The sequence below is a fragment of the Anopheles marshallii genome, chromosome 2 (genome assembly GCF_943734725.1).
Source record: "Anopheles marshallii chromosome 2, idAnoMarsDA_429_01, whole genome shotgun sequence".
Taxonomy (NCBI): Eukaryota; Metazoa; Arthropoda; class Insecta; order Diptera; family Culicidae; genus Anopheles; species Anopheles marshallii.
This window is the reverse complement of record NC_071326.1, coordinates 74,382,124-74,505,371: the sequence shown is the minus strand read 5'-3', so window position 1 is coordinate 74,505,371 and position 123,248 is coordinate 74,382,124. Positions and strand designations below refer to the sequence as shown.

At 43.9% G+C, this 123,248-nt stretch overlaps 7 protein-coding genes across 7 annotated transcripts; 5 read left to right on the top strand and 2 right to left on the bottom strand.

Moving 5' to 3' along the window:
- Nucleotides 1-2,178: 2,178 nt before the first annotated feature.
- Nucleotides 2,179-60,404, top strand: LOC128708280 (dual specificity protein kinase splA-like). The gene is made up of 6 exons (XM_053803241.1): nt 2,179-2,308; nt 53,891-54,117; nt 54,205-54,343; nt 56,758-56,969; nt 57,060-58,080; nt 58,228-60,404. Exons 1-6 carry the CDS (start codon nt 2,179-2,181, stop codon nt 60,402-60,404), a joined length of 3,906 nt encoding a protein of 1,301 aa, XP_053659216.1.
- A 4,681-nt stretch (nt 60,405-65,085) lies between these two features.
- On the bottom strand, nt 65,086-67,886 carry LOC128718432 (protein aubergine-like). Its single transcript, XM_053812058.1, has 3 exons — nt 66,280-67,886; nt 65,425-66,180; nt 65,086-65,350 (listed from the first exon to the last, which is right to left on the bottom strand). The coding sequence occupies exons 1-3, from the start codon at nt 67,884-67,886 to the stop codon at nt 65,086-65,088; spliced, it is 2,628 nt and encodes an 875-aa protein (XP_053668033.1).
- Nucleotides 67,887-73,190: 5,304 nt separating this feature from the next.
- Nucleotides 73,191-74,650, top strand: LOC128710500 (eukaryotic translation initiation factor 5). Its single transcript, XM_053805555.1, has 2 exons — nt 73,191-73,403; nt 73,469-74,650. The coding sequence occupies exons 1-2, from the start codon at nt 73,191-73,193 to the stop codon at nt 74,648-74,650; spliced, it is 1,395 nt and encodes a 464-aa protein (XP_053661530.1).
- A 1,112-nt stretch (nt 74,651-75,762) lies between these two features.
- Nucleotides 75,763-77,265, top strand: LOC128708005 (alkaline phosphatase 4-like). The gene is made up of 3 exons (XM_053802961.1): nt 75,763-76,048; nt 76,116-76,983; nt 77,052-77,265. The coding sequence occupies exons 1-3, from the start codon at nt 75,763-75,765 to the stop codon at nt 77,263-77,265; spliced, it is 1,368 nt and encodes a 455-aa protein (XP_053658936.1).
- Nucleotides 77,266-78,551: 1,286 nt separating this feature from the next.
- On the top strand, nt 78,552-80,284 carry LOC128707902 (TLC domain-containing protein 3A). The gene is made up of 5 exons (XM_053802859.1): nt 78,552-78,820; nt 78,889-79,345; nt 79,672-79,902; nt 79,977-80,075; nt 80,153-80,284. The coding sequence occupies exons 1-5, from the start codon at nt 78,552-78,554 to the stop codon at nt 80,282-80,284; spliced, it is 1,188 nt and encodes a 395-aa protein (XP_053658834.1).
- Nucleotides 80,285-82,622: 2,338 nt separating this feature from the next.
- LOC128710429 (protein strawberry notch) lies at nt 82,623-93,237 on the top strand. Its single transcript, XM_053805483.1, has 13 exons — nt 82,623-82,634; nt 83,679-83,811; nt 85,957-86,301; nt 87,119-87,409; nt 88,505-88,710; nt 88,785-88,875; nt 88,973-89,358; nt 89,430-89,836; nt 89,917-90,070; nt 90,384-92,268; nt 92,345-92,483; nt 92,560-92,914; nt 92,992-93,237. The coding sequence occupies exons 1-13, from the start codon at nt 82,623-82,625 to the stop codon at nt 93,235-93,237; spliced, it is 4,650 nt and encodes a 1,549-aa protein (XP_053661458.1).
- Nucleotides 93,238-94,763: 1,526 nt separating this feature from the next.
- Nucleotides 94,764-96,155, bottom strand: LOC128718561 (protein GUCD1). Its single transcript, XM_053812183.1, has 6 exons — nt 96,063-96,155; nt 95,584-95,816; nt 95,389-95,512; nt 95,107-95,294; nt 94,925-95,031; nt 94,764-94,858 (listed from the first exon to the last, which is right to left on the bottom strand). Exons 1-6 carry the CDS (start codon nt 96,153-96,155, stop codon nt 94,764-94,766), a joined length of 840 nt encoding a protein of 279 aa, XP_053668158.1.
- Between the last annotated feature and the right edge of the window lie 27,093 nt (nt 96,156-123,248).

Here is a 123,248-nt window from a genome sequence, read left to right as displayed (position 1 = left end):
CATTAAGACTTCGGTCAATTTATCACATCATCCAGAGAGATCAGTTTTACGTTCAGTTAACTTGTCCTCAAAAGGGCCTGTCCGAGATATCCACAAAACAATGAAAAACGATCGACAAGAAATGATCACTTTTACATAACATGTTCCAATTTTCCTTTACTGTGTGTGTGTGGTATTTATGCCTTTGTTGCCAGTAAAAACCGGAAACAAAACCATTAAAAATTCTATCGTTTAGGAAAGCGATCGCTCAACGCACGATCCCTTTTTTACTTCTTCTCTCTCGAATGCATTTCGGTCGATTGTTGTTTTAGTTTGAAATTCATCTCACTGATTATACGCCCAGCTGATACATTTTTATAGAGATCACGATCAATATGCAATATATGCATAAGGAGTGTTTGATAGATCCATCATGCACCACGGGTGAAAGTGTTTACTGAAAGGGTTCCGTAAACAATAAATCGAACAAAAGCGTTTAATGCTGGACCATTAGGCCGTCACTGTTCCATTACTGGCTTAGTATGTGTGCGATAGTAGTTTATTTGTTTTGAATTAAGATGCAAACGTTTCCCCTTTTAATTAATTCCCTTTTTATTGGACGCTTACCACCAGTGAGGATCATTTGTGAAAGAGTTTTGTAAATGGAGGGAAGTACCTCCTTCTTCATGCTTTTATTTGAGAACATTTGTTTAGTGAAATTGCTAGATTTTCAGCTTATAATACTAGTGTTGTGCCTAATGAATCTTTTGAGAAGAGTCGCTCCTATGAATCTTTAGTGTGGAGTCATTCAAATCAGGAATCGACTTTCAAAAAAATTATGAATCCTCAGAGCAGTGGCGAATCATGACCCTTGGACCACTTGGTAGTTGGGGGAGAGGAAAGACGGATAAGCTCATAGGTGGAGCAATCCTTTAACATTCATAAATCTTTGACATAGAGATTCAGATTCATTCATTCCGTACAAAAGATTTGTTTGGATTCAAGAATCCGAATCAAACTCACCCAACACGATAAACCACGTAAGATAAGCAAGTTTAAGCTGGTATTATTGTTAGGAAGAAATTTAGATAAAGATTAATATCTGGCAGACCCATCAACGCCATCACTTCATCTCAATTTGGGTCTGTTGCTGTCAATTTGGGTCGTCAATGCTGTTGTCGGTTCTGACCTTTGACCCAAGCTAGATGAAATTTTGGACGCCTTCAAAGGTGCGATAACGATCTGCATAACACTCATACACTCCAGCAAGAACTTAAAGTGTGTCCGTGTGTGCAGTGCTAACTCCCTTATCTTCTGTGTGTGATCTGACCCATTCAATTGATAACCTCAACCAACAGGCAACTAGAGAAACGTTACTGCGTGTTGGCTTGTAAAGCACCAAAACCTACAAAACAGTGACAAAAATGAAGGAATAAAACGAAGTGCTAAAGGGCTAGAGTAAAAACAAAAGTAAAAACAGTTAATATTACTTGGTACCTTGAACATAATCACAACCATCACGATCATCATCAACAAAAGCAATAATAATCGGCAGATAATGGTTGCATAATTTTATCATTAAATTCATCTCCCCAATCCCTCATCCAAACCACAGTGAAGCAGCAGAGTAGGCCGGTGAAGAAGGCGTAAAACAAAAGGCAACAAGGAATAGTTCAACCTAGTGCAAAACACAAAACAACGCCAACTGCCAAAAAAGCAAGAAGAAAGATATTTGCGCACCCGTCTGCGGTACAGAAGAAGCGTACGTTGAGTGTGCAGATTCAATGGATTTGTGCCCCGGGGCCCCCTGGCCATTACCCGTCACCGTACGTGCCCGCAGTGAGTGTGTGTTTCTGTCAGTGTGAGTGCGCGTGATGTTCAATTACCGCAAGTGTCACACAGGCCGCGTAGTCTTTTGGTGAATCTGCCCGGTGTAGTGTGGTCGTTATTTCGGCTTTCCTATCCGAAGGATGATGTCATACGGTGTACTACGCTGCGCGTTGTGATTATTCCAAGCATTTGATTTAATTGTTGAGCGTGCTGTGTGCTGTATGTTTGATTGCGCGATAACATTCCACAACTAATCGGCAGCAAAACGTGCTTTAATTCGAACGTGTGAAATACCGACAAAAAAAAACGTGGTAGTGTATGTGTCCGGTTAAAGATTAGCGTTGACTCTGTATCGTAGCAAGCGGAACAATGGAAAACGAATCTTGTTACGGAGGCGGTGACATTGCGGGTGCCATCTTCGGCACGCTGCTCGCCGTCATCCTGGTGGCGGTGTTGCTCTGGTGGCTCTACAAGAAGAATTACATTCTGAAGCGAAAAGGTAAGCCCGCACACGTTGGTATATTTAGGCAAAACGGAAATTGAATTCATCATCTGTCGCTTTTTAGTTCATTCAAGTCAATTTATTCTCCGCTGTGTGGTACGTTGCATCGGCGTGCATCCGGTGTTTCATCATTGGGCTGTGTGTGTGTGTGTTTTTAATTTGATATTATGAAACGGTGGATCAAATACAGGCAAACCGATTAGTTTATGTTTCGAAACTAGAAGACATCATACCGAAGAGGCCAGTATTGATTTTACTACAAAATCCCAACCAAACCGATTAGACGGAACGCAACGAGTAGTATCACTTTGCATACCCGCCCGAAACCGGTACGGAACTTGGCAAAAGCCACCTTACGCGTGATTAGGTCAATCAAGCGAGAAAAGTCACCCTGCCACTCAAAGTGGGTTGGCAGGATGTTACATGTGTCGCATGCAAATGACACGTAGTTGTGCACCCTGACGCGTTACGCGGCCAAGTGTCACCCGTTGGTACCGAGTTATATCGTCTCGATTGTGCAACGGTTCGGTGCCCTTACTGGCAGAGGGCTACTTTCCATCGGGATCGTACGAAGGGAAAGCAAACGCCTGCCTCCAAAACAACACAACGCCCCGCCACTGGTTCGCTTACTGCAACCCGTACCCGTTGAACGAATCGTTTCCTTTTTCCGTTTTAGGCCGGCGTAAACTATCCAACGCCCACGGATGACGTTCGTGTTGGATGCGTGTGTCGTCTCACCGGCCGGCCACCAGCAGCAGCCGGAATCGTTGGAATGCGATTGATTCGAAGGGGGCCGCCAGCCCGTGGTTTATCATCATTTGCATACGAATCATAATGTTTATCGATGAGTAGTTCGGCGTTTCTCTTGCGAACGGTAATGGTGGCACGCACACGGGGCTTGGACATGGTTCATCGATCGTGGACCCGTGGGTTTTGTTGATCGCCCGATGTGTTTACCCCCTACGTACTGGGCTTTATTTATCGATGCTTCTTTTTTTGCCTCGAGAAGTTTCGTGCGATACCATTGTCTGGTTGGCGACTGAAAAGCCCCCGTCAATCAGAGAATAGTGGTCCATGTAAAGCGAGGGCGTGTGATGCGTATCGGTCGAATATTGAAAATGTTTATTTCATCTGGAAAAAATCGAAACGTTATCACTATACAGAGTATTGGATGTATCTAATTTTCATTTCATTTTTAGATATAATTATGATATTAATCACTACATACGATTGGTACAGCACTACCATCATTATACCGGATGTTTACACCGCCTTCGAACAAAACTGCACCGGTCGAGAAAACTCTTGCCGAGGAAGGAAATAAAATCACTTTCCTATTAGTCCATGTAACACACCGCACAACATGGTGTAGGCGCAACTACAAGCACCGCGGAAACTACTGTCGGACAGTAGCCGGGCGCAACTGTTTTTCGATTGCACGGAGAAATACGCATTTTAATTCCTGTGTACCGGACACGCACTAAAGCACCGGAACTGGTAGTTACCCCGGTCGGTAGTAACAAAACTTCACAACGTGCTGTATTTCAGTAGTGCACTTTCGGAATGACATCTACACAACATACAGACGGTAACGCATATGCAAAACAAACCTTCCGTACCCAACCGATACCGGAAGCTTTGCACCGAGCCGCCAGTCTTCTCCGCTGAATGATGGCATCGTCCATCATCAGCCTATATTGCGTGACAGGGCGTAATGAGTGCAAGGGAAACAGTCAACCATCCTGTGGCAGGTTTGAAAAATTGCAAGTGCGACAAATTGCGTCTCGTTGATTGACCGACGTACATTAATTGTGGCCGAAGATGGAGCTTATTCGTTATAAAATCGAGACACTTTGGACAAATGCATTGGAAGTGATGAAGCATGAGTTCGGAAGGCGCCGGTGCGCCACCAACATCGGGTGAATTGAACTCAAAAATTGGGAGTGTAAAGGTACAAACACACAAAGGTCCCACAGTTCCCCATTCGCAACTGGACTGGAATTCATTCCCAAAATCTACAAAAATATGTACCCCCCCGTTACTGAAGGGCAGCTGGAACGGACAAACCAGACCATGGCACGATCTCACCTCACGGAATACATCAGTAAAACATCGATCCACGTTGATAACCTTCCGGTTTCGATCCAGTTTTAACGGCAGTGGTGTAAATACTTCACGCCTCATTTCTATCATCAGGTATCCATCTAGCGTGACCTGTTGTTTTAACCTGCGCCTTTGGAAGGTAATCACGGTGTACGAAGTACACCAGAGATCTACAGATTCGGAGGAATTCATGCACAGTTGGAAAGTATCATTGCTATTGGGGTGTTGCTACATCCGTAACACCGTATGAAACTATACCTTTAGACCTGAAGTGCCTCACGTGAAAGTCCGCGATGGCACTCCCGGGGGAAGTCTTTGGAGATATCTCAGGAATTATTACAAGGTGTTCAAAACAAGGTGAAAACTGTGGAATTGGTCATCGAGAGGCGTTAGAGACAAAGCCACATCATACAGAGTGGAGCGCTAGGTCCCACTTGTCGTTGGTGTCTGGTGAACATTGTCTTCCTTTAACGGGGCCCAATCATGAACACCGATCACAAGCGCACGATCTTCCCGCGATCCTTATCGAATGTTCCCGGGCCATTTGATACTGCTTAGCAAATTAATAATGCTGCGGCTGGATATATTCGACCTGCGGATCAGTGTGTGAGTGTACCGCGCGGGTGCGCTTGCTGCGCTATTTTCCCGATCTACGATCTCTTATCTGCTGCCAAACCGTAACCTGGCGTATGGAGATGTGGCGGTAGCGTTTTTGTTTGTCGCTGCAACCGGAAAAACAAGTTTCTTGTTCTTCGGCGGCAGAAAACTTGCTAAACGACACGCATATACATACAAACACACCCATGCGTACGGCCAATACAGGTGCACCAGGTCGCAACTTCACGAGAACTCGTTTTCCGAAACTCGGGAAGCAGCATCCCATCCCGGGCTCGCCCCTGTCGCTATCAGGCGGTTGATACCTTTTTTTTCGCTTCGTATTTGTTTTTGCGGGCTGTGGTCGTACTCTTCCCAGCCAGTGGAGCATATTCGGTGGAACGGTGGTGGAATCTATTGCGAGTTTATGCAAATGATGGGTCCCCAAACTCACCCGATGGCTAGAATCGGTGGTGAGTTCGATCCGTGGCCGCATAGAAACTGGACTGTACGTTCCCAAATGATGGAGGCATGATAAAGCCAGAGCAGTGAAGATGCGTGTACCTAGCGAGAAGCAATTAACTGTTGGCCTGTCCTTCCTCGGCCAAGCGACTCGGAGACCTGGCTTACGCAACATGTAACAAACACCTGTGTCTGGACATTGTTTTTTTGTTTTTTTTTTCAACAAAAATATTTGCAGCAGTTCCGGTGACATGATATCCGCTTGCTGATTTATCGATCCATCGTTTTGTCTAACGCGTTGTGGCTGCCACGGCAAAGGGAAAAACAACCCCGGAGGCATGTCCAGACCGTGTCATACACCTTGAGTGATTGGGTAATTTTAAAGTTTTGAAAACTTTCTCTAATGCCGGGGGTTAGCTGCGATGCGATCAGGTGTGAGAAACAGCAGCAAATTAATGTGCTGCTTTTTTATAATTTATTTCAGTGATTATAATTCTTTTTTGAAAAATAGTTGATTTTTTGTTGTTTTGGGTTGTTGACTTCTTGCTCAATTTCTTGAAATGATAAATTGATTGTTATAAAACATCGTTTGTGAGCTGTTTTTTTTTTGTATTTTTTAGATGATCAAATGATCCTGCAACAATCTCTTTGAGTTTATGTGGTACTTTTGGAATAAATTCTGAGTTCTTTTCTAATTCAACTGGAACTTGTCGATGTACATGACGTCGGATGTACGTCGGAGCTTTGTCGGATTTCGAATATCCGAAAGATTTGCAATCGGATTTGTGAATTGAGCAAACTTAGACCAGAATCGACTTCAAGTTGCAAAAGCTCCAGAAAGGTGTGGAATGATTCAACTTTAACGTCAACCATGAAAGGCATTTTTTACAACTATTAGTGAACCATCGACTTCCGTTGCAGCGGTGGTCTGCGCACCGACCACGATCGCCACGCAGATCGGTCAGCGACCGTGCGCCGTGAGCCAAAAAAGAAGCAAAAGAAGCTACGCAGAAAACCACACATTGTTTGGGGTGACCATTTCCCCGGATCAAGTGTAAAAGATAAACATTCCAACGGATCGACCAGTGCCGCGGGCCACTCGCATCAACGTTGACGCGCAGGGATGCCGGCACGTTGGCTATTTTCTATTCCCATTCCATTCCATTCGCAGCGCGCTGGGACCCAGGCTTGTTGTGGATGGCGGATGGGGAAGGGGGAAACCCGAAAGGGGAAGGGGGCGACAGATCTGCCATGCAGATCTCTCGATCCGAAACCAACCCCGGGCCAAGCGACAAAGTGGATGATTTTTATATCACTTTTCACAAACGAAACGGCGCTACGTGTGCCACCCTCTGGGCTGGGGACGCTCTGGTCGTGTGGTTGTGTGCTGTCCGAAAAATAAAACAGGTTTCTGGCATTTTGCGTTCTTGCGGCCGCATAGCGCTTGGAAGTCGAAGCGAGCGGCGAGCGGGCCCGATTGGTGGGGTGGGCAAACTGTTGGAAAAGAATTTTTATCATTATACACACCTTCGTCTTCGTCTTCATCACAAAATTGTTTTTCTTTTGGGCAGAGAGAACAAGTTGCTGGTGCGCGAACGATCGCACCACGTATACACATACACCGATCGGAGTTTCGCTGTGCGCCAACGTGTTAGAAAGCTTTCTGAAGGAAAGAGACACCTCTGACATTCACCCAGGAGGCACTTGTATGTGGCGAGCGTTGAATATCTGTTGGCCGAAGAACTATTTCATTTGCATCTGATAAATAATACGATCATCTGCGATCTTTCCTTGCCGAGCTTGAACTGCGTACCAGTATAAGCTCAACAAAATAGCTGCTGTCAGCACGCGAATGAAAGCTTTCCTTTACGGATTTCAGGCGTTTTTTATATGTAATTCATCGCCTCCTCGGTAAAAGAATCAAACAAATCTTCTCTCTTCCTGCTAAATGTTATAAAGCACAGTGAAATTCTTGATCGTGTTAGCCGTCGTTTTATTGCTCTTGACACTCGATTCAATCCTCCAAGACCTCCTCCTGGACCCCATGGAACAAAACACATTTCGCACAAACAGATCCGTAAGTGTTCGTCGACGGTCCATTAACTTCAAGAGGTCTTATCTTCAGAATGTTTTTCGTTCCATGCACACGAGGTCGAAAATCTTGAAACCGGCGGATTATGGCTCCAAATAACTTTTAAGAGTACTCAATTCAATTTATCAATTATCGTTTCATCCTCTTTGCCGTCTCATTGTGATCGAATTCCTTTGGGAAAAAAATGAGACGATGAAGAAGACAAAAAAAACAACTTAAATATTTAAAGCTTTGTTCAATAATTTTATTTCTATTGATCATTTGAGACCGTAGTTTGGTGGGACTACCGATTGGAAATTGGAAAAACGGACCAATTGAATCGGCGTCGTCTGAACCGGTGAACCAGAGGGCGTAGGTGAAAGCCTCCAGCAACCCGCTAATGAAGGTGTTCATCACGGACCGATGGGATTCAATGGTTCGTAACGGATCGGAAAAAAAAGAAAGCTAATTGTGCCTTCCGTTGTTGTGTAACGGTGATCATTGCCCAATTAAAGTAAATCATCTTCGATGATGGGCGTATTTTGTTTCTAATTCTAAATTCTTGTCCTATTCTCAACGACTTTCTCTGTTTGGGCAATCGTTTTATGTAGGTCAGAGTGGTTCATGTTTGAGTTTTCCCTTTTCTTTCCACGTCGCAAAGCGTGGGCTGAGTAGTGTTCGCAGCATTCCCGGGGGGTTTGGGTGATGTAACCCACTTCTGCCGAGCAGAAACAAACCCTTTCCATTCATGTTTTAATTCAGTGGAACGCTGCGATTGTGCAAATATCATAAACAGCTATTCGCATACAAACACAGATGACTCTCCTCTGTGCAAGTGAACCCTACCCGTGTTAGCTTAACACGGCCGCATACTGCAGCAGCGTGCATGTGCAACAGTGTTCTATGCCCTTTTTCCTTTGCTCGCACTCGCGGCGATCATTAAGATGTGCGGGGGTTGTTTTTTTTTGCTGCGCTACAAATGCTCCTTACACTTGCGATTTAGCCGCTCGTAACCTTCGTCTGATGCGAGCTGGGAACGATTTGTAATGTAACAGAACGATGTTTTTTTGTTGCTCCTGTCCCTGTTCCAAACGATGGCCGTACCGTGGGGTACCATAAATATCGCACCACCACCGTGGTCACATGTAGGTTGACGCGCGCTATCGCGATCGATCGCGAGCTCCCACTTCCGACCGCACCGTACCGGGTCGTCGCGTTCTTCCACGTCACCGAGATTAGCAGCAGGCCGTACCAAAACTGGCCCGATAAATGTGTGAGCTCGCAAAATCACCCCGTGCCATCGATACATACAATGCAAGCGCACTGTTGCGCCGACGACGACGGACACGAACGACAACGATTATAGATGGTCACGGATCGTTTAGCTTCCTCGGTATTGGCAAATGAATGCCTTTCCAACCGCATGAACGTTGCGCTAATAAGTTGGTGTCGTATTTTAAAAGGGAGGCTCTGAAGGGAGGTTTTTATTGTGTGTGTGTTGCACTCCCTACTTCGCTTCTACGTTTTGAGCATCTGTGCGGAAACATCATCTGGAGAATGTGTTCCATCGCCTACGATGCTCTGTTCGATCTTGCTTCTCAGTACGTGTGAGCGATTTATGCCCGCGCTGCCCTCAATATGGCTGTTTGGTGGTGCGGGCTTTTATCGTCTATCAGCGCTTGGTGCGTTCGATCTAATCGCCCAGCTGATCTCGGCGATGGGAGATTATGTTTTAGTGTGAGCATTTTCCAAGATATTCCCCAGGCAGCACAATTATATCCAATTTCCGTTTTACTTTTTCGACGCTGATCGATGTGTGAAGCAAGGGGAGTGAACTTATTTTTCTACACGTTGTAGCAACGTTCTTTATCGATTACAATGCACTAACGCTAACGGAGCATTTTTTTTTCGGGGGAGCCCATTCCACTAGGAGCTTGTATAATTGTTTCAAATCACACTGTGACTTACAATGTACTAAGCGCAAGGCAATGAAAAGGGCCGGAAAATAACAGTATCGATCTCGTGAAAGCTTACGGAATGCTTTAAACGGCGGAAGGGAGCTCTATTGCGGCATTGCACAGTGTAGCAGCGCACTAAACACTCTGATCTAATCGATCGCACATACATTAAGTTTAATGTGCCCGATTCGTATGGTGGCTGTGTGGTTATGATACACGAAAAAGGTAAGCAGATCCATTTCGAGAACGGCTCGAAATGGGGGATTGTACTTGATTTCTCCCCTGGTATATGCAACTGTTGCTCACATTTGGCACGCTTCCTTTCCTGTTTGCAACCATTGACCACAGGGTCGTATTGCGGGGTCGAGACATATTGTTACGCAATGTAGGAATGGGTTTCTGTTCGATATTGAAAACAACAACCTCAAATGTAGGGACTGGGAAGCTGCTTTGCCGATACCAGTATACACATTCAAAAATAAAACATAATAAAGTAAAAATACTTCGTGAAGTGTGAAGTTGAAGCTGGTACTGGAAGCTCTTCACGTTGAACTGGAATATCCACTGATGGATGTGGACTCTCTTTACCTGTACTGAGTTTGAATGTGGTGAATTCAATTCTATGTGAAAGATTTTCACCTAATTCGCTTGTCAAAATATCCGACAGCACTGATACAAGATCCAGATATTGCGAAGAATTCCATATCTACCTGACAATAATTAAATAGATTAACTTGAATGTTAGTCATTTGTAAAAGACAAGCTTGAGAAGAATTAAGAAACAGCTCAAACTTGATCATTTGGAGTCAAAATCCCTGTAAAAGTCTAATAAGTTCGACATATATTTGCTTCGAATCACTGTAAAACACCGCGATTTCATAAAATATCGTCAGAATCGAAAGGTCTGATAATATTATGATATAGAAGATGGAAATTACTGGAATTAAGTAGTTGATTGGGTTTTGAAACTATCCATACATGGGTTACAGATTTTTAGAGCTCAATTACCCAAGTCTAAACCATGTTCAAGAACTGGAATGTGTCGAGAGAGATGTGAAATCTTGTGAACTTTTTAAGAAAAGAGAATCCGGAACTGGACAAGAAATGCCTACTCAGATATTAAAGATGTGTTATGGATGTTCTGGAGAAATTCTGGATGTCGTTTTGAGTAAAACGTATTTGAACTTTGAAGATACACGTTTTCGTATGGAAAACTCTTTGGGAAGTATCTTCGTTATGTGTCGGTAAACTGATTAAATGTTGTAGAGGCCTGGATCTTCGATAACATATAACATATCTTTGATTATTCCTGACAAGCTCACTGTTTCCCTCGTGCTTTCAATCTGTTATCAAAGAGAGAATTTGTTTGAAAAAAAACAACAGATGTCCAAGATACCTTTGGGATTTCCCCAATTTTCCAATGTACTTAACTTAAGCTTCTTCAGCTTTAAACCTTGGTACCGGATGTCTGTTGAGGATGTAAACGTTCCCGTTCCCTATAGAGCCTCCAATTCGTTCTGCCAAAACTAGAATTCGCCATTGTACCTACCAACTCCAAATTCCTAGAAATCCGCTTCCAAACAGAAAAATTGGGTCAATCAAAAATCATTCAACAAAAATTTACACATCACCTTATTTACACGTAGCCGTAACACCCCGCGAAAAGTACTCGCTCGAACCACTTTGCTATAAAGATTGGCCCAGCTTTCTCTGCTGCCCAAAGCAGAGAACCCGGGCTAGCTTTAATTGACCGTAGCGGTACCGGTTCTAAGTTTGTACCGTACTTCCGCGAGACTCTCTCTCTCTCTATCTCTCCCCTTCTGGGGGTTTAATATTTGCCACACAGGGGTTTCCGACCCCCTATGCAAACAGTTCCAAACTCGATGCCCGATCGATTGCCAAATCGCACACCAAATCGCCCGGGTCCCGGGCGCGGTACGTGTCGGAATATAATCGAAGCTTAGCGCATCATCACCAACCTCAATCGATCGATTCGGGTGAAGAAAATCGCTTGTATAATTGCTTTCGCATTCAGTGTTCTTGCCTACCCGGTAACCGTCCGGGTTTGGCACTCGGTTTTCATTATTTCATTTCCCCATCTTTGGGGCGACTTGGAAGCGTTTAAACGTTTCGTTCCTTTGTTTGTATCGCGCCTTCCGCAAGCAACATATATCATTCGTGTACGGTTTTCTGTTCGGTTCCGATTACACGTTTGTACGTTCCAAGCAGTGGATTTGTTTGCACCATTCATAACGCGCAGCACCGCCCGATGGACCCGCGAGTGGCTTGCGCAAGAAAGGGTGTCTTATGTCATTGTTTAAATTCCAGCCCACCTTCAAAAAATGGCGATGAATATTTGGGACGCTAGTGCGAAGTATTTCCACGAGGGTTTGGTAGTCAACACCAGGGTATAACGTTGGACGATCGTTCGTGTGTCGCATAACGCTGTGCGGATGTGGGGGTTGGGAAATCAGCAGAGACGGTAACATTCTTTCCTATAACACAATCACAACCTGTTGGTAACGCACAATGCGAGTTGCATCCTTATTTGGTGTTGTATAGTTGGCAACAATCGGTGTGCCAGATGGTAACCCCAGAGGTAGCACCCAATAGAGCTATAACGGTAGTATTATTCTGTAAACATTTCCATCCAAAAATGGACAATCTACGCGCCTAATGTGAAATGAAATCATTTTCGTTGACGAATTGCGGGACCGGGACGGGAATGAAAGTTAGCTTAACCTGTTGCTCTAAACCATAACATGCTGGGCCTGTCATTCATCCAGAATTTGTGTCCGGTTTCGGGACAACATTCAGTATGTAAATGCTTTTTTTTTCTAATTTGTTTTAAGTCTGGTCCCCCCGCATGAAAACCACTGGTTCGCGGTGAGAAAATCAAACAAACGTCAGATAAACAGACAAAGTGTGCTTCAAATTTGAAACCTGTTTGCTAAAAATAACAACCCTTCCTCCTCGAGCATACCAACGGTGTGAGACAAAGCTCATCAAAACACACGGTACGGGACCGGTTGGTTTGTTGTCGGTGCTGCATCAACCGATTGTTGATCGGCATATTTTGTTTTTCCTTTCGTCGATCTCTGTCGGGTAAAGGTTAACACATCGGACTGCAGCAGTCAGAAGATCCACGGTTTATGATTGACCTTCGCCAACTAAGGACAAGTGATCGTCATTCGTGATCGTGGTCCGATCTGGCTTCAGAAATGCGAAGGTACATATTGGAACATACCATTGAGCCTGGAATGGGAAACGATCGCTTTATTTTTAACACCGTGTGACTACAGGTGTTTTAATGGTGGATGAAGGTTAACTTACTGTATGAGGTATAGATTCACTTTCATGTCGAATTGTGCTTTTAACCCCGGCCAAATGAGCTAAAAAAGTTTTTTTTTGGACATTGAAACAGTGATCTTGTAATTGATTTTATTCTACAACACACGAAGGTTCGTCGCTTTCTAGCAAACGAAAGACTTCAACGACATCTTTGTGGGTTAAAAGCATTGAAAATGACGCTTTAATGAATTTTGAAGGTAAAATTACCGTAAATGAATGATTAACAACCCGAAATAATCAATTAATTTTCAACAACTCTCCACTGGCTGGTTCAAACAATATTGTTTGCTCTTTCTTTTATACCCCAAAAATTGATTCTCACCCAATTGGGTTCCACATTTTCCACCAGGGCTCTTTTCTTACCTATCATTCCGGTCACTCGTTCTGCGGTGCCGCACTTCCCTCTGCTGCCATCGATAGCGAATATAGCTAAGCGAACCAGGAAGCAGTCTACAATAGATCCCCCTCAACACAGTCAATCATTTCCATCCTTCATCATCTTGCCCCCGCGCGCTTGTCTAAGGTTGTGCGACCGGCTGACCAAGAAAAAGTACGCAGACAGTGAATCTGGAGCAGCGCAATAAATTACGGTGATATTGAAATTCCATACGAAAAACCTCCACCGAAGAGAGGGAAAGAGAGAGAGAAAGAATAAAGAAAAAGGATTGGTCAATTGAATGTTGTTCGGCGCAAGCCTCCTAACCGGTACCCACCGGGCAGTTTGTAAGGTGCATTAGCGCAGTGCTCGGGATGCGGTAAATTCCAGCCGGGCACACCGTAACCTCGATAATAAATAATAAAAATTGTAATAATAGCACCAAACGGGATAGGCAGGAACGAGACGAACGGAAATGGCTGGAATCGTTTCAACAGTAGAATGAAGGGATACGAAAGGCAAGCCTTTTTTTCTTGCTGACCACAACTTCAGTGGAGCGAGATGTTCACATGTTCTAGTTTTATGGGAACTTCTGTCAAAGTGAATTGCTACATCCACAACGCGATTGCCGCTAGGATGGAATTGAAGGCTCAAGTTTTATAATTACTGAGCCTTAAGTTTACTTGTACGTTTAGCATCAAATTTAATGCTTGATGTTCAAATCAACCACATCCACCAGTACCTTTGTAGAACTTCCTCAGAATAGACAAGAATTCCTTCCAGGACAAATCATCTTTAGCAGTCATTCACACGCTAAGCATTATTTAATTGGAGCCCATGTGTGTGCGAGCCCATCCTCAAGCAATCTCTCTTCGCGATCCACCCCGAAAGGTCTTTGCCCGTTGTGTAACATACAATGTACCAAACGCTTCGGCGTACAATGTTGCAAAGGCGAAGAAGACGGGCAGCAAAAAAAAAGGTCCAACGCGCACCCATTGGAAGATGTCAGTGCATGATCATTAACGCACACATTACGGTGTGCGGGTCCACCTTCAGCCAGCTTCCAACCAACCTCATCCTCACCCTCCCCCCGGGGGGGGGGGCAGGTTTTTGCAGGTCACAATGAATTCCACATTCCAAACAGATTTTGTTACCGACGCCTTATGGTTCGGTAGATCATTTATTGTTGCTAAAGTGACGAAGACAGGAAAGCGCTGATTGGCATCTCGTGATATATTTTATAGCTCGATTAGCATACAGCCCGCGGAATGGGACAACAGCAAGCGTCGTTTGAGACATTGATTTAGTATGAAACTCCCCATATAATCTCCCCTGTGCAACTGAGTGAAAGGAAGTTTTAATTTCACTCTCTCTTTCGGTTGTTGTTATCTTGGATGGAAGATAAATTCCTGAAGATGAATTCCTATCGTCTAAGACAGGTTTGCACCGTTTGATTCACTTTTAACCGAACGAATGGTATTCGATTGCTTAATCAACGAGCGCCTCACACAATTGTTTCCAATGCCTGTTTGCTTGCCTGCTGGCTTGGGAACATTTACTAAGTAACGAACGCGATATATCTGCCCCAAACAAAGCCTCCACTGTAACAGGATTTAGTTGGGATGCGCGTGGGAATGGCACCGAAATGAACAAAATGTTATGAATGAAGGTGGACGAAGCATCATCGGAAAGGAATTTATCAAACCAAAAAAACCGAAACTAAAAATCCCTATCGCCATAGGGACAGTGTGGTCATTATCCAACAACAACATCCATATCTAAATATCAATAAAAACGATCAGGCAGAAAAAAAACGAAGGAAAAACGGAAACCGGAAAGAAAAGGTTGAGCCGTGTGGCGTTGGCTTTCAAAATTTACATCTTGCCCATCCTGAGGTGATTCGATCGCGTCGATAAGGGAAGAAGTTGTGATGTCGCTGCGTTACTGCCGTTGTACATAATGATTTGCTTTTGTCGATGTTACAAAACCCCTGCAGGGCACTCGCTCGCCACCGTTTGCATAAAGGGAACGCTTCTTGCCATGCCGCTGGAAAGCTGGAAAGTGTGAAACGAGATGCTTTTCTTTGCCAACTGACAACACTTTGCTGGCCATTTCTCCCCGGTGGAGCGACGGTAAACAGCTTCCAGTCACATTGACACAAGTCGCTGCATTGCAACCTTCCATGTCCAACAATCGTAGTGTAGAAAGGGATTTGTTTACCTTTTAACGTACACGATCGTAAAATGGGGATGGGCTAGGCGGTCGAATTTTGAAAACAGCTTTCTGTTTCATACCCATGAACAGAAGAATTATACTGTTTACTTTTCGCTGTTAAGGGTGAGCTGCTACTACTGCAAGTCCTCCAGACAAGTAGTTCAATTCTCACCTCCAGCGGGCACTTTTCCTTTCACTAACCACCCGCTCGAATGCGGGACAACGGTTTCCTATTCGGATCAGCTTTGCATAACGCACGCACCCCAGTCAGTGACACAAACCATGGTCATCGTGTGCCTTTTCGTCATCGGCAAATTATTGGGCATTCCGATACCCGAAACAGTGTCCCGTTCGTTCGTAATCCCAATCCATCACCGCGACGGACGCAATCGATCACGGCACGTGCGTCATATAATTTTTCGCGCGTTCTACACGCTGCCCCATCTAAATCGGTGCAGAGTTTTGCGGCTCAAGCGGCACCCCGTTCAACTTCGACCCGCACGTAAAAAGGGGTAACTCTCGTAGTCTTAGACCGGGCGAGGTGCAATTGCGAAGGCCTTTAAGCCCGCGCACATGTTGATTGAGTAATTGTAAAACCCACCGAGCGGCTCACCCAGATCGTGGGGTTTTGCGCATTTCATTAGACGTTACGGCACGGGCAGGAGAGCGAATCAATCACGATCTGCCTCCCATCAAAAATGCCGGGCTCTAGGGGTAAAATCCACCTTCATGCGGACCATAAATGGGGCTTTGGTTGCGGTGGGCTTCAGAACTCGCGCTTGAAGCATGTAGGCTTTCCAGCGACAGCACACACTCAACGCGCTGCTTGTGTGTCGGTGTTGATGATGTTTCCGATCGACCGGTTCTTTGACATCGCAAGCAGGATGGTTACACACGCCGAAGAAGAACGAACTGTCGGCGGTGTGTTGCTTCACCGATAGGGCGTCGAATTAGTTGTATTGCATTCGTTTGTGGATGAGTCTATTCGGCCGCCCGTCAAACCACCGAGAGCGGGACAGATAAATTCGTTAATAATCGATTAAGGCCCTACGGCCCTTTCAGTTTCTTCATTTCCACCTGACCCAGCGACGGTGGTGGTGTGGCTAATCAAAGTAAATGATTTCAAATTTGGTATGCCTCGACTCGATCGGATCATCCGAGAAATGATGAGAAGGAAGAGGATATACGTGTGGAGCGATTAATCGTGACAGAACTATTATTTACGGAAAGGATGTGTGCGTCGTCCTACAGACCTGTTTTTTTTTTTATTTGACTGTACTTAATTTCGATTCTCTCAGTAAGGGTGGTCGTGCGAGAATGTGTGTGTAGGAACGAATGGTTGAAAGTTCTGAAGTTCTGAGACCAACGCCATTAGATCCTGTGTAGGATTTCTTTGCGAAGGTGGAACACAGCATCAATAGCTGCGCCGCGTACTCGTACCTTACCCTCTGCCCTTTTCATTTTTGGGTGTGTTGCCCGCTCACACACAAGCCCTTTAGAAGTGGTGCCTGTGATGACAAATCGCGATCGAGACGAATGCCGTTTGATGAGTATAGGAAACGGGGTGATGAAATGTAATGAATCTGTTTTACAAAACTGAAATAAATGAGCCAAACGTATTAATTAAGGCTCCACCTTGACGAATTGATGACTTATGCTAATGCATTAAACTAAACAATGTATTAAGCTCGATTGCTCTATTCATATGATGAATAAAACATCAAAGAATGCATCATAATTGAAAATCTCAATCTCTACATATTACTTTCATCACGTTCATACTCATGTACAGTGTTGGACAACACAATGGGACCACAGTGTTGGACAACACAATGAGTATTCGTTTTTGACAAGTAGTTATATCGCTTCAGAGTCTAAAATTTTCAACCCAATTACGTGTAAAACTCACGAAAACATTGCTGAAGAAGGGGTTTACAATTCAAAAGTAATGATTATCAGAAAGGCATTAGTTTTGAGCACATTAAAGAGTACGTTGATGAGGTAAAAAATTCATATAATTTATATAAAAGTGTCTATAAAGACTTTCTTTGAAGCTCCGTAAAATACCGGCTATTGTTGTTTTAAAAACTAGGAAACTCAAAATTATCAAAATATTATGATAGAAGAAACTTCAATTTTGTGCTGACACAATTCAATTCTAATTCAATCAGGTCATACGTTTTTTCAGAATTCTGGATATCGAATGACGTTTTGAAACGATAATTTCGATAGGGTTGATATAAGAATGAGTCTATTTTTTATGCTTAAATCAATTCTTCATTTATTCTATTATTATTTAATTGAATGTTTCTTAAAGGTATTCTTGAGATCTTTTGCATAAAGTTTTACCTTTCTGGAGAGATTTTTGATAATAACGAATTGTATTCGTACTACCTGTTCTCTTGCAATGCAATGGCTTAAATATAAGATTGTTAGGTGATTTTAATGTGTTGTCCTACACTATAGAAAATGAATTAAATGTTTAAAAACTTATGCAATATTCTTATTTATTAATCAAAACCTTCTCTATTTTTTTACTTTTAGGTAAGCATCACAACACATGCTTCTGTCGTCATCGATTACGAGAGAAACTCAAGAATATACCCTGCGCACGTTCAGGTGAGCGTCAGGTTCACGCGTATCTGTACAGTTTCAGTAAATAGTATGAAATATAACACAAACTGTGCACAAGCTGCATCCCGACAACATTCCAACCATGACACTCTTACACCCCGCAATCGATTAATCAAAATGCTCTTCTGCGTGGTTCAGGTTGCAGGCCATCGACTTTGGCGGCAATATCGCCGGCGCTGACGATGGAATTTTAGTTTGTCAATACGATTCGGAAAAGTCAATCTCAAGGAACGGGCGTCCGGGACGGAAAGAACGAATGGCATCCCTTGCCGTTGGGCGTTCCGCTACGTGCACCCATGTGCAGCGGTTAACTAGTGTGATCTTCCCTGTTCTGTTCGTGGACCGCGTGCAAACATTTCACGGTCGAGAATGAAGCGATAAGAATAATTTCTTCATTAGCACATACCATGACCTTGTACGGGGGGTGTGCAATGATGGCACGTTGAAAGCAACGGCACAGGGACCCGGTGCTTGAAGCGCAGGAAAATAAAACCACAACCATCACATTGTGCACACACGACAGTTTGAAATTCACCCCTATTCTGGTGAAGAGAAGCAAAAAAAAAACAAAACAGTTTGGTCAACGCTTCTGGACGACTGGCTTTTAGGCAAGCAGGCAAGATCATTATACTCACCGTTGTCGAGATGCGGTTGCGTTGGAAGATGAAACATTTGATTGATCGCTCCCCAATGACCGGCCCGTTTACCTGATGGATTCTGGAAGAAGAGCGAACAAGCCTCAACGAACGGTGGAGGTATTACTACGGGTCTACGAAAGGTCACACCTGAATTCTTGATGTTGCTGAGTAGAACAAAACGACAACAACAAAAAAGCCAACCCCTCCCGCGTACTGATCTTATCCTTGGCCGCAGCGTAAGAAAGGGAGCTGCCATGTCATGTGTCAGTCACCGCCATCACACGCATTCAGCGGGCAAGATCGTACGAAACGCTCCCCGACGAGTGCTTGGAGTTGCTTACGGTGTGTGTAAGTGTAAGGTTGATTGCTTGACGAGAAGAATGAACGTTCCTTTCCTACCATAGGCAAGCATTACGCCTCCCCACACACAGACGCACACTTGATTCCTTTGCGTTCGGGGCTTTTGTTTTCGTTCGACAAGATATCCATCAGGGGGCACTCCCTCACCGTCCAGACAATATTGGCAGGGGAGCTCCCGAGAAGGTGGCCAGTGTGGTGGTGAGTTGAAGATGATAAACACTTTCTATTTGTCTATCCAATGTTCAGCACGGTGTTCAACAATTGGCTCTATTTGTATTGTTTCTTTCCCATTTGTTAGTTCCCGATCTTTCGCACATTGAGTTGTCGTATCGATTGAGGATGAGTTGATCGAAAACAACTCGAATCTTATTGCAACTTTGCCGACTATTTACATAACCCACCAGCTGGTTTGTTTGTATATTAAGATATAGTAATCAAACATAATATTCTTACAAGTTGAATAAGAAACGTAAAGGGTCTCTACTTATATTAAAAAAGACCTCAGCTACAGGAGAAGATATTTCATACAACTGACTCTTGCTCAACTCGTTTCTTGATCAGCCTTCGAACGTCAACAATGTAAATACGGGCTCCTGACAAGAACACCACCGTATGCCCGTTGGGCAGAATTGACCCCATCGAAAGAGTGTACTGTGCAAGGACATTACATGATGCACAAGACACGGTACGTGCGTTAACTCCCTGCCAGATGTGAAGTGTTTTCATCTCCACTTGGGTATCAGTTTGAAGATACCCCACAGAAGTCTCCCCCCCAACCCCCCCCCCCCCCCCCCCCCCCCCCGCCATCATTGGCTGTAGCAGATCGTATGTAAGTCCTAGTCAACCACATGGGGTTTTGTGTGTTCAAATGTTACTGACGCAACGCGCTTGTAGTGTACATAGCGCCATCTGTGTGTCAAACGCAGGTATCAAACGCATATAAAAACGCACACTCACACATCGATAATGTTGATTAGAAAACGTAAGTTAGAGATGAGATAAGGTATCGGATCGGATGCACCGATCTGCTAGGACACTCACATTCCTGACCTGGAGCGATACACTACGGAACCGAATAAATTGTATAAGTATCGACACAACTAACAAGTGGTGACCCCGACGTGATCGGTACAAGTAAAATACAAAAGTGAACCGTTTTCATCGCCGGCACATGAACGAGTGCAACGCACCTTTATTCTATTCCGGGTGTTAATAAAAGAGCACAAACAATACCCGTGGGTACAAGCAGTAAAGACGGATAGTGAGACATGTGTGTGAAAGGGTGTATAACGTGAGTGCAATGTGAAAGCCGTCCGTAAAAAAATCGCGAATACACGTCGGATTGACGCTACCACGAGGTCCGGCCATCGCGAATACACGTCGGATTGACGCTACCACGAGGTCCGGCCATCGCGAATACACGTCGGATTGACGCTACCACGAGGTCCGGCCATCGCGAATACACGTCGGATTGACGCAACCACGAGGTCCGGCCATCGCGAATACACGTCGGATTGACGCAACCACGAGGTCCGGTCATCGCGAATACACGTCGGACGGACGCTACTACGAGGTCCAGCCATCGCGAATACGTCGGAAGGACACACCCACAAGTATTCGGTTATTCCTCGGATATTCGTCGGACGGGCGAAAATCACGATCACCGCCGTCGCAGAGATACGTTGGACGGACGTAGCCTAGCGGGACAACAACCACGAGGTCTGGCTATCGCGAAAATACGTCGGACGGACGTAGTCACGCGAACGATCGTCGCAAATATACGTCGCACGGACGTTGGCACACGGGACCGCCATCGCAAAAACTCGTCGGATGGACGTTGCCATCCCGATCGGCTATCGCAAACATTCGTGGGGCGGACGTTACCACGCGGGACGGCCATCGCATTAATTCCGCAGATAAGCAATTTTAATTTTTTTCACTTATCCTTAAAACATTTTTTTCCTTTGTCATTTTTTTCTTTTTCTCAAAATATTTAACACTCTTATTAGCAAGGGTTAGTTAGGTTTATTACTTCCATTCACATTCACACAATGAAAGATTCTCAATTAATCCTTCAATTATTAGATAATTAGATTATAAGATACAGTAAGAGTAGGTTTTATTTCAGTGAAGTGTGCATTTTGATTTCCGTTTGAAATTTTTTTTATTCTCGTTATGACTGAAGAAAGTAGTAAAACTTCTGTAGCCGTCAGTGGGGAAACATCCAAAGCGCCGGGCGCTGGATGTTATGATGCATTTAAATCGTCTAACCCTCCACCAGCGATTGAAAAAATTTCAACAAAGCTTCCAGAATTCTGGGAGGATGCTCCGGACGTTTGGTTTGCCCAGGCAGAGGCGGAGTTTGAGGTTTCAAAAATTGTTCGAGAAAGAACGAAATACTCATATTTGTTGGGTGCCTTGCCTAAACAAATATTGGTGAAAGTGATTGACATTATTAAAAGTCCCGACACAGAACTGCCATATACCACTCTTAAAAATCACATCCTAAATAGAGTGACACAGAGTGAAGAAGCAAGATTAACCAAATTGCTTTATCATGTAGAAATTGGCGACAGAAAACCATCCGATTTATTTCGCCATATGGTGCAGTTAGCGGGAAATTCAGGGATGGTAGGATCAGCTCTCATACAGAAACTATGGAAATCAAGATTGCCAAAAGCAACTGAAACAACACTGATCGCAGTTGATACCAAAGAGCAAGAAGAACAACTGAGGATCGCGGATAGATTGTGGGAATGTTCCCAGTCTGGAGATGTGTCCGAAGTAAAAAATAGGGCTACCTCCGAAAACAATTCTGAAAATTCTACAGCTATTCTTAGAGCCGAGATCCGTGAACTTCGAGGGGCGGTAAAAAGACTAACAACCAGAGAACGAGGTAGAAGTACGTCACGATTTCATGATAATCGAACTAGGACACAGTCTAAACCTCCTCGGTCAAATTCACGGCCACGCATGTGTTGGTATCATTTCAGATTTGGTAAAGATGCCGAAAAGTGCACAGAACCGTGCACATTCAACAATGAAAATAAAAAAAACTAACCAACTCGCAGGAACTAGCGGATGTTCCGCGAGATCATGTTAACTTCTCGCCACGACTATTCGTCGAGGATGAAACGTCGAAGTTAACATTCCTGGTAGACACAGGAGCTGACGTGTCAGTTATTCCGCACACCTTGATAGGAAAAGCATTGCACAAAACTGAGGCATTGCTCACGGCAGCCAACGGAAGTTCCATCGCAACATATGGCACAATGCTGCTAAGAGTGAGCCTCGGACTACGACGGGTTTTCAACCATATTTTTATGGTAGCAGCAGTTAATCGCCCTATACTGGGAGCTGACTTTTTGTTTCGAAACGACTTATTGGTAGACCTTAAACGTCGCCGTCTAGTAGATTCATCCACTCAAATAACGGCGAGAGGTACAATTGCACAAGTCGATACGCCGACACCAAAACACTTTTCACATAAACAAACAGATTTCACAAAGGTATTGGAAGAATTTCCATCCTTACTTAAACCTCCCGATTATAACGAACCGGTCCGCCATTCGGTACAGCATTACATAGAAACCAAAGGAACCCTTCCTTTTGCGAAACCTCGGCGCCTAGACCCAAAGAAACTGAAGATCGCACAGGCAGAATTCCAACAAATGTTGGAACTAGGGATATGCCGTGTGTCATCATCTCCTGTTTCATCGCCACTACACATGGTGCCTAAACCAGATCAGGATTGGCGACCGTGTGGTGACTATCGGCGACTCAATGCAATCACTACTCCGGATCGCTATCCGATACCCCACGTTCAGGACTTTACAATGAACCTGAATGGTTGCAAATTTTTCTCAAAGCTGGACATCATCAGAGCATACCACCTGATTCCGGTTGCCGAAGAGGACATCCACAAAAACGGCTATAACTACACCGTTTGGATTGTTCGAATTTGTTAGGATGCCTTTCGGGCTTAGGAACGCTGGACAGACTTTTCAACGTTTCATGAACACTATCTTCAGGGACCTAGAGTTCGTTTTTATCTATATAGACGACATTCTAATTGCCAGTCCATCAAAAGAAGAACATATGGAACATCTTCGGATAGTATTAAAACGTCTATCCACAAACGGAGTGAAAATAAAATCTAGTAAGTGCAGTCTCGGAGTAAACGAGATAGATTTTCTCAGCCACCGCATAACAGCTGAGGGAATCACTCCATGTCCGGGCAAGGTAATTGCAATTCGAAATTTTCCTACTCCGAATTCAGTTAAACAAGCTCAACGTATAGTCGGAATGGTGAACTATTACCATCGGTTTATTAAGAATGTTTCAGGAAAACTGCGTCCTATTCATCAACTAATAGCTGAGCACAGCAACAAGAAAAAGAAAAAGGATTTCGTATGGTCAGATGAATGCGAGCAAGCATTGCAATCAATAAAAAGCGACTTAGAAACCACAACATTGTTGGCCCATCCCAACAGTGATGCTGAGCTATCGGTCACAACGGATGCCTCAAACTATGCTGTGGGAGCAGTTTTGGAACAAACAGCTGATGGAAAAAGAGTGCCTTTAGCGTTTTTTTCAAAAACATTAACGCCAACGGAAACAAGGTACTCGACATTCGATCGCGAACTACTTGCGATAGTTCTTGCCATTAAACAATTTAAACATTTCCTTGAAGGACGCATTTTTACGGTATTTACGGATCATAAACCGTTGACTTCTGCTCTAACTTCAAAAACTGAGAAGTCACCGCGCCAAAGCCGGCAGCTAGATTTTATTTCTCAATACACTGCCGATATTCGGTACATTGCGGGGGATAGCAACGTAATAGCCGACGCGCTTTCGCGGATAGGAGAGACAGAAGCAATCACAAATACCTACGGAAATTTTTCGAAGGAGCAGGAAAAAGATGAGCAATTAGTGAAACTTATGAATAACACAGAAGACAAGAACACAAAATTCAGATTAGAACGACTAACCTTGCATAACACAGACTTAGTGTTCGAGTCTTCAACGGGGACTAACCGATTGTATGTTCCATCAACTCTTAGGAGACAAACTTTCGAGAGCCTCCATAATTTGGCACATCCGGGCATACGCGCCTCACGCAAGCTAGTAACGGATAGATTTTTCTGGCCGTCTATGAAAAAAGACATTGGAAATTGGACACGTTGCTGTCAAGGATGCCAAAAAGCTAAAGTAGTTCGACACATAAAATTTCCAATCGAAGAATTTAAAACAACAAAGGGAAGATTCGAGCATATACACATGGACCTCGTTGGACCATTGCCGCCGTCAGAAAACATGACATACCTGCTTACCATAGTCGATAGATTCACAAGGTGGCCAGAGTGTTACCCAATAAACGACATAACCGCATCTACAGTAGCTAGGAAATTCGTTGACGAATACATGTCACGTTTTGGCTGCCCAGCAGTTATTACCACCGACAGAGGAAGGCAATTCACATCGAAGCTATTCGACGAATTAACTCGTATATTGGGAGTACACCATATAAAAACAACGGCATACCACCCTCAATCTAACGGGATGGTAGAGCGTTTCCACCGACATCTGAAGGAAGCACTAAAGGCAAATGGAAATACCACACATTGGACGAAATGCTTGCCTTTGATTCTTTTAGGGATTAGAGTAGCTTTCAAAGAGGACCTTAAAGGTACACCAGCCGAAATGGTTTACGGCCAAAACCTTAGGTTACCTTCAGAAATATTTATCCCTTCTAAAGATGGAAACTTCACAGATCACACCGAATTCATTAAAGATTTGAAAGAGAGTTTCAAATCAATACAACCGAAGGCTCCAAGACATGATAATCAATCCAGGTTTTACGTTCCAAAGTCCATAGAGGATTGCAGACAGGTTTATGTACGGGTAGATAAAGTAAGAACAGGATTAACTGCACCATACGAGGGACCATATGATGTGATACGACGATTTCGAAAATATTACATCGTGAAAATCAATGAAAAAAATGAATCTATTTCTGTCGACCGCCTTAAACCAGCTTTCGAATCTGTAGAAAACTCAAACAACGCAACGCCACAAACCTCGGGTACGAAGGGTAATTCCAGAAAAAAGACAGTACGTTTCAGAGAATAACAAGAGTCCGCGTTTCGCGTTTGACTGCCTCATTCAAATCGTGACTGAGTCACTGGGGGAGGGTCATGTAGTGTACATAGCGCCATCTGTGTGTCAAACGCAGGTATCAAACGCATATAAAAACGCACACTCACACATCGATAATGTTGATTAGAAAACGTAAGTTAGAGATGAGATAAGGTATCGGATCGGATGCACCGATCTGCTAGGACACTCACATTCCTGACCTGGAGCGATACACTACGGAACCGAATAAATTGTATAAGTATCGACACAACTAACACGCTAATGCATTCGATGGCCTGCGGGAAACGTGATCAAACGAATGCACTTTTTTACGGTTCATCTTCACTACTTGAAGTTCCAGGTACTGGTGGCACTCTTTGCACAAGTACACCGTACTTTTCCGAGATCTTCAATCTTGATATTTTAGGTAGTTACCGGTGTTCCAATCACGGCACTCCAGGGAGAGCTAAAGAGAGGGGTACACAATCATTTTTTTTCTTTGTTAAGCGGACGAGAACGGTTATTGATATTTTATTCAAAACAAACCAAAAACAAGACACATATTTTAGGGCATTCGAAGGCATTTCTTTGCTGCTCATTCTCTGGCGGTAGGAAACAAATAAGAACTCTCCCAAGGTTCGGCTTGACTGTCATGAATATTATTAATTTTGATCTTTTCCAAACACCCCGACCGAAAATAAAGTGGCACGAGTGATCTTCACGACGTGTAGGGACGTCCGCCTGAAAGGCAATTCTAGCCGTGGCTCGAAATGCGCACGGTGCATCAGCAAGTGAAAGAAGATCGGGCGTTATATAAGCGACGGTAACGCTGACGGGGGAATGTCGTTGTACACACTCATACCATCGTGACATACCACCGTGTGCCGGGTAATTTATGGTATTTATCGTAGCTTGTGATCCATGCTTAGATACGCCGGCAAAAAGGGCAATCCGGTTCGTTCTTAGACATTCACAACGACTGTTTTTTTTTCTCTCTCTTCTCGTATGATCATTCCAAACCGATGGTATTCCCGATGCACGGTAAGAAAGGAGAAATAACAACATAAAACAGCAACGCTATCATACCAATGGACTTTCCGATTTCGAATTACAACCCAAAATCCGACCTTTGCAACGGTCGTCGCCGGGATCGATTTCGGACAAACAGGTAACAACACTGTGGGAGAGTGTGGGAATTTCTGACTGCAAATAGTTTTACTGCGCTGTGTATCGAATCGTGCGAGATACAGGACCGACTATAAGACGATGCTACCCGTAACGATGGGTAGCAAAATTATGGCTTTCCCTTTCTTCTAAAATGCTAATTTTTGTGTTCCAGTGGCTATAAAATACAGGTAACGCACATCTTGCAAAAATGATCCCAACCATGTCCCACATGGTTGGTTGATGGACGATTCGCGTCCTGACGGATTAGCAGCTATTCTGCATCTCTGCTTCTTACTGTGTGATACAGCCTGCCGTCGCCATCTTCTAATTGTGGCTAGACGATCACGATCACCCCCGAAGTAGATGATGATGATGGTGATGACAATAGATACTGGTAGATCATCGTTTTGCCAGCTGGTTGTATCGCTCATCTCAACCGTAATTCCATGTACCCTTCAACACGCTTTTGCGTGAGGAAATCAGAAACCCTTACGGGGACACGGGTAGCGTACATCCCCCCATAGCAGGGTGGGGAGGGAAGAAGCCGTGAATAATTTTGACCACAATTTCGATGTTTGATGGACAACCCGCAACTTCGCCGTCGATCAAACTATCACCATTACGTAAAGCGGGTGCCACGGTGTCTTGTCAGGATGGATGTGAACGGCCATCGGCAATATTATCGACGGCCGCACGATAGAGAGAGGGGGTTTGCTCTCGACGATCGGTACAAAAATTGGATGGTGCATTAATTGGAAACCGTTTGATTGGCAAAATGCTTCATCAAATCCGTTCCTCTTTGCCGTTCGGGTGTCGCAATGAGGTGATGAACATATTTTTTTTTTGAGTAGCAGTACTTGACGCTTTGAATAGTAGTAAGTGATATACAGCAAGTCCTCGAGCTCGAAAATCAGTACATGTCTAATTCTGATGCAATATCGTTTATGCTTCCACATTACTGGGTAGATGCTACTAATTTGTTGGTAATGCATTTGAGTGATTTTTAGCTGATTATAAATAATAAAAATAGAAAAATGGACATTTTTAACGAGTTTTTTAATGACAATTCCCTGCAACCTAGTGGAGATTTCAGCGCTGTTTGTTATTTTTTTTAGTTACCCTATCATGCGCTGTCAAAACTTTACAGCGTTATCAGTGGTAGCCCAATATCTCAGTATTCATGCTCATAGACATGAATCCAATAACTTTGAGGCCTACCAGAAGTGACATCTGATGTCCAATTCCATGAAAAATCTAACAAGAATCCTAATATTTATGTTTTGGGTGGTGCTAACTTAGGTTCTGGCCAGTTGGCGTACGAACCCCCGAAGAAGAGTTCACAGGATTATTCCTGAATACATCCTGAGCATTAAATGTGTGGTACCTGTGACTATAATCGGCGGATTTTATAGTGGACTCATCGTTAAAACCAGATCAAATAAATACTTTTATCTAAATTTTGGACACATTTTCTGTCATCGTACGTAGGATGTTGTTGACAAATGACACGGATTCGTCATTTCGGTCTGTATCTTTGGAAGGGAATGTCTCATGATCTTTAGCAAAAGTTCACTATCAAGCAACTGTTAGAGTTTTAAAATCAAAACACTTTGTTTAGATGGTACAGCCTTATAAAACGCGTATTTGATCATCTCCTTAAGTCAGACCCCGCGAATCTCTAGTACCTGCTACCTGCAGTACATCGTGTGATACTCGACTTTAATGTGAGACGTAAGAGGAGAGTAATTTGGGTACATAAAATTCAACAAGCAGTAAGTTAATGGTATTATCTCAATCAAAAACACAAATGTTCAATTTTCTGGTAGCCAGACACAGTACATCACAGCCCTTTCAACCACAATGCCCATAAATTATCGATCGAGCAATATTACGTTGGTGTGGCGGGTGTATCCGATCATCTTTCGTCACCTGTCCTACACACGCTCGAACCGTGCATGCAGGAAACGTGCCATCCTACGGCTGCTGCATCAAGGCGAATTGGCGCATCGGCCGTGATGATGCTTAAGCGACGTTTTTGCGCTTCCTACGTTGCATCAGTGATCGCGTTGGTTGGAAATTGCACCATCACGACCGCTGCTAACCATCTTTCCCATCGCCATAGAATGGAGTTCCTTTGCTATCTTTTCACTCCCACTTTCCCCGCAAGATTCTTTTCTCCGCGGACGATGGTTTAACCGCATTTGCTCGACCAAAGTGACATAAATAGCAACCTTCAACTGTGGGTCCGTTTGCTGTCCGCGAGTGCTTCTGGTAGACGAAACTGGTGCAGAGCTGGAGGGAATTGGAGAAGGAAAAAAAATCACACAGATCTGGAACACAGAAGTTCCAACCGCCGTCCAGCATGGATGTCGCTTCTTACGGAATGTACCGACACGCGTCGGAAATGAGACACACGGAGCCCGGAAGGGAGACACGCAACGGCAAAACGCGATCAACCGGAGCGGAAGATTGCAAAACCGATGTCCGACCGGCGATTGGGGATGTGTGCGTAAAATGGGTACCTTCAGTCACTCATCGAGCCACAAGGGAAAATAATTTACACGACTGTTCCACCGGGAAACGAAGAGAAGGAAAAACAAAATGCTAAGCTCAACCGAGCGCAGGCAATTAAAACATTAGCTAATTGATGACGACCGATGGGTCCGCTTGCGCTCGATTGCAGCAACAGTGCCGCAATCACGTTCGATCACGGTACGGGTGTGTGTGTGCCGTGGGCATCGGGAAGATGCATCTTTCCGGTCCTCTTCGCACACACGGGAACTGTAAGCGAAAAGTGCTACAAATCACACCAGAAGTACCGCGCGATACTGCATTCGCAACTCGCCAACGGACAGATCTGCTTTTTTTCTGCTTCATTTTACCGTCTTTCTGCAGGGTGCGGGAATAGTTTCATAATTGAAACGGCACTTCTCATCGGATCGGATGAGATTATTGATTTGCAGCCCCGCGTACATTCATGTAACTCGACATAGCGATCGAATTACTGCATTAGTAGCTCCTCTTATGTTATCACCTTCACTTTAAGACCGTTCCATCAAACCTTCATTCATAAAACCTTTCGCAGCTTATGCAGCCAACATATGTACCCCGCCATAACGATTTCATCACCGCATCACGGGCTTCAATTAGTGTTTAATTGTTGCTGTTTTTTTTGTCTTGCTCTTTTTATCACGTGCATCATATCTACTAGTGACGGGCGTCCAGGAGTGTTTACAACCCTCTTGCGTATCGGTCGATTGATTGTTTTCACTCTTTCTTCCATTTTTGTGTTTGCAATTTTCCCAGCATCAAACCAGTGTTTTCTAATTGCTTACACGTTAATTGATACCGCGTGCTTAAGTGTGAACATCGGAACAATCGTGTGAATTGATTTCGGTTCGCCGGGACACTTAAAGGTGTAGGTGAAGATATTTAAACGCTGGCGCTGTAATCCATGTGACTGATCGTTGTCGGATAGGAAGAGAAAGAAACAGACTTGGGAGTATGAAATGTAGCTAATAAGTAGATTGTTTTCATATGAATGAATTAAAAGTAGTTTTTTTTTCTGGGTGTATGAACCTTAACTTCAAGAAAACAGTGTAATAATGAACGAAAGACTTCATCACAAATTAAGCGAGGAACCTCGTGACTATTTTAGAATTATTGGCTATAAGTTGTGGTATTACTTCAACAAATGCTAGAATTATTTCTGTGAGGAAAGTATGTATTTGGTGTATTTAAAAAAATTGTAGGAATTTGTATCAAAAGACTTTTACAACAAAGTGTTAAAATTTCACATATTCTGGATTTATTATGCATAATTTGTGTTGTAGATCTATAAAGTGTTTATACTACACTGTTTCTGTGTGAAAAGATTTTAGTAAACGTATCTTAGTGTAAATAAAATAGTGTAATATAAAACGGAAGACTTTGTGTCACATTAAGTGACGAACCTCACGTATTGTTTGGAACATTTAAGAATTGCTAGGCATCGTTATGAAGATTTTGATGTTTTTTTTTTGATGATTTAAATTATACTATCTATGTTTCAAAACATATATTGATTGTCTGTATTGAACAAAAAAGATTTAAGAATTTCAAACGAAAGACTTGGTGTGACATTAAGTGACGAACCTCACACATAGCTTGGAATGGTTGAGATTTACTTTCCATACATTGTGTTGTTGGTTTACCAAATGTTTATGTATTATTTTTATTGTATCAAGAACCATTTAATGGATAAACAATGTTACTTTATGAGTCATTAGGCGTTTAATGCGAACGATTCCAACCATTTATGTATTTGCTGCAACAGCAGCCCCATTCTGCTTCTGCACGCCGTGTTCGATGCTGGTGTGTAGCACGTTCGCAGCAGCGTTCTAGCAGTAGCCTTTGCTTTTCTCCAACAGCACGAAATCTATCGCACTCGAGGAATGCAAAACATGCCGTCTAGCTGCGCGACACCGAACCGTTCAAGGTGAGCCAGCGGGGCTCGGCCACACCAAAGCGTTGGTCGAACAACAACCGTCCCCCGGTGCGAACCGGTAAAAGTGCGCAATTTTCATCACCCTTTTCCTTCCTTTCTTCCTGCAACCAACCATGCTGGGCTCTGTACAGCCATGCTGCGGTACCCACGATCTACGATCCAAACGCGGACCGAGTAGCACACGTACCAGGCAATGGTTCTTCTTGCTCTGGTGCGGGATCACCTGACCCGTTGCCCCGTGACTGGCTGCAACAGGAAAGTGGTGCACGCTGGGCACGACCGCTTGAAGTGCGCGGCCCGCCACAATCCAACCCAATGCCTGCGAAAGAATGCCACAGGTTTCGTTGTCGGTGTTTGGTGGTGGTGTATCAGCCGCTCAACAGGGAGGCTGATCCATGCACACCCGATTGGAGTTGATTAACATTTTATGCATTTCGCTTGGCGAAAAACGAAACGTACCACACAAAACACGTGCACCAGCGAACGGGGCGACGCTTAGTAAATGTGTTTGTGTATGGGGACAGCGAATATTTCCATTTTGAAAGCTATTATATGTGTGTGTGTGTGTGTGTGTGTGTGTGTGTGTGTTTAGATCAGATGTGAAGAATTGGTATGGTGGGGCATGGGTCGCAGCTAAACTCTAGCGCGCGGTTAAGCGAAAGTGAAAATACACATTAAGCAATTAGTGCCGGTATTTAAGGTTTCCTTTCCACTGGACGGAAAGCTGTGCAGGTCTTACCATTGTAACTCAATTAAATTGAACGTCATGGAATAAATGATTATTCTTTAACTTCCCGGTCAAATTAAATAATATTTATATAGCCGTAGCGTAGCTGTAATGAGAGAGAATATTCATTTAAGAGGAATACTTTGGTAGAGAGTTTATGCACTGCTTTTAAATACGAATTATAGATCAAATGTAGAGGGAAAAATACCCGCACAGATGACGAAAGCAGTAAACTTTATGAAACATAACTTGTTTCAGCTAAGTTCTATCAGCGCGCACTCATAGCCCGTTTTTTGCGCCCGCTGTTGCAAGTAAACTTGTTTTCGTCACCAGCGGGCTTTAAGGCATCCTTTGCAAAACAAAAACCGCCCAAGAACCCGCTTGTTTGGGTCGTCCCTTTAACGGTTAGCTTAGATTTTATGCGCCACCCCTTATCTGGTAGCTTTCTGGACTCGCTCCCCCTCTTGGCGGCACGATTTTCTACGGCGTCCTGACACTTCAATCTGCTCAACCCGAAGGGGGGGACTGATGATGGGAAGCCTAACCCGGGATGATGTGTGTAGCGCTAGCAATCGTTCACCGTTAGGTAAATGGGTGAAACCACTATCAAACGAGTCGGGCTGTAAAGGATGTACAGTTAGTTCGGTGCAGGGAGTGCAGTTTTGCACCAAACAAACAGCACTTCGCCCGTTGGCCAGGAGATTAAATGATTGACAAAACTGAACACTGAAACGTTGTGCGGTCAGTTCTGGGCCGCAAGAATGTGTGTGTTCCCATTACGCTTTGCAGTGGTTTTCATACATTATTTTGACAGGAACATCATAGTAAAGCAAAACCATACTTAGGATGCAGAAACAAATTTTCCACAACACAAATGTCTTAATTTAAATATGATTTAAATAGTAAAGTTAAATTTATAGTATTTTCGAAAAATCCCATCTCCTTCAAGATTAATATCTTCAAAACAAGTGGATGAGAGTTAAACAACAACAAAAAACGTTAAACCCAAACCTGTCCCCTCGTACAAGCGAGCCACTAATGCAAAGCTTATTTCGTCATTAATCAACCCCCATCGATCGATACGCGATGGACCGCGAGACCGGTTCGGTGCAGGAAAGTTTTGTGGCCCTCTGTTGGTATCGCTCGGGGGCCATGCTCGTTTTCTGTTAATCGATCGCATACAACAATCATTAGTGGCCGAAATACAAGCTGGGAAGAGTCCAACACTCCCACGGAAGATGACACTCTGGGGGGGGGAAGATCTCCCCTGTACGCCCCCGGTGGGATTAATAGATGGGGGTAATATCGAACGGTACGGCGTACCCGTAACACCCTTGGTGTCACTTTCAATTCCCAAAAACACCCATCAGGCGGGAAGTGCCTCCTGAAAGTGGAGTGGTTGTTTGCTTGAACGAAAGCAACGTTTCCAGCGCGGACAAACACACTTACGGCGTGTGTCAACGGCAGGTCGGTCAAGTAGTAAATTTCACCGGCCATGTTACACGCCAGAAGGCTTACAAATAAATAGCATTTAATCAGTGCTTTCCGTGCGTCCTGTTGATTGGGTCTGTTTTTCGGTACAGCCGCTGTAAGCGATTAGTTGATACAAGGGGCAGTTCAGACCAGTTGACGACAAAAACTCGATAGCCAATGTCTTGAATGGATCCTCAGGGAAAAGATCGCCCTGGAGCGTAATGAAGTGTGGATGATGTCATCTAAAAACCGCACATTTTTTAAAAAGCTTTTCTTCTCGCTTTTGCCGATTACCATATCACTCGAACGGTCAAACGCATTATTGCGCGTCCACTCAGCGAAGATGTGGATCTTTGACCAAATTCCCTCCAATTTAGCGTGGTGTGGTGTCACTTTGGGGTTTCTCTTTTTGCACAGCTCTCTACGTCTTCGTTGTCGTTGTCGCTTCGGTGGTTGTTATTTGCCCTCCTTTATCGCCATCGCTCACAAACCACCCGTTGCGGGGACCGTTTGAAAATGGGAGAAATTTAACATCGATCACCCGTGGAGCCTGTTCGAACGAAAAAAAAAAAACCGGTCCACCCATCCCCGGAACCAGCCAGCGGTACCAAGAAAGCATCCCAAATATTGGAAATCAGGATGTTCATGTTGCTGGCGGTTGTTTGTTTTTGATTTTTTTCTTCAACTCGCCTGCATTCGGATGCACACGGTGGCGTTTTTGCGGGCGCGTCCGTTGTCTGGATTGCATACGAAAGTAGCATTTGGCGAAATTGTGCCAAAACGTGTGCGCGTGCGGGCACTGAACCGGATGAGGAATAGAGGGAGTCACCATTTGCATGCTGAGTTATGTGGATTGACCGTGAACTGAGTGTATACGGGAAAGAAGATGTGCCGGATATTCATTTCTAGAGTAGGCTAGGAAGCTAAGCAGCTATAGACGGAACTTGTCAAAGAGTTGAGCATATAATTTAAATAAGGACACATCATCCAGATGAAAACAAAGGCCTTTTCTCGTTAGATTTCTATGAGAATATCGATTAATTGTTTTATTCGCATAAGTAGTCTTGGCCGTCACTCAAAATTAACAATGTAAACTAGAATGTTCTAAAGCACTCTTTATATGCTAAATAAAAGACTCTTTACTCAGTCTTTTACTGGACTGGGGCAGAGTGTATAACCTTCTTCAAGACACTTGGAGAGTCATCTAGTTCTCAAGTTCTTCCTTAAATAATTTAATTAAATAATTAAATAATTTAGGAATAAACAATGTAATAGTCTTTAATAGTTTGGAAATTTAATGCGATACTTCTTTCACTTATTCGATTCGGAGGAAAGCCACGAATACCTCAGAGATTCAGATTTCGATGTACACGAATACCTTATGCTGGAGACTAGGACAAACAAATAACAAATAAAAAAATTAAAAATAATAGGTAAGAAGATATTAACAGTGTAGAGTAGCAAGCATAAGTTTTTTATTATTATAAAAATGAAAAATGTACTTTTCATTTTACGAACTAAATCGGATGTCTTGTTGTCTTTACTTCGAATATCTTCATGATAACCTGGGCAAGAATTTATCATCCATCAGAACATTTTCCTCAACTGAAACTTTACTAGAAGCGTAGGAGCCTATCCTATGTCAAAGTTGTTTTGATAGTCTTTTCATGTTGTAAGAATATTGAATAAGTTGTCCTAGACGCGTAACTCCAATCGACACACAAGTCCAATAAATGTTGTAGACATTTGTAGATGAATGTTGTACTGTAACAACACGGTTCTTACTGAGCGCCCGTGCAATAGAAACATAAGAGTACATAGATTGCTTCCTTGAGGAACTCCGAATCTCGTAACTGGGACTGGCTCCTGAACAAGAATACTCGAATTTGGCATACAATTTTATTAAACTCAAACATTGTTGTATATAAAATTAAAATTGCTCAAATTGTCAAAAATACCGGTAGGTTCTATGAAAGATACCTTTGTTATGATAGAATAGAATCTCTCGGTACATCTTATAGATCAAGTACTAACTAGCTCTAGAGGTAACGAAGCGAATTCTTCACACCGGTACAAAATCCTATCCGAACCATTCCTTTTGAAGCTCGACAAGGTAGATAAAATATATTCAAAGTAAACGGTGTTCATGTTTTACATGAAAGGTTTAACCAACTGAAAGAAGAAATATATCTTACCGGCCGCGACAGCACACGTCCATAGAGGATGCAAACTCAATAAACGGACGACACAAAGGGGGCCCAACCATAAGCTCTCACAGCTTAAGCTTCGACCGGTATGTGTCGGCGGCATCTGTTGACAAAGTGCCACACATGGGGCACACGGGAGAGAGAGGGGGCAAGCAAAATCGACGGGGTCTTCTTGTTTCCCAATGCCATACGTTGCTGTATCGCTATGCCATCGTTACGAGCTTCTCAATGCACCACATGGGACATGATTTATTCCCGATCCGAGTACCATTAAGTGGTATTTAACATGTATTAAGCTCATGTTCATGGTTAAAGCTCATTTAAATGAACCTGAAACGGGAGGACTCGCATCGGAATGTTTGTTACGATCGAATTCTCGAAGGTGAAACACGCGTTTGTTCGACACAAATTCTTAATCAGAGTGCAACAGTTCATCGCAGAAAGGAACAAAAAATGCGAATGATCATGATGCGAAACCGAAAAAAACGGAAGAACACCAAAAATGCACAAGATAGAGTATGTATGAAACCTGACAGTACCTCGGACAGCGCTACCCCCCAAAAGAAACTTGTTTTGCAATGCATTTTTGCGTTGTGTGTGTGTGCAGATGCAGAACCTGATCGTAAAACGATTTGTGAAATTAATCGCTTTCCTGATCAGGGAAGGCTACCTAACCGATCGGGTTGATACTGGTCAACCGCACAAGGTCAGCCTCCGCACCGGAGAGCGGTCTGTTAATTTCACCTTAATCGCACAGTCCGATTTGGATTAATGTGTCCGCCCGGCATACCCAGCAGGTGGTCCCATTGATCACGATTTGCACACACTTCGTCGCGCAGATTTGCACATTCGGGTATTTTCCATTCGCGACGCATTCCAATGCACGGCCGTTCACGGACGAGCGTGAAATCGGAGTTCTTTCGGAGCGTTTCACCCTCGATCAAGGGAAAGTGTCATACGGTACACGCACAGGGCGTATCTACTTTCTCACGCAAATAATGGACCCCGAGGTGCGTTTGTGCTCATCCTTTCATGGCTCGCTCCAGACACAACTTAACACCTTGCTGTTAACTTTCAAGGTAAACCAGCGGCTGGCGGCAAAAAAAAACGTTTGCCCCAGACCAACTGCAGCTAGCAGGGCCAGACAGGCACGGTCCCGTGTAGTTTGTTCCGGCTGGTTACGATCAGTTGGCACCTGTCGCTGTGTGTTGCCAGTGACACAAAAACAAAACACCGGCGCGCATACTGCTGCCGTAGCTGGGGTGATTATCAGTCGCACCCCGAATGTGCGCGGTCAAATGAAAGGATTGTTCTGTTTGCCGCGGTGTGTTTGCCGCAACCTGCATCCGCACCTACAATGGCATGCGGAAGGTGCAGATTGGCGTACGAGATCACGCTCGCGCCTGACCTTCAGCCGTCCTGTTATGACGCGGTGCGATACGGATAAGGGTTAGGTCGAAAGGGTGATCGAATGCCTTGCGCAGAACAGGTTTTTTTTCTGTATCCAATTGGACATGATGTGCTGTGGGTGATGAAAAAGTCGCCCGCAACTCTATCGCGCGAATGGAAAAGAATGCGATGTGTGTGCAATGTGCTGTAGAACGTACACTGTGGGTGAATTGAAGCATTAGATTCGAACAAGTTCTGTCCGTCACGTCTGCTTTTTGGGGGAAGCAACACAACAATGCAATCTTGTGACTTCGTGATGATTTTTGTTCTGCAAATATTTCGTGCCTATCTGACTGAAATGGTTTCCTCAAAAAACCATCATGCAAAGCATGTTTATTTTGAATGTTAACGATAGTGAAGCATAACAAACAAATCCAAGTTATCAGAGAAGTGTTTTTTTTGGACAGGAGTTGTTTTATTCCCGTTTTTCCGTGGCTCCAAAAACCTTTTGGGGAGTGTCTGTCGTTGTTTTCTTGGGTCTGTCATTTCTGGATCTTTTTGACTTCACCAACGTAGATTAAACAGACCAAATGCTGAATAAAAGTCAAATAGAAGAACGTTTCGGTTGAGATTTTGGATCCATCCGGCCGTGTGAAAATTGATGAGGCTACCACTGAACCACCGGGTATCTTCCTATCACTTACTGTTAAAAGGAGTATAAAAATAATAAATTGTGATTGTCTAATATATTATGCATTAAATTTTCGAAAAAAGTGTGAAATGCACTTAATCAACTTTTATGTAAAATACAAGAAAAGCCCTTACATTAAATATAAACTTTTCCCTCAACTTATCTCCACCATCTGCCATGTGTTTAACCGTGATGTTTATGCCTTTTCTATGCATTTAAACACCCATTTCTTCGCGTGAAATCGAGAGTGATCACATCCCATCATCCTTCTTCTCACCCACTGCCCGTACGTCATGTAAATTAAACTGCAGCGATCAAACCGTTCCCGTCTCATCCCTTTCAATGGGGAGAGGCCAATGACAGGTGATAAAAGTCATCGAAGGTGGTAAGCGCAATTGCAATTACGACCTAAAATGGGTATTAAAATGGCTACGATGAGTTGCAGGTTTTGCACTGCGACCAGTTCGAGAGCATGCGCAATAAATTTGCGAATCAGGCAGCTCAAGTACATCGATTGCAATCGTTTGACATGCGTAAAGATGTTTTATTGGGCGCATGCGAGGGGTTTTTAGAGGTTTATCCGGAAATGATATGGTATAATGTAAAAAAAAACAAGCTATTCACGGTTTTGCGAAGGAATTCCAATTTAATTTCACCAATACCTTCCACTGATGAAGCGAGATCATTCCGGGAATTCGTACCCCAAGAAGACGGATCTTCAACACTAATTGGAACACAGGGTTTTGGGGGTTTAATGTCTCTACCGAAAGGTTATTTTAGACCGGTACATATAGCTATAGGTGGTATTGTTGTTGAAGCAAACTCATAAGATGGCAACCTTTCCTTTTTTTACGAGCGATAAAAAGGTATTCATCTAAATTGCATCCGGATACGGATGGTACGAAAGGGAAAGTTAAATATATAATACACCCCAAAGCGAATATCTTCTGTTCGTAGAATTCCAAATGTCATAACGATCCCAGTTTTTCTCTAAAGATGTATCACCTACTCGTTTGGTTTTCTAAGTTTATTAGCGGTTTGCTGTTAGAAGACAAGATTTTGTGTGGATTAAAGAAGAAAAGGATAAAAGCCACTTAGAAATCCCCGTCATCCCGTCAGGCACTTATGTCAAATGAATGGTGCAAGTGGGCTGAACAATGACAGGAAAATTTCTTCCAGCAAACAGATCACCCGTCCACCTGATTGCTCTTGATTCCAACGTACGTACGTAGGCGCGCTACGGTTCCCCCGGCAACGGAACCCCGATGAATCCTTTCAACCGTAATGGACCCCTGGGCCAAGCGTTCGGGCCGGGCATGTTTGTTTTTGAGATCTGAATTAGGTCATGCATCCAATCGCGTATCTTCGCTCCCGTGGTGTGCGCACTGTGCGGCTGCTCGAGACGGTCATGGCCATGACCACGACCTACAAAAAAAAAAACCGAAGAGACGACGCCCGGCCACCAAGCTCGCGCACACGCGGTGATTAGACCGATGGTGGCAATTAAACAAAAGTGCTTAACGTTCCGGAAACGGGCCACAGCGAACCTCGAGTGTGGTAAATGTGCTCTCGCACCCCCCCACACACACTCATAAGTTCGCAAACGGTCGGTACGGTGTTTGTTTGATTTCGGTTGGCAACCGTGCGTGAGGGAAAATTAAATAACACCCCAATCTGGGTGCAAACGTATGGCTGGTCAGTACTCCTGACCGAGGCACCGATTCCGTTTTAATGGTGCGGATAATTTAATTTGCCCCCTTTTCGGCTTCGACCTGGACGTGTTGTGTGTACTCTTCACCGACCAGGGCTGCTTGGTGCTAGTAAATGGCACATTGGTACGATAAAAATACAGTACACACAGCAGAAACTCGTCCCAACAGACAGATCGCCGAGTTCAAGCACCCTGTCGAGAGAGTGGACGTCACAGAAATATTTCTACACGATGTGCCAAAACAGGAACGGGAAAATGGCGGGAAATCTATCGGAACGTTTCCTTGGCAGGCAGGTGGTCTCACTCCCGGGAAGAAGTATGGTGGTTTATTGCTTTATGATACGGACTGATACTCGACCTGGTTGGTTGGGATAGCAGCAACACGAGCGCTCTCTCTCGCTCTTCTTTCGCTCAAGACCACTCATTAGGGGTCTAAAAATTTATGATCAATGCTAGTATGCAATCACTCCCTTCCCCTGACTCCTGCCACAGCACCATTCTTGAACGCGCGCACCGCAGAGTGGCACGTGCTGCCGGTTTTGTTGTTTGCACCACAACTACCGGACCGTGCGAATAGAGGAAATTGGAATTTACTAAACATTATCGTTGACATTAAGCGTCCTTTTCTTTCTCCTTTTTTTCCATTTCCAGGTAAGTGTGGTCTTTCCCGCAACACCACCGATGAAGGGTGAAAGGTGGATGAGTTTTCGAGCGCACTGACGATGATCGATGCAAATGTAGCAAATTGTGCCCCGATCGACCCGGACCCGGTTTAGTTTGAGTGCTTTCACAAAACAAAAGCCAACATTGTGTTACGGTAAAGCGAGTTTAATGGAACTGTCACCGTGGTAAGGGAGAAAATTCATTCCCAATCAAACAAACGATAGGAGATATGCCATATTAGAGCGTCTTTTTTCTTCAATGGGTTTGATATCTTAAAGAGGAGATACACAGTCAGCATTGTATTTTAAATTTTCTTCGATTGGTTGGAAAATTGCTTGTTTGAATTGAATGTCTGTAAGTTTCTAAATGTTGCTATGAATAGAAATTTCCTAAATCTGTTTCATTAAGTGCCTATTCAAAGGGAGTAGTAGACGCTGTAACGAGCTAAACAAGAGAGATTTCGGGTGTTTTCTTTAGAAACCTCTATAAGTATATGACAAAAAGAGTGTGGAACCAACCTTTAGCGGACAGTACAAAAACCACTTTGTAAAGATAGAGCAATACCCATATTTTTATCCAAATTAGAATTAAATTTCCTGTCATCATACGTAAAAGTTTTTGATTAAGTTTAAAAATTAAAAATTAACATTGTATTGAAAAAAGTTTTCGAATGAAAATATGCATATAATGAATATAGCTAGAATTGAAGGCCAATTTTCAAAGATGATAGAAAAAACTTTGTAAAACACATAAATTTAAACGATGTATCTATCAAACGAACCGTTTTTGAGTTATAATGTCCGCCAGCGTTGAAATCAGGGTTGCAAGATAATCGCGTTTGATATTTTGTGTCCTCGCTCCAAGCGATAACACCACACTGCTTCCGTAATTCGCTAGCAACTTTTGAATTTAATAACTACGCGTAATTTAATTTTATTTATTTTTTTAATTTTGAACTACGCGTAAAGTTTACGATAAGGTAGATATACCAAGTGGGGTGCATCGTGTATTTAGTAGTGGTGTCGGTCTTCACACGACAGGACCGGTCCAAAATCGCATCAGGACTTATTCTCCGTTCGCAGGTTTGACTATCCAACTAATGGTAAGCCTTAGACCTCTTGCGGTTGTTATGCCGGTTAAGAAGTAGACGATATTCCAAAAATAAGCCAGAAACTTAAAGAACCCTTAAAGAATCGTTAAATAACCTTTTGTCGAACTTCCGTGTGTATATCTCCTATGAACACTAAAACGGTCGGACCAGCCATTTTACTTAAGATTTAAACAAATCATCTTTGTTTGATACAAGACTATTACATATCCTTTATATAACACACACTCAAAAAAAAAACATTAACATATAATCCAACTCTCCAAAATTGATAGTTGAGTAATCCATAAAAAATGCGTAACAGTCATGGTAGTTCTAGTGTTAGCGCAACGTTATTTCACTGTGGCTGAGCATCGTAAAACTTTAAGTGTGGACAAAAAAATTACAACGCAAGCACCATACCTCCATAGCTCTTAAACGCCTGCTCAATTCCCTTATTAACGCCAGATGAGCTTCCCGGCCCCAAGCATAGGTGACCGCGGGTACTCCCCAAGATAAGCGGATCAAATCGTTAAGCTCCACAAGCTTCCCCTTTTCAAGAAAAAAGGCCTCCTCTCGCCACCAAAAAATCACGCAACAAACGCATATTTTATCGCGTGCGTTCATTTCCTCGCGCGGGATCCCTCGCAGTAGCAATAATCGATAAGTTAAGTGATTATGGTACCCCGGTCACACGAACGCCCGTACCATTTTTCCAAGCCGCAGACACGGTGCATAAAAATGCATTGCATAAATGCTGCAATCAGCGAACGAATAAAACAGGCCTTTCGATTTCTCTCCATCGCCTGCGATAAAGCATAATCCTACCGACCGTTTGCCAAAACAGACCGGCGCACGGGTTGGAAAAACCGTCACTCTCTCGCCGATCTAGCCTTTTCTTCCAACCCCCACCATTGGCTTTTTCTAGTTGGTCCACGATGTGTTGCGTGTGTGTGTGTGTGTGTGCTACTGTGCACTTTTGTTTTTCGTCCCGCGCCGGAGGTACAGGTTCAACAAACTAATCGTGCCGCCACACGTTCTCCCACGCGGCCATTTGCCTTTCCTGCCTTCCTAGCGCGGTTGAAAGTGAATGTGGTTCATCGCATCGACGAGATCCGCTTATCGTGGCTGACCTCGGCGGCTGTTAGCGAACACCCCCCCCCCCACGAGTCGTTGTACTGCGAAGAGAGCTAATAGCAAGGGACTAGGTAAAGCAACGGGAATTAGTGAAATACTATATTTTCCCCCGGGGGCGAAAATCGCTTTATTCGAAAGCTTATTAGATATTCCCAAACGACACGGATTCATTACAGCCGAGTTGACCTTGATCGTACTCGGGATGATCGTAGCGCTCGGCCGGGACAACCTTCTTTTTTGCTTTGCTGTTATTCACACACAAAAAAAACTCCCCCCCGTACCATCAATTGTTTCTACGTGAACCTCATGGCTAACAAGGCCCCAAATGAGGGGGGTGTTAAAAGAAGAGGAAAAACAACAACAACAGTAGTCTCAATCCAATTAAAAATCATTCGCGAACGACGCTGCGATGTTTGTTGTGAGCCGGTGCGAGCATTTGGGCAAAACGCGCTGGAATTCCAGAAGTGAGAGTTTTGGTCATTTAGTTTCGATTTCCAACTCAGCTCCTCGCACTTTAGGTTCCCTCTTCATCCCCGCCCGGAAGGCCCCCGCGAGCACTCAGCTCATGCCACGAGGTCAAACGGGATTGTTGCAACGGAAGACAAAAGCCGTCGTGAGCAAGTGGATTGGGGGGGTGAGGGGGATTGAAGAAGAATTCCCGAAGGCCCCCCGGGGGAATGGGAAGATGGCTAAGAAAACAACAACAAAGCTGTCGGCGAAAATGTTTTATGCATGCCCGGGCCCGGATCGCGCACAAACGTTTCACGAAATTACACGGGTTACTGCACTTTCTTCCGCTTGGTGATGGCCGGGTTCCGTGGGCCACACCCTATAAGGGGGTGGAGGAGGGGCGTGAGGGATGGTTCTACGCGATCTGTGTATGCAATGCACACATACTGCACGAACGAACAAGGTGTGACTCGTGGCCACACAACAGCGCGCAGCGCGATCGTTTCATTATGATCGATCTGTTCGAGCGATTCGACAAGAAAAAAACGAAAGACTCAAAGCGACGAACCGGCCAACGAAATGAAAGGGCCTCGTGCCTCGTACGGTTCTATTTGTGTCTGTTGCTTCGACGGTACGGAAGGCGAATTTGGCATGCAAGACAATGCAATGTTTCGTTTGAGGCAAGACAATTTCCACCAGGACGTTCAACTGTGCGTGCCCGAGAGTGTGAGGTTGTGTCGCCGCGCGGAAAGAGAAACCTGCCAACTAAAATGCGAACCCAATGCCAAACGATGGTGACGAATGCGACATCCAGCTCAGCTATGATAGATTTCAATCTACGTTTGCAGATTTGCTTCGCCAAATCCTAGGTTGTGTCTGTTTGCAGGATTGCAAAATCGACGCTGCGCAATGGCGTGAGAAATTTACATTCCACTGTAGTTTTTTTTTTGAGACGTTTTTTTTTTCTCGATCGGTAAGAGTTCTTACAAACCGTTCCCACATACCGCCGGAATCGTTCGACCCGTACTCACCACCGTTTGACCCCCGGAGGAGGCACAGCCCGATCTGTCAGTTTGGCTCATAAATTGTCAAAACGGGCGTTGAAAAGGCACCGGCACCAATTAGCGCGTCCAGCCATAAATCGAACGGCAGAAACAAGCGTTGTGATGGAAATCGTGACACGCCGGGACCTTTGGCGGAACCTTTTTGGTTGGAGTAAGCAAGCAACAAACAAAACCAAACGGCCACCGGTTGGTTGTGGGTTTTATAAAGCGCACGGGACATCATCACGTACGGCATGGATTTACTTGATCGAGTGCTAATAATTCACGCGACCGCAGGTGAATGCGGCACACCGGGGATGGATGTACGGCTTGCACGTTTTCACCAACCCGTTGAATATGGATTCCTTACGTGGCGTTACTTCTGTCCAGCGCCCGGATTTATTAATTGAAATTAATTTCACTTCAATTAACGGCGGCGTATTTATAAACGGCTTTGTGGATATTATTTGTTGAAGAAAGAAAGCTTTCGCCCGTAGTTTCGTTAATTGAAACATTAAATTTTGAACCGATAAAAAAGCTCACATACATCATTTATTAGGAAGGGGTTTATTGAGAAATATATGCGCAACGTTAAGCGTATCGAAACGTTTACCGCACCACTGGTGAAACTTGCCCCACGACTCGACGAACCTCATCTGTCAACCTTCATCTGCTTCTCGGTGCTGGTTGAATAAATTCCTTGCATGTCAAAATAAATTACCTCTGGGATTGTGTTTTTTTCCCATGCTTCATACAACACCTTCATATCAGCTGATCAAACCGCAGCGCACTTGACACAGCTGGGCAGGAATTTGATCCCCCCCCTACCCCTCAAACCTGTCAAAAGGAAAGCACCATTATTGGACTTGAGTCACAAAATTCATCACAATCCCAACAGCACTTCCCAACTGGTGCATAATAACTGGTTGGCAAGATCCAGTTCTAGTCTCTAGATGCTTCCCAGTACAGATCAGCTGTGGCTACAGAGGAACAACATGGCAACTCGTCGTTGGGTGATCATAGATCTTTTATACATACTTCAATCTATTCCATCTGGGCTGACATATGCGGACATATGTGGCGACCGTGGCGGGGGAGAATTAAACACACAGAAAACAAAAAAAAAACATCTTCAAAAGTAAACACCCATCAGGGGTGTGTGCTAGAGGGTAGTAAGGTAAACGAAATGTACATATCAAGCAGGGATACGGCCGGGTATGATCCACACGCAGTGGAAAAGGCGAAGGCAGGAAACACAAACCGGATCGATGGAACGGTGATGTGAGTAACTGCTCTACCGCCCTTGATCGTGCTCCTTGTATTTTTGCTTCATTCTCTACACCGTACCGGTCGGCCGGTATCGGTAGTTCGGTTGCGAGGACAACACACTGGTACACCACACACGCCACGCCACTCCGCGTGCCAAGTCGCATGTGCCACCGGGAAAACTAGGTTATGTTTCTTGTAGCGTAAATTTTTACGACTTTCCTTCGGCACCACCGTTGGCCGCAGCCAGCTTTATCGAAAGCTCAGCGAGTAGGCGGTAAGCACCGGTTTTTGCCGAATGGAAGGATTAAAGATGAAGTAGCTGAAGTGGGGGGAAAAAATTGCGCTATTTGGCAACCAACCCCTTTTTTGATTCCGGGGGTTTGATTTTCTCAACATAAAGTTTTCGATTTATTGCACATTTGTTTATAAACGGTGTTTCATTTAAAGTTGGAATTAATTTTGCGATAGTAAGAATGTATTTGTATCTCTATAATAAACAGATTTTTTTATTTATTGATGTATAAGTATTGGGTTAATATATAAGTTTCCAACCTGTTTATAAAAGTTAACAACAATGTCAGATCTCACAAGTCTATATTTATTAGTTGGAGTTGCTAATATTTTTTCATTACATTGTAAAAATATTGCAATAATTTTGGAGTAAAAGCGGCTATAAATTTACATGTACACCCAATAAGGACGATCATACTTAATCAAATTTTCATCATGCGCATTGCACTTCATCCAGTTATTATAGATTTCATATTTATAACAAACAGATAAGAAAAATAGCCAAATTAACTGAACATTTAGTAATACTTTGTGTATAACCTTTAATAAAATAAAATTTTGAAAAACGCTCTTACCAAACAACGATCAATAAACAATTAATCGTGAAATTCCATGATTTATTCAAACGTTTGTAACGTTTTGCAGCTTGAGAATGTTTAAGGTTAATTAATTGCTCCCACTGTGTGAATTCTATTTCTTGCTAAATTAAAAAGAAATAATTAGTTTTTTTTTATTCCGGATAAATGAAAATAAAACAATAAAACATGTTTGACGATTTCTTCGAGCAACAACTAGCTACGCAAAACCAGCATTACTTTCCACGATTCGTGACGCACGTGACAGAAACCAGCAACCCGTGCCACACATTTGGCACACCGACACACTGTTTGGTGAAATTAGCAGAAAATGGTTCAAGTGTTGCAACTTTTTTTTCTCTCGCCCCTCCCCCCTTCCCTCCCTCATCATTGGCATGTTGTTGTGTCTGGGGGTCCCCTGAGAGCCGTCCGAGCTTTTCACACGCAAACAATTCTCAACAGCCCACAGCTGAAACGGTTTCCGCCTTGTTAGCCGGTTGATTAGATGTGATTGTTGTTGATTCATTTTTAAGATACGTAAACAACGTTTCATTTAAGCTTTCGCATCGATAATTCGGTATTGAAACTTTAGCGGGAAACGTTGTTTTTTTTTTCAAATAAAAGACAATTTGCTGACGCGCGCGTATGCTTTAATTTAATGCTTCAAATACCGTAAGGAGCTTTTTTTGCGGTACGTTTGGTGGTGGAAACAAATAAGCGACCCAAACTACGTGGTCTCATTATGAAACTAATCCGCCAAACGGGCTTTAGCTCGTGATCGAGCAATAAATCTACTTCCAATCATCGTGTTAGCTTTATGGTTTATGTGTGCGAGCGTAGTGTTTTCTAGCATAGGCATCAATCTTGCTCTGTAAATAAACATATGTTCGTGGTCGTGGGCCCTATCAACGTACGTATTATAAACGTTTCATGCACGATAAGCACCGGTCGCTTGGTCAACAATCGACCAGACTTCACGCTGATTACGGCAAACGTTTCGTTGCCATGCCCGAAACCAAATCATGACAAATTGAATCCTGTGTACGTACAGTGCGGTACGCACTGCTTTAACCAAAAGGCGCACACACACACACACACGATACCCTTCAAACAATGGTTTATAAACACCCGAGTAACTTTACCTAATAACACAAATTAGTATCGAGCCCGTCCGGAAGCAGTTTGAGCCCTGGAAGGAATCACGATCGGCAGATAGATCCCGCTAAAAGGGCTTTCCAATTGCGTGCCCGGTCACCGGTCGTCGAAAGTGTAACGCAATCGAAGGGAAAACGGACCACCTTTTTCGATACCTGTTGTGTGTGCCTTTTACCTTCTCGTGTTTTTTTTTTCTTCCCCGCATCCCAAATGGCATGCGGTGCGTTTCCGCTCATGTTGGGATCAAGATACGCACAATTAGTAGAAGCAGCAGCAGCAGCAGCAGTAATTCTCGACGGGGTGTGTTATAACTCTCGGCCGCACACGGCCGGTTCACGATGGGAGAGGGTAGTAAAATAAATTAAAACCTATTATTCCAGCCACCAACACACACCCAGCGGCTGCCAATTCGGTTCGGGGTTCGGTCTCGTCCGATCGCGGCACTGATGGCCACTAATGAGAGTAAAAAACCCCCCGCTCGGATTCGGTTAGTGGATTTATTTTTCTCGATTAGCACAAAACTCGAGCGAAAGTGACAGTTTCCCAAAAAAAAAAAACGGCATCCAGGGGACGCTTTCGAACGGTGCTGAGGAATTGAGTTGGTACGCAACGCGGGGAAACGATAGCGAAAGTTGAACACTTTTAGTATTGCAACGACCAAATTAAAGCTTCACGCTGCACGCACTGTTGCATCGGGTGATGTGCGTACTGCATCAGAATGAATCAGTGGCCTAGAGTGCGAGTTAATGCGCATCTCTACGAGCAGTTTTACTGGCTCATTTGCGATTGAATTCACCGACAGTGATGTGAATCATGAGTGAGTTGGAATGTTTATTAATGAGTTAAACAAGTGCGAAAGAATTAGATTTGGGATTTAACTCTTTGAATCAACTAACAAATCACGTCCACAAAGACATAAACAACTAATGCGTTCGAAAACTCTGCAGTGACAATTGAGTTAGAGTTAAGGATTTAATTCTACGCGGGGTCTTGTAGCTCACTTGGGAGGATTTGAATCAGCTCACTCAAATCAGAAATCAGAAATCACTTCTGAGCTGTACAATTTAAATGATTGAAATCACTTCTGAGTTATAAAACTAATGAGAGAGTTATGTGAGAGTGAGAGTTAGTTGGTTTGAAGATTTAATGCTCCTTCAAGACTGGCGACTCATCCGCAATAATGTAAATCACTCCTTAATGACAAAACTAATCAGTGTGTTCAGGATTCCACGCTCAAAACTATGATTGGGGATACAACTCTCCGCGACAACCTGGAAACCTCACTCAGGAGTGATTTGAATCATTCCTGGATTATAAAGCTCAGTGAGTGAGCACAATGAGAGCGAGCTAGTTCATTCCTTAATAATAAAACTAACAAGTGAGTTGTCGATTCAAATCTCTACGGCGGCTTGCAACTCACTCACAGTAAAATAAGAGCAGGTGAGTTAGATAGGGAAGTCATATCCAGATGACGAACATTCGTGAGTTTTAAAAGTTTTGAATGAGTTAGGCAAAAAAGAAAGAATTAAATTGAGTATTTAACTCTTTGCAAGTCACTGAATTGTAATTCACTCAAAGTGATTGCTCCTGAGTAATTTCTGTTACTTAACTCACGTATTACAACTCTTCAAAGAGGAAGTTAAAGCCATTATTCTATTTTTGTTGTTATTCTCTCTGATTGAATTGACCATACTCAGGGTTCCATACCCCTATATTCAATGTTATACGATGTTACCTCTCGCGCATATCATAAGCAAGACAGAGAGAGACAAAAATAACAATATAAGCGATGAAATAAATGTTATAAATATGTCGAAATTTTACACACCCATTTAACGTAATGCATTTTGGACACCTTGGACAATCAATCCTTTCGTTCGCAGGCCTGTTGTACAATACTTGAACCTGTCTGGTGGTTGCTAAAGCAAATGCATTGGGAAACAAACGGTGGAATAAAATGAACTACAATTGATAAAAAAAATCAATCACCAACACACACAAATAAATCGAATTCCAAACATAGCACAGCATCACAAAGCCATTCGGTGGAACTGGTTTGATCAACCGAAAGAAAAAAAAACTGGCCAAGGGTGAAAATGCATCCCTTGCGAGATTGATCGTTGTATCGATGCCCGGTGTCCTCGGGGGTTGTTCGTCTGTTCCATCATCTTACAACCGGACGGGGACGGAAATCACCGGCCAAGGGTCGATGTTTACATTATGCTTCCACAATTCCACCTGTCCTGTCTCGCATTCTTTCTCGCTCTCTCCCTCTCTCTCTCTCGCCAACGTTATTCACACGCGTAAACGATTGTCATATTTCATGTTCTCCACGGATTGACTTTCGACCCTGGTGCGATTGCATTCGGTGCCAGGTCGTTCGGCGCGTAGTTATGATTCTCCCACCCGTTTGCCCACCATGCTTTTCGTGTCGATTCCATGTACAAAACATATCCATCGATGGTTCGTTCTGTCGCTGTTTCTCCACTTCTCACCCTCGTCGCGATAATGATCATGATCGTTCACCACCGCCACCCGGTTTCATGATCGACATCTTCACCGCGTCATTCCTTTTACGGTGGAGTAACAGGATTTATCCGGGCGTCTGGTAGTTCCCGCTCCTACAAATCGAAACAATGCGCGCCGAACGGCCGAAAACGGAGGGAAAAGAGTGAATCAAAAGATTTCATCATTCGGTTCGCAGCAAGCGACGAACCTCACTCCGGCAGGTCGTCGTGCTGCTGATGGGTTTTCAGGAAGGATTCGGGAATGTTTCTTTGGCCGCACCACACACAGGATGTTGAAACAGGATTCCTGTTGATTGACTCAACGTTTCGTGTGTGTGTGTGTTTATCATATTTGTCGTTCGCTGTACCAAGCAGCTAGGCGTTGGCGGACGATCGGGCCTGTGTGCCGTGTCTCCGCCGTGTGTATTATCCTGCAGCCGAGCGTACCGAACAATGTGTGGGGAAACGCGTTCCGCTGAATATTTAAGACCGTTTCTCGGTTCTGCGGTATAATTTTCTTCTCATTGTTATTGGCTTTTTTAAACCCTCAATTCGGTTGTTTATTACGCCATTGTCGGGTTAAAATTGTATGCCTTTCTTATTGATGTGTGTGTGTATGTGTGCGTTTTTTTTCTTTCTTACTTGCATGCTCTTTAAATTCATTATGCTTTCCATCGGGTTTCTACCCCCTGAGGGGTTGATGTGTACCCGAAACGATTCACCACACTCGTCCTGTCGTCAACCTGCACAGGACAACGGCTGCCCGCCATTTACAGCCACCCATTTTCTTTTGGTTCGTTTCCCTTTTCCAAGTGGGGATTAATTTTTGTTTGTTAATTTTTCGTACCATTGCAACGGATGCTTTCATCTCACGCGATGTATCGCCGCAGGAGAAGAATTTGCGTCTAGCGGCTACCGATCCCATTCAGGTGGTTTCGTTTTTTTTTTATTTTTATCGCGCACACTGTTGTGCAGTTTTTTCTTTTTTTGCTCATTTTCTCCTTCTCATTACGAAAATGAGCGGAATAAGTTGAAAAATAATTTTAAAAGCAAAAATTAAATTTGCTTTGTGAAACATTTCACTGGCCGAATTCATAAACTCATTAATGCAAAGGGATGCTTTTCTTTGCCCGTCGATCGTTTGATCGATTGTCTTTCCGGGAAGGACTTGGGCGAGGCGTAAAGTCAGGAACCCCGTAAACGTAATGGAGGATACAAAACAAAAAACCAAAAATACACCGGACTGTTGTTATCTTGCGCTAGCCAGACGAATGGAGAAACACAAGAAAATGGGTCAGTAACGATATCGTTGCCTGCTGCCTGCCATTCACCACTCGCATGCGAGATCGGCAGCATCCGATTTTGCAAGGAAGCTTAAAACAATGGCCCAACCAACGGGTTGGCAAACGGAACCGGTCGTACTGAACGGAACCGGTCAAGTCAATCACCAACCACCAGCCAATGATCAATGGGTGATGGGTGTGTGTATGGATGGATGGATGGCCGGAACGCGCGGAACCGGTTTTGCACCGATGGACCTTGCTCCTGGTGCTGCTGGTGTGCAATCAGCTGCACGTACCTGCCGCATAATTTGGCCACCATTTCTGTCATGTTATTATTGTTATCATCCACCCCGCGGTGCCCGTTGCAATTTTGTATGCGTGTGTGTGTTTTTTTTTTCGCGCCGTTGCGACACAATCGTCCTAATTACTTTTCCCGGCAGCACGAAAAACCACACATCAAATGCATGTTTCGCGCATGGGCCAGGGCGGGCGAACCCTTTCCGAAAGTGATTTCTCAATTTTAGGAAAGTCATGTGAGTTTTGGCAATAACTAACGGTGTCTTGGTGGCGGTTTTTTTCTTCCCCTTTCCTTCTGCTGTCCCCAACACGATCTCGCATGTCAAACCAGATTTATATGTTGGAATGGCGGGGGGTTTGCATCCTCCGGTGGCACAACTACACAGAGCACTCGACAAAAAAGGTTGTTGCATCGCATGCATTAACATCTTTGCCTCGTACTCGAACAGTGCAAAGTGGATGGTAGCCCAAACAGAAGTAAAAAAAAAATGGACAATTTTTCCACTTGTCCAAACTCGCTCACCGCGCTTCCTCCGTGCGGTGAAAAGTGAGTATAGTGCACAGCCTTTAACGCACAGAGATAATGGAAACAGGGGGGCAGGGTGGGGAGATTCAATTTGGCGCAGAGACCTGTAAAATCAAGCTCACCCCCTTTCGTACGGTGTTCAACAACAAGAGGGGCTGTGCATTCGATGTGCAATTTCGTTACGGGACAAAGATAATGCAAAAACGAACAGTATTGTGTGTTTGCAAGTGCATGATCTTGTGGGAAGCTCCACACGAACTTGACCGTAACCGGGTACCCTGGCGGAGAGTTGACGTTGGATAATGAACTTGAGAACTGTCAAAATTAACCTTCAACATTGTGGAAATTGTAATAAAAGCAGTATTTTAAATGATGTTACGAGTTAATTATTTCACAAATCATAGTTACATCAAATGGGTTATGTTTGCGAGACGAGTATTGTGGTGGAATGTCACTTATACGAGCTTATTGGGGCTTGAACCGTGGTCGGATAAGTGGTTTGGTATAATGCCGTTTGGTCGGAAGTCTTTTAACTCGTTGTTGGATAAGTCGTGCTGCCTGGAAATAATAGTCCCAAAGGCTACATGACTTATTAGGTAACAGCCCAAGGACGGCGCATGTAATAATTATTATTTTAAAGGTTTCCATAACAAAAAAGCAAAATTCAATCTGAAATACCTATTATCATCATGGTATTAGATCCTGGTCATGGCACCAACATGACATGATTATTAAACATGATAAGCTTAACTTCAACTATCTCAACCACCTGCGGCCCGATGGTGTATTTGGTAGCGGCCCATATGACGATGTCATATGTTGGGGTCGTTGCCGGGATCTGGTGCCATGACCAGGATCTTGCACGATAGGACCGAAACGAAATCTCATCCGGACCGTTCCCCCGTAGCAAGGACTGAATATCCGACTATGTGATAGAATAAGTCTAGTAAGCCAGCAATGATCCATGGTCTAGTAGATCGTTGCGCCAATAAGAAGAAGAAGTATCTTAACTTTTATTACATAAACTATTCATTGCTTAATTCATCACGATCCTAAACTAATGTGAGTAAATTTTAAGAAGCTTTAGTAAACTCTATTGTATAATATTGTAGTATCTGCTCTGAAAATTAATGAATCACGTTGTGAGTCGATTCCTGATTTGAATAACAACTCAAACTCAAAAGATTCATTTACCAAAACACTAGCTTTATTGCTGGCCTGTTTTCTCCAACTTTAAATATTGCATGGTAAACTTATTTATGGCATATTAAACTGTAGGACCAAGTTAACCGATTAACCGGCATGTGGCTGATATGAAATTGCTCAAACAATCGAATTTCCACTGCGCATTTAAGTTCTCGCTGAATATGGTTTGTACAATTGTGCAAAATACAATCAATCTTTTTATAAAAACAAAAAATCAAATCAATCACCTCATGTCCTCTCTTTAAAGAACTACACCACGTTCATCATTACAAAAAGGCTAAGTCACGATTCGGAAAGAGCTCAAACGTGTAAAACTAAAGTAGTTGATAGCGAAGCTAAAAAGGTTTCTTATGGCAGCAGAAAATGGCAAACCAATATGCGCCAATATGATCGAACAGTGGTCGAAGTGAAAGGGTTCCGACAAAATCATTACAATCGAAGCGCGGCTTCATTTATGTTGAGGAATGCCACACCGTGCCACAGAAGCGACGCGAGTGGACGATTGCCCCCCCGCACAGGGGATAGACGGGGAAATCGACAGTGAACGCAGGGTAAACCCGGAGCACTATCGATCGACACTAATCTGGCAGCTTCGGTGTATATTCAACCTTTGGTGCTTTCAAATCGGAGCATGTGTGGGTCCGTTCGGTCTTTTGTTTCGCATCTCTGCATATCTGCCTCGCTGTTAATCCGTCGGAAAAGCGTTGCTTACAGTCAAGGGCGACATAAAAGTAAAATCAAATTAAGCAAATGCTAAGCTTTGAAAGTGATACATTTTGGCGGCAAATCCTACCCCAAAAGGTGATTAAATTAGTGTGTGTCCCCCCTTTGGTTTGTCGATCATAAAATGTCCACTAATTGATCGTCGCGACAAAATATCACACATACCAGACATGCCTTTTTTGTTCGAGGTCTTACCGCTCACCGCGCCGCTGTTCAGCGATTTACTTCCTGTAATTAAATGGTGCGAAAAAAGCCCTTTCGAAATGCGTCCAAATACACCTGGAACGCTACCGGCATGGTTTCGGAGCCCACTTTGCCGCTTGCGAGGGCATATGGTCGGTCAGGGTGGAAAATAACCTCACCGATGAGATAATTACGACAATTTGAGAGGATTTATTCCCGCGTTCGTGCAGATATTCCGGTATGCATGAGCACATAGATTAGCCCCCGGTGCTCTAGCCCCCGTACTGTTCGTTTCGAAATACGAAGAATCGTTTATCGTTTCCGCTAATGGGTGTTAATTAGATTAACGTTATATTTCGCATCGCAACAACTTCAAACGCTAGAGAGTAACGCTTCCCTTTTTTCCTCCCTTCTCCTTTTTTTTCTCGCAGATCCTCAGCTGGTAACGGATGACCCGGAGGCGATAGCAAAGGGTGGCGAATATGCGTTCGACAATCCCGCATTCAAAACGGACGGCGGTGCGATGGGCAACAGTGCAACCAACGGCATCAGCAGTAGCGCCCCCAACAAGACCGGTTCCCCGCTGGATCCGAGCTGGACCGCCAACAAGCAAAACACCATCGAAAAGCGCAAAACCGTCGATGACAGCTACGTGAATGTGAGTGTGGACCGGGAAGAATGTGGACACCGATCTGCGACGCGCTCAATAATGATTAACTCACTGGATGCTTTTCTACTTTACCAGGTGACAACACCGCGGCTAGTATCGCTGCGCGGTTCCGACTTTACCGGCCTGGGAGTGGAAGTGTACGGTGGGCTGAAGGAAGGCATCTTCGTGAAGAAAGTTATGCCCCAGGGTCCGGCCGCTGGTATCGTAAATACAGGTACGGTTGGACTGGGAGTCGTCACACGGGGACACACATGGGACGATTATAACGCAATCAGTAGTGACATCATACGAAGAGATCGAATCGAATCACGACCGGATGCGTCGAGATGGTACCGGGCAGCTCTTGCTGCAAGCGTTCAACAAGAGATAGATAACCTAAAACTAAACCCGCAAAAAGGGGGAAAACGACATCGTTAATTACTAACAATGCTTGTTGGGTTCTATAACACCGATAAACCGATAGACAAATATTTCACCCAATCTACCTACACACCTTGCATTTGTTTTCCATACCCACTTCACGCTTCGGACCCCACAAAGCGGCGGGTCACGATTCGGTTGAGGTAATGTTTTTGTTTGGGAAATGCGATAGCGCGTGGACCGAAAAAAAAAGACAACACACGGGCGTACACCCAAACGTTGCATGCGCACGGGCCAGGAATTTGGCTCAGTTAATATTAGTTTACCAGCGCTGGCTGTGTGTTTCGTTATCGTTACCACTTCATGGCTTTACACCGAAACCGACTTGACGTCAGGCTTGGAAGGTTCGAAGGTTTGGTGACAGCGTTCCCAGCAGAGCAGAGTCGTTGGTAATCTAACCCTACGTGTTGCTTTTTTGTGTGTGCAGTTGGAGCTCAGGTGGTCCTAATGTGTTTGCCTGCTAAAATAGCTTCGTAACTGATCTTCTGACACACTTATGCAAGAGGCTTCACAACGTGGAATTGACAACACTTATCTTAACACTAGCAAGCCCAAGCGTTTTAAGCACTTTTCATTGATAATTACTTTACGAACAATTTCGAAAGCCTGGAATATGTTTTAATATTCTTGGGAGTTCGTACTGTAGAACAGATATGTGAAAATCGCGCATTAACTACGTTACAATTGTTTATCTGCAAAAAAATGTAATGAAAATGAAGCGTACCAATTACTGGAAGCGTGAAATGACTGGAATGGGTAATCTAGCTTATGATATATAAGTGGGTTGAACTAGTCTTTTGGCGAATTTTTAATTAATTTATTATCTTATGAATCTCTTGTGAGGGCTTATGAATCGTCAGGGATTCAATAATTGACTTTCTGTCATAAAGATTAATAAATCTTTGAAGGGTTGATTAATGATTCGAATAACTCTAGCTTTAATGATACATATGAGTTATTAGTTGCTAAAGATTAATTAACCACAACACTAGTCTGGTTGAACCAATTAGCTTTTTTCTACAAAATTTTATCAAACTATTAATTGTAGTAAATTGAATACGTTTCTCTCATTTTACCATTCGGTTCGCTACATATAAATAAAATAAAATGCGTGGAGTAAGTTTATATTAAGATTGTACGAGCGATAGGACGCTCACGTTCACGTCCATCTCCGTCCGTATGTTTTAGCAAGGACCGGACTCCATCATGTCCACCAGGTTTATCTGACCCCAGACCCGTAACTAATTTTGCTGGCAGACCCGCGCCAATCCTAATCTTACCCAGTCGCGCACATTGTCAAAAGCAACTCCGGGCTGGATATTTAGTTCCACCGTTCAAAAAAAAAAACCGGGCAGCAAGTGCACCGGCGGCCATCCAATGCAACTTTTCCCGCGCGTTCCATCAAAGCTAATCCAATTTCTGACCCAAAGGCACCCTTATTGGAACCGATTGCAACCGAAAAACCACACAAACGATCGGCCGATCGTTAATTCGATCGTAAAGTGGTCATTTTGCGTTACGAAACCGTCGCCTGTGTGAGTCCACACACACACACACACTCCCGCGGTGTGTGCCGCATAACGAAACGTTCCGAATCCTATCCGTTCCAAAAATTCTTGGTGTATGAAGAGTGATTTTGTTTTTTTTTTTCGACTAACCCACTAATCGAAGGTGACCTCGAACTGATGCTGTTTATTTCTGTGCGTCGCACCGGGTGGAATGGCATAGTGGCCAGGAATGTACACCAGCTCTGTGAGCGTGGACGATGTTGCGCTTTCATGACTAGCGGTCAAGTTTGCGCAAGACGCTGTTCGAAACAAACGAACAGAGTAGAGCAAAAAAAACCATTACGAAGTACTGTGGGCATATTCCCGCCGCTAGTAAGATTAGATTTGTGCACCAACTGCTGTAGGACACGGGGAAAAAAGAAACCTCTAGTGCATAAAACTCTCTTGGTAAAAGCTGTTTAAAGCCACCAAATGTGTTGCAATGTGCTAATCATTGAAAAAAATGCAGCAAGTGCGTGTGTGTAGAAGAAGCATACTAGAGGAGTCACTGATGCAATGGTTTTAGTTGACAATTGAGTTAAAGCAGAAGAGTCGATTTCGTGTTGATTGAAGTTTACGAAGCTGTGAGAAAGCTTTTTTTCGCTATCCACACAACCCTAAAATGCCTTTATCTCGTTTTTTTATTTTTCAACCACAATAGGTGACAGAATAACGAGCATCACGATAGATTTTCGACACATCGTCCAGGAGGACGCCATGACCATTCTAAGCTACGCCTCACCCTACAACGTACAGCTCGAGCTAGTTAGTGGCACCAAACCGGTGTTACCGCAAACCCAGAGCCCGAAACCGGGACATCAGAGCCTCACGCATCCACTGTACCGATCGAGCAGCCAGTCGGATCTGAACACGGTAAGCAATCGGAGAAAACCGCCTAAAGGTATGCAATCGCAGTGCAAGTGCTCGAATAATCGTTGGTTTTGTGCTGTTTTTTTTTTGCAGATTGAACGCAACTCGCGCAAGAAGCTGTTTCCGAGTGAAGATGCATCACCGCTAAAAATGGACAACCGGGCAGCCAGCCCGTGCAAATTATCGCTCCCGACGGTACACAAGGAAAATGAGCGGGAAACGAAAAAACACTCCTTCAAGCAGCAGATGCGCGAAATGATCGAGGAAAAATTCCAAACGAAGCATGCGACGACCGATGTCGAGCGTAAGGGTTCGGGTGCGGCGGATGAAGCGGGAAGCAAGAAGAGTGGACACAAGTTCGGTATCCGGGTGTTTCCTCCGTCGGTGAATGATAAGTTGTTCGGTAGCAAAAGCCCTACGAAGATACAGGCGGACAATGAAAACAATAGCAACATTGAGAAGAAAGAATCGGACGACAAGAAAGAGGAAAACCGTAGTACACCACAGCAACCACCATCACCACCGGTAGTAAAGAAGCGTACCAAGGCCGATCACAAGCTGGTACCGGATGTGGTCGGTGGTCAGATGGTGGTCCCGGAAGGCGGTGACTTTCAGCGCCAGAATAGCCTAACTTCCAGCGGCATACGTCGGGATGCGGCTGGTATTCCGCAGGAGATGCCAAGCTTCATGATGCAGGCAGCCAATGCTGCCCGGGACAATCGTAAATCGACGAACGTGGTGGCATCCGGTGCGGTGGAGGATGGAAAGCGTAAAGGAAAGGCGCCACTCCGTCCACCACAGAACGAATCCGAGCTGGACGAAAGCACGGTCACGATAGATACGAATCTGAGCAGCATTGATGGTAGCAGGACGATACTGAACGGTAGTGTCGACATGCCGGACACACGAACCGCACACCCGCGCATGAACTTTTCCGACAACTTCGCTGAGGAGGTGCTGAACTGTACGATCGATAGCATTCATAGTATCGAACAGTTTAATGAGACAGGACCGAGCAACAGCTCGACACCGAAGAGTGAGCGGAAGAAATCATCCTCGCTGACGGAGAGTGAGCTCATGATGCGATCTACCAGTCCCGGGGCTGGCGAAAACGGTAGGTTTTGCTTTCATAGGCGATCTATGGCGAGTCGAGAGTCGATTCACCACTACTCTCTAAACATTCATTCTCAAATGATTCATTAAGCACACCACAAGTTTTGATAATATTTTTTTAAATCCTTGTTTCATTAATTTGCAACAGAATCGGATGTCGAGCAGGAGCAGCGCATCCGTCAGCCTCCAACGCCACCGCGCCGTGAAGGCAATAAGATCGAACTGAACGCGGATGACATCACCGTTCATCGTAGCTCACCAAGCCCAGCACCGGACAGCAGCATGGAGGAGATGGATGACGAACAGGAAGAAACCAACCGTCGTACGGCGAGCTTAGGTGATCTGTCGAAGCTGGAACCAACGGGCAAAACGAATCAAACCGCCACAAACAGCAACACACTCGAACGTGCCCAAAGTCTCGAAATAACTGGCGACGCATCGGTGGTAACGGTCGTGAACGGTTCCGCTGGTGGTGAGCCAACCGGCACGGGTCTCGATGGTGCCAGAAAGCGTAAAATCTCATCGGAGATTTTACTGGATGGTGTCGTGAAGGATACAAACGATGGTCTCAACTCACTGCAGCGTCACCGTCTCAAGGGTGCATCGGCTTGGGGTAATCTGGAAGATGCGTACAACTCCGGTGAACTGCTGTCGAACGGTGGTGGTACTACCGAGGAGGAGAAGCAAGAGGAACTCGGACAGGTTACGGTGAAGCAGAACGGATACACCGAGCTGAGCACGTGCAAGCCGATAATCAATCAGGCAATCATTGTGGCGGAAGCACCGAAAGCCCGTCCCGAGGTGAGCAACCTGCCAGAGACCGAGCGGGAAGAACACATTTCCCTGACGACGATCAGCATGAACTTTGTGCCGGAGCAGGAGCCGGACACGAACATACCGGACGATGTGAAGGTATCGCGCTATCCATTCGGTAGCTTGGAGCGTCCGAAATCGGACGTCCTCAAGAAGCTGCTCGGCCAGAAGGAAGAGCTAGAGAATACGCCGTCCGTGTTTATCTCGGCGGATGGTGGTGAAAGTGTGGTGAGCACGATCAAGATCGAAAGCCAAACGGAGCGACGGTCTGATGTCGGGGAACCGATCAGCTTGACGTTGATTAATCCGGTCGAGAGCGATCGCACGGAAAGTGGCCAACCGTCGCCTGTTTTTACGAGTGGAACCAACGGCGTTAGTAGCATTAATATTTCCTCGATGGATTATGGAATGATGCCCACTGCTGGGTCCATCACGCTGAACGGAGGGATGACAAAGTTTTCGCTCACCGCCGACAACATCGTCACCATCTCGACGGCGCTGGATGGTGGTGTTGGCGGTACGGAATCACAACCATCATCGATCGTGATGATCGACGATGAAAAGCTTGACTTTAGTCTGCAAACGCTGGATGATTTCGATGATCCGATGGATGCGCCGCCGCCAATGGATTTCGCTACGGACAGTGTGACGGAACACAGCACGGAACCCGAACCGGTCCCGACGAAGCTGCCGCTTGCTAATGGTGTACCGTCCGAACAACCACCACAACCACCGCAACGAAGTTCGATCGCATTGAATCGGCGCGATAGCAACGGTGGCCCCATGACGAACGGTACGACCGGTAGTTTCGTGACCGAGATCACGCTGAAAGCACCGGAACCGCCAACGGCTGCTGAACGATTACCCCCGGTACCACCGCCGCAGCAGAACGGTACGGGACCTTCGGCACCGCCGGTTATCGCCAGCAAACCACCGATTGTCACGAAGAAACCACCGAAACCGGAAGCGAAACCCACGACACCACCGTCCCGGATACCGGTCGAGCGGCGCATGTCCAGCGAGCACGGTACGAACGGCGGATCGCTGATACCGCGCAACGCCGAGATCAAGTTTAGTACGGCACCGTACGAATCCTCCCCGGTGGCCGGTACGAACAAAACGCCCACCCGCGGTGTCGATCAGATACGGTCCACGTTCGAGCGGTCGAACTCGAAAACGGAGATCCCGGTACTGATCCGGCGCACCTCGATCCCATCGATCAATCTGTCCCCGTCCGCGTCGGCTACCGGTGGTTCGATGAGCAACCTCAGCACCAAAGCCAGCCCGTCCCGCATACCGGTGTTCAGCTCGAACGGTACCAAGATGAATGGTGGTTCACCGCCGCCAACATCGCAAAATGGCACCACCCACACCAACGGGCTGTACCGCAGCAACAGCAACAGTACGATCATGAACAACAACAACAACAACCATCTGGTCAACAACACCAAGATGGCGGTTAGCATCACCTCCATTAAAAACCAAGCCAAGCATCCGAGCGGCAAGTTCTAGCAGGATTGATTGATAGGCGATACTTCTCCACCTGCAGCGGGCAGAATAATCCGTCCAGTGTATGTGTGTGTGTGTGTGCGCGCGTGTGTGTGAGAGAGAATTTAGAATTTATTTGTTGTATCTATACATGTATGAATGTGAGTTAGAAAGAGAAGAATTATTAATACCAGAAGCGTATGAATCACGCGCACCATGAATAATGTGAATTAAAAGCGACATTACAGGAATTTCAGAAAAGAAGAATGAATCAATCCGGACGGGGTTTCATTCCAACTTCTAACCCAATCCAATCGATCGCTGCTACCAATTCGTCCAGCGGGAAATGAATGTTATGAAAGTAGGAGAACTATATGGAATACATTTACACTATTTCCTTTGTACTACTTACTACACGTTGCTGTTGTGTTCTTAACATTGCGTTTGGCCATATTATCACTTACATGTAATCAACCCGAATTAGGAGCTATAGACTATTAGTAGGCTCTCGTGTGTTGTCTGGTCTCTCGGTGCATCCGAATTATGTAAAGCATCACATAACAATCAAAAGAGACCCCACAATACGGGCTGCGACTGTCAATTAAACACACAACGAGAAAAATGAGTGTATTTGCTAGTGTTCTTAACATTTAAATTGCGAGCAAACGTTATCGAAGATGTAGAAAAGAGACGGGAGAGCAAAACGCTTCGATGATTTAGGTCTAGCTCTTTTATACAAATATGAATTGAAACACACCCTCGGGCTGGTGGTAACACGGGAAAAAAAGGAAGGAAAGCATCCACCAACGCTCCGTTCCGAGGACCATCAAGATCATTCGAAAGAGAGATGCTGTAAAAACAAAGCGGAACAATGTTATTATTATTAATAGTAGTAGAGGTTAGGTTTTATAACGAGTATGGTAGTTATTTTCTATACACAAACCTTCACGATACCCAGGATTGACCACTAGAGTTGTGCTCGCCGTTACAGGGCCCTACACGGCTGTTAAGACCCGTGGGACCAGCGTTTACCAATTCGACATGGACCAAACTACATCTTCTGCAACAAACAAACAAAAAACCCAAGCGAAAGTGCAATTTCACCAGCAGGAAAGCAAATGTTACACACAAACCAACCAACCGAAAGAGGAGGAGAGGTCGAGAGTCTACAAATGTGGCAACGGCTAGAATAGAGCAATATAATTATACGCTGTGTGGGCGGTAGAGAGCGAGCGATCGATTTTGTTCATATCTGCGCATACGCAAAACTAATCGTTAAGCATGTTCGACATCTAAGCAAATGTTTCAAACGTTAAATAAATTAAACTTGTAACAAAAAACACAAAACCGACCGATTGTGCGCATCGGAGTTGAACGGTGCAGGGGTATTTGCTGAAGCAGTGGTGGTATTCGCAAAGGTGGTGGTTGCGGAAGATCGAAAGAAACGGGGAGTGCCTTCATCTCGTTTCCGTCCCCGCATATGCTCCGTAGTCGAACAAAATTTTGCTTGCAAAATGAGCAGCAACTTTTACCAGGATGCCAGGAGGGCATCCTCAACGGAGGTAGCACAGATTCCGTGTCGTCGTTCTGGTGCATAAAAACATGGCAAAAGAAATGACGATTGCTGATCCGCATGCGATGATCAATGCGAAAGCGGAACAGATATATGATGCATTAGCACGACGGAGAATTTGTGCTACCTCCTAGAGGAGATGCTGTCCGGGTATCAAAAATCGGAAAACGGCTCGTTTTGTATGGAAAATTACCGCATCCGCCGACGACAATTTTGGATGAGATCGAAAATACTTTCTATTTCATCCATCTCACTTGCGCTAACGCATGTCAAGTGTTTGATAGTATGCGAAACGGTGAGAGAACATCTGCTATCACGTGCAATGATAACATGCGAGAGCGGAAGAGCTATATGTACGGTGGAGAGGGATTGGTGTTACCTCTGGAGTCGGATGCCTTCCTGGTATCAGAAACCGGCTTTCAGAAGAACCTTTCTCACTTGCACTAGCGACCACTTTCAAGTGTTTGATAGTGTGCGGTAGAGATCCATCCGATTGCTACGCGTTGAGTCAAATTCCGATATCAAATTCTTCCACATTTACGTTCTTCACAACCGCATCAGCTGACGGGACCCAAAGCGGCCACCTGCTCCGTCTGTGAGTTCGCATTCTGACGGTTGTTTCCGTTGTACGGTTTCTGTTCTGTAGGTGGATGAGATTGCTGGTTGAGCATGTCATATCAAATTGCGATAAATCGTTAGGATTAATGGTTATATTATGGTCAAAACTAAGAGATCCCCTCCCTAAGAGAACTTCCAACTTAAAATTAAAACCCATCTTGGACCACGCCGTCGTTGTCTGCTCTCCCGCAGACTTAACAGTGATGAACAGACCAAAGGATGTGCAGCGAACATTCAGTTCCTCGCAGGATGTCAACGGAAACTTGCATCCTACGCTGCACGCTGTCGCCTTCATGAATTAAACTTTTAGAAAGGAAGGACATTTTATTTCGTATTTGTCGAATGTAAAGGCAACTATGTTTCGGTCTTGCTTCTGAAGAAAGGCCGGGGTATCAAAGTAGTATCTTCAACGGAGTATCTTCTCCAACAATTTCGTGATCAAAACGAAGTAACAATTGATCACCGGGAAACAAAAAACAAAACTGTGGTCTCAGAGATCTTTGCCGATTCCGGCTGAAAGCCTTAATAAGCATAAAATTCAAGAACTGTAGCAGCCAGAAACGACCAATTAGCTGTCATAATTGATTTGTTCCAACTGAAGATCTTGTTGAGATCGCCGTAAAACTTTCATAACTTCACACTACATGTGTAATGCTTGGATTTACCCGTGGGGCAAAAAGCAACACACATGGCATGGAAGAACCACGACACTTATTTTACGCTCTCGCCAAAGATTTACGACAAAGCTCATAAAAACTTTTAGTGCCGAGTCGTGGCCCTTCCCCTTTCGTTGCAGGTGGAGCGAGATCACAAACGTACAAAACATTGCATTATGTAGTTATAGTGCGTGCCTCTGTGCCATAAACGGACAATTTGACCGTGGGATTTGAAACCGTTGGCAGTTGGAAGTTTCCCAGGCGCAGGCGAAATGTAATTGTCGCGCGACTTAAGAATGGCAGACACGCAAGGAAACGAGGAATAATACCCAAAGGGGGGGCGCATGGTACAACAAGTCTGAACCATTCAATAATGGATGATGTTTAACAGATGTTAGCAATATTACACGAACAAACATTGCGTGACGCACAACAAATCTCGTGCACCAAGAGATTTTGTTGGATTCAAGCGTGCCGATCATGAAGAGTTTTCGAATCCACAGTTTCGAGATTTTATTGGAAAAAGAAAATAAATGTTTTAAGTAGTAGCTGCAAGAGTGTGGTGCAATATCGAGAATATCGTGGGAAGCTCCCAACGTACCTGGTAGCGTACCCAGCCCCATGGTAAATGTCAGGTACTTAGGCAAACGTACCTGGGAAGACCGCGCTAGGAGTAGATGCATGGTTACAGCGGATCTCTGTCATAAGGATACGTGAATTGCTGCTCGTACGTTACCTTGCATCACTGACCTCTTCTGCAATAAACGTTTTTACAAATATGCTTTAATCTTATTTAGCGTTGCCAAGCCGTCGATTTCATAAATCTTTTCCGAAATAAAGCAAAACTAATACGTAAAAAAAATCGTTAAATCATGAATATTGGCAGATTATTGTAACTCGATAGCATTATGATTCTTGCAAAAATTGACTCCTCAACATGACTGATAACGAATGACTGCGCCCATTAAAGATCTATTGCCAGACAGCACTATTAGTTTTCCTTGATCGATTTTCACAGTTCACTCGCACTCACGAAACCAACATACTTATAAATCCTTGCAATTTAAGCTTATAAACGCACTTTATTCGTATTCGCATGGAAACTAATTCTTAGTCAACCTGAGAGTTGTGAAATAAGGAACAATAAATGGTAATAAATGTATTTAAAAAAAGAAAATTCTTCCGTCTTCCCGCTCTCTCCAACTTGTCCCTTAAATTGACATCGAATGTTTGCATTCTGGTGCCTTTAATGTAGTTAGGAAACAACAAAAGTAAATGGCACATTTGATGAACATTTCTCGCCAATAGTTCAAAAATCTTATTTGTTCGATTATTAAATCAATCTTAGCATCATACAGGTAGTTCGAATGCATAAAATCTAAAATTATAGACTTACTACCCCCTGGTGATGGGGTAAAAGAGGGATCGAAGATATTTATAAACGTTCCCGCTCTTGCATAATACGCTTTGAACCGAACGCACAATCTTCGTCTCGGGTTCTTGAATGCACACCCGTTGAGAAAAAGTATTTGTAGTATGAAGTATGATAAACGATAAACTCAAACAATGGAAATAAAAAATTATCAAACGGTATCTGTTGTACTATCGTTAATGCCCTTTAACGTAATAATGGTATATGTCCCTGTGTTTGACATGGTTCCTTTGAATGTGGGGAACCAAAACAAATTCATCACTTGATACCGATATATCATTTAATAGTTAACCACGGGGAAGATCTGAGATATTTCGTTTCTTATCGATAATCCTATTTTAGAATCATCTTGGTTCCCTGCTTTCTCTCTGGTTTGGTTGGTTTTTTTTTCGTACGATGGGAAAATTTTTTAAAACCCAGCTTTTTTTACAAATAATACAAACGGTTGCTCAAATTCTGGTTGGGTTGTTGGTGCAGATACTGAGAAGTCAAATATGCCAGCTTGTGGGCGTATTGGCAAACCGCCGGTACGGCGATGGTACCGCACCAGTTGTAGTACAGATGGGTCTGCTTGGATGTGTATACCTGCAGCTGATCCACCGTGAGACCGCTCTCGTCGTGCACGACATGGTAGGACGTCGGTGATACCGTGCCCTGGCGTACTGCCTGCGAGATCAGGTAGAAATCAGATCTGCGGAAGTAAAACAAAAGAAAACATCGGGTCAAACAACGAGAAAGGTATAACATTCGAAAGGTTTACTTTACCTTTCCGGCAAGGTGATGATGTCATCGACGATCGTGCACGGTGGCGGATTGCGGTTGGCCATAAACAACCGCGTGTTGATCCGCTTGCTCACCACGATGATGGACAGCTGTGGCCTGAAGTCCTTGCAGTTAGCGTAGACCTGGCTAAGCATGCTCTTGATCGTCTTGGTCTCGAAGTTGACCACATGGCGCAGCTGACCTTCGCCGACACCATCGCGGTACATGATAATACGACGCGGCAATACGCCTTGCCCGTAAGCGGCCTGGTACGCCCGGAGCGATTTCGCGATCCCGGCCGCAATGAAATTGGACAACTCCTCGCCCCGCTTGTGTGCCTCGATGGACGAATAGTACCTCGGTTCGACATGCTTCGGTGAATACATCGTGGCAACAAGTGCGCCGAATGATTTCGATTTATCATTCGTATCGTGACACACGTCAAAGCCAATCACCATCGCATTTGTGAGCGGATTCTTTACCATCCATGGTATGCCGCCCAGCTTACAGTTCAGCTGTATAACCACCTTGCTAGCGACGGACATCAGCGTACGCACATTGCCGTTCTTCGGTGTGATCGTGCGCGTTTTGATAACCTGGCACGGAATGGCCCGCTCGACGCAACAGACCTTCTTGATGGAGGCGTACCGATCCGCCCGGTCGTTCGGTACGACGCACATCACCAGCTGCAGATCTTCATTGAACAATTGGCTCAACGCTTGATTGTATCCATGGGGGCCATCATTCTGGACGGTGATTCTGTGAAGTAACATAAATCCCGGAGTAGCACAATGAAAAATTAAAGAATTGTACCCCTAGCTATCGCACTCACAAAAGAACGCGAGCGTCATTACTTACATCTTCGGTTCTGTTATCTTGAAGTTCATGCCCCGGCTGGCCTGCATCATACAGCCGAGGAAATCTTTCACCAGCGTTTCCTTGCCACGCTCGCACACCACGAACCAGCGGTGCAACGGAATCGATTTGAACAATTGATTTTTGTGGAATGCCTGACTCCACTCCGCCTCCGGGCCTGCTGGTACACCTTCACCCTGTGGCTGGAACATAATGGCCTCCTGGCGCAGGGTACGTGCCGGTACCTCGACCAGACGCCGATCCAGCTCCGTCTTCCAGAACTGGAACACCTCTCGACCGGCCGCACCCTGCAGCCGCTCGTTGAAGCGCTCCAACCGCTGGATGCGCATGTCCGCACCGATGCGCGTATGGTCGGCAATGGCTCGCATCAGGTTAAAGTCACGTCGCATATCGTCCGTGATGCCCGTCAAACGGCACAGCTCCGGCACGAGCAGGATCGGTTTATCAATCCCGAGCCGCTCGTTCGGTTGCGAAAGCAACATCGGTTGCTTCGGGTCACGGATCGTAATGTTGTACTGCTTTCTGTAATAGTCCATGAACGAAACGTTTTCCCCTTCCTTGGTCGGAAACGTCGACATGGGCGATGAGGTGAAATCGACGTCACAGATTTTGTACATCTTCTGATTGTAAACCGACATTACGTTGGCCCCGATCATCATATTGCGGAAGTTATCCCTGAACTTGCCCGGCTGGCGCTGCATGTTCTGCAACATCCTGTAACAGGTATCGGTACGCAGCACCCGGTGCGTTATATCCACGCACAGCAGCACATCCTTTTCGTGCTGGCGAATCGACGTCACGTACCCGGGGTACAGTTCCAGCCCGTACTGTGGGATGGAAACTTTCGCTTCCGGATCGAAGAAGTGGCGATTGATGGCCAACAGCTTCAGGCTGCCCATCGCCTGCCGGTGCATCAAGTTTAGTATCATGAACGCCATCTCAGATGCCATATCGACCGTTCCGACGTGTCTGATTGTCATTTTGTACAGTGCGTCTGTGCGCGGATCCTTCACCTGCAGTTCGATCTTTTCCGAGCGCAGTTTGTTGTACAAAAACAGCATCGTACCGTCGAAAATGTATGGGCCAATGACAGGCCCCTGGGTACGGATCAGCGCCTGCATCACCCGTGTATCTTCGACCAGCGGTTCAAAATCTACCCGGTATTGAAAGACGCACGCATTCTTGTCCTTTCGCGTCAACCGGAAATAGTTGGTTTTGACGACCAACTTGTTACCGGAGGTACCCTGCTTCGCCGGTGAATTTGCGGTGCGTGTTACCACCACCTCCGGGACGTATCGCATTCCCCGGATGGCTCCACGGCCGACATTCGCATCGCTCCCACCATTCCCATTGCCGTTGCCGTTGCCGTTGCCTTTGCCGTTACCGTTCCCGCGCCGCGCTACCGTAGAAGGTCCTGCACCACCGCCATTTTTATCACCGGTAGAATCGGTTTGCTCCGCCGGAGCTACGGGGACTGGTCGATTCTGGGGTGCGATGGCACCACCCTGCTTCCAATTGGGTTGTGCTCCCGCAGCACCCGGACCAGCGCGTGTTCCTCGACCTCGGCCACGACCTGCTTGTTGATCCATTGTAATGTTTTGTACTAAGGGAAAATATTTAACAAATTCATACGTTTTAGAACGTTTGGCGAATATTGGATACAGACATTTTAGATAAACCAGTCAAGAGGGACCACAGGTACGGCAACAAGACTAGATGTGCAAAGTGCAGAAAGGTAAATGATTTCCCGCAAAACTCCGACACTACTTCAACAACACGCGGAGCAGATTGTGTCCGCTTGTTGAATGTTTGCTGGTGCGCGCTGGTTTGTCACAGATTCAGTCGAAAGAGTGATACAATCAAATAAGAATATAATAGATGATTATACAACACATCGGTCGCTCATTCTCGTTGACACGTTAACTCTTGTCTGTTTGTTCCCTATTCCTAAAATCCTGCACAAATGTCGTTTCTAGCTTATCGACTACGCACACACTGAACTAAAACAAACTTGAAACTGAAGCAAGGATTTTATACCTATCGCTGCTACTTTCCTCTCACACACTTTCGATCTTGTCTGCATCGGTCTCTTCTGCGATCGGTTTGTTTGCTTTGTGTTTTTTTTATTCTCTTGTAACAACAAAATAGATTCTTCTGAGCGGAAAATATCAGTAAAGGCACAGACAAAAAACGCCACTCAGTGGTGGAGTTCGCAGCATTCGACACCAACAGTAGAGTAGAGGGAAAAAGTTACTGTTCTTAATAGAGTGTCAAATAGCGACGCTCAAAAACGAAATAGAAAATGGCGATATTTATCAACTGCACAAAGCAGCATTTGAAGGCACATGGAAACATGAGGATTCTGAGTCTCTACTCGCACTGAGTTTTATATTCGCAATGTCTAGCGAGTCTAGCAATTCTGAGCACAAGCTGCATTAACATGTTTTTTAGATACTTGAAATACACTTCCGGTGGGTTGTTTTCCAATCGATCCTGGTTTATGATGAAACCAAGCAAAGCAAAATCGTCACATTCTAACCAGGCATACGAACAACAGTAATCGCCGTTATGCCATTGTTCTTAAAGCGATGAAATATTTCTTAGAAACGATCTTTCTATTGCCGTTAGTTAGCCAGCCATTTTCTAAACGCCAGAGCCTGACGCTGCTGCGCAGATAAAACAGTCAGCAGAATTTGGCCTTGGTCCGACGAAACGATTTCAGCGCGGTTTATTCAACCGTGCCTGGCTACAATAAATTTGCCTACTCAGCGGAACTTTCAACCACATATCGGAGGAATTTCGAATACGTGAGTAAAGTTGAATCTACGTACCTCTTACTGGGCTTTGTAAGGGCGGTTGCTTCTTGCCCTAAATTGTTACCTGTATTAACTCGTCGCAATCTAGACGCTCTACACTATCCTACACTTCGCGTTGATAAAATTTTCACCAAAGGTTCACCGAAACTACAACCTCTTATCGCTAAGCTGGGTTCACAGATCCCACGCCTTACATCCGGCCTCTACCAAATCAACACTGAGTATGTAGAAATCATTCCAAGGAATGCTGCTTTCTCCGCTTGATCGTGTTTTGACGTACAATTAACACGCGCTCTGGTAGCAGACGTTTGGAGTGAGCCGTACCGACAATGAAAGTCGGTACAATGCTATATAAATCTTGACATGGCCGGTCAAGACGTTTGAAATCGAACAAAAAATCGATTGAAGCTAATCTCACTAATCACGCAAAAAGGTAGTTCATTAGTGAAATATACAAATGGCAATGTTTACTGTATTTTTCCGTTTATTATATCAATTTAAGTACGAAAATCATGTCCACAAGGTGAAGAAAGGCGCTGTCGCGTACAAACATAATCTAGCGTAGTCGAACCCTCAGTGCAGTAACATCTCGCCAGACGTTCGACAACGCGTGCTCTTGCGTTGTGTGAGGGAGACAGATATACGCATGACGTCACGATGACACTGCACGCGAAACCACTCCTGGGTACGCCTAAGGGACATGCGTTTTATCACGTTCTGGTAAATTGTTCCTCACTTCTTTAGCAATCCGTGACTTTTCAAGTTGTGTGGCAAACGGTGCATACCTTCCTGTGAGTGAAAAATTCTGTAAAATTGTCTCAAAAAATCATCACCGTGCATACAAATCCTTCATCCATACGCATTCAGCGCGTAAGTATTGCAATGCAGGGAATCTGAAGGGTGATATTTGTAACAAAAAAACAACGGGGCAGCCAAGTTTTCTTTCACATAATTGCTCTACCGATGCGATTAGCTGTGGCGCATGAGACGTGGTAAGTTTCGTCTCGCTCTTGCCTTCGTGAACCCATGGTGTACGTATCCTGCTCTCGCTTACGTATGAACCCCGTCTGAAATTTTTGCATTGTGGCTGATCATCCCCCTTGCTCGCTGTGGTGTGTGATATTCCTACTTGCGTAATGAAATGTAACGGACCGAAATTAAATGGCACTAATCCCTAGCGAAAATATCATAGGTGCTGGCTTTGTTCTCTAAAGATTAACGATTAAGGTGTTGCACTGTAGTGCGTGGCAATTCCGCTCTGCTTGCGAATAATGATAAGCTGTCGAAACGCCAATCGCCATATTTTTACGGCTCCCTAGATACTACTACATAGACAGTGTGCGATTGTCACTGCTGGGGCCAAACTGCTGCTAATTTGAGTTCAAACATATTTCTTGCACCCGTGGCGCATGTATTGCCTTCTCTATTGCACCACGTAAAAGTTCTTCTGCGATGTCCAACAAATTATCAATGGTTGAAACTCGTCAGTGAAAAAATAAATGCAAATTTATAGCTCCCATTTTCGATACCATTTTTTTTCTTAAAAAATAAATTGTTGTTCCCTCTTTCCTCTCTCTTTTCGCAGCCATATTTCGTTTCGCTACGGTGTTGACGACTTATTTGGACGTACGTAGAGTGAAGATTTTCTAGTGCTTTTGGAAGAAAATAAGTCAGCAGCTGGCAGATTCATCGTAGCAGGCCATATCCTTCTCGAACCATCTCATCGGCCTCTCTCATCCTCATTGCGGTTTTTGGAAGTGTGACGAAGCTTTAGTTTCTGCATTTTCTGCCCCCTTCAATCCCCCATACTTCGAGAGTATAGTTGTTTCTATTGATTAACACCAGCAAGGATCGCCTGGAGCGGCGGCTATCGTTTTATATGACTTTAGAAAGCGTACAAGGTAAGCATGATTGAATTACAGGTCGGCCAGTTGCAGATGCAAATTCCCACTTCTAAGTTCCAATCAGTTCGTATCGTCAAGTTGGCGAAGCTTTTTGGCTGTTGATGTATGCATTGCAAACCCTTCTGGAGCATTGTGCAATTGAATAAAGCCAATAATGCCTAAAGTGGCCATCTATGTTGTAGGTTAGCTCGGATATGGTTCTGAAATAATAGAGGATTAATTAATTTACAGCGGACGTATTTAACTAGCAGTTTTCTTTTTTAATTCATTCCTCTCAAACTTGTGTCGGTCTTAGAGGTGGGACTCATCAACATCGAAATATTAATTTGGAATATAAATAAAGCCATATTTCTCCGTACATTAGTTCGCAATTTTATTCCGCACTAATGATGTTTTCGTATCGCGTTTTACAGAAACACCAGCACTCAAAGAGGCACCGCTTTCTCCCATATTAAGGAGTTTCAGTGGTACGACGTGCATGATTTCGCATAGAAGCAGTAAAAGTCATAGGTATGTATATAGCGTATCAACAACAAACCCGTCTCGGTTTATAATACCTTTTCTCTTTATTCGCTCGGCAGGACTTCAAAATATTCTAGCAATAGACATCGGAAATTACAGCCGTTCAGAGAAACGTGAAAATTCCCAAGCAAACACTAGGCATCTCTGTACATTTTTAATTTAAAATCGTGTTATAAGCATCCCACATTTGTTTCAAAACTATACTTGCGCCAAAACTGAGCATCACTGTGTACCGTTTCTGAGTATCGCGTATGCTAAAAGCAGCGTTTTTGCGGATCTGGGAAGACAGTGATAGGAAAGGAGTTGGTGTACGTGAGAGAAGGAGAGTGTTTTCAGGAGAAAAGGTGATTATTGATTATTGAGCTCATATTTATTCACATAAATATCTACAAAAGCTACAAAACGTTCAAGCAACAGAATAGAAACCCAGAGACTTCCAAATGAGCTAAACCGAAACATACGCAGCAAAGTTTAATGCAGGTGCAAGATCAGGAAAAAGTTGCAAATCTCCCTTACTAATCATTCGTAAATTCGAACCTTTGGAGACGCAGTATACAAATAGTACCATTCTCGCAAATCGCGACAAACAAGTTCTGTTCCAATCGAAGCTGTATCGTCTATATAGCTAACCGGTGCGTTTTGATTATTCATTCTGCTATCATTTGGTTCTGTTTCTTTCTTTTCCTCGCCACTTATCATTTTTGTTGTTTCGGTGCGTAGCTAACGTGCATTAATTGGTTTTATGTTCCTTTCTGTTTATTTTTCGTTTTCTTGGCGTTTCTGCTGAATCTTCCTCAACCAACGTGCTTAATATGGCTGCCCTGTTGTGACGGACAAACTCCATTCGTATAGCGTGTTCATAATTAAAGCCCCTCCTGGAAAGTAATAGTAGGCTCATCTATAGAGTCAAACCAGAAGGAAAAGGAAGGATTCTATACGGTTTAACGCATACTTCCCACCCGTGTTACAAAAGGGCTGTAAAGGTTTCCTATACGGCTAAAAAAATCATCCGGTTGTTGTAACGGAACGAGAAAATTTCAAACACCCGACACCGTCTAAACATCATCATCCTACAAATGCTTTTGCTAGCAACATCCTCCAGCATACGATTGGAAAACGCCACAATTGACGCCAAAACCGATCTGCCGACCCGAACCGGTCCGATCAGCAACGATCGTCGCGAAGGAGAACAGATGAATTTGGTCAGCTTGAAGGAACAGGGCCGTTGGTTTCGTTAAAACAAATCATCATTTCCTTCCAACGCGCACCAGCAAGCATAATAAGACTACGCATGTCTCGTTTACCATCGCGGAAGAAATTACTTGCATGAAGTAAAAGGTTGCACACTGCTCTGTAGCCGGAAGCTGCAAGCTGACACTGATACGTGCCAGGGCAACGGTCCAAGATAATCCATCACGGGAAAATCTTCTCCTTGTTGTGCTTCTTGTCTGCCACAGTGAATCGCCACGTTGTGGTTAAGGTATGGTTGGAATTTTGTTAACCTCTTTTGCTGTTCATCGAAACATTATTTATTTTACTTTTCTTATTTTTTTCTTTCTTCTGGCAGTTGCGTCTAATTGTGTCGTAAAATCGCTTGCCGGATTTCATCGAACGTACATTTCTTCAATCGTTGTTGTTCCATTCGGCAAAAATGGCTACCGTAAACGTGAATCGTAATGTGACCGATATCTTCTACCGTTACAAGATGCCTCGCATCAATGCAAAGGTAGAGGGTAAAGGAAATGGCATTAAAACGGTTATCGTGAACATGGCCGAGGTGGCCAGAGCGATCGGTCGTCCTGCAACCTATCCGACGAAATACTTCGGTTGCGAACTTGGAGCGCAAACACAATTCGACCATAAGGTATATAGGTTTGAATTATTGTTTGGACATGCTTTTTTAAATATTTTGTAACGTTTATTTTTTAGAATGAACGCTTCATTGTGAATGGATCGCACGATGCTGCGAAGCTGCAGGATCTGCTCGATGGTTTTATCCGCAAGTTCGTCCTCTGCCCGGAGTGTGACAACCCGGAGACGGATCTGCTGGTATCGTCCAAGAAGGGTACCATCTCGCAGGGTTGCAAGGCGTGCGGTTTTCACGGTCCGCTCGAGGTGAACCACAAGGTGAACACGTTCATCATCAAGAACCCCCCGAACGTGAACCCGGCGAGCCAGGGAGCATCGCTGACCGAGGGTAAGCGTAGCAAGCGCACCAAGAAGGGCGAAAACGGTGACGACTCAACGGTTGGGCTAAACACTACCGCTAACGGTGGCGGCGGTACCGAGAACGGTAGTGCTGATGCAAATGGCGATGAGTCGCCGAACGGTTCGATTGCGGGTGGTGCGGTTGGAGAGAATGGTGAAGACGATGTGAACTGGACGGTGGACACGTCGGAGGAAGCGGTACGCGCACGAATGCAGGATCTTACCGACGGTGCGAAGAATATGACCGTGTCGGACGATTTCGATAAAACGGAAAAGGAACGTATCAACATATTCTACGAGCTGGTAAAGAAGAAGCGCGACGCGAACGAGCTGGACAACGTGCAGGTACATAAGGAACTGGTAACCGAAGCGAGCCGGCTCGATATCCAGTCGAAGGCAACGCTCGTGCTGGTGGAGCTACTGTTCACGGCTAACATTACGCAGGAGGCCCGCAAGTACCGTAACCTGCTGCTGCGCTTTACCCACGAGGACAAGAAGGCGCAGAAGTACTTTATGGGCGGGTTGGAGCAAATGATTTCGCTTCACGCGGACAAGCTGATGGACAAGGTGCCCGGCATACTGAAGCTCTTCTACGATAGCGATGTGCTGGACGAGAAGGTCATTCTGGATTGGTCGCAGAAGGTTAGCAAGAAGTACGTCTCGAAGGAAGTCGCTGCTCAGATTCACGAGCGTGCCAAACCGTTCGTCCAGTGGCTGCAGGAGGCGGAGGAGGAAGAGTCGTCCGAGGAAGATGATGATTCGGAGGTCGAAATCGAGTACGATGACCGCGCGAAGGTGGATTCGCTGCGCAAGGAACCGGCCAAACCGGACTCGAAGAAGCTGGCCAAGGCATCGCTCGAAGAGGACGAGGATGGTGACGATTTGAACATCGACGATATCTAAAGCGGTCTCCCGTTTCGTATTCTAAGACACACATCTCCTCCGTGTGATAACAGGCGCGAATATGTCATTTGCAGCAGCATCCCAACTTCTTTCGTTCGACCCACACACACACATGCATACGCTAGACACGCTTTCGTTCGCCTGGTTACGCATTATCGCAGGATTTGGATTAAGTTTTCCGCTTTAGTCGATGTGAATGACATTGCTACTAACTATGGTTTAGTATGCCTTTGCTTTCTGATCATTTTTGAATTATAATGGTTTAGGCGTTTTGCAGATTTAATTCGTGTTTATCTTTTTTTGGTTTTATTTGCTTAGTACCCACAGCATTGGGGATGACACCTCCTATTTACTTATCGATGTGAAAGCAAATTTTATGTCGTTTGAACAAGCAAAACTCTGCTATGTGTCATGCAACTCTCCTATATCTCATCATCTTTCCTATGTTAGAGCGCAATAAAAGCATATGAAGAAAAACGTATCGACTGAATTGATTTTATCATTGAATGCTGACATTAATTATAGCTACACCGTTGAAAAGGCCTAGTGCAACCTTGCATATATCGTTGCGGAAGGACGATCAAGGACATGATAAAAGATGAGCTCATCGGAATTTAAAGCTCTCATTGATTATCTGTATCTACGGGATTTAAATCCTCTGCTTAGGAACTTCGGTAGTTACAACTTTGTGTCTTTATAAAAACCTCTGCTCAAAAGGAATATCGGGGCATTTTTTCAATATTCATTGTATTAGGTTACATACATTAATGAATGTGTGAATGCTGTCGATCACACCGGTGATGATTATCTGGAACCGCAATTAGACATACCCCTTCTTGTGTGCACAACACTACGCTTACTTTATTCTATCGCAAACATCAACGCTACCCCCCACCCGCTACCACCCCACCGTGTCTGTATCATAATAAGCATCTCCCAACACATCTTATCCATTATTAGCGTGAAGCAGTATCTTATCGTTCTACGGCACGATCACTTGACTGATCTGCTACTGCTCCAACCGTACGTACTGGAAGAGTGCGATCTGTCGTGTAAAAGAACACATCGCATCGCATGTAAGTTGAAACGCTGTCCCAAAGTACAGTGAAGAGATGCCACAGGAAGAGTTTAACATTGCAACGAATGACTCTGGAGACGGTTCCTATACTGCACAGCAGTGGAGAAACCAGATCGACGTTAGTGCCAGAGATCGTGAAAATGTGACCAAAAGATTTACAAGACGTAGAGTCGGCTGTGGCTATAGTGTGTTATGCGTCTGTATGCTAGTGGTCTTGGTATTTGCTATCGTGCTGCTGTGCATCGGCTTTATAGTGGTGTACGAGAACGAAGGTCAAGTTGTAGCTACGGTTGATCTATTTGCCGATGAATTGCCTCCAGGTAGGAGTGAAAGTTTCAGTATATGTGGCTTATAATATATATATTCCTTGTATTATTTTTCCTCTAGAACAAGCTATTTGGTTTGAATCTAATCTTGCCGAACTGCGCAACGCATTTCGGGTGGTCGAGGAGAACAAGAAGCGTGCAAAGAATGTCATCCTGTTCGTAGCCTTGGATAGTGTCGACTCCTCCTATGGCGATCCCCGACCCATCTGGGAATCATTTCCCCACCTTGCGTTGCTTCGACCAACGATGCAGGAGCAACGTGCAGCACGTGCGTCATTTAATCCGACCTCCATGTTTTGTGGCATTGAAACCCACTCGCGCACTATTGGGTTGGATTCGGCCATTCAGCCTTCGGAAGAATGCGTCAGTACGCCGAACAGCACGCACCATGCCGTTTCGATCTTGCAATGGGCTCAAACGGTCGGCCGCCGTACGGGGGTGGTAACGAATGGTGAGATTGTGCAACCATTTCCAGCAGCATTGTATGCGCATGTACCTAATGCAAGCTGGTTGCACGGTGGCCCAGATCCACTGCTATGCCCAGATGTGCGATCGCAGCTACTTCATAGCGAAACCGGCAAGCAGCTGAATGTTATCGCCGGCACGCTAAACTGTCCCGATAAGTATTGCCGGGAAGCGTTTGAGACCGAATGGATGAACAACCGTTTGGTGGATCGATCAACGTACAAGTTATTGAAAGATATGAGCGACCTGTTAGATCCCAAGCTGGATGATGTTGAGTATGCGCTTGGATTATATGATCAGCAATCGATGGCAGAGCCAACTGCATTTTACGATCTGATCGTGGGTGCTTTGACTGTACTGGAAAGTCCCGAAGGTTTCCTACTGGTTGCCATCGCTGACCCCAAAGTACAAGCAACTACAAGCGAAATCGATGCTGCTGTGCGAGTTACGCTACGTAAGCTGAGGTGAGTTTGATTTGTGGACAGCTTATACTGCTGTGATTTCGATATTCCTCAATGAACTATATTTACAGCGGCGCTCTGGATGATAGCTTAATCGTGGTAGTACGTTCCGATGCCAGGGATGCGGGATCCACGTTCGCCACGGTTCATGCAATCGGACCGATGTCCCACCTGTTGCATCGAGTGCACAATCAAACGTTCCTGGCTCACTTCGTCTCGTACGCAGCCCGTATAGGGCGCTTCAGGGATGCAGACTTAACGAATCTGATTCTACAAATAATATGAAATATTTAAGTGATCCTGTAAATACGACACAAGCTATCAAATATTTGACGACCAATTGTTAGTGAGTCAGTCATTAGTCATTTTAAGGAAAATGGTTCATGAATGTATGCAGTTTTACGTGGAACAATAAACCAGGTGTTGCTTTCAATGTTTTGATGAGGTTTAACAGCAATAAACAGCACTAGAATAAGAAATACAGTTGGTTTTGGGAGTAATTTCAAATCGTCCGATGAGTTCCACACGTGATGAACGTTCTTCATACAAAATAAACTTAGCAAAGACACACTTCGCTGTTTCCTTCGACTCCGCGCAGAAAACAAACCAGCGACAACAACTTTTGCTGGAGCTTTTTTGACGTTTTGCCAAGTTATGAAATACCGACAGCGCGTCCTGTCTACAGCGGGGGTTCAGGAAAACGAGGGAAGACGCGTTTACGACACCTGTGGAAGTGTAGGCAGTGCTGTGCGGTGAAGGAGTGGAACGAGCAGACAACACACACAATTTCGCGTCGTCATTTGTGGGTAGGTGGATAGGTGTAGCAGATACAGATATTTGAAGAATCATCCAGCCAGGTTCGGTTTGTTACCAGCGAGCTCACATTACAAGCCCTCCAACCTGTTACGGTTCGTACCATTGCCGACCGATGTAATGCACGTGCATCGGGAGGGTTGCACCTTCACGATCGGTTGTTTTTGCACCATTCGCACGTTCACCCTAAGTGGATGTGTGCTCTTATCAGCTGCCTTCTACATTCTACACCTTCCTGCACGAGTCGTAAGCGATAAGGCGGTTCACGGATGTGTGTTCCCTATCGCAAAACAACAAAACACTCATCCCGCCTTTGAAGACTGTGGAAGATTATGTAAGAGTGAACCGACCGAATTCGGTACGTGGATCTAGTAAGGACGGTCTCGGCAGTCGGCCTCGGCAGCAGATCAACAACAGCGCGGGGGGGGGGGCAACATTAATCGAAAGTCGTCTGGCCATTGATTCACTCCCGCTGCTCCGTCTGATAGGGGTGGATCGTGCGCGCGTGTGTGTGATTTATTTACCATTTTAATTGACTTCTGTTGACCTGCTTTGTTTCCTTTCTGTCTTCACTCTAGTATTCCTAAGGCTACTGTGTTCGGTATCGTACAGACATGAGCAGGCAGAAGGTGTGAACAGTTGGTGAACAGTGAATTAATTGGAACACCCCGTTTATCTGAGGCCCGTGTGTGTAGTGCTCCACCAGAGCAGTTCCGGTTCGATCGTATTCTGAGCACAGTGCAACAACACGATACAAGATGGTGGAAAAGTTGGACACGCGGAGCTGTATCTTTTCGCTGCTCTACTCCGTTGTGTCGTTTGCGGTGGCTTGCGCAAGCTTGTCCACGCTGAACCCGAGTGATCGCATAACGGTGCAGAAAGGTGCGCTGCTTATCAGCTTTGGCTTTGTGTACTTCGTCGCACTTACCGAATTTCTGAACAAGCTGCTGCTGCGGACAACCATCGGGCACAGCTTTGTTAAGCGATATCGGTTGCGTGTTTCGGATGTGCTGGATATAACGAATAAGTGAGTAAGATGTAATTCTAAGGTATTATGGCCAAATGCATTACATTTTTCTGTTCTTTCCCATTCAGGCTCGTATCAGCCGTTCAGGCCGCCTTTTCCTGTATTGCTGGGCTTTTCGTATGCCGCTGGTCATGTCCGAGAAATTTTCTGCACGCCTCACACTTTTTGTCGGAATCGTACGCTTGGTTTGCGGCGTCGTACTTTTTCTACGACCTTTGGTCCATGTACAAAATCTACGCCGCTGAAGCGGCCGTCAAAATCAAGGTTAAACTCGGTCTGCAATCGGTAACCGGAGATAATAACAATGTGGGCGGCAGGAATGGCACAGCGAACGGTAATGGTGGAACGGTGGCGGAAAAGACGCTGCAAGCACTGGACGACATCCCGAGCGTGGAACAGGGTACACTTTCCTTTGTGAATCCGTGCAAAATAGGCATCCCAAGTTTTGCTAAGTACCTGTCAACGCATCCCTTGATGGTGTTTCATCATCTGTTCATCGGGTCGTACGGATTAGTCGTAATATCGGTAAGAATTAGTGTTCTTAATGCATCTTTACACTAATTGAATGTCTCTGAATCTTTATTCTAAGGATGGATGAATCCTCAATGATGCTCAATGATTCCTGAATCGTCAAAGATTCATCAATCCATAAGAATCTATGAATCTTTAAGGATTAATCAATCTCTGAAGAGTCATGATGAGTATGAGAACCAACTCATGATTTGAATGACTCTTTGCTGAAAGCTCATATGAATCAATCTTTTCAAAATATTCACCCGATATGTAAAATTGCGTTTGCGCCAAAATAAGCAGCATTCATTAACTTTTCTTCTGTTTCTCTTTCATTCCAGTATCTTCGTGGCGGTCTGGGAGATTGCGTATTTAGCTTCATGTTTATGATGGAACTTTCCACGCCGTTCGTATCATTCCGTAGCATTCTCAGTGTGATGGGATTGAAACAATCGAAACTGTACGTCATCAATGGGCTGGTGATGCTGGTCACTTTCTTTTGGTGTCGCATCTTTCTAATGCCCTATGTCTGCTACTACTATAGCCAGGTGGTGAATAAGCCATTCATTGAGGTATTAGACTGTCAAGTAGTAGCGAAATTGATATCTAAAACGAATGCAATGATTAATTTCTACCCATTTTCCAGGCTGTGTCGAATTTGCCATGGGGATGTCAAGTAAGCATTTTGGCACTGTTTTTGCCTCAGCTGTACTGGTTCCGGTTGATGGTACGAGGCGCTATGAAGGTACGTTCACACAGTTCCGTTCCGTTTGATTGATTGATAGATTACGCTGTTACTAACATATTTCTTTTCTTCGGTAGGTATTTTTCCCATCGAAAAACAAACGCAACACAACGATTGCTGCAAATTCTTGCGGAAATGAAGTGTCCACCAACGGAGAAACTATAAAATCTTCCCAATCCAAAGATAGTGAAATACGGTCCCTAATGTAAGGAAAACAGATTGTTTTTTTTTGCAGTTTCTGACCGGGGGCACTGAGTAGTAGGGCATTGACATCTTAGTAAATGTTAATGAATAAGTGTTATTTTGTGTGTAATTTGAATATTCACCGACACGCTCGATGTATTCGCCGTTTTGAATGTAAGACATTGGATAATGAAGCAGGGAAATTGTGACGCTGGATAAAAGGGCACGAAGAAGCAAAACGGTAGACAGGCAGGGATACGGATACGACGATGAAGCTAGGTTTTAGCAGGGACAAACTTACTCACTTCCATGTTTACACAACCAGTAGAACAAATGAGCTGCTGCTTAGTTTACCTAGTCATAGTATTTGTGTTTTGTTCACAACAGGAACGTTAATAGCTTAACAAGCTCCCATCATTACAAAACCTTGCGCAGGGATAAGCTCACTCGGTTCTTCCACGGTGTGCTTGCCAGGTTGCCCTGTTACCAATACAGTACGATTATTTTGTGATTGCCCGTTTAAGTTATACACGATGAGGAGAAAACAGAAAACCAAACGTTATAGGATTATAATCACCACAACCTCCCACAAACATATTATACTATATTGTTGTTAAAACAAAACAAACAGACATGTGCAGATTCCAACACAGAAACAAACGGAAGGAAGGAAGCATTACTTATACAGCGAACCATCTTACGGTAGTAGATGATAGACTTTTTTGTGCATTTTTTCTACAAACATAGCAGAAACCAGCGCGCACAATGTTTTCTGTGCGAAATAGTTTACAAGTACGGTGTTATACATGTGTACATTCAATCCTGAGTACGTCAGTAGATATATTAACGAACGGAGCGTGAGTCGTGAGTAGCAGCTAGTAGGACGATTACGGAAATTAGAGCATATTTAGCATTGGGGGTTGCAGAATGGGTTGCAAGGATACAACAAATATTCATATAAATAATCAATGGAGCTTTCATATTAGTGTGATGTTTACCACGTTATTAGGCACGACGAGTATAAGGAGCTAAAACAGGATGAGCAAATTTAAAGACAACATGTTTGGAAATTTATTTTTTTTCATTCGGCAATTGGACTGCGCTCATCATTGTACGGAGCTGCATGGTAATGGAATATCGTAATCGTTAGTCGAAACAAAAGATAGACTGTTCATCCTCGGTGTTTGATGCATTGGCTTACAGGCACATAGGCCGAGTAGAGTTAGCAGGTTTTGGATTGCGAGATTTTAATCTTTCATACGGAATCAGCAATACAAACAGTTCGATAAGAATGTGTTCCCCAGAAGCACAAACTATTGATGTGGCGAAACTTACAAACATTTTTGTATCGCACTTTGGCAGCAAAACACTGCGCGCACCTATTCCAACCGAAAGAATCAAAATGAAGAGTAGGATTGCTGAAAATCCTGTCCTGGGGTGTTGTGTTTGTGTACCAATTTACATAAAAAATATAATGTGTACTGGAATTTTGTAGCCTCTGTAGTCGGATGATTGGTATGGCGATGTATACGTCGTTCGTTGGGAAAGAAATGTAAATAAATTTCTAGTTGTTTGGAACAAATAGATATTATTTTAAATATTGCACAATTTGTGCTTAGAACAACGTCGAAATCGATAGTGCGAAACTCTTCGACCAGGTATTGTAGACGGCTGCACATTAAACGTCATCCAACGAGGAGGGCGCGCACACATGGTTAACCTTCGTCTCTTGAACCCGTGTCTGAGCGAAACAGCGATTACATTGCCATTGCCACAAGCGAGCCTCAACATTGACGCTCCTCGTGATTCGTGTTGCTTACTTTACGGTAAATAGAACTCTGTTAATCGCACTTTACATTAATCCATTAACTGCATTCCTAGCGTGTATTGCGCGACACAAAATCTGTGCATTACGTAAACTGTAAATCGTCCACAGCTTGTTTTGATTGTGCGGTACTGTTTGCTGTGTGAAACAGGCGGTTCCTACCATCGCGGCGTACATCGAGCGTTTCCTGTACCGCACAACCTATACGGGTGTACAGCGGCAGTGCGTGAGATTGTACATTTTCCAAAGTTTAGTAAGTGCAACCCGTGCTAGTGAGTCCTGTACGGTTTGATTGATGTGGCTCCGTGAAGCAGAGAGTGTACGCGCAAGTGTTAGCTAAACAGCTGCGGGCGGCATTTGTGGCTGAAAGGTGCAGGGCAGCAGACACGGACACTTCGATGTGCTGGTGATTACAGTTCATTGCAAAACCGTACTTGAAGAGAGTGAAAAACGTTAACGACTACATTCCGGCAAACGCTAGTGATTGGTGGAAAGCATATTTCGAAGCACTGCAAGACTGACCAGAACATAAACCAGGGATGAATCGAATGGTAATTTTTTTGTTTTGATTTTTACGTCCTTCAACGCAATCGCCACCTCCCCTCCCCGACAGCAGACTGCTGTCAGATTCAGTTCGTGACCGGCAACTTTTGGGCGTAAAGGAACCTAAAAGCAACCCATCAACTTTTAATACGATCCGTGTGCTGTGGGTCCAGTACAGCATGTCGACCAGTTTAATAGAAACGCTGATAAAGTCGGCAATGTTTCACATTCCCTTCGAGCGTGGAAGTGGGAAATTGCGGTAGGCAACAACATAACCAACAAAAAGGTTCAGTAGGGCGAATGTCAATTTTTGACAGAACATAGCGAGGGATGTGTGAATGGTGGTGGGGCTGCTTTTTGATCTGGTTGGCCACCCTCGACAAATGGAACTCTCGAAATGTCCCTGAGGCATTCGGTGACCGTCTTGGCACACGATTGGCATCGCACTTATGTTGTTCGGTGGTTCAGGAGGTTTCATTTATTATGCATCGATTGCATTCGTTGCCAACGGGAGATTGTGTGGACTAGTACAAATAATGTTGCAATTGTAGCAGTAAAGTTTCTACAGGAATTGGAAGAATGTGGCAATAATTATGTTTTGTTATTCTTATCGTTTATGACCATTTGAAGGAGATATAACAGTAATTTCATGTTAGCGTGTAGCACCGAACGCGGGACAAAACATTTGGACTCGCTGTAGTGTGCAACGTGTTTGAAAACACGTGGTAGTGCCAGTAAACGGGTCGTGCTTACTATGCCATGCTCTTTTTTGTTTCTTCTTCCTTTCTCTACTGATGTTGGACCTTAACTTCCGTATTTTTTATGGTGTTGTATTCATGTATAATTACCATTAATTGAATAATTTTGATCATATTTTGTTCAATTTCTATTCAGCTTATATTAAAAGTATTTGCATTGATTTGATGTGTAAGGCATCATACATCTTATTTACTATAACAGTATTTGGTAGGGTAAATGTAACACATTGAAATATTATTATTTTATAGGAGTCCTGGAATTGATCTCTAAACTGGCATATCTTTCTTTTGTAGGCTTTGAAGAAATCTTCCTACGGAATGGAAGAGGATGACGACGACGAGGAGGAAGAGGCCGACGATAAGGGAGGCGATTCAACTGACTCAGATTTCGACGATGACGAAGATCCGGACGAGATTGAAGTACCAGGTATGTAAATATATAAGTCATAACATAACCCCATCCCGGGCATTGGTGGTCATCGTCCAGTAAGATTGCTATTGAAACTAGCCATGGGAAGTCCGGGGTGGATTTATGAATCCAAGAATTTCCAATTTTTCCTCAGGTTTTCTGAAGTTGAATTGTGCAACATCAAGAAATAGATATCGAAGAGCTTACCTCAACTTTTTTAAGGAGGCTCTAGCATTTTAGTTTGGATAGGTTTACAGCCAAATGCATAGATAAATGTGCGGATTCCATAGTTGAATCCAGAATGTACCGGAATTGGGTTTTATTCGACTCCGGAAAATGGGATTTTAGCCATCACTAATCGCGATATGTTCAATTTCAAATTGTTATGATGGTACAGATTGTCTTTGTATTTGCTATTTAATATGAAATTCTTTAATTGATTTGTAGGTGTTATCAACATTTCAAAAATACACTGTAACTTATGTAAAACCCTTTTATATACATATCTAAATGTATTAATGGTTGAAGGATCAATAGCAACCATTTGAAACGCATCCAATCTTTAAGTACACGGCAAGAAGTAATCGAAATAATCGCTAATGCGTACCAATAACTAACCTGTCTTGCATCGCGAGAGAATATATTTGTCCTCGCTTCACACTGCCCGACCGCTATGCGCAGGCAACGATAAAGGCAGGAGAGCGTGTGTACAGTTTATCCGCCCACTTGCAGTGGCACGGATTTTACAAGCACTTTATGTTTCGCTCCAATATTATCTTCCACCTCGCCGGTGTGCGGTGCGATGTAGCTGCTATACGACAAGCCCCGATTTTATGTATATATTATTATGCTGCTACACCCCAAACATACGCACATACACGAATCGATTCAATATTCTTGCCCTCCAGCCAGCTGCAAACTCGGCCGGTCTAATCACGCCTCATGCAGAACCATCGCGTCTAGTATGGTGGGCCGCGATGTACGCGCGGTGGCCCAACCGAATGCTGTCCGAAAATCGTCCCCGCTGTACGGGAATCCGTTTGGCGAATTTCTCACGAACAACAAAACCCCTCCCCCAACCGGGCTATGAACCTGCCAAGTGCCAAGCCGCCAAGACGTTATTATGGGCCCGGCGTAGCGTCTTCGCTCGCGTACGAACCCGAAGCCGAAACCCTTTCGGTGAAAGATTCTCCACGCCTTTGCCAACCCGCCTGCAAACTTCTAACCCGTCATCCTCCGCTTTGCATAATGTAGGCATCAATTCCTTTCGCTTAAAGTTTGCCCTATCCGTTCGTTCCGGCGTGTGTGTGTGCGTGTTGCACTATCGCTGTGTCGTTCGCTCCTTCGCCCTGTTAGCAATATATCCTGGGAGATCCTCCTAAGCATCGTGACCATCACTTCCACACCCGCGCACGGCCCGCCAAAAAACCGTTGTCAAGTGCGCGTGGTCGCAGCAGCGATATGATGAAATGAGCTCCCTTGCCTTTCCGTTTAAGAAAGTTTACAACCGTCGCTCCCTTCATGGTGGGCTATGGGATTGTGTTCGCGAGCTTCTATCACCCCTTTCACCCGTCGGGGTACGCCTATCGTCACCCTTTCCGGGCATTCCCTTTCAAAAACGTTGATTGAGTCCTGCGTGTTTCCGCGGACTCCGCGAGCAAAGCGTTAAGAAGGTATCCTTTCCTTTTCCTGTTCTAATTGTGGAACTCAATAGCACATTCTGGTGTGTATGTGTGAGTGTGTGTATGTGTGTATAGATGGACGGGTGGTGGGTTTTAGGGGTGTACGCCGCGCAATATTTGGCCGTGGATGGGTTCGGCGAGGGCCTGCCTGTTCGTTATTTGTGCGTTCGTCAGTTGAATTATTAGCTCGCATGTGTCAAGACGTGAAGACGTGGTTCCTCCACACAGCAGATCGCTACTTGCTCTCTGACCGACCGAGCCTAAAATTATCGATTATTGTGCTTCGTAGGTTTAGAGTTTTAGAAACGGTGTGATAGAGTTCCTCACCACCACCTCAGTACATCGTTTACATTGTAGTTGTTTCTTAAAAGGTATTTACATACAGCTAGATTCTATTTTTCTTTACATTATTGTGACCATGTTCGATTTTTTATTGTATTGTAACATCTAATCCATACATTTTGTTTACTCTTGATTTCAGGCGGTGGAAAAGATCTTGCAACGGTGGCCACGCTGACTAAGAAGTACAAAACGGAGGCGGGAAGCTCATCAAACATTGGTGGAATTGGTTCAGAGCTCGGTATGGCAGCAACCGGCATGAATAAAACCGATCAGCAGCAGCAACCACAGCAACCAGCACCGGTGCAACTGAACAAGATCACCAATTTTGTGATTAAGCAACCCTCCAAAGATTCGATTGCGGCAGCGGCTGGGGGCACGATTTTATCCAAATCCACCCCATTAAGCACGATGAAGCCAAGCGTCGGTACGCGTTTGGGCGGGGTTGGTACACCGGGCACCACCGGTATCAGCACTGGGGGCAGTGGTGAGTAGTGTAATCGTTCACAGAATCTTAGTATATTGAGGATTGCGCGCGTAAAAGCAAAAGAAAAAAAAAAAAAAAAGAAAAGGAAAGCGCATTTTGAATGCATCCGTTTAGGCGTGGGCATCCACTTCTGGCCAAACCACATTATGTCCGGCTATTCGATTTCTGTGGGGTTTTGGCATAATTTCCCAATATGGAACAGCCAGTAGAATGCAGCATTCGTTTTCAATTGCATTAATCGCGGTTGGTTCACTACGAGGAGAAGAAGGATGCACATGCTCTCGATATCGCTATATCCCCGATTTCTCGTTTTGCCCTGTCGCTAACTTGCCTTGTCTTGTCTCATTTTCTTCCCCACGACCAAACCGTTCGGAATGTCCTATTTTATCAAACATACTTCCGGCTTGCCCATCCCCTAACTCCGAAACTCAATATCCTTTCGATGTGTGCGGAAAACTGGTCAACAAACGTCTTCGGCTGGGCTGTGTACATAAATCCTAATCATCTCCTCTCTTTGTTTATCTCGGGTTGCATCGTTTCGTTGCATAAATTATTTGTCCATTCGCCGCATGCCCCTGCGTTTTATGTGCGGAACGCACTTTCTCCCATTCCCCATTTTCAACCCAATTCCACTCCTGTCACATGCATCCGGTTGTACGACGGGCGGACACACGGAAACACTATTTACTTGCCGTCGACTGTTTAACCGTGTTCTGCCGCGCAAAAACCCATATACTCGCGCTTCCCGGTAATACCCGCGCATCGATCTGGAATTGGGGTTTTTGGGTGCGCGAATTTCCCAAACCCCCACCCGCAGCCGGCGATGGTAGAAAGATGATGGCCACCGGTGGAGGCACATCGAGTTCATCTTCGTCCAGCGGAAGCCAACATTGGGTGGGTGGTGGCCCTAGCGGTATCGGTAGCGGATATGCCACATCCATCCACGGCAAACCGATTGGGACGACGAAGGCAACGACGAGTAGTACGGTGACGTCGGCGGTAACGACAACGCCTCCGGTCACTGGAACGGTACCCCCGGGAGCGACCAGCATACTGGGCGGCCTGGGCAGCTACTATCCGCCGACCATTGCCACTCTGCTGGCGCAGAGTAAGTTACCGGCGACGGTGAAGAAATGGTTCTGCTGTTTTTTTTTCTCTCTCTCTTGAACCTTATGTTAAATGAATTGTTTTGTGTTTTTTTTCCTCCCCCCTTTTCGTTGAGAGAATTGCGGAAAGGTTGTTTGGGTTGTTTTTTGTTTGGTTGTTTTTTAATTCCTTAGAGAGTATATCGATTCGCGTCTTGCTTTCTGCAAATGTTTTCTGTTGCTAAATGGGTATTTTTTTTTGCATGGTTAACAATAAGCAAGCAAAATATTCGTTGAAATGATTTTGTTTTGTTGCAAAATAGTATTTTCATGAGATTCCAGGTTAAAATAAGTGCTTCTAATGCTTGAAATGTAGGGAAAACATTTTTGAGTATTGAAACGGTAGGAAGGGAGGCGTTAAAAAGTAGTAATTTGAAAGGGTTTCAATAATATTGTCCGACGCTAGCGTCAAAGTGTAATCGAATCAAATTGTTAGACGTCCCATCGGGCAGTCTCTTGGGGGAGTAAGGAAGTCAAATTGGATGTCGACCTATGTGCGTTTCCCAGATGGTAATCTTTGGATGTGTATGGTATATAATTAAATGGAATTGATGGCTGCCTGTCATGTTAGGCATTCAAGTAGAGCGTCTTCTCCATCTTACGCAGAATGTCTTTTTGTGTCGCGTGATACATCTTATGCAAATAATGCATTTTCCTGATGTTCCCAGGGACATGTTTCTTGGACAACGGAGTGAATTGACAAGTCGGAGCTTAACAAACAGGAAATTCGGAATATCGATTTTAAAGGTCATTGTGCTTAAAATTCCGCGTTACGGACAATTAATTCGACAATCGCTCACATGACGAAAGTGTGAAGAGTTTCAGAAGAATAAGTAATGTAAATTAGCTTTTGATATTAATTTCTTTATTGCATGCATTTTCTCCCCCGTTTATTAGGTGGTAATTACCATTTTACAATTAAGTTGATGATTTATAAATTGATTATTCATTACGCTCTGTTTATTTAAGTAGTTTCAATTTCTAATTAGAAGTTTAATAACGTGTGTGAAACTTATGCTCATATTACACGCTGTATTATTCCCAATCGCTTTCTACAGTGGAGATGTCTGGAATGGGTTACGGTGGGAACACATCGATCGGCGGTGGGACCAGCACGATCGGTGCCGACAGCATGAACAAAATCATGACGAACCAACTGATGTTGCAGAATCTGCAGGCGATGCTGGTGGCCAATCCACACTATCTTACCAGCGGCATACCGACGCAACTGATCTCCCAAATGGTGATGGCTGATCCCAGCAAGGTACTTTCATTTATAGGTGATTCATGCACTGTTGCCGTTTTGCAAAACCATGCTAACGTTGTTCCGTTTTGCAGTTGCAGTTAAACCAAATGCCCGAGGAGGAGGAGGCGGAAGATGAAGAGATGGGTGTTGCGGAAACGTATGCCGAATATTGGCCAGCAAAATGTATGTGTCATATTTTGCATTGACGTAAGAGTTTTTGTTGCATTTTTTTTAAAATTTATTTTTTCTCTGTTTTTCCCACAACAATATCCAAACACAGTGAAAATAGGTAAGAAGCATCCAGATCCGGTAGTAGAAACAGCGTCGCTATCGTCCGTGGAACCAAGTGACGTTTACTACCAGGTATCTATTCCATCGGAGACGATCAATGGTGGGTTGTTGAGTGCGTTGCAGCTGGAATCGATAACATACGCGAGCCAAGCACACGCCCATTTATTGCCGGACGGAACACGGGCCGGGTTTTTGATAGGCGATGGTGCCGGTGTGGGTAAGGGACGTACGATCGCTGGCATCATATACGAGAACTATCTGAAAGGGCGCAAAAAGTCCATCTGGATATCGGTCTCAAACGATCTGCGGTACGATTCTGAGCGCGATTTGCGAGACATAGGTGCTGGCAAAATCGAGGTTCTAGCACTGAACAAGGTAAACGGTCGATTAAGAAGCACGAGATCAATGGGTGTGTATTAATCTATCCGATTTTCTTCTACTTGCAGCTAAAGTATGCCAAAATTAATTCCTCCGTAAATCATAACGTCAAGAAGGGTGTCATATTCGGCACATATTCCGCACTGATTGGAGAGTCGCAGAGTACGGCCGGGAAGTATAAGTCGCGTCTCAAGCAGCTGCTGCAGTGGTGCGGTCCTGACTTTGATGGTGTTATCGTGTTCGACGAGTGTCATAAAGCGAAGAATTTGTGCCCGGTGGGATCGAGTAAACCGACCAAAACTGGTCTCACTGCGCTGGAGCTGCAGAACAAGCTGCCCAAGGCGCGCGTTGTTTATGCTTCGGCAACCGGTGCATCGGAGCCGCGCAATATGGCGTATATGGTGCGGTTGGGCATCTGGGGCCAGGGTACACCGTTTCCGTCCTTCAACGATTTTATACAGGCCGTTGAAAAACGGTAAGTAAATGGAAGGAGATTGTTGGGGATTGCGACCATATTTTGACGAATTAATTGTTTGTTTTTTTTCTGTTGTGCAGTGGCGTTGGTGCAATGGAGATTGTTGCAATGGATATGAAACAGCGTGGAATGTACATTGCCAGGCAGCTAAGCTTCCACGGCGTAACGTTCAAGATAGAGGAAGTGCCGCTGACGAAAGATTTTAAGTTGGTGTATGATGCTTCGGTCGAGCTGGTAAGTATCGGTATCGGAAAGTTGGAGCCATTTCAAGTTTCTTTTCAAGTTGAACTGGAATGAGGTGAGATAGATTTTAAATCGGGCTCTCTAAAAACATTTGCAAATGTGTGAATTGTGAAAACTCTGAACAGAATCGACATCAGCTTGCAAAAATTCCATCAAATAAAAAGATGCGCGATGCCAGATCTATCTCTACATGTTCCACTTTAACTTGAAAAAAATCTAGAAATAGCGAAAACTTTATCGTTTCATTAAAAAATCACTGTAAATTAGTCCGTCATTTACTCATTCCCGTCCTATTTGTTTACAGTGGGTCGAAGCGATGCAAAAGTTTACCGAAGCGGCAGAACTGATCGATGCCGAGAGCCGAATGAAGAAAACGATGTGGGGCCAGTTCTGGTCTGCGCATCAACGATTCTTCAAATATCTTTGCATCGCCTCGAAGGTGAACCACGCGGTTAAGGTGGCTCGGGAGGCTATTAAGTACGGCAAGTGTGTGGTAATAGGTTTACAGTCGACCGGTGAAGCACGTACGCTCGAGCAGCTAGAACGGGACGATGGGGAGCTAAGTGATTTTGTGTCAACGGCAAAGGGTGTGCTGCAGTCGCTGGTAGAAAAACATTTCCCGGCACCGGATCGAAGTCGTATCAATCGGTTGCTCGGGCTGACGGATACTCGCAAGCAGTTCAACAGTATTCTGGAAGATATTGCACGTAGCAAGGAGGCTGCATCGTCTGCGATGGACGCTAAACGTAAACGAGCCGCCGGTACAGCAGCGACCAAAGCTACGGGAGTGCCAAAGACCAAGCGTTCCAGAAACAATGGCTCGTCGGATGAGGATGGATCGGATTCGGATGCATCTTCGTCTGCTTCATCGCCGAAACGGTCGAATGAGTCCGACTTCCAGCCATCCGATAGTGAACCGGAAGAAAGCGATAACGACTACGACAGTGCTGCCAGCCAAAGCGATGAGTATAATCCATTCTTCACCGGATCAGGCAGTGACGATGATGATCCATGGGTGAGCAGCAAAACGAAATCTTCCGTTAGTAAATCGAAAGTAAAGGCGAAAAATAAATCAGCTGCACCGCCAGTTACAACGCCGGCATCGACAACAGCTACACCGATGGCCCTCAGTGGAACGACGGCTGGGAGGAAGAAACCGGTTAGCACGCAGGACAAAATACAGGCACACTTGACGAAGAAACAAACCGACACTAAACCGACCACCATTCAGTCGAGCAATGGGTTCTCCATTCAACTAGCCGGTGGACCACCGCCCAAGGATGCAATCGAACGTGCGTGTCAGATGAAGGACGAGCTGTTGGCGAAAATTGAACGACTTGGCGATCGACTTCCGGCAAACACGCTCGATCAGCTGATCGACGAGCTGGGTGGGCCGGAAAACGTGGCCGAAATGACGGGGCGTAAAGGACGCGTAGTACAGAATGACGACGGTTCCATACAGTACGAATCGCGCTCGGAACAGGACGTACCGCTGGAAACGCTCAACATAACGGAGAAGCAACGCTTCATGGACGGTACGAAGGATGTGGCAATCATCTCCGAAGCCGCCTCTAGTGGTATTTCGCTGCAGAGCGATCGACGGGTGCGCAATCAAAGGCGGCGCGTACACATAACGCTAGAGCTGCCCTGGTCGGCCGATCGTGCTATTCAGCAGTTCGGTCGTACGCACCGCTCGAACCAAGTGAACGCACCCGAATACATGTTCCTTATCTCAGACCTGGCGGGCGAACGAAGGTTCGCTTCGACCGTGGCGAAACGACTGGAATCACTCGGCGCCCTCACGCACGGTGATCGACGGGCGACGGAAACGCGCGATCTGTCGCAGTTTAACATCGACAACAAGTACGGTCGGACGGCGCTGGAGGCGGTGATGAAGACGATCATGGGCTATGAGGCACCGATTGTGCCGCCTCCGGCTGACTACCAGGGTGATTTCTTTAAGGACGTCGCCGGAGCACTCGTTGGGGTGGGTTTGATCGTGAACAGCGAACAAATGCCGGGTGTGCTGAGCCTGGACAAGGACTACAACAACATATCGAAGTTCCTGAACCGTATCCTCGGCATGCCGGTGGAGCTGCAGAACAGACTGTTCAAGTACTTTACCGATACCCTGGAGGCTACCATCGAGCAGGCAAAGAAACGTGGCCGGTTCGATTTGGGTATCTTAGGTGCGTTGGATGCCTCCATCTTGGCAATTCTTATTCTGTTATAATTTGTGGTTCATTTTCTCCCATTGCCCTATAGACCTCGGAGCAGCTGGTGAAAACGTGACGCGAATTAAGCTTATTCGCTTTGCCCGTAAACATGCGACAGGTATTGCGCCTACCGAGCTGCATGTCGTGAAGGTTGAGCGAGGCATGATTTGGCAGGAAGCAATTGACAAGTAAGCATTTTTCTGCACTCGCAACACGCACTTAAGTTGCTAACAATTTGGCATTCTCGTTTCATTCTCTCCGAAGGTGGGCAGAGCTCGGTGGCGATAAGGAAGGTTTCTACATCTCGCAACATCCTCGCAACGGTAAATTCAACGCGATACTGGCGATTGAGATTGAAACCCCCGCGAAAAAGAAGACCCTTTCAGGGGGAGATGTTAAGGGTAAAAAGGAAATCACACATTTCCAGATCTACCATCCAAATACGGGGCTGCAGTTCAAGCACGAAACGCTAGCTGAGTTGGAGAAGAAGTACAAAAAGGTGCTCAGCACGGAAGCGGAACCACACTGGACGCAGCTTTACGATGCATCGATAAATACCTGCTCGCACAGCTACTGGAAGGGTCACTGTCGTAACGTTTCGCTGGGGCATGAGTGTGAGGTAGGGTGTTTAGTTCGTATGACCTGGAAGTACCCCTAACGAACGCTAATCCGTGTTGTTTTATTGTTTCCGTTTAGGTTGGTTTACGACGGCGTACATATAGTGTGCTTTCCGGTTCGGTACTTGCCGTATGGGCGCGGGTCGAGAATAGTCTGGCCGCACGGATTGGCAATCAGTCACGGCTGCAAGTGATTCGCCTGAAGACGAAGGAAGGCGTCAAGATCGTCGGTACGCTCATTCCAAAGAACTGCGTCGAGCAACTGGTGAAGGATCTCGCTAGCGATTCCGAGAAGGTGGATGAGGTGTTGTTTGACGATCAGTAAAGTCGAATTTAATTCCTATGCTCATCATGATCGCCCATCGTACCACGACGACGTAGTCTTCTGTTCAAGATGGAAAGGTTTGAAATGCAGTTGTGATGGTTGATTTTCTGTCGCAAACTTATAATTAGTTGTTTGTTTTTCATAACTTGCGTCCTTTACCTTTCGAAGATCTTGTTTTGAAAATTCATTAGATGAATGTAATTTTCCATGTTCATTCTATTACCATGTTCGTTGGGTTTTAAGGAAAGATATACAGTCAGCATGTAGGGCAAAATCGAATATTTTTTCTCGAGCTTTTTGGAATATCTGATAGTGAATTCCAAATTCCAAATGTGAATCAATTGACTTGAAATTTAAAAAAAATGGCCACTATTTTTATTAAATTTTTAAAATTTGTTAGAATCCGATATTATTTCACCAAATGCCATTAAGTACTGTAAAATACCGAGATAGGATATTTTTCTACGTATCAGAGAAATTCGCGTGTCTCGAATATCCTTGAAAACATCGTTTATATATCGTATTTACGGGATCGAATGCTTATTTCCACGGACGAAGCACATTCAAATTAGATAAATTCTATTTAAACAAATCTGGAAAATGTCTTCTTCGTCTTTCTGAACGTATATCTCCGCTAAATTGAAAGATGGAGATCGTTTTTTGGACCGTTTTTGTCAAAACTTTCCAAACATTCGATTATGATGAACACAAAACAGTTTGTTTCATTCGAATCAAATCTGAAACAGCTTCTTTCCTTCGTAATAACAAATTTCCTTGGCATGTCTTAGCGACAACATTAAGTCAATCGAGAAGAGATGTTTCTACAAATTCAAGGCGAACCATTTCCATAACCCTTCACCGTAGCTGACGTGCTGTCTACGTCCTTAAACGCGAACTTATGTGACACAAAGTCGTGTGATCCTAAATAACGCTCGCAACATACACACATTCAAAAGAGAATAGAAGTCTTAGTGTAACGATAGTTTCGTAGCCTATCCCCCATCTAGGTTTTTAGGTGTAGACTGTTCCTTCGAAGAAGAACCAATTTTGTTGTGTAAAGTTTGTACAAATTATTTTAGCTTAACAAATCACCCTCCCCGATGACCGCCCGTACTGGAACCGGGTTACTTTTTGTTTTCCAAATGCGTAAAAATAGTCGGTATCTTTCCGTCGGCTTTTGGCCACCTGAATTTACTTCCGCCTGACACTAGCGCTTTAACGTTAAAGTATCCTTACTTCAGTGAGATTAGCGATAATTTCTTGTCATTGGGAAGATAGCCAATAAAGGATTAAGTGAAAACTTACAACCTGTGCTATCCACATGGGTAACACATGGAAACAAAATAGTTAAGGAGACAAGTGTTAAATAATGAGAACAAAACGATTTAAACTCTACAAAAATTTATTGTAGTAGATGATAACAAAAGAAAACGAAAAACAAAAATGTCAACTGGTACGCCCCAGACTAGAAAACGTTTGTTTTGTCTGCAAAATACACTCGACGGATGGAAGGTTTCTTGAGGTTGTCATGTTGGTTTGTCATACAGTAGGATGATGTCCTCATCGGTACCGTTCGCTTTGCGCGCTTTGTCTAATGCTTGATACGGAATGTAGCATACCTCTGGAACAAGTCGAAAAGGGAACTAAATTAGCTTCCATTGTTGTACAGTTCTACCGCGTCACTTACTGTCTTTGCAGGCTGGATTGCGGTACATGAACTTTTGGAGCCGCTTATTGTACCCACAGAGCACTATGTAATGGCCCATGTAGCTGGGCGTAATGCTTAGGCAAGAGCTGACAAAACGGAGACAAGCGATTCCGCATTGGATGAATATGGTGCACGGACACACAAAGCAACCATTCACTTACCGTATCTCGCAAGGCAGCTTGTTGAATTTACACAGGTCGCAGTACAACAGTGAGGCACTGATGAGCAGTATGATGTTGCCATACGTTCCCAGGTGGTCGATCAGAAACCGATAGTTGACGGTGCACTGCTTCACATCCACCCCGTTCTGCTCGGCATAACGAAATTTGTTATTTACCCTTAGCATATCCTACGATTGGAACAGATAAGAGGTATTGGGTCTCAGTCAATGGCAAAACGAACTGATAAAATACATAAAGAAAAAAACATGGCTTCACGCGTACCAGTGTGTAGGATTTGTAGTAATCGTTTACCCGATGGTTCGGGTTCGCACCGATCGTTTTCGTAAGGTATTTGTGCGGGATATTGAAATCCTTCAGAACGTAACACAAATCGATTGTCCATGTGCTAAAAAAAAAACGTGGAGGAATTACGTTAACATATGGACTGGCTACGAATAGACCGTCAATAAGTCACACCTTTTCCCGAACTGGCCCTCGTCACAGATTTGCTGGAACTGTGACAGAAACGTTTGCCGCTGTCTACGATCCAGTATCATTAAAATGCACGCCAACCCACAGTCCCAATCGGAGCGCTGGCTGAAGTGTACGATCGGATGTTCGAGTATATCCGGAACGTAGCTTGGAACGTCTGGAATAGAATGTAGTCGAAGGTGGTTAGAAATAGGGCCAAGCAGCAACCTGTTACGCACCTACCTTCCATCGTGATGAACACTATCGAACTAAGCTTATCTTTCCGTTAGTACCTACGTTGTCTGTACTTGTTAACTGAAGGACGATAAAGACCGGACCTGGATTGAGACAAGGTTGATAAGCAAAGGGTGTGCGTGCAAGAGAGAGATGCCGAGGGTTCGATTTGTCGTTATCACGATATCGTAATCGAGCCTAAGTTATTATCGGATGTCCAAACCATGAAGCTCAGCTCAACACCCCCATACCTGAGGAGAATGGGCGAAGGTGTGTATCGTATCGGGAATCGCTCCTTCAGGGTGAGTAATGGATTTTACGGAGGGCACACTTCGCGTATGCATCATGTACAGTCACGATCGTTTGCTTAGGCGAACATTTGGACACTTATTTCTTTACTAGAGAGCAGCGTAAAAGCAATTCTTTCGTGAATGTTTGTTTTGATGGAGATCTATCGTTGTCAGCGCTGTGTCAAGTTGGCTGTCAAACTTCGGGGCCGATAGAAAGAAGAAAAAAACACCATTCGGCTTTTTCTCGAATCAGCTCGAAAATGGATAGAAATTGCTCGAAAAACATTTTCGTAAATTGTTTTAAATTATTACATTAATCTGTGCACTTTTCAAAGTAGCTAACATTCAACTGTTCACATGAAAATGGTGAACTCTTCTTTATGCGTTATCGTAAGAGTGTTTGAATCTTAGTGAAATTTGGTTCTATTTTGAATGCGATTTTGCCGGGGGCTTTCCCATTCAAGCAGCAGGGTTGCCAGTACAAATTACAATAGTATATTTGGCGCGCACTTAATGGCGGAACGGTTCCACGAGCAATCACACGCGGAGGTGTATTGTACATTACCGTAATTCGAGTGTTCATATCATTTTTTTCCATTTGGGGGTGATCTAATAAGAGATTGATGCGTGTTGAGAGTGACGAAGAATTTGCGTAATTTCATTTCGACGATGTCTTTGTCTGGTAATTTTGTTGCATTTGGTCGTATTTTGTTACACGATACGATTGTTTTTAACTTATTAGCGTAGCTAATCGTGCTAATTTTAATTTATGGAATAAGAGCCTAAAGAGGAAATCATAGAAGCGTAGAAATCTTCTTTTTGATTTTACGAGTTTCTCTTAAACAAGCTTAGGGGGGGAATTCTTGAACTATCGCTTAGCTCGTTCGTTGGGATCTAATAAGTAGCATATGATACAATGTTGGGACACGGCAAACCATCCAACATGGTTTAAAATTAATGCATTAAGTGTAGCTAGATAATATAGTCATTCTACATCGAGGAAACTTCTGATGTTTCCTCCGGACTCTGGAATTTCGTGGATTTTAGGCTATCCCATGAATGATCCGAATCTCTATGCAGTAACTCCAAGAAGCTGTGGAAAGAATACTTGAAGGCACACGCAGCTAAACACGAAGTTTAATCGAAAAATTTAAAATATCATATCAAGAATTAGTACAGGGAATCATATGATCCAAACGAGCGGAATTTGGGCAAAAAGAAGTGAAGAGAGAGAGAGAAAGAGAGTGAGATGTGATCAATGCTGAAGTAATTCATCAACAGATTTGTAAAAAAAGGATGAAAATATTATCCAAGACTGGGAATGGCATATTCCAAGAGCCTAAAGAATCGTCATATCCTCCATTCCATTCCATTCCATTCCATACATCTCAGAATTATTTAGCTTATTTTTAGTTATTTAATATCACAAACAAACACACCACACCGGATGAAGATGTGGAAAGTTACATTGGTGATTATGAATTAATTTCCAGCAAACTTTAGAATGTATTCACTATTAGTTAAAGTTGCCCTTTTCAGAGACGTGTATAGCGAGTCTTTCATTATTATCGCGCTTTATTCCGAGTTCCCAGACAACCTGAAGATGATCAGAAGATTGAACTGGATCCTCAGCTAATCTTGATTTCGAAAGGGTTCTAAAGTAATTCCAGAGTTCACTCTAGGATCAGGGATATTCAAACTAAAGGGGAATAAATGTTACAGAACACCAAATAGTAAAAATCTTAAATTTGAATATAAGCTCTGTAAACCCTCGAGATCGGGAACTCTTGATCGGGAGAGAGAACGCAATATGTCAAGTGAATTAGTGCGAATATTGTGGGCTAATTGTTCATAGCTTAAACCCACATAATCCATAATCTTTGTTTACCGAAACCAAAACGCACAGAATGCAATAGTTTTAAGCTTATTATTTATTTAAGTTATTAGTCTTTCTTCCCACTCTTCTCTCGGGCTGATCCGTATCGATGTGCCGATACCACAAATAGCGTTTTTCCGGAGTGCAAAGTGATTTCTTCTCTCTCTGCTCAAGCGAATACAAAAAAAAAAACACAAAATAGTGCCAGACTCCACGGCAAGATGCTGTTCAAGAAAAGGAAGCAAATCCCTCCCCCAGGGAAATGGATGGTTTGGTGAATAAAAATAAATTGATTCCGTTGTTTTTCCATTTTTACGTTGTGTGAAGCAATTATTTTATTGGTTTTAGTTTGTCGTTTACCGCGTGACCATGGTGAGTCAATAGACCGCTCGGATGTGTATCGCCAGCCAAACAAACCAGACAGCCAGCCAGCCAGTCAGCCAGCCAGCCAGCTAGTCAGCCTGGCCAACCGGCTAGCGTTGCATACGTGAGGAAAGCGTGTCCACTTCCGTTCGCAGCACTGGGCAAAAGTGTGTGCGACGGGTTTCTTGTGGCGCCAGCAATGTTGCCGAGATGGTTTGATTCAATTTCCTGTTCGATAGCGAAGTCGGAAGCCTTTTCCGACGGTACCAGGGGCCACACAGCAGCTCATCGGTGCTGTGCACGTGTCCTGCTCTGGGGCCGCATGGTAGCCATCCTTTAGGAGGCTGCACCACCCCGGACCCCGGATGCGGATGTCGCCGTACGCCGTTCACCATCTGCTGGATCGACGGGAATTGATTTTCCTGCTCCTGTTGCGCCGCCCGTTTATTTTGTCAATCGCCGTGTATCGCACACAACGTCCCACCGATGTGTACCCAACTTACCCAGGGCGGTACGATGCCCACGACAACCGCCCCGAGTACCAACCTTTCTCCGGGAGGGAGTCGGGTGGGTTTTTCACACGGACACCACACCATCACGGCCGCTGATCTGTTTTGTGGCGTGAAAACAAAATCAATTTAAAGCTCGCCCCGCTCGCGTACCCTCAGTGCACTCAATAAAAACAATATCTTTATCTCGACCGATGCCATTACACGAGTGAATTTATCTACTTTTGATAGACATTGGATTGGTCGTGCAGTGGTTGGAGTCGAAATCGGAATGTAGAAACGCAGTGTACAGTGCTGGGCACATCGGGGGCACCGTACGTCGCTTCACACAGATCGAAGATTGGAACGGATAAACGGTAATAGGTAAGTATGGAATGGTGTAATAAATTCGAAACTGCATAAATTATCAAAAGCAAATAATTCGACCAGCAGGCAGGCACACGGTGGCACTAAGTGCTATTGTTGCTGTGTGGTTATTACAGTGTGTAACCTGGCTATATGGTCACTAGGGGGTTTGAAAATAAAAGGTCAATTGTGAGAGATGGTAAATAGTTTCTGACAAACATAGGAAAAAAATGTTCTTTCATTATTTTGATTTGAAGCAAATTATGAATATTTCTCAATATTCTCTTCTCAATATTAACTCAATATTTTCTCTTTTATTCATTCTTTCTCTTCTTAATAAACTTTTGATTCATTTTGAATTCTACAATTTTTAAGTTCATGACACATTTCAGTGTTCATACAAGTTTCATAAAAATTTTAAATTAAGTAGAGTGGAAATTTAATAAAAATTTTATTTTATTTTATTGTTGATCGTATTTGTATTTTAAGTGCAATGGTGGCACTGTCTGTTTTTGAGTCCGGAATTCTGTACTTTTTCTAATCAGTTATTAGTTTTTTAATTTTCACTATGATGTAAGACTGTCTCTACACAGTTAACGATTGTCGCAATTGCGACTGCGACTTTGTCAAACTTTATACAAAAAAAAATGCAAAATGTCGCAATGACAATGACAAAATGCAAAGGACAATCGCTAACTGTGTAGAGACAGTCTAAGATAGGAAATTCACTACAAATTAAGAAATGGAGTGTTCAAACATCTTAAAAGATTAATCAATTATACAAATATTGAGAATCGGTTCTTGATTGGAATTGGCCCTCACTAAATTGTTATATGCATGACTCTTCTCAAAAGATTCACTAAACTCAACACTAAAGCAAAGGATATTGAATTTATTTTAGATTCATCGATACGAATTCTGCTGTGGCCACCAATTAGCGGCCAAAGGAGTTGCTCAAAGCAAGTTTAACAGTTATTGTGTTAAGTATTCTAGCTTTTATAAACACTTTATAATTTCCTTTCTAAACTCAAAAGGTAAAAAATAGTATCTAAACTGAGTGTATGAAAAAATACTTTTCGAATTACTTAAAATAACCTTCGAAATCCTGATAGCTTTATACTAGGAACATACTCTAAAACAAGCAGGTTTATTCAAATTATTTGAAGTGCTCGTAAATTACTTATGTAGCTTATATGCATGTGCTCTAAAAATAAATTAGATACCGTATAATTATATCACGCACTGTACGGCCGTAGGCAGGGCTTCCAATGATGTTTTGTTTCACCTTCCACCACAGAACGAATGGGCAATTTGTTGCCACCATTCATCACGGATGCTTCATTTTATGTGACATTATTTTTATTGCTTCTAAATGCATTAAAATCCAGGTTGTTTTTTTTTGCGCAATTTTTAGATAATGAAAAAATAAAAATAAACAAGGAAATTCGCTGCATATTTGAAAAGCCACTTAAATGGATCAAATATTGAACCGTTGCGCACCACGCCATAATCTACATCCAATACGTAACGGTTCATCATTTACTATTCCTGGCCTTTTTTTTGTTTTTGTTGTTGCCTCGTTTTAGCTTTACGGCGGAAGTTCCGTGTACCGGACCGACACACCGACTTCATAACTATCGAAATTGATTAAATATTTCATGCTTTAGAGCGACTGGGGCGAACGTGAAACTTTGACCATGTCACGTTCTAGATTAATTGCTCCGTTCGAGTAGCATGAAGATTTCAAAATCCCGGTCCCGGTTTTGGATTTCGGTCCGGATACGTAACATGCAGTTGGCACGGTCGGCACCGGTTGCGATCAGCGCTGTGCAGAGGAAGAGGAGGTTTTGCGTTGCCTTTCTTTCGTTTCGGGAAAAGTTTGTTGAACCGGAAGTTGAATGAATACTTTATATTTCCCGTGATGGTTTTGCACTGATTGAACTGTTGTTGATGGAATGGTCAGTCACAGCTGTGGCGATGTTGGGACGACGGGATTAAAACACACGCTAGAAGCCAGACGTATTTGAAATCTAATCAATGCCTAGGAAGTGATTGCTTCTGACTTGTGTAGAAATTAATTTTACCTATTGCCATTTAAGTGCCACATTTAAGTGCCACGGAAAACAGGATTAGAAATGGGATTGTGAATGAGCATTAAAAATGTTAACGAACTTTTAACTACCACTCCAAGCCACCCAGTGTCCACCGGTGGGTTAATGATACCGATCGACGAAAAGCCATTTCGACAGTGCGCTTTTAATTGATTCCATTTGCATAATTTATTTAAATTTATTTGTAAATTATAATTAGCAAACACTAATAATATACATCCCTGCTGAGACTGTTGGGCTGTGCTCGTCGGTCCTGGGGAAGGTGTATATCCATATTCGCATTAATTGGACACCATTCCCATGGGAAGGGGCACAGATGATGTACGATACATTTCAACACTGCTCACGCTGAACACAGCTCATCATTCCCACACACCCGCATTTACACAGTAAAATTTGTTGAACTGTGTGTGTGTGTTTTTTTTCTATGTCCCTTTTTTCCTCCCCACCCGAACCACAGTCCCCCATCCCCCCGCTAGTCCTCGTTCGCATGATCGCAAACAGATCAAATGCATTAGCGAAGAAAATTGGGAGGGATTGGTTTTGTGTTGGCATGGTGATGGGGGGGAAACGGTAAAAATGGTAACCATTTGCCAATTTAATTAATTCTGCGAGATTGTAATTCAACTATTCACCATTCCCAGCGGGGAAATTGGCCAGCGTGCCCGCATTTGGTCAGTTGGCATAGAAAAGAGAAATTGCCTGTGCGCTGCTTGGTGAGGCCTTCCGGGTCGGGATACATTGTAAGGGATGGGTTTAAAACAGTTGCACCTTGGATGGGAAAAGAAAATGGATCTCTGTATTTAATTATGCTGTTATTATGGACACGGCGAGGAGTCCAGATTATTGGCGAAGAACTTTAAAACTATTGGTTTGAAGCTTCCTGCTAAAGTTTTGATTTGTTTCAGCTCTTAACAGTAGTAACAGTAGAAACATTTCTTAACATTAGTGCGTCTATCATTGCAGTTCCGTTGATTTAGAGTACAAAATTTGAGAGTGTTATCAAATTTATTTGTATCAACCATTTCGAAAACAATCTGGAATACAGGTTGTCCGTGCAGTAGGCTCTACCCGCGTTAGTTTTTTGAGATCTTGGGAAGTGGTGTGATCAATCGACCATTTGTTTTCAACATCTTCAATGGACACCTGGTTCCGGACTCTTCACAGTGTCACAATTTCACAAATTCGACACTCCTCTTCTTTAACTTTATTTACCCGTCGCTGGATAGTCAGTTCAGTTCCAAGAGCTAATAATAATAACAAATAATTTGTACATATTTCAAATGCTTTCTGTCGGAACATATCAAAAGGGTCTCCGTAAATGTTTCCGCAAGTGTAAATCCGCTACTGTGTAGCTGTGACAGCAAAGTACATCAGAAGCTAAAGCTGAAGACTGAGAGCAAAGTGATCAAATCGTTCTCTCGAGCGGTCAGAGCAAGAGCTAGGCATTGTTATGTTAGTGAAAGTGGGCTGTATCTAAGATACAAGAAGATCCTAGAAGTCCGACACTAAACACTAGATGGCTACAACTGGCGTGGGGTCTTGTATTTTACGTCTTCCAATTAGAAGATACTCGTCGACAACTTCCGCAACTTGTATCCACAGAGGCTCCTTTTAAGGTTAAGAATTAGCGAAAGAGATTTGTTCTTTCCTTCGGAACTTCTACGAAGCTGGATCTTATCCTTATTTCTCTTTCCTTTTCACCGGCAAAACAACCTCAAGAGATCTAAGCATGCCATGTCTAGCTTACTTCGACTTTATTTTCCCATTGCTCGATAGTCAGTCCCGTCGTGTGAAGACCGACGCCGCTACCAAATACACCACCGGGCTGCTCCGGGTTTTGTGACAAATCTCACTCACAGAATCTACTTCAATCATTTTGAAACCAAAAATGTCGATTGCCATGGAAAATTGTCCGACAGCACTGGAAAACTCCGGTTGTCCTTTAAAATATGATCATGTCGCTCACATGTTATGTTGTGAGTCAATGCTATATAATCGTTTTGTAGGAAAGCGTCCTGTACAACATAATTAGAACTGTAGTAAGTTATGTAGATGATGATATGATGATGTAAAAATGTACGAAAATTTTCCAAGAATGTCCACGTTCTACAAAGTCTGATCAACCAGGTGCTCGGGATTGTCAAAATTTTAAAACAATTAATTTGTTGAAGCTTTGTGCTGCCTCGAAAGCACTATAAAATAAATAAACATATGTAGAAAAATAAGTAAAATCAATCACTTCGCTGAACGTGTAACAGCATGTAATTACAAGATGGATTTACCGGACTAGTAGAATGTTGTTTCATAACTGCTTCAAATATATTGCAAAAGGAAAGCCAAGCAACCGGTCAACACTGCTCGGCATGTTCTAAATCTTTCCTCCTGTTTATGTAGCTTCAGCTTGCTTTCGAGGAAAACTTCGTTCACCATTCTATTTCCCGCCGTTTTCCACTAAGGGGATCAACAGTTGTTTGAAAGCTCGTTTCGGTTACCGTTGCCGTTCTTGCACCATCGAACCGGCCATCGAGCCAGTGTTTGCACAAACCGTATTTGCATAAGAGCGTTTGCCGTGCATGGGTTTTAGTTTCAACAACACACCCATCGGTAACATTGATACAGCTTTATGTTGAGGGCCCCCCCCTAGCCCCTCGCCTGTGTACCCACCGAGCACATCAATTCTAGTAAGTGGCAATTGACTTTGAACAACTATTTTCCCATCCTGGAGAGCTGTTGGCGTAATCGATTCAGCGCATGTGGGATGAAGTGATGAATGTCGGTGTGCTGAGCGTTATTCGGCGAAAAGACGTACATATTACATTTTCCGGTTGCACTTTCTGGCTAACTGTTTACATTTACGAGTACATTACGGCACACCCGGGTCTAATCAATGGTCGGTTAAAACATACGGCAGCTTCTTACAAATCCATCAAAGACTTCGTCCCATGCAGTGGTACTAGGTGGTTGTGTTTGGTCTTTTCCGTGTGTCTAATTAAACTAAACAACCGGTGAATGTTGGAAAACTGACCAAATATTGTTTCTTTTATCTTTGGGAGGTTCTTGTTTTCAATCAACCTATGGGTACGACTAGACGATACAATCTCTGCCCGAATTTCTATTGCTGCTTGTAATCTGTTTGTGAATGTATTGGTGTGCTCTACAAGGTTTCGCGAACCATATTCGAGTAGTTTTTGATATCCATGGATTGATAATCTTTTTACATTTCAACCATAGTCAACGGTTACTTCGATAAATTGTTGGATGATTAAATATGTATGATGTATGTATTGGAAGATAACACAAGAAAGAATAATATTGTTTGAATGCAACAAGATTGCCTAATTCTTTTCAAACCGCTTAAGATAATAAAAATAATAGGATAGTGGAAGAGTAAAGGAAATTAAATAGTACTATACAATTGAGCTTGGAATAGTATGACTAGTAACATTCAAAAGATATTTTTAAAACAAAACTTGATGCTTTCCAATATTACTTTAAAAAACTGCACGGCATAGAGGTGCAGGATTAAAGTGATAATTAAAAACGTAAAAAGTGCACTTTTGGCGACCAAGAACATTTGAATACGTTATTTAATTTGTTTAATTAATCTTAAAGCTTTTAACCCCATCTGACCGAATCTTCTTGCGACATTGCAAAGCTACACGTCGAAGCTTGTAGTACTACGGTGCAACATATCAGAATTTCTTCCCCTTCACTGCTTTCGAACACGCTCTGAGAGTTGGCCGATGTACACTTTTGAGTTCTCCTGCTAGTTCGCACGTGCTAGGAAAATGGCAGCCAGCGTGGTATGTTGGGCGAGATTTTGTTTGTTTCCTTCTCCGCTTGGTGCGTTCTCCTGAACTCCGAGGAATGACACCTCACAGGCGCATGTACAAACAAATCTTCCCCTCGTGGTAGATGGAATTCTCCTTCAGTATTATCCTTCTTGTGTGGACCGGTATACCTCCTCCCCGTGAAATAATCAACGCCATTTCGGGTGAGCGAAAGCATTTGCTGAGCGGACGACTATCGGACCATCAGCAAAAGGCGCGGATCGAGTAGATAAAAAATAATGTTCTTCACGGGACTCAAAACAATGCTATAACAGGATTTTGTCCCTAAGCCCGTCTGATGGGTTGATGATATGAATCCGCTGGCTTAGGATAGAATATAATACCGTGGCATCATGCCCAGCACACGCTGAAGTGTTTGACCTTCGGTGGACAAATGTTGTCGGTTTGAAAACGATTGCAATCATCGTCCGGCTTGACCTCACTAGTTCGTTACACGCGGTGGCCAAGCGTCATCGGGGACCCCGGGTGTTAGCACCGCTTTGACGGGTTGTCGTTCCAGGCTTACAATGGCCGCGCGCAGCAAGACACTTTAATTAATACCGACCATAATTGCAACGGCCACGGTGCCACATTTCGCTAACTGATACCGGCGCAGCTGTTCGTAAGTCGAATCGAGTGAAGCAGCTTGCAGCAGTGTCGTTGATTAAAGGAATGGTTCCACTTTCGGGCCAAAGGGTACTGCTGTATTTTCGATTTAATATTGTTCCATCCCTCCATATGATGGTTATGAGTGTACCTCTCGGAAAACCTTATTTCTTGCCATGTGGAGCACTGATGGGAGCCTTCGTGGTATTCCAAGAAAAGAGCCTTCATCCAACAACTTACAGCGGGAAATATTATTCTTTGTCCAACGGTGGGAATTATTTCACAAAAGAATATTGCTTTTAATTAATTGAATGCGTATCCTTGTATTATTGAACATGAGATTAACAAGAAAATGATATATATTTTTTTAAATATTGTAATATAAAGCTACTTACTCTTTGCTTCTACTACAAACCCCCTATCAAACTCTTCCAGCGCTACTGCTCCGAGTGCAATAAACTCGGTCAGTAGCTTTTTTTATTAAGCTTTTATCACTGGATTGAAGAATTCCCCGAGCACACCGGACGAACGAAAAAACTCCTCTTTTGCACCGCAAACAACCAGATCCGTATCAAGCTGAAGCACCCTGGAAGCTTTCTCCACATTGGCTCCATAAATCCAAAACCCCGGGAACATTCCGGTTGGGTCACATTCCAACTCCCGGATCGTACTCCATTTTCTGTGAATGCGAGTGTGTGTGTGTGTGTGTCGTTGTGTGGCGCTTCGGGCTAATGGAATTTTTCCTACCACATTCCGTGTGCCCAATGGTGCGGTTACCTACAGGGCATTCGCCCACAACACGTCCAACCCACCCGGCCAGACAAGCACCCGGTTGCGATTATGCAAGCACGGGCACATAAATAACGCATGCTGCTGTTCCCGTTTTCCCACCGCCATCTCAGCGCCCCCGCAAGTCCACCAAGCCCGATCAGGAGTGCCGAGGATTCCCGCTGGGACGCCCGATGATCGGATGAGTGTTATAAGTATCGATGCTTCTTGGAACACAGACAAAATAGCCCGCGGCAGGATTAAATTGCAATCGATTGCAGTCGAGACCTGCTTCCTGTGGGAGGGTGGTCTGAAGGTATGAGGCAGAAGGTGTGAAATGGTAACGCTGCTACGCATTGGCATGCGTACGAGATTCGCATGCTGCACAATCACGGTTCGGGGGAGCTTTCATATTTTTTTGCTGTTGCCCTCTCGATTAGGACATTAATCGAGACCGTGCATGATGGATGGAAAATTGGAAAGGTTATTGGAGGATTAATTTGCTTACAAGACGAGGTACATTTAATGAAAATTTTCCATTAAAACATGTTTAAACAGCTAAGGGTAAATAAAGTCCAAGAAGGCCACAAATGGCAGGCGAAGACCGATTGAGGTTGTTAAGAAGAAGAAAGAAGTTCGAAGAAGGTTTGTGTTTGGTGGTACAAAATCTTATCTAGGACCTTTTCATCGCAGCAAAGACTTACTATCCGGCTGCGGGATGAAAAAGGCTATTGAAGCAGAATTCGCAGACCATGTAAATCATTACGTCAAAAAGCAGAAGAAGAAGAAGAAGAAATAAGAATAAGAATAAGTCCTATAGCTGGGAAAATCCAACACCTTCAGGACTATTATTTTGAGGACTATTACTGAGGACTATTATTTCCCATTGTTCTACCGGCTGCAATTTGCGGTGCTTGTCTGTATTGTCTTGTAAAAGAACTACATGACTTTAGACGAACACAGGACCTTGTAATAAATTCGAAGTAATTTAAAAGATATTGTTACGAAATACAATTTTCCCGTAGCACAACACTCTTTCCATTATCTGCGAACTTTCGGCGAAAAGGCGACTCGAGAGGTAAAATGCGCCTTTTGTAGATCTCCTCAATAGTCAGCGAATTCATCGAAACCACAGATACCTTGCAACAAAAGATTGCTTTTAGTTAGAAAAGGCAACACCTCGAAAGATGTTATTGAATATCAAAACAAAATTTGGATGAGATCTTCTGAAGAAAGAGTTTAATACTGAAACATCTTTTAGTGGTTGCTTTTTCTTCCCATGTTGGGTCTTTCTTACTTTTTCTTTTTTACCATTTTTCGTGCAGAAATTGTAATGTTAGGATTCGTATACGAAGCTTTGTAAACCACTTTGAAGGATAATGAAATATAAATAGTTGCATTGATGTCAGCAATATATATGATCTTGTTCGTTTTGTTAGGACTATTTCGATTTTTCTAATGTCAGTTGGGTCGTTTCATTTTTACTTCATTCAAATCCGATTGGCTTTGTTGAACAGGTTCCATACAGGAAAAGAACGCTGCAAATATCGAAAATAAGCACGAAGTCTTAAATCTAAATGATCATTTCTTTACGAAATACTGTGACTAACTATCGGAACAAAATACCACTCATGAGATGAAAAGTAAAATAAATAGTGCACCTTCCTTCCTGTTCATAGGCCACCGCAACAAGGAACACTGGCAGCCATGAGCAACCATTTTCATGGAACTTTTGCTCCTGCCCACGTCACGCCTATAGTTCTTGGCATTCCCGGCATGGCAAAAAGAAAAATGGCGCTGCGAGTAAGAGAACCCAAACGATCTTAAGAATGCATCTTGAAACAAGAGTACTTTGCTGTGGGCAAAAGGTAATAAATTCTAATTCATTTGAGGCTTAACTTTGCTTTTGAACACACACCCCCCCACCGAAGTACCAGGGGGTTCCGATGGTCCGGTCTATTCCGGCCGTGCAAGGTTAAATAAAGCGTTCAATCTGTGGGGGGGTTTTTCGGCGGAAATAAAACCGGACGGAAAGCATCCTCACTTGAGCGTTTGTTTTCCCGTCACTAATGGCAATCCGAAAGGATCCACTCGTGGATCCACCGTCCCCGGCATTCGGTGTGTTGCATCGGTGCGCCTAAATGGTGATGGCACCATTTCCTTCACGGGTTTTTTTTTTTGTTTGGTAAGGAGGGAGGGGTAGGGGGCGTCCAGCAGATAAGTACTTTTATGGGGCCCGACCGGTGGGTCAAACTTTTGGACATAGCCGGGTGGCCCTCGTTTTGCCAGGGTAAGTTTCGGCCGGTGGGTGCAAGTTCCGGTTGAGGTTTTCCAAAATGGACCGCTCGTGTGGTTTGTTACCGGGGCAAATTTCCGAGACAGGCTGTCCACCGGGGCCCAGGCCCCCGGGAATGATGAAGCATGCTGACTCCGTGTTCCGGTGCGGTCGAAATTGGTGCAGTCGGTACGGTGGTCTGTTTAGAGCCCTTTGTCCAACCCTGGCCAACTGGGCCAGATTTGTACGAATGATCCAATCCGCAGCACACAAAGTTTGCCAACCGTCCATCGTACATCAAACGAAAACTGTCGTGGGTGGGATTACTTCGGTGAGGGGGGTAGGAGAATGGCTACCGTTCCGGCCAAAGCGCCCAAACGGTGGGGACGTGCAGTAATTTAATGATGGTTTTATTTGCTTTTAATTTATCGCTTTTATGTTCAGCTTAGCGGTAATGGGAGTACGTCAATGTGTAATGAAATTTGTGTGTTGCATGTGAACAACCGGGGCCGGCCCGACGGTGGCACGTTTTTCTTCTTTATTTTTCAATGATGTTGAGTAATCATTACTTAATGAGATAACGCTCATCGCTCATTGTCTGGCCGGGGTACCGTTGTGCATAGGCGCTTTGATGAACAGTTTATTGTTCCGATCGCAAAACGCACGGGACACGGTGTCCGCCAACGGTTTGATGGTTTTAATTAGTTCAATTTTATGCACTGATGGAAGCTTTTTTTTTCTCTTCACATTGAGTTGGTCAATTGAATAGCGCCCGGTTTTGTATAACGTGTTGCGCTAGGTTTCGAAAAAGAATTATTGCCCAAGGTTGTCAAGCGTTAGATGGAGGCGCCTGGTAGTTTACCATTTTCAGGCCCAAATTCCGCTTTCCGTACACATTTTGGCTTTGTTTGCAATAAAGACAATGTTTTATTGTTGAAATAGATTTTTTTTTATTTTGATTGGGAAGCAGAAATTTCCTGCTTTGAGCTGTTAAATGACAAATTATCCTATCTTCTAATGCTCTAGCCATATTAGCCAGTGATGTTTGACCTTTCTGCGGGAGACCTACTTAGATCTGTTTCATATGAACTCTTAAAATTTGACAGTAAAAGTCCGTTCAAAGTCGTTTTCCCCTTTGACCGTCAATTATTTGTTAAGCTCGATCTACACGCTCATATCATTTCCGCTAAATGGTCAGTACATGCAAGTTTGTAAGAAGAAATTTAACTCAAGCCAAGCTCCAACTCCAGCCAAATATCTGCCTTATAAAGACAGATAAAGATAAAGAGCAAGCCAACTTTTTCGGCTTGTGCAAGTCAAACAGTTTGCACAAACTCCTTTTACACGCAACGATATAACTGTACAAACTAGTTTGTGTACAAGCTAGTTTGGAAAAATGGCATGAGCGTGTAAACCGGCCTTCAATCGCAAGCACACACTCTAAATTCGACGATAAATTCAGTGATAAATCTTGGATTAATACTGTAAAACACCCTGTGTATATGTTTTCAGTATAAAATTGTGTATTTTTTCTTCAGATATATGAAGCATACACTATAAATCATGATGTTCCAGGTGGAAGTAACAAATCTTGATGTTGATCTGTAAAACATCCCGGATATATCTCAATTTAAAATAGACAGACTTTCCATAAAATATCATGATCAGTTGAAGGTCACGAAGAAAAACAAGCGATGAAATACAATCAATAAAACAGACCGAAAAATGTATCACTTTCCCAACAATATTAGCCATCGTGTTTGAGAATGGTTTACAACAAGATTAAAGAGCCTTAGATTTGAATGCTAAGTGAATGTGAAGGAAAAGGATTCCCGAGCAAAAAACAAAAAAAAAACATCTTTAAAAAGGATGACAAACAGAGGAATATGGAAAGGCAGCCAACAAAGGTTGTTATTGTTGAAAACGACGTCAACTGACATTAACGTTCCAATGCGCTACAACGATTGAACTAGCGTAACGGTGTTTAAAAACCCCTCCGAACGAAAACAAAAGGGAACAACAAGCACTTGAAAGTTTGGCAGTTAAAGAAAAAGAAGTTTTAAAGCCATCCTCAGGCATACACGGTGTCTCGGGCGGGTCGATAAATAAAGTGCGGACACCAAGCTACGTCTGGAGGAACATTTCCACAACATTAGTTTTCTTCCTGATCCTTCTTTACTTTACTTTTCTTTGCCGTCTCTTTTATGTATCTAAAATCGATTCTAGGCTTTCCATCCTTTTCCAGGCACTTCATCAAACAGGGGGCTTTAGTTCGGTGGGTTTTTTTCCCGTCACTGCGTCCCGAACAGAAGGCACACAATTTAAAGTCGAACCCGACCCGTTGGGTCAGGTTTAAGCAAAAGGGTTTGCAGGCCTATTTGCTTTATTGAAGTAAACCCAATTTTATTAATGTTAGTGACTGACCCATTGTTTCGTTTATAGAATCTAATGTTACAAAAAGTAAAAGAGTATTTTATTTTCGAACTACTAACAGGAAATCGTTGTATGCTGAGGAAAATTTCCAGAAGGATCAATGAGTATGGAATTGAATGATTATTGTAAATAATTACCTTCCAAGTAATTTAGCTCTCAGCAGGGTGCCCATGTCACAACCAGCAGTAGCAACAGTAATCTAATTCTCAAATATGGTAGCAAATACCATATAAAACCGATTTATGCTTTCCAGTTCGTTGTGGTTGATGCCGTGTAGCTTCACAAAGGCATCACAATAGGGAGCCGGAGAGCAGAACTAAAAACTTCACCCGCGAGTACCAGTGGATGTGTGTGACCACAGCCCCAACACACACCAATTCCATTTGCCAAACTTCCATTTGCTCAGTTAACTTATACTCCGGCCTGCAGCGTTCACATAAAGCGGCCTCCCAGTGATGGCCGGGCGTGTGGCTTGTCGCTATCAAAGTACTACCATAATTACTCTAATCCCTCTTTGATGCGTGCGTTTGTTCGGCATTTGGCAGCAAATTGTGTGGAATAATGTGCAGCGCTAGTGGCGTGCGCGCGCTCGGTGGGTCAACTAATAATGTGGCATTGTAATTTTGGGGCACCAAATTACAGCGTGCATGCGATGAATTTTATTCCCGCGCAACATGGTACCGGTGCGGGGCCCTTCCATTTTTGGGTTAATTAATTTAAAATAACATCGATCAGCGTATTGGCATTATCGTGCGCTAATGCTCGTTTTTAACAAGCTGACAAGTTATTAGCCGCACATTAATGCTATTGACTGTAACCGTTGCGAAATGGGTTCGTAATTGTGACCGTTTGGGCATAATGTTGTACTCAACTCAATGCGAATTGCTGTTCCAACCTTCATAATAGCTTCATAGCTGGCTGGCAGGCAAGTTTAATGAAGGCAAACAAAAGGCTTTCCCAGCGGTAAGCGAAACTGAAACCCGGGACGTGAAAACGCAACGCCAACTCGGTCGCCTGTACGATACATTTGGGCTACGGAATTGCAACACTCGTGCACCGGAGCCGAGAAGCGTTGACTTAAATATGCAAATGACAAATGAGAAGAGCATCCCCAAATATTTGTGAAAAACACTCCGAGGCGTTGCAACAATTTTGTCGGGTTTCTACTTTTCGGCTGCATTTATAATTCATCCGTAAACATTGCCGTACCGATTTCCCGGTGGCAATGTGTTGGAGTGCTTCCTCTAATATGTGTGTGTGTGTGCGCGGAGGTTTGAAGTGGTTCTAGATCATTCGCTCGTGCGATCGACCTACCGTGCTGCGTTAATAATCCTCATCGATTCGCATTATTTGAGTTCATTAGCTGGTATGTCAACCGGTAATGAATAGATGCACTACATAATTGAACCCAACCCGTTGTTGGCAATGCGCTCATCTGCCGGTGCACGTTGGACGTTGATACTAATAGTTCAAGCTGTTGGACTACCGACAGCGGTGAAGGGTTTTTTTTTAACGGCTTTAAAAGGTTTAAAAGGTTTCAACAGCGGATGAAAGTGCATTGCAGCGCAATGATTGATTTATCAGCACGCATAAAGAGAGGTTCGGGTGCAACATAATCGGACCTCACGATTTGACTATGGATCATACGGTGTATTAAATCCCGATTTGAAATAGCAATTTTATAGCCGATTACTTGTGTAGTGGTGAAAGATACACAATGCGGACGAAAGGAAATTTGAACGAGCTGCCAAATATGGACAGAACTCCATCACGCCCTAGAGAAGGACTTCATGCAGAAAGGTTAATAAATCTTCCAGGTTTCGTATCGAATTTGACGAGCTTCATACGCTCGTCCGTTTCGGGTGAAGTGCTACTCGGCAATAATTAATAAGATCCAATACTGCTACCATCCCATCTACTATACGAACTGCTCCGCCGATACGAAAGCATTCCACTGGTAGTGCCGAGGAAATGGTTCGTCACAGTCCCATTTGCCGACCGGTTGAACGAAACCTGTCAGTTTCGTTTTGCATCCCGGTGGTTTTCATTCGAAACGCGTTTGATCCTTGGATGCCGCACTTGACTGCACTCGTGACAGACAAGATGCACGTCTTTGCAGGACATTCGAGAATGGTGCGGTCGTTGAAGCAGCTGGCTTGCTGCTGGCAGTGGCGACGGGAGCTGTGCGTCAATTCGATTACGGGGTCGTGCGACGAGTGTGCTCCACCAGCAGTCTGGAGTGTGGAGCACTGTCTGTGGTGTGTCACTATATTGGAAACACTATTGCCATCGGGTTGACGGTTTGATTGAAAGTTGGAGGCGTTGTGGATTCTAGACGGTGATCATTGTAACTATGAAATCAATCTACATACAGTAGTCTAAACGCAGGTTCGGACATTCAGATGCAGGAAAGAATATTAGTGATGCACTAAAATGCCTTTCATGAAGTTGTTTTGTCCATATGCAAGATGTAAGTTTTGTAGCATAACTGCCCTAAAAAGCGGATAATGTTTGAAAAATGTTGTGAAAAATGAAAAAAAAGTCTACAGAATCATATTGTTCTTAGTATCATAAAGATTTTAAGCGAGTTATGTTCCATAAATGAATTAGACTCGCCTGGCTGGGGTGGGCTGGACTCCGAACAACTCAGTACTTAAAATTGTTTTAGGTCATCCACAAGGGCAGAAGATTGAGAACAAATTCAGATGGAACGATGCCGTTAATGCTTCCACTGGAAACATGCTACGATATTTGTAACAAATTAGTAATATCTCAGTACTAGACACTATTGGAGGTTACCTCGAGAGATGTCCGATATAAATGTGATTAAATTGTATCAAAACAATTGAAAAGTCGTACAGAAGTTGAGGGAAAGGCAATGTAATGTATAAAAATCAATGGTATACAGCTTTTATACACTCTTTTGTACATATCTGAGGCTTGACAAATAAAAAAAGTTTTAATATGTTGTATGGAGATTAAGCAAGTAGTAATATATAGAAGAAGATTCAGAATATCCATTGTTCACACCAAATAGTCTGTGCAATAAAAATTAAAACTTTCTAAATATCCCCACTTCCACACGCAAAGGAATACTGTTTTGATGACGTTGCAACCATTCTCTGGCACTTTAATGCAATTCTCTTTAAACAGAAAAAATATGTAACACAAAAAACGGGCCATGTTCTCAAAACGACAGAAGTTCCATTGCGGAAAGTGTTTCAATTATACGCTCTGTAGCAGTTGTTTCACTGACCGATCTTTGCCACTGCCGAACATTGTATGCGTTCACTGTTAGCAACCGTGGGATGATCTAGTCAGTGGGGAGAACCAAAAAAAGAAAAAAAAACCATAGCAACACATTTGCCGATAGCGATTTGATGCTCTCTTTAGCTCCTGTTTCGGCATTCGGTTTCCTTCCTTTGTCCATTAACTAGTCGCAAAACCCGTGTGTCGTACGCTAGTGTATCGCTTGGTATCTCCATTGGATAGTTGGTAGAAGATGGCCAACAAGGGCACGAAAAAAGGAAACTAGCACCAAATATCGTTGTTTGATAGCCGAAACACAGCAGGAAGGAAAAAATGTTTTCACACCGTGTAGAATTGTGCGGCGCCACGGTACGGTACGGGAGGCTCTGTGTTAATTGATTTGATGAAGCATCCAACCACGCTGACCGTATCCACACACATACATACTCACACGCAAAGCTTTCTTTCGGTTCGTATCGCGATCAGACCAGTGGGCCTCTTTTATGCCAGTGAGACAACAAACAGCGGACAACGAACGTGTCCGTACATCGTGTGTAGGAAATTTTAGGCAAATGTGTTGAGAGTGCCCCCGGGAGCACATTTACCAAACCGGGGAGTCATTAATGTTTACGGAAGGAATGGGAAACAACAACCCCAACATGGAAAAAAGCAGGTTTAGCAAAAAAAAGCTTCCAAATCGTTCGTCGATGTGAGCTTTTTTTCTCGGGCTAGCGAAATGGTAATTTGATTGTCTTTGATTTGTGCTCGGAGTGTTGTGAGATGTGCAGCTATTGAAGCCATTTGGAAGCTTTAATGTGTCACAGCAGCAAAACTCTCATTGTAGCTACGTACCGCAGAAGAATCTCTTTTATTTAATCTTTTTGAGATGCATATTATACCCTACTACGAATGAACTCTGCATGCTTAAAAGTGCGAAACAACATTCACTAATAAATGTGTTACAAAAATTGTGCCCGGCAAATGCAATCGAATGCAAAAGGGTTTTGCGGGATTCCAGTTACAACTGCAAACCCTGAAATGTTCAACAACGACCCACGACGAGCCAAGCCATTCATTCATACGATTGAGTAGCTACTAACCAAACGCCTCCGGGACGCCGTTCGTTCGTTTCCGATACGATCGTACCTCGAGGTGGCGAGCCAATCCAATTTCGTAATCAGCTTAACCCCCAACGGGTGGGTCAATCTGGAGGATTTTGTTAGTCTTCCAGCCGAAGTGAGATCTTGGCAGGCGAAGAAATCGTTACTGGCGTGCGTTTTCGAACGGCAGGCACGGTGTGCTTTCCGGTGTGCTTACTTGTAAACCATTCAAGAACGCGCAATGCATCTGCCTCAGCCCCTGCGTTTCCCCGCGGTCTGTCGGTTGCGCCATGTCTGCTCGATTCTTTTGAACCGTCGGCGAAGCCACCGCCACAGTTTGCGGTTATCGTGTTAGCAAGCCCTGATGGACTGGCGCTTCCATCATTACCTTTCCTGCGCAATGTGTAGCCATGGCCGTACTTTGCCTAACTAGCAACTTGCAAACGCTGTCAATTGTACCAGCGCGGGTAAGCTTATCCTTCTGCCCAGCAGGAATGGGGGTTTCGAGGCTGTCTGGCTGAATGCTTGCTCCCGGACGACCGTACAGCCGGCAGAGAGATGGCACCAGAGCTAAGGATTCTTTACACACAGCTTGCATGCATTGCCGTTTTTGGTTTGCTAGCTAGCGTTAGAGCCGTCCCTGAGCACCGAGCAGCAGCGTTGTGTAGTTAAGAAAAGATAAAAATGATCTTGTATCAATGCGATGAGTCAGCTGATTCATCCGATGAAGCTAATCAAAGGAACACATTTTTCACCGAACTGTGGAGGCGCCGGTGTGCTGGTAGCTGGCCAAGCGCTTCCCAGTGAAGCATTACAATTCCAATTTGCCGTGAGTACACACATACACACACACAAAGAGGCAGAATATCGGTTGAAAGGTGGGTTGGAAATTTTGTGCTCACACAGTTTCTTCACATCGACCGTAACATTTTAGCCGTAGGAGGCCGGGATGGTGGATGGTTGTCAAGATTAACCACAGTGAGGGTGGAAAGAGATACGCCAAGGTGGATATAGCACAGATGGGAAGCTTTCAAGATCGAGCAAACGGTATCGTTTTATTCCGTTGTAAGTCAATATAATTAAAAGGCAATCATAGGAATGGTTAGGAAAACAGTTCAGTTGAAGAATAAATTCGTGTTACTTCGATAATTGGCTTAGTATCTCTATATCTATAGTATTTCTATTTATTGCTGATTACAGGGTTCCACAATCGATAGGTTATGGCGAGTACGGAATACTGAACAGCGCAAACAAATAAGATAAACGCGGCGATTGATAGACAACATTGATCTCAAGCAAGTCATTCACTCGTAATGCCATCACATCGTCGGGAAGATGTTAGCTATGACGAAAACTAAGGTAATTTTTTAAAACCATGATGAGAAAACAACATTCATTGCTACCAATAACTTCAGAATGCCTCAGTAACTTCCCCAATAACAACCAGAAACTTCGGTAACTTCATCGAGATATGTTTATTCAATTCTCATACCTTAACCGCTGGCTAACGTCATCTGATGGTATTGCATTGTGCAGTTCCTAAACATTCCAAATTAAAACAAAGTTCCTTTTATGTTTAAACTTCGGCGCCAGTCAAAAAATAGTCCCAGGAACCCAAATTCTGGAGATACAACGTCCCAAAAATGCGAGATATTGTTTGTTCGAAGGTATATTTATGTAATATTTAGCGTAAGTTGTTATGAGAAAAACTCGAAAACAGGGGTACGCTTTGGGGTAGAAGGTTGACTAGTTTAAAAATGGGTTGATTAGTAAGTTTCATTTTCTTTTTTACTTTAATGTCCAAACTTAAAGAAGTGTTGGCCTTCAATTTTTTGTTTTACTTATCATTACTTAAGTGTTCTCATAAGTATACTCATTATCGGTAGAAAAAGAAGGGCTTTTGATAATACGGGTTCTTTACTGGAACTTGTTTATGTTTGAGAGCAATGTATTAAGCCTCAAACAAACACTATTACACAACGGTCCAAAACCCCAACAGCATCACATTGTACGGGTGCATCTTTTAAATTTCGTGCATTCCGTGCAAAGCCCTAATCTTCGACATTTATAATCATCTGTGTGACAGGTATAATTACCACAGTTCGAAACTTTCAAATAGAACGCGCCTCGAAACCGTATCCTTTTTGGCCATTTAATTAGCTACCGGTTGTGGCGTTCGACACCTTCACTGGCAGGATGTATGCTTGCCTTGCTTGTTCATAGTCAGCTCGTCCGTTGTCGCTATGCAGTAGCCGCACAGGGTTCCGATACTTGGAAAAACCAACCTCAAAGGCACAGCGTCACATGGGACTTGCTCGGTGTCATCGTTGCATCGTATGTGAGAAAGGAAGCGTTGTTTTGAAATATAGCGCACATAATAATAGTAATGTTGGTGTATGTTGACCAGTCTCTAATGAAATGGAAAATTCAAACAACCGGTCAAGAGTGCTATCATCAACGGCACGCGATTGCTCTCCAATACGATGGTGGAAAATACCACACACACACACACACACACACACACACACACACACACATCGTGCAAACCATACATACCATGCATAAGGCATTCGAATGCAGTTCCAGTAGTATGTTTGTTCCCGATTCCAAGCCCGATATGAGCTATGTTGCTCCACGAATCGTACGGATTTTGCGTGGCATGAATTGGAACGAGAACTTGTGGAATTAATATAAAGCTCTCTGGCCGGCTAGCAGTGATAAGCTAGTGTCATTTGTACCGATACCAAACATTGACCCTTAAAACGGAGGAGTATTAGTACTGGAATACGTATAGATGCGCCTGTGGAGTATCCGCAGTCTGTTTCTAAGGCAATGTTGGGAAATCTGTTGTTATGTTCATATGTGGATACCATAGAGTGGATGCCTTCGGGAATGAATTTTATTTACGCGGAATTAGGACATATCCAAGCGACTACCGTGAGTAGACTGCTTCGACGTCAAGAGATGCAGCGCTCTTTGCATGTTTGATATTAAAATGCATCATATTAATTTTAGGTGAAATTGTAAAAAAAACTTTCTATAAGTATTGTGAACATGTTCTGATAATTATTGTTATTGACAAAATATTTTAATGTTAGGCTGCGAAACTTACTGGTTCCGCATAATGTTTAACAATTTAATTTATTATGCTATGAATTATCTAGTTTGATTTTTACTACCCTGTATAGTTTTATTATTTATTTCCATTTCAATGGAAGCTTCGTCTACAATTAAAGTTAAAATCAAATAAAATACATTACAATACAGTTCGTGCAATGAAGATGAGCATCTAATAATGAGCGTGTCCTGACTTGATGGCACGTAATCGACAGTAAAGGGATTGAATTTAGTTTTGGGCTGTGTGAAATAGCTCATAATAAATGGTTCCTTTCCAGTCCCACCAAATTTACCGAGCCACCTTGATGTCCGTTAGTCCTGGCTATGGTCACCGTTTGAATGGTTGAGTTTCATCTTCAAATGAGTGATTTGCCATCTCAAAATATCTTTCATTGACTCAAGAGATGAGCCTCTTTTACCAATATATCAGAGGTGTAAGTTTGATCTGTAAAGGCTTTAGAAGGTAATTGGTGCAGCGTTGAAGAAACAGAAAACATGTAATACATACATTTTGGATGGTCGTGTTAAAGAGCTTTTGAGCGATGTTACCATTTGCCGACCAAAATCGATTGCGATGAAGATGATAAATACTCAACATCATAAAGATCTGAAGAGACTATACCAAACGTAACGGGCTTTTCTACAAAAAAAAAAACACTAAATATATCTCCCTATAACTTTTGATTAATAGAATTACAAGACACACACACAAAAGTGTTGTAAAACATGCATGCAAACTTTAAACCTCCAAAGCAAGTGAATGCAATGAAGTACCCGCTTTGCAATGAAGGAGGTCAACAAGCTGCCCTTCCCTCCAAACAACTCTCTCACGTTGATGGGTACGGTAATTTACGAGCCTTATCCTGCGTAACATAATTGTCCTTACCGATGCATGTACATGGCAAAGCAACGGCAAAGAAACAAGTAGAGGGAGAGAGAGTGGAAAAAAAAGAAATCCATCCATTCACTGCACAACGATGACATTCGTTTGTGTGGGGTTTAGTTGAGCATGGTTTGAATGATAGAACAGACCAGAGGACCATTGCGCTGCCATGTAAAATGCGAGCGCATCAACCGGAAAGCGACTGTCATTCTTTGTATAAATCATGCAATCATGCCAATGTCTCCGGTTGTGTTCTGAGATTCCGATGCACAGATTCTATTGTGTTGTGTGGGAGTTGTACTTGTTTTTTTTTGTTGCGTTTCTTCTACTCTCGTCGTCGTTTAGTGTTTGGGATGAGTTTGCCGAATGGATACTTCTTGCGGATGAAACGGATCCGAACAGAAGGGTTCGGGAAGCAACGAAGAGAATTGGAACAGTACGATGAGCTTGAGTGCAGGATAACAGTAAGGACAACGGTAGAGTAGTAACACAATTTGAAGCACACCGGTACACGCACTGGAGACTGTAGTGAGGATGGTTGGTCAAATATTAGCAAATTAGGTAACGTGCCTTGTGCAGAAAGCTTTGCTGATGTCTAGGGAAACGTTTGGGAATTTGTTTTTTTTTTGTTAGATGGAGCGAAAGTTGGTCAAATAGCAGTAATTGTAGTACTGGCACAGCAGGGATGCTGCTGAAGATGTACGTTGCTACCGGAAATTAAGTAGCATCTTCACAACAAGACTACCATCGTTTGGTTAAGCACAAATTGGACGCTATGTTTACCTATAGTAGTAACTATTCCCTTACGTTTGATGTACTTTGTTGTGAGGCAAGGAGTAGTAATAAATAAAAGGAATGGAATATTTTATGAAAAAGACAATTTAAATAATAAATACTATTCTTGCAAGTTTGTCCAAGGTTCTTCATTAGCTGCTATACATTTTGAAATAAATTATATAACTCTACAGAACAATAAATCTTAAACTTTATTAAATTACACACTTAAACAAGATCAATTAAAATAGCCACAAAATGAGTGTTTGAATAAAATATGCTACAGACATTATGCGACCGACGTTTGTGTCCGATTTGTGGCCGATGTGGTGGCATGTTTCACGAAAAAAAAAACACCCTACAAACATTTAAAAGGTTGACCTTGTTGCAGCAATAAATCTTGCACCGCACAGACAGCATTTTGGCAGCGATCCGATGGGGAAAATTGAAAAATAAACAGAACCAGCCAAAAGTTCCCAGTGGGATGCAGGCAACGAAACGCAACAATCTTTCTGGGGGTTCTTTATTCCGGGTTTGGCAAAATAAGCACAGGAAGAAAATGGGAATATTTAGCTCAAAACCACTCAATGCCACGCGTGGGGAAAATCGGGGTTAGATGGTTCTGTTTCCTTCACTTTCAATATTAGTTCTTATGATGATGTGTGTGCGTATATAGTGCGTTTTTTTAAATTGTACATAAAATGAACATGGATTATTAACACATTTGGTGTCCATTAATTTCTCTATCCAAATTTGCAAAGAAAGTAGGAAGAAACAAATATTTTTATAGATCAATATTGCCCTGTTTGTCTGGTAAAGCTTGTAAACGGTACAATGATTGTAAATGTTTTTGTGGTAGTTTTAAATACTACACTCATAATTTAACGGTCTAATTTAATTGTCTTATTTGATAAAAACTTTTAGAGCTGTTCAAAACTAACACAGGTGTCGTACGACAAAAACATATAATATAATTATTTTTAGCAAAGAAATACTTTTTATTTATCTCAGGAGGCTTAGGTTTATTAGGCTTATTTACACTAAGGAGCTTTTTCTCTTAATTTCGTGTCGAATATGCAGACGAATATTTTATTCTCAGTGCGAAAGAGCGTCACCCATACTTTGGGTGACGCAGGCTCCTGAAAACATTTCGCGTCACCCATACATTGGGTGACGTAGTACGAAAAGTGTTAAAGAGGCAACTCAGTTGGAAATGGTTTTTAAAAAAACTTACACCAATATGATTTGCACACACACAACATAATTCCTCAGCAAACGCCAAGATTTGTTGGCTAATTTTGGTCCAGGCTATGCCGTGAGGCGGCCGTACACAAAACACCATACAAAGAAAGCATATTTGCCGGTTATCTGGTGCTGCGTTTTATGCAAACAGTGGAAGATGAAGGGACGAAAAACGAACGGCGAATGATAAAAGCATCAGAACCACGTACCTTGCACTACGACCGCGAACCAAGTAAGTGCCTGCTCCAAATGACTCCGTTACGCCTTCTCGCAAAACACCGATAACAATGAATTACCATAAGCACGAGCACGAGCCACAGACGTTCCGTGGGCGGTTGGGGAGTGGTGGTGCTGGTACCAGGGACCACCAATCCACACGGGCGGGTGAATCTTCGCGTGGCGTCGCTAGGCAAAAGGGATTCAGGCGGGTTGGCTATAATTCATTTATATGCAGAATAGTCCCAACTGTTATTTCTTTTCGTACTTTTATGCATATCAATGCTACCATTTACGCCTGTGTTGAATTGTGTTGTCTCTCGGTGTGTGTATGGTGGTGTGTTTTCTTTTTCTTCTCTCCAATTTTCCTCCCAGCAACATTTGCTTCCACTTTCACACGCGGCCAAGGTACAAACCTTGGTGATGGTTTTCAATTTCTGATACTCTGCACCTCCGCCGTTCATCGGGAGAAACGCTTGATTGTATAATGATCTTCCAGACCATCGCTTAGCGCACACTGCTGCTGGTGGTATGCGGGCGCGTTTTCCGGATTCTCAATTTAAATTTCTATCCGGCATGTGGAAGAAGCTCCCAGCTTCCAGGTTTTTGTCCAGTCAGACCCAATAGATAACACAAACGATCTCAATCCCGGGCCGTGGTATTGCGGGTGGCTTCTTTTTTTTCTAGTTCGGTTGGTCCTTCCCAAAAAGCATTCCGTAGATCGATCTAGATTGGCTTTGCGAGTCCGAACTGTGTGTGTGTGTGTGTATTCAGGGCCAGAATCCGGAAGCGATTTTGCCCGGCTGCCTTCGATTTCAATTAGGATAATTCCAGTTTCAGGGCACGTCCCTTGGTTAATATAGTGTGCGGTGTGGTGTCGTAAGCGCGCTAACTTATTTTTTGGCAGCTACTTTTTGCCGTATTTACTTCCCGGGGTTTGCAGTGCCGTTTGAATCGTGGCGTAGTACACATAAATTTCAAAAATGCATTAGCCGAGCAACGATCATAACGGGGATGGGATGCCTGACCACTGCATCTTTGTAACGAGTGTTTTCATTTCGATGTTCTTCGATAAATATTTGTTGTTTTTTCTTGCCATCTTTCTTTCATCTAATCGGCGCTTTGTTTCGCTCTTGTATGGTCAGCTTCAAACATCCAAAAAGAATTTAAACGCACGGATAAAAAAACAGAACCTTTTAATAGCACCTTCTCGCGTTGCAAAACTTTAGCTTTGAGAACAAAATACTTCTTAGTTTCATTCTTTCGCTTATTGTCTTCGTTACCATCGTAATCATCGAGTCATTCGAGACTATCAAATAGCCTGCGGTGATCCAACAAGAGACCGGTTGAAGTGTTTTTTTCTTTAGTACGCGAAGCATTGTTATGTTTTATCATTCTAGAATAACACTGTATGGGGGGGTTTTTTTTAATGTCACTTGTTCAGCCA

Bases quoted from the DNA above. Each gene is read 5' to 3' on its own strand.
- LOC128710429 (XM_053805483.1), top strand. The intron at 83,812-85,956 runs GTATGTAAATAT...TCTTGATTTCAG, and splicing joins GGACGAGATTGAAGTACCAG to GCGGTGGAAAAGATCTTGCA. The intron at 90,071-90,383 runs GTAAGTATCGGT...ATTTGTTTACAG, and splicing joins ATGATGCTTCGGTCGAGCTG to TGGGTCGAAGCGATGCAAAA.
- LOC128718432 (XM_053812058.1), bottom strand. From the start codon at position 67,886: ATGGATCAACAAGCAGGTCGTGGCCGAGGTCGAGGAACACGCGCTGGT. The intron at 66,181-66,279 runs GTAAGTAATGAC...GTTACTTCACAG, and splicing joins AAGATAACAGAACCGAAGAT to AATCACCGTCCAGAATGATG. The intron at 65,351-65,424 runs GTAAAGTAAACC...TTACTTCCGCAG, and splicing joins ATCATCACCTTGCCGGAAAG to ATCTGATTTCTACCTGATCT.
- LOC128708280 (XM_053803241.1), top strand. From the start codon at position 2,179: ATGGAAAACGAATCTTGTTACGGAGGCGGTGACATTGCGGGTGCCATC. The intron at 2,309-53,890 runs GTAAGCCCGCAC...TTTTTCTCGCAG, and splicing joins TTACATTCTGAAGCGAAAAG to ATCCTCAGCTGGTAACGGAT. The intron at 54,344-56,757 runs GTACGGTTGGAC...CAACCACAATAG, and splicing joins CGCTGGTATCGTAAATACAG to GTGACAGAATAACGAGCATC.
- LOC128718561 (XM_053812183.1), bottom strand. From the start codon at position 96,155: ATGCATACGCGAAGTGTGCCCTCCGTAAAATCCATTACTCACCCTGAA. The intron at 95,817-96,062 runs GTATGGGGGTGT...GATGGAAGGTAG, and splicing joins CCTTCGCCCATTCTCCTCAG to GTGCGTAACAGGTTGCTGCT. The intron at 94,859-94,924 runs GTAAGTGACGCG...GACTTGTTCCAG, and splicing joins CAATCCAGCCTGCAAAGACA to AGGTATGCTACATTCCGTAT.
- LOC128707902 (XM_053802859.1), top strand. From the start codon at position 78,552: ATGGTGGAAAAGTTGGACACGCGGAGCTGTATCTTTTCGCTGCTCTAC. The intron at 79,346-79,671 runs GTAAGAATTAGT...CTTTCATTCCAG, and splicing joins ACGGATTAGTCGTAATATCG to TATCTTCGTGGCGGTCTGGG. The intron at 80,076-80,152 runs GTACGTTCACAC...TTTCTTCGGTAG, and splicing joins TGGTACGAGGCGCTATGAAG to GTATTTTTCCCATCGAAAAA.
- LOC128710500 (XM_053805555.1), top strand. From the start codon at position 73,191: ATGGCTACCGTAAACGTGAATCGTAATGTGACCGATATCTTCTACCGT. The intron at 73,404-73,468 runs GTATATAGGTTT...TTTATTTTTTAG, and splicing joins AAACACAATTCGACCATAAG to AATGAACGCTTCATTGTGAA.
- LOC128708005 (XM_053802961.1), top strand. From the start codon at position 75,763: ATGCCACAGGAAGAGTTTAACATTGCAACGAATGACTCTGGAGACGGT. The intron at 76,049-76,115 runs GTAGGAGTGAAA...TTTTTCCTCTAG, and splicing joins TGCCGATGAATTGCCTCCAG to AACAAGCTATTTGGTTTGAA. The intron at 76,984-77,051 runs GTGAGTTTGATT...CTATATTTACAG, and splicing joins GTTACGCTACGTAAGCTGAG to CGGCGCTCTGGATGATAGCT.